Genomic DNA, 144,179 nt, shown 5'->3' on the forward strand with positions numbered 1-144,179 from the left:
AAGCAGGGAAGAATTTACGAGTTTATTGTCATAGTCCATGTAGAGTGGTGATGAGGACAATGAAGGAAAGTAAGTGTAAATCACATGGATGTTTAGGATGTGCAGCCACAGAATTTGGTGATTCATTGAACAATGGGATGGGCAATTAGAGATCAAAATCTAGGTAATGTGGGATGAATGCAGTATCTTTCATTGATCTAGAGGTACTGATGCTGGATGAGACACTGTTTGGAGAAATGAGAAAGCTAGAAAATGAGTCAGTAATGATTATGTTTAGTTTGAAGTAACTTTGATAAAGCTAGGTGGAAATACCTAATGGACAATAGGAGATAAAGATTTAGAACTCATTTATATTTAGGAGTCACTGGTATTTAGTTTGTAGATGAATTCGTGTAAGATTTCTCTGCATAAGGATATATAATGGGGAGAAAATAAGACTGAGATTCAGAGACTGAAAAACACTACTATTTAAAAGTATGAGAAAAAAGATCCAGTGATGGAGACTGAGAAGAAATGAAGCAAAACACGAGATGGGCATCCTGACAGTGAGAACAGGAGAGATTTAGAAAAGGTAACAGGCTATTTATATTGACATTTAAAATTTTAAATTTGGAATGTACAGGTTATTTTGGCTATCTCCCTTAAGATTTGCAGATTAGACTCTTTAAAGCTGTAAATGGAAGGTGTGAAAATCAAGTAGTATAAGAAATGGTCCTTATTGTTCCTTCTTCTCTAAGCTTCACCTTTTCTGCCACTACTTATACTGGGTATAAGGAGCACTTTCTCTGGCTATGCCATCTGCCCCAGGCTTGCAAAGGAGATACTTTTCTTGATGTACTCTAGGGCAGTTGAGATTTTACTGAGCCTTAGTAAAGTTTGTGCATTTGGAAAAGGCAAATAGGTACAGCCAATAATAAACAATTACACAATTTGACTTTCATCAATGTACACTGACACATCATAATCACCCAAAGTGTATGACCCACAACATGGTAACTTCCCTGCCTAAAGTTCTATCTGTTTCTGTATAATAGAAAACATTTTTATCCCCAATAATAGAAACAATGTAAAATATAGCCTTATACTCAAAGCCTCAGAGGTCATCTACTTCCATCAAAGGCCCATCTTCCAAGATCAGATTTCCTGTATGAGGATCCATTTAGTGATGTACAGGGATGACTGTTACTTCAGAATAACTAAGAATACACCTACTCAAAACAGCACTGTCTTAACCTTTGGTCTTGGCTCTCAATCTATCAGAATTTTTCTTAATAATTACTCTGTGGATTAATTAGTTAAATTAAGTACTCTGTAAATTGGTAAAATCAAATTAAAGATGATGTAACTGATACAAATACCTTTAAAGTTAATATAATTATACAGCTCTTACAAATAAAATAAGAAGCATTTTATTATAGAATAATATGTATTTCACTAAGTAAATGTCCAGAATGGATCAATTAGGAAACATAATGAGGTAGCCAGTTACTTGCACCTCAGCATAGAATCACCATGAAGGTGGCACGTACAGATGAGACTGGCTCAGCGTGTTGCATGTGCAGCTTATATGCGGTACTACTGGTGATGTCACTGTTGGGGATCCTTACAAAATGGTGACTATTTCTTGGAAGTTTTGAACAAAATCAAATATAACTCCCATCAATATATATACTTAGTATATCCTTTGTAAATTCATTGTATACTGAAAATATAAAAAATCATTTCTGCTTATATACAAAAAAAAAAGAGTAAGGTTCCAGGTTAATAATTTAAACAGGGTTTTTTCATATACGTGAATATACAGCAGAGTATTTAAACTTAGTTTGTAACAACTGAATCATGTGAAGGATTATTCTGCTCTCTAAAATATCCTGGGAACCATTCCACTAACTGCCAATAGTATTCCCCAAATCATTTTAATGACAATATCATCCAAACATCTAAACTCCCAAAATACTCTTTAGAGAATTGTATGATACCATGGAAAACTTATGCCTTAGTGATTCAACCTGTCAGAAAGCACAATAACTCTATCATCACGAGAAACTTGGCCTTAATTCATAGGCTCTATGCAATAGCTGTGTCATAATACAGATGAATGAGCATAATATTCCTTTAAGAGATAAACAAATAAAGTAAATGATAAAAAGGTTTCTTTATTGAGGTCATGGATGATATTAGCAATAGTACATTCAAGATAATGAAGAGAGAAAAGCGGGAGATCAGCAGGTGCAGTCATTTTTTGAAGGGCTGAATTTTTTAAAGCTAGTAACAGTGCATAGAACTTACACATATTGCTTAGTTGCTAAGGAAGGAGAGAAAGTATTTACCATTTGCAGGTCTATTAGGTGAGGCAATGCTAGTGGAATTAAGGAAATTTAAAATAATAATATAAATGTTCCTGGAAAAATGTTCATGTAAAACATAAATTTAAACTCCATTTAAAAAGTGTTGTGTTTTTCCATAAAAGAATAAATTGTTAAGTTACAATTTTTCTTTCTTCTGTGCTTTTCTCTGGCTAATATTCCAACACACATACTTATTTTGCTTTCTTGCCCTTAAAATAATGCCATCGTGAATGCATTTATTTAAGGTTTATGGAAAAAATGCTCATTTACAATTTGTCAAATTCACTTAAAATTGTACTTCTCACTTTCACAGTCACTACCCAGCTTGTCTAATTTATTATCAACTGCAAAACTGATGAGCAAATTTTCAATTGCTTTGTTCAGCTTATTAATACACAGAGAATTCCCCAAATAGATTAATTCTCAGATTTATTTTCCTATACCTTGATCCTCAAAGGATAATCAATAACTCTCCTGAGTTCACCCTCAGTTCAGTTTTTTACTATCTTGTGTTGAAATAGAGAAAAATAAGATTTCTTATATACATAATCTCAATGTAATTAAGTATCAACAAATGATAAACTTTCCATACACACGGTTGGGTCTACTTTGACAGAGAGCTCTCTCACCAGTTAAAAAAGAAACAAAAGACTTCACATGTATTCATTGCTTACCTAGTATTAGTGATAATGATTAATATTTAACTGGAGTATCTCATTTACTGTCTGTAATAACTCCATGAATTGCATACTTCTATTATCCTCTTAAGATTTAAAACCAGAACTCACAGCCAAAAATGTCTGAATTCTGAATCCAAATTGTTTCAAAGTGTGCTCCCTCAAATATCACTGAAGAAAATTTAGTTCTTCAAATCTCTTCCTTTTTGTTTCAAATTTTGTTAATTTGGAAAAGAAAAAAAAGAAAGCAGAAAGGAAAAGAAGCTAAAATTAGAAAGGACCAGTACTGAAGAAAACATTACACAATACTTGAAGTTGTTAATATAGTCCTGGAATATATCTACATGCATATATTTTGAAAATGAAAAATGATAAGCAGTCTAGACATAAGGCTGAACAACATTATCATATGACTAGTTTATTTTTTGGTTTTTGAAACTTTGTACACACTCATATTTTAGACATAATGAACACATTTCTATATCTACCATGTAAAAATGTGTTAGTTATTTTTTTATTTACTTTTTTATTTAGTGAACCACTGCTATCCATGGCTCATTCATTTAATCATAAGAGCTCAACACTGAACTAAATGGAATATATTGAACTGTACTTTCAATTAACTTAATTTAAAAGTGATCCTGTCTGAGATGAACGTGGTGCGTTAACTAACTTTATTATGACAATCATTTTGCAATTTGTACACATATTAAGTTCTATTATATATGTTACATGTCAATATATGTATATGTCATGTAAGTTACATGTCAATAATTGCTTAATAAAGCTAGAAAAAAGTTTTAGTTATATGAGTTATGGTTCTCTCTGATTATTTACTCCTTTAATACTTAACACTTGGGAGAAAGAGGAAAAATATAAAATGCCAGAAAATAAAATGGATTTTCTAAACTTTGTAACTTTTTTTTCGTACAGGTGCATTTTTTACCATCAAATTTCCTTACAACAGAAATGTTAACTGCAATTTCAATAAATGGTCAAAATTAAATAGTTGAACTAATTACCCAAACACTTTTGGCTTATCATCATTTTTCTCTCCACTGCCTAATTCATCAGTAAGCCTTTATAAATATTGTTCTTCTCCACCAAACTTTCAAGGGAAGGTAGTACATTCCAGAGTCCCATCAAAAGTCTGGATTAGTGTTTACTATTTTCAAATTAAATGCAAAAAGTCATTTGCTTTACTAGACATTTGCGTTTACTATGGTTTCAGATAAGATTGAAATCAAGTTATGCAGTCTTTCAGGACTCCCATGCCTAATAGGATAGCATGCTACCTTCTGAGAAAGGATCTCCACTCAAGCATAGAGACAACATTTTTTTCACAAAGTAATTTGTAATATATAAAGATACCAATACACATAGTTCTAAAATTCTATATGGTACAAAAACCCTGCAAAAATACTTTCTTGGAAAGAATTACCAACTGGTCTATCAAACTGCCCCACTCAACCATAGAAAAATCAAAACATCTCATGACAGACATGCACTTGAATGTGCTAAAATTGTCCCACATCTAGACATGCTAGATACACATAATTTTTTTAAATACAGGTCTGAACACTGAAGAAATATAAGAGGGAATCCCCAGGAGACAGGCCTGAATGGCTGCTGACGCTACAGTTTGAAAATGTAGCACGTCCTGTACATCAGGAATCCAGTGTAGAAGGTTGGTCCTCTTTCATTGAAGAAGTCAGAGGAACACCAAGGTGTATGCAAAGTTAAGTTTGGAAAGGAGGCCCTAGACCAAGGCTGAAACCCCAATGAAGGGAATTCCAAAGTACTTGAGCAAAGTAAATAACAAATTGCTATTTTCTGAGTGGTTTTTGCAAGAGGAAGTACATATTTGAGATCTGACAGCAGTAAGCTTTTGAAGACCAAATTCACACCTACCCTTACGCTATAGAAAATAAAGTGTTGACATAAATATTACTCCAAGGATGGACAGTTGAGAATGGCAAACCCTAAACAAATATACCTCTAGGTATGTTCTTGCTATGGAAAGGCAGGAGTTATATTTTCTCAACAATGAAACCATGCCACGGGGTTAGATTCAGGTCGGAAAAATGGAGCCCAGTAACTAAATCGGCTACATATGCCGAAGGCACACAGGATGGAAAAAAGAATTTTCTTAAACTGACATAGCTTAATTATCAAAACCACAGAAAATACCAACATACGTAATAGTGAAACATTGTAAGCATTTTCCTTAAAAATCAAGAACAAGAATATTATTATTACTATAGTTTTAATGAATTCTTGGATGTTAGCAAGTTGCAAAATCATATATAATACATGATATGTATGTTAAATTTTCAAATGTGAAACTATTAGATACATAACACTGATATGTACATATGTCACAAAAGTATAAAACTATGTATGGGATTGATTTGTTCCAAGTTCAGGAAACTGCTTATCACTAGAGAGGAAGAAAGAGGAGGGTAAGAGGGATACGCTTTACCATTGTTTACTGAATTTTTTTCTATTTCTTTAAAAGAGTTTTGATATGAATGGGAAAAATGTTACCATCTGTTACATCTTTGTAGTGCTCATATGGGTGTTTGTTACATACTTATGTAATTTCCTATAAATTGGGATAGTTTAAAAATTGAGATGTTAACTCACCTTATTGTGGTAATCATTTTGCAATATATGAGTGTAAGTAATCATCACATTATACACCTTAAACTTGTATGTTACATGTCAGTAATATATCAATAAAGCTTGGAAAAATGCAAAAACATTGAAAACTCTAATTTTGTTTTCTTAATGTTTCAGTTAATCATCAATAATATAATTGGAACTTTGAAGACTACAAATTCTTAATATTCTCTGAATAAGTTAAAAGAGTAGTAGCCAAATAGGTATGGAAAACTTTAACACTGTAAATCATTTCCCTAAATTGTACCTGTGATTTTAAAATGGTTACTCTGAAAGTCAATATAGCAATCAATATCAATTAAGCCTGCATCTTATTAATTATCACTAAGTCAAAAGCCTACAGGGCTATAATATTTTTTTTAGTAAGAAAAAGAGCTATCCAAATACATCAGGCAAAAGAAACTAACAAGTTCTTAATCTGCAAGTTAAAAAGGAGGAAATGGAGAAGATTTGGAATTCATGCTTGATTTCTCTCTCAGGAATTTGGTATTTATCCTACACAAAAGAAACAAACAAAACAATCTGTAAACATTTCATGTTGTCTTAAGGGTACAGGTGTTTATAGCCATTAATATTTAGAGGGGTTATACTGAAATCATGAATTGACGTCAGGTAGTTTTGGCTATTATTCAAGTGCTCAGCACATTAGAGCTATTCAAGTTCTTCAGTCAGTGGCATTTCTGATTGGGTGGTACCTGTGTTAGAGGTAAATATTGTTTATAATATCACCCTTGTTCATATATCACTTTTAATGAGGGCAACATTGAAAGAAACTATAATAAGATTAACTTAATATTCCTTTCTCTCTAATAAATTTTCCTACATATAGTATGAGTACAATTTTGGAGCCTAGCAAAAAAGCCAGGTCTAAAAACTCCTACTATCTCAGTGGAATGGTAATAAGAATGTCTAGGCTGCTAATCTAGGAAGAAATATATCAGAATGTTTATTAGGTAGGAAAACTCTACTCTGTAAAATTACAATTAAAATAATGAGCTCTAACTGAGATAGGTAAGGAAAAATGGACAGACCAGTCCAGCCTCACATATCTAAGGCTTGACAAAATGCCTTGTGTCTCAGACCACTGGTTCTGTAGAGTTCCAGTACATCTTGTTTCACATCAACCTACTGTTTTAATAAGCTTTACAGTCGCCGTGTCCTAGGTTTAGAGACTCTTTGATCAGATTATCCACGGACCAAGACACAAACTGAAAGGGTATCTCGCTGCGACCCTCCTTACCCGGAATGACTCAGGAGACATGGGCCCACGCAAGACACTTTATTATCTGAAGGAGAGAGTGGCTGCCCCAGAGGTGGGTGGAGAGAGAGAGAGAGAGAGAGAAAGAGAGAGAGAGAGAGAGAGAGAGAGAGGAAGCAGCGGGACAGAGAGAGCAGAGAGAGAGAGGGAGAGAGGGCAGGGGGACAGAGAGACAGAGACAGAGAGAGGGCAGCAGCGTTGCGCCTTTTATTGTGGTGGATCCGCTTGGCCTGTTGCCTTGAGGGAGGGTGGGGATGTTTAGAGATAAGGCGGGCTAAGCCCAGTCAAGCCCCAGGCATAATTCTCACCGGTTTATGTGCTTGGGACCATGGGGCAAATGGAGGATAAATTGCTATATTCTTACACAAACAACTTGTGACATGCACATAAGGCAAATTTGGCTTCTGACACTTGCCTTTTCCTCATTATATTAAATTTCCCTCCCCTGGATGGAGATTTTATATGCTAATGCTACATGGGGTGATGTTGCCACATACATGTATGTATGTAATCCAAGTGTGTATATGCTAAATTGAAACCCTCCCTATTCATGCTAGGTGACCTAATAACTAATACCTAAATATTTTCACTCCTCATAATAGGAGCTACTTAATTATTCTCAGGGAAGCCCACCTTGGTCTATCAAAGTGTTTCTTTTTCTTCAAGTCTCTAATAAGTGCTTACATGCTCCTAAGCCTTGGTGTTAAATTTATTAATTCTCAAGGACAACGACCAACAGCCCTATTCTAGTGTCTGCTTGTAACACAACCAGATAGCATCAGACTTGGAGAACACATAATAATAAAAATAGACAAGTTTGAAAGTCCACAGTTTGGAGATAAACTTCAATAGTTTTAGAATTTAAAAAAAATTACATTTAGAATTATAAAAATTTAATTAGAAAATCATTGCTAAATATTGCTTGCAGAAGTTTATTAAAATGTCCTGTGATGTGGTACTTATTTGTACTCATCTATGAACTATTAAAATGTTTTATTATTTTATCAATTGATACACATATTCTTTAGCAAAAATTCTTATTTATTCAGTTACAGGTCTCTAAACCTTTGACAGGTATTCATTTAAATGAATTCTATTCATTTTTGAAAAATTTTCTGAACAGATAATTTCTGTCTTCAAATATATTGATTTGGGAAATACTCTTTGTGAACCAAGCAGTTAGACCTTCTACATGTACTGCCATAGTTATGTACATTATTATTTGGACCTTAGTTTCTCAAAACTCTAATAAAACTATATATAACATAGTTGTGGGTAAAATTGCAGTATTCCCGTAAACTCTTACCTGGCCTTAGTGCATCTCCATATCAATAGGTGTTTCCAAGGGGTGGAGAGAGGTAGTCATCTCTATATTAGTAGGTAAATACAAGGGGAAACAAGGGCATATCTGGACCAGAGAGGTTGGGTAGGACCTCTTTTTGCTATAGCCTGGTCATGAGAGACACGGGAGAGCAGAAGTGGACCTCTGCTTGTAAGCAATAAATGGGTTTCTCCCACTTTATTTCTCTCTTTGACTGATTTTGGTTCAAAGGTATTTTGCCCCGGGCTGGGAAAATATTTTCCCCCAAAGTTACAGTAGTACATTTCAAATCTGCCTTTTTTATTAAAATTAAATTCAGTTCACTGACAATGCTCACTTACATATTAAGTATGTATGCTAACATAGAAATTGCATTTCCAGGTAATAAAATTCTGATCATTTTCCTTACCTAAAAGTAACTTCAGATTCTAATAGTATAATTAGCTAATGTCTGGTGTATTATTATTGGTTACTCCATATGTGAAGGTGTATCTAAATGACACACTTTTATAAAGAATTTAGCATTATTTATAAATAGACTTTTATTGAAAATGGGACTTCACTCTTTTTTCAAAAAATCTAATTTCTATTACTTACAGCTCTGCCATTTTGAGGCCATAGTTAATTATTGTAGTACAAGTGGGATAAGTCTAGCTTAAAGGTTGCATGGCAGTGTTTCTAGAGGAACCTTAAGCTTTATTCTGCAAATCTTATTTAGTGAAAACCGATGAGCTTATAGAAGGAAGAAATAGCTCATAAAGAATTAGGACCATGTAACTAACTTATTCCCTGCAAAGAAAAATACTTGCATGAAAGCAATTCATGACAAGATTTAAGTTGACAAATGTTTATGAATAACATTCTAAATGGCTGAAGTCAATTATGCTATAAACCATCTGGCAGACTGAAGTCCTTACTAAAATGCATATGAATTATTGCCATTTAATGGACTTATGAAAAAATTATTTGGCAAAACAACAGGTTTTCAGTAAAAAGAATCAATCTTCTTGAGAACCAAACCTAGAAAATATTTCCACATCCAAATATGAATAATATACAGGATTTAATGGCATATTCTTTGAATTTCAGAAAGTAAAAGCCATACTTATAATGTATAAATAAAATATATACATGCTGGTGTCAAAGATAACATTTAGCAGTGTGACAGAGTGTCATCGAAATTCATTGTCATCCATCACCAGGATGAATAAAGTCTCACTAAAGAAAAGTAAAATATACCTTTTATACTTCTAAAGTTTTAGAAGTAAAATTTTGAAGCATAGATTTTCAATGCACATAGGTTAACTTGTTAAATTTTATTAAATCAATAATCTTACTCAGTGATCATATGATATTTTATTAATAATTCAGTGACATGTTAACATTGGAATAGATTACGATTCACAGTTGAGCAGAAACAAATCAGAACTATTGTTTTCTGGGATTTTTAATTATTATGTTTGCTGCATTATGCTCACATGGTCAAGCAGAAAATGACCATTATGTTACTGAAGTTTTGTGTTTCTTGAGACATTGGTGTGACATTGTTCTTTAATGATGAAAAATGATTTTTTTCAATTATTTCATAGTGTTCTATGACATTATTAGGCTTGACTTTGTTTTAACATGAAGCTAGGTAGAAGGAAGGAAATTAAAACAGTAAATATTTATGTAAAAGAAAAATTATATTGGCTGAGGTTATGATACGCTACAGGTGCCCTATGAATGCTTCTATTAAAGCTGTGATTTTAAAGCCATTATATATATGTATACGTGTGTGTGTGTATGTGTGTATACATGTATATATATAGCCATAATAATATATAAATGTTTTTCTAAACTGTAATAATGTAGCCAAACATATGGAAAAATTGTCCAACTAGCTACATAGGATCACATACAATGGAAATAGAAAGATAGACAAAGGAGGGCTGATTAAGTGTCATTTGTAGCTGATGAATACACTGTTGAAGAGTGTTAATTTGTGAAAACAAGTATCATATTATTTTACAAAACAAAGTCTAGTTCACAGAACCAGTCATCTAAACTTATATGTTTAATCTGTGTATGTATGTATGTATGTATGTATTTATGTGTCTACTTATCTATCATCTGTTTCCATCCTGAAATGGACATGACAGCTGAGGTTCCAAGTAATATTCAGCCAGTGCATCATAGTTACTCTCTTCCTTGAGTCAGCACTACATGTGCCACTAATATCCTAATAGTATGAAGGCGTCCATCCTCTTACATATTATATAGCCTTGTAAATTCATGTTCACTTAGGAGAAGAACAGAAAATAATAGGAATACTACAGAAGTGGTTCAAAAATAACAAAGGAAACTATTAAGAGTAAAAGTGTTTTTTTCTTTTGTCTTCTTACTTTTTTCCTGTATTTTCTTCTCTTCTTTCTTTTTCTTATTTAGAAGTAAAGTACAGGAGAGTTGACTCACATGTCTCAGAAATCAATTGTATGCCTTTGAGAGATTCCTTAGAGTGATTTTTGAATCTGCCAGGATGGCTTACAAGAACAATCCTTTATGCAGTCGTAACTACTGCTTATTTGACAAGTTTCTTCCCTTGGACTGTTCGCCTTTGAAAGGGTTCCTTATCAGATGAAGTTTATATTCCTCCTCATTTTTTAAAAAAATTGTGTTGTGTAAAGTGAGGATTCTACATTGAATATATAACCTATGTATGTCTTATCAAGGACATTAGAGGAACTGGTCAAAGTCACAGCTTCAGAGAATCTAAAAGTTTTAACGGCGTACATAGTGGCTTCTGGAATGGTCATTTTGAGACATTTACAAACTCTTGTGTGCTCATCCCTCCGAACTTATTAATGGATAAGAAGCATTTAAGAATAAATTACTAACCTTAAAATGGTAACTTGCCATTTATTTTATTCTCTACAGATCTAGGCATTCAGATCTTATACCCAGAAGAAAAAATACAGCAGTATCTTTCATTATTTAGTAATGTTTAGTAAATTTGTGATTTTTAGAAAGCCACTGTCAACTCGTTTTTTATGAGTAATGAAAACAAAAGTAAATATAGAATTTCCCTGAGATTTTAATTTTCAAATTTACATGCATATGTTAAAAAGTCAAAATGAGCGTTCAAGGGATTAACAAATTGTGGAGCTTACTATACCACAGATATTTCATGTGAATTTAATTCAGAAGTGACAAATTTTTTAAAAGTTTCAAATTAAACCTTACATTTCCTACAGCTACACACAGACAACATATATATACTTATGTGTAAGTATTCAATTATTTTCATTCCCATAGATCTTTATTTACTAAAATTATTATGATGAGCTTGCTTGCCTTTCCATTACAAAAGCCAAGGTTAATAAAAAAAGAAAAGAAAATGCTCTCCTTGTTTATTTATGTAACCATTAATACTAGATGAAATTTGAAAAATTGTATTAATTATATTGTATTATTTGATAAATGTCATTGACCTTGTTGTTTATTCAGCTATTAAGTAATTTCTGTAAAAAAAGAAATTCTAACTGATCACTGACACTGAGCTGGCTTTCTATGCAAACAGATAAAGTATTTTGAAAAGATTGTAGAGTTCAAATTCCCCACAGCTTTTTATAAATCAGAATTAAGGGGAAGCATTTAGACAAAAGCTCCCTAGGGAATATTAATGCAATGCAGAAGGATTGTTTTAAAACTTTTGTATAGTTGGTGAAACTTTCTTCAAGTAGCTAAGCTACCTGTATTTGGTCCTCTGTGGTAGCAATATTTTCCCTAAACATGCCTTTTAAGATACTTTCTGCCTTTCTGTTGACAAATGAAAGAAACCAAACAATGCATGTCTGGATGGACATTAAATACTGAATCATTTCAACATTTTGTGTCTATCTGTATGCACATTTCTTGATGATTTTCCAAAATTGTTTAGATTTAGCACCTAAGTTACAGAAACTCGGCTGAGTACACCCTAGAAATAAGTCATGTCTAGGCCAATAGGAATTTTTCAGAAAGAAAAGGAAAAAACAAATTGAGCCTAGGAAAGAGTTCATGGAAGGGAAAATAAAACCACTGTAAAGGGATAATTACTCATAATCAGGGAAGTAGTACATGATATGCCTCCTCTGATTGTTCTGTAGCAATCCCTAGTGCCTCATGGGAAGAGGAAAAAAAGAAAGTAGTGAAAACTAAAGCAATTTTAACAAAATCTCTTTAAGGCACTGAGCTCCCAAAGCCACCCTGATGTACAGCCCACAATGCAGAGCAACCCTAGGACTGCCCTGCTAGTCTGAGTGCAACCAGGAAAGAGAAATCACCCAGTAATTTGAACAAGGAAAACTTAATATTGAAAATGCCACAAGAACTAGGTAGAAACAATATTTTATAAACGATAAGAACAAGCTAATATAGACCCCAGCACACAAGAATAGTTATTAGTGGCTAGTACATTTCATTCGTGCTTGGACCTAGGTATTCACAGAGATTAGCATAGGATTGTAACTGATCCTCAGAGAATCCTTTACTTTCACATCTACACAGCATCTAGATTATTTTCTAAAACAAAAGTCAACAGGACACTATTTGCTCAAAATTCAGTTTTTCGTCTTACTCAGCATGAAAAATAAAATAACTGCAAGAGCCCAGAAGGTCCCAAATCCAATGTTCCAATTCCAACCACAACCACCATTCGACCTTGCGTCTCCCTCCCCACATGAATGATCACAGTGCTCCTAGTGCAGGGGCTTTCCTTTGGCCAAAATGCTCCAAGTGCTCTCAAGTCAGGGATTTTATATTTTAGTGCTCACTAATTTATCTACCTGTAGCATCATTTCCCAGAAATCTTAAGTCCTGCTCAATGTCATTATAACTAAGGAGACTTTCAGGATAAGCTTCCATAAAATGACAAACACCTATGCTCTTATCTTACACCACCCAACATTATTATTGTTCCTTCACCATCCATTAACAGGAGGAAATTTGTTTGCTACTATATCTTCTTATGCCTTAGAATGGAGAAGACCATTCAATATGCTACTCTTACTACTGTAAGTTGGAGTGTTCTAGGTCTTGGTGGAGAAGAATTTCTATCTCCTTTTTTTATATAGCACCCATAGTACGCTCTCAATAAACATCTGAAATAGCCTGAATGGATGAACTGATGAATGAAGGAGCAGCAACACTTTTTATTCCCTGTAACTGTGGGGGAAAAATGCCAGAGTTAAGTACCTTTGAAATTGAAATCAGTCAGAGAGAAATAAAGTGAGAGAAACCCATTTATTTCTTACAAGCAGTCATCCACTTCTCCTCTACTGTGTCTCTGGTGACCTGGCTTCAGAAGAAGAGTCCCCCACCCAAACTCTCCAGTCCAGATATGCCCTCCCTTGCCCTTGTAATTACCTATCGATATGGAGATGGACTACTTCTCTCCACCCCTTGGAAACACCTATTGATATGGAGATGCACCAAAGCCAGGTGACAGATTCTGGAAATACTGCAATTTTAACCACAGCCCAGTCCTCCAGAAATCTCACCTTGCAATCTACTTGTTTCCATCTTCTGCAATGGCCCCTGTATGAGAAAACTGGAGCACTGTAACCAGACTAATAACATACAATAGCAACAGCAATAAAATCATGATAATCCTCAAGCCAGAGGATACATCTAGGTACAAAGTCCTACACAGATTAAGTCCATAGCTCGCCCATTCCACAGCTAGCAGTAGCTGAACGGAGCTCAGAGCAATCATCACACATCAGCTGCAGCCAGAGGGCAGGTCCACGCTATAGGGACTGTACAAGAAAATAGCCTTAAGAAAATAACGATAAGATACAAGTTTTAATGATACCAGCATAGGCAAAACTTGTCCTTCAGGTATGATGCATGCAAGAGTGTGGTCCTGGGATAGGACAGTGGCAGGAATGGGATCTCGTCCTGGTCTAGTATACCAGATTTTCACACCCCTCCCTATGGGAGTTACAGATGGATCAACATATAGGGCTACAGGAGGTACATGCACTGGCCATAATGATAAAACAAGAGTTCCCCGTAAGATGCTCTTACCTCCCAGATGTTTGGGTACACTACCATGATCTTTGGGGAAAACACTGCTGTTATTCTAGGAATACAGAGGATGCCAGCTCCAAGGTCTTTTCCCTAAGGTGACAGGAGGGGCAGCCATTGCTGGTCCATGTGTCAAAATGTTCAGGGCCACGTCCACTCAACAGAGTCTCCAGGGTATAGTGCAGTGGGGGCTGGCAGCAGGACGTTGCTCTGATGGTCATATCCTGGCTTAAATAACTCCTCTTTGGTTTGCACATACAATTGTATAGGAGAGGCAGCAATGTGCGTTAGCATATCCACAAGGCTCAAGGCTCCTTTTTGTGGCTTCTCATTCAAATGCTATAGCACTTCCCATAAACAAACTGACCAGCCATAGACTATTGGTGTCCGACTTCAGGCCAGATTTCAACAAACCATTGTAAATCTCTATCATGTCTTCCCCAGTAGGGCTGTATAGTAAATGAAACTTCCACTTTATTCCTAATGGCTGAACCCATTCTTGTAATGCATATGCAATAAAATGGGTGCCTAGATCACTCTTGATCACCTGTGGCTGGCTATAGACTGCAAAGAGAAGATCTAGGTCCATTTTGGTCATTTGCTGATAAGCATAACATGCAAGAAAAGCCACCAACAGTTCAGTAACTGTGTCCACACAAGTCATGGCATATTGATATCCTTCTGATAGGGGCAGAGGTCCAATATAGTGTATGTGCCACCTGACAAAGGGTATTGTCCCCTTTTCTATGGTCCCATGTTGCTGTGGGACACAGTGTAAGTCCCTCTTAGAGCACACAAGGCACTCCTGGTCTCTCCTGATTTCTTAAAGGTCAATGGAAAGCCTCACCAATGGGCTACAGCCCACATTGTCTTTTGAGCCACATGCAGCAAATGCTGGTGTAACCATTGGGCTACATCAGAGGCAGGCTTTCCTTCTAGCAATGCACCTGAGCCAGTGTGTCTGCTTCATCATTTCCTGGGGATGTCAAAGGCTAGTCACATGATACACAATAACTGCCTCAGTCTGACCAGAAGCCCATAGGTCTTATCAGAGCTCTTGCTCTGAAATGGGCCTTTGACAAACAATGTACTTGGCATGGTACCATGTCAGTAGCCATAGGGTCAAGCCCCAATAGATGGCCCAGCTGTCAGTGCAGACAACTATAGGGGAGGGCTCCTGGGTAATCACGAGCCATACTGCCCACAACTCAACCCATTGGCTGCTCTTCCCCTCTCCATCCTCCATCCATATTGTCTCAGTTTTAGGATGGAAAGCCACCTCCCTCCTTTGGGGGCTGCCCATGACTGGAGCCATCTGCACACAAAGCATCTTTAGGTACAGGGTTTTGCCCTCCCAACAGGGACTCTCAGCTACCAATGCCTCAAAGGCAAGTTCTTCCTGCTTTCCACTGGTATAGGTCACTGGCCCCAGTAAGTGTTGGAGCTCTCCACTTAAAGGGCTGTTGGAGAGTGTGCTATGCTGCTTTAAGTATGTGCCCAAATTGGCCAGTGTTGGTGTCTGTGCCACACCGATCCATGGCCTTTGGGTCCAGTCTTGCACCCATCCTGCAATGGGATAGGTGGTTATTACCTTGTTTGGAGCTATTCCAGTGATGAGCTCCATAGCCAGCAAGGCATGGTACACAGCAGCCAGTTGCTTCTCTACCAAGGTGTATCAGAATTCTGCTCCTTTCCATGGCTGTAACCATAATCCAATAAGTTTGCAGATCCATTCAAGCCACTACCACTACCACAGGCCCCATCCATAACCATATGCAATCACAAGAACAGGTAGCTCACAGGGCCTTGACGAGTCCATTACACTCAAGGCTTGTACAGCTTTGATTGCTCACTGAGCTGCAGTAAAAGCAGCTGCACATGTTTCATCCCAGTCTCACCTGATGCTCTTTCATACCAACCTGTATAAGGGCTTCAAAATCTGTGCTATGTGCAGGATAAACACTCTCCAGTAGCCCAAAAGACCCCAAAACTCTTGTAATACTGCCACAGTGGTTGGGGTAGCAAAAGCCTGGACCCTGTCTATGACTGCTTCTGGGATAACTTTAGTTTTACCCCACCAGACAACTCCCAAGAACTTTACTGATAAACCAGGTCCCTGAACCTTGGTGCTGTTCACAGCCCACCCTTTCTCCTGCAGATACTGCAGCTGACTAGGAACTGCCCCTTCTAAATCTGCAAGGGAATCAGATGTGAGCATAATATCATCAATGTGGTGGCACAGCCACAGCATTTGTGGTTTCTTCCATGTGGCCAAGTCCTGGGCTCTAAGTCTGTGACAAATGGTGGGACTGTGGAGGTAGCCCTGTGGAAGGACAGTGAATGTCCACTGCCAGCCTTCCCATGTGAAGGCAACTGTTCCTGACTTTCCTGTGGTATGTCAATAGAGAAGAAAGCATTAGCAAGGTCCACAACATAATGATACGTCCCTAGTTCATAACTGAATGTGTTCATAAGGGCTGCTATAGAGGAGACAGCAGCATGAAAAGGGGGTGTGACTTTATTCAATTCCCTGTAAACCACAGTCATATGCCTGCCAGGAGCTTTCTGGCTTTTCACTGGCCACACCAGGGAATTAAAATGACTATGAGTGTTCTTTATGAAGCCCATCTTCACCAACTCCTGCAGAATTCCTCTGATTTTCTTGTGTCCCCAGGCAATTTGTACTACCTAGTATTTTTCACCTGCCAAGGTACAGGCAGAATTACAGGCAGGTGCCTATCATGTCCCTCAGAACTGACTTTAGTTTGAACTCACATGCAGTGGTCTGTAACCACAGCTCCTGCAGAATATCCACCCCCAAAATGTATTCATTGATGGGAGAAATGTACACAGTATACTCCTTTGGGGGTAAATGCCCTATCCCCAGAGGGATTTGGGCTTTCTTCACTCTTACTGCCTTATCTCCATCACAGCAGGTGTTCCAGGAAAATGTTCAGGGCTGCCATAAATTGGGTTGCCATAAATCAGAGAACTTTCCTTCTTCCAATAGTACCAGGACACGTTGTACATTCACGGGGGACCTATGAGTTGCTAATTCTACATATGGCCTCTGGTCCCCACACTGTCCCCCAAGGAGGGGCCCGTGACCCCCACCTCAGTGAAACCACAATGCCCAGTCATTCTCCTTTAGGGTTGAGGGCCCAGGTGAAGCCTGAGTATGGTCCCACAGGGAGTCTTTCAGGCACACAGGCTGGACATGGGGCTTTGACTCTGGCTTCCATGTCCTGGGCCTCAGTGGCTGGCTTTAATTGGTTCCATAGTTCTAAAAATATACTATTGGGCTACCCATCAAGTTTTTCTTTCACTACCCTGGCCTTTATCATATCAACCCACATGTGTGTCCTCGAGACCTTCACGGGTTCCTTTGCACCTCTCCTTTCAGTCATGGCCCGTACTTCGTTCCACACTCTTGTTTCAACCTCCCAGACCCACTGAAGTATGACTAGCCTTGCTTAGGGGTTGCCCTATGTCAGGGGCAAGAATAGTCACTGGGGGCCCAAAGAGAGATGGAGTAACTGTATAAAGCACCAGATTTCTCATTCCTACGATGAACAATTCTTCACTTGTGCCCTGGGGGTCCATATTATAGATGATAGTTTTCATGTCCAGCTCCTGTAACACCTGCTGGAGCTCTACAGACTTTTTCCAAGTAGTGGGTAAGTATAGTAAATCATCCTGATGAGGCCAAACTGCCCTGATGGCTGCTGTCAGCCAATTCAGAAGCTCCCAATTCCCCGAGGTGTGACGGGCACTTTGAAACCACTGCCGGAGGTAAGGGTGTGTCATCAGCAAAGCCACTGTACCCATTTCATAGTCCGACATAACAATGTTTTTCACCTGCATATCCCAGAGATGCAAAAGCTATGTAGGCAGAGTTTTGATGTCTTTTGCTGATACCAGACGCTCATGTCTACCAGCTCATCTAGGGTATAGAGCATGTTGTGCTCCACAGCCTGAGAAGGTCACATTTCCTCCCCTGAGGAGCCCAAGGTTATTGCATTTTTATTTTCTTAATTACAACCAGGTGGGCCTTTAATACAGAAGATGCTGGTGCCTCAGGCAGTGGCCTCTGCAACAGATTGGCCCTCAGTCTCACCCCCTCATCCTCTCCAGACATCTTCTCTACCATCTCTGGGGCTGAAGGCACCACTCTTTCCTTCCCCTTTCCTATGGCCTCCTGTAAACGCGGCTTCTCCTGCTGTCTCCTTCCTCACTGCTAGGGTATCTTCCAGGAGCACTACCTGTCTTCTCAATAACTGTCTCTCTTTCTTAAGGGCATCCCATAGGTCACTGCTTAGCTCCTCCAAGTAATGCTGAAGTGTATTTCTCTCCTGCAGAACTCTCTCTCTCTCTCTCTCTCTCTCTCTCTCTCTCTCTCTCTCTCTCTCTCTCTCTCTCCTTGATAAGATGCCTTCAGCCCCTTTCTACTATCTCAAGAAACAAACATCTCACAATCTTGGCTGCTACATGGCCCCTCAGGGAATCTAAGCAGTTTCTACCTCACAGAGCGCTAATTCCATAGCTTCTGGTGTCTCCAGCCTTCTCTAATTCTGGGGAAGGCACAACCTGTCTAGGAGGTGCTTTACCCTAGACCAAAGCCCCACTAAGGGCTCCCTAATCAGAATTCCCACAGATAGGGGGCTCCCAGGTGAAACCACACCCTCCACCACTGCAGCCCCTGGGGCCTTCCCACCTTCCACAATGGGGCTTCTGGCACCACCCCACCATCTCTAGGGGCAGGCTGCCCAAGCTTCGCACCAATGAAGATTTTGGGCTCAGAAGTCCTGTTGACTACTGCTAGATGTAACTCTGGGTGGAAAATGTTTTCCCAGCCTGGGGCCAATTACCTTTGAAACTGGAATCAGTCAAAGGGAGATATAAAGTGCAAGAAACCTGTTTATTGCTTACAAGCAGTTGTCCACTTCTGCTCCCCTGTGTCTCTCATGTCCCGGCTGCAAAAAGGAACACCACCCAACTTCTTCAGTCCAGATATGCCCGTGTTCCCTCTCATAATCACCTATTGATATGCCCTCCCTTGCCCTTGTAATTACCTATTGATATGAAGATGGACTATTTCTCTGCACCCCTTAGAAACACCTATTGATATTCAGATGCATTAAGGCAAGGCAGGAGATTTTGAAAATATTGCAATTTTACCCACATTAGCATAAATTCACTGTGATCCAAGGGGTTAATGAATAATAAAAGCATTCCTATTATTTGGGAAATTCCAAGAGTTTGGAGTTTCCTTTCTAAGAACTAGGGTCAAAGTTGAGTCTGTGTACAACACAAATTAAATCTAAATGAAATTAGGATGAGGAAGGTTTGAAGAGAAGAATGAGGAAACATGGAGATGAGTAGGAAAAACAAATGGTTTTTAGATAATCTAGGACAACCCCATTTAAAAGGCCAATATGTTTTCTATAATTTCTGTGTGCATTTTTTATACTCTAATCAAACTACATCATTTTCAATTAAAATGCAATCTAGGCATTCCTTCTGATGAGTGGGGATAATAAAGTTGGCAATTAATTGAAGTGAAATGTCTTATCCAGAAGTGTAAGAAGCTATGAATGAAAAAATTGACTCATATTTTAGGCTATGAAACAGACATTTATATTGAAAATTTGTAAAACCTTTCTCTGTTATGAAAAGTATAATTTTCAGAGTTTACTATCCACTCTGAATAATTAGTATGAAAATGACTACATATATTTGCATTTACCTCTCTCCTTTCTTTATATGTATGTAGATATTTATATATGTGTGTATATATCTGTGTCTATATAACTATATTAATATCTTTAACTGCCATGTAAATGCAGTACACATTGGTTATAGGAAACAATCACTACATCATACTTGGCTTACATTGTAGAACATGCATTTTAATATTATTTCAATTACTTAACAAAGCAGCCTATAGTGTGTCTCTTTATACGTATTAGATAAGAAGGGAGAGAAGATTTCAGATATATTATTGAGATGTCAAACAAAATACGACTGTTATTTGTTTTTAGGTTTATTTTTGAATTTCTTTTTTGGATCAACATAAAATTGTGCTCAATTATTTTCCATAACATATGAATAAATGGTAGGTATTAATAAATGAAGATTGATAAACAGAAATCTTTCCTGTTTTCTATGTTAAAAAATGCCAGTCCTCTTAAGGAGATTTTAATCCCACCTCAGCAGAAAAACACATTTTAGAAATTATTTTTAAAGTCACGCTGTAATTTTCCAGGGAGAAGCCAGAGTAACAGATGAGTATTTTAGCTGCTTAAAGTTACACCTGTATTCAGGGTGGATGACAAACATTTTTTATAACATATACATTTTGCAAAAAGTAAAAGATAATGAGATGTAAAATTAATTACAATTACATAAAGACTGAATATGCAACTCTAGAATGAGTTTTTAAAAACATTGAACCTATGGGCTCAGATTTTAGAATGTAGAAAGATTACTAGTTGTGCTAGTTCAAACTACAGGTTGTGGTCCCCAAATCAAGACACATAGTCTAAACATATGTTGGGTGAGCCCTGACACATACATTTTTTGTTAATATTCAGAAGGACTGTGATACAGTTGGTTTAAGATAGGCTTTAACAAATTTCCCAAAAGAAAGAAATATGATACAGGTCTTTTTTTGATCTGAAAAGTAAAGACTATATGGGGATAGAGTTAAAGATAAAATCAGACATAAAAAACAAAGGAAAAAAATATCTTCTTTAATCCTCATGGGTATACTTCCTGGAGCTGTAGCTTACTGTTGCCAGGAAACACATATCTAAGCTTAGTATATTTATGAGAAAAATGTTTGGCTTTGCTGGAATAAAAAGTGGAGTAAAGTTATTAACAAATGAACTTACATGTGTGATTGCCTATTATGCTAAGCATTACATATGCTTAATTGTTAGTTGCCAGGATGTGCTTTGATGGGTCAGTACAATATATAATTTCCAACATTTTCAACAATTCTGCATGATAATTTATCTGGCTTGTTATTGCTCTTACTTGCTTATAGCATCAGTACCTACAGAGAAAACTTCACACCATATGTACTCTCAGTAGGACACACTAGGAAAGCTAGTTTTTTATTTTAAAATAGAATCAGAAGTTATCCTTTTGAAAGATAGTTATAACAGCATTTTTTCAAAATCACCCTGTGCTAAGTGGAAATAGCAAAGTCTGTAAAGTGAATACATTTAAGAGCCAAACTTAGGAGAAACACACATTATGAAATATTACCTTTGGGAAACAGTGAAATAAAATAACATATGAGTGTACAGCAAAAGATGAAATCATAACAATAGTGGAATTCTCTAGTGAGATTAAGCAATAAAACAGTTCCAGCTTATCAAGTGATACTATATTCATAAAGACATGTTGTTTAAGTGACGGAAGATTTACAAACCAGTTTTCAAACCAGAAATTATGCTAAGTGAAAGCAAAATGATTCAGAATAACATTTTTTATATTTTATAGCAATTTCTATTCTTTATGTCTTTTTTGTCTTCTGGGTTACATCATTCACCCACCTATCAATATTTCATAATGAAACTAGAGATGAATCGTGATGTATACACGTTCAGTGATAAATGAAATGACTCAAAACCAATATCCTTGGATAGAAAATGTAACTACTGCTATTTTCAAGGCTAAAAGATGCAGCAAGAAAGAAAACTGTGCTGCTCTTTCTTGCTTAAAATTCTGCAAATAAACTGATTAGTAGTACACTTGGCCTTTTCAATTTTATGCATAGACATGTCTTCACATTTAAATTTGATGAATATTATTGACTTGGGAAAAAATAGAAATGAGTTTATTATTTTTGTAGTATCAGTAATTTTTTGAAATATAGGTCCTCAGTTGAGGACCTTTTTTATTTTTTTCAGAGAAAAACAAATGAGTGTTTTTCCCAGTGCAGAGTGATTATCCACAATATTTCTCATGGTCAACAATATCTTTTTGAATAATTCCAAGGATAAGGAGTTCACTACTTTGTAAGGACACTCATTTTAATGTTGGATAGATGTACCATCTAACCACCATCAGGGAAAAAATATATTTCATATCTTCAACAAATTTGTTCTCCTTGTGTTTTCATGTATTCATTTTTGTTGTGATTTCTGAAGTAAAAAGATACAAACTCATCTTTCAAGGATACATATGTGGCTTTTCTCAGCCTTTCACCAGAACAATTAACACAGCTTCTGGCATGTGGCCTATTGGCTTTTAAACAAGATTTCTTCACTTGATACTTAACTGGCCTTTAGCAGATTACTTTCTAGCTCTAGCTTCAGGTTCCTATCTTTAAAATGAGAATAAATGACAACACTTTGCATTCGAGGAATTTTGTTTGGATTAAATGCTATTAACAGAACTAAATTCCTGGCGCAGAATATGAGTGTGAAAAATGCTAATTCCCATGAGTATAACTGTAATTGCACTCCCATTTCTCTCAATAATATTTAGAAGAAATATTTTTGATGACTAGCCAAGCGAAAATACAATATTTTGGACATCTAATTCCTTATTATACCATCTATCTTTATTCAACTGTCAAATTTATCTGATTATTCTAGCACTGTCTCAAAAAGTAAAATAAAGCAAGTTTTTCACTTTTTTTCTTTAGCTAATGGCCTTAACTATACCTGTTGACTGTGGCTTTTTTCCCTAAGTGCCTTCAAAAAAATCTATTTAATAATAAGTTCTCAAATGATGTTGTGATTTAGCATCAAGCAAATAATTTCTGGAACTTGTCTCATTTAGTGCTTTATAAAATTGGAACAAATATACATAATCTCAAGCTTCTGCCAATCTTACATCTCACAAATACATAATGACTAATATTATTCCTAACTGCTGAGGAATCAGAGAATATTTTGCAGTATCAAAGAACACATAGATTGACATACTTAATATTACATTAGCCTATTATTAGTATAATATTATGGGACAGGTATTTTACAACTAAATAAATTTCATGAGATAAGTTCAGTGAAATTTTACTTTTAAAAAATCAAAATTTCAAAATGAATGTTAAAACCTATAATTTTTGAATAATCTCAAATTTTATTAACATTCATTTATTCTTATAATTACTTCAAAATTTGGTTTCTCTATTCTTTTCTTGATTATACATTTTTCTTTAGAATTGTCCAGAGATGAAGATTACTGCTCCCCCCACTGCATTAACATTTTCTACTCAAGGACTGATTGCAATCTTATGCAAAGTAACTCACCAAAAATAGTTGAAAGACAGAGAGGGCACTAAATAATTTATCCCAAATAACCCCAGATGTGGGAAGCTTCCTTTGCAATGCCAAATGCATGGTTTTGAATGCCTTATTAATATATATTTAGTGGGTTGATGAGCTATATTATAATATAAATTATAAATTGTCTGATGTTTTCCTCTACTTCAGTTCTAATTACAATGTAGTCAACTCTTGATTATCTATTGTAATGGGGACATGAATAGTAGAGATAAACAAAATCCACAGATTATTTTTCCCCACATTAAAAAAAAACAACAGTTTTGAATTTTTCTTATATTCAACCTTCGTCTGTCCTCCATCTTCTCTTACCTTCTAGCTATTCTTAACAAATAAGTAATAAAATAAACTAAAATCAGTAACAGGCATAAGTTAACCTACATCAAATATTTGATAATCCGTACCTGTATTTTTAAGGGCTTATTTTAAAATTTCTGTCCCTGCAAAGACATAGAGATTTGCAGTATTAAATGAATATATCCAATTATGATTCCATCATATACTTATGTAATAATATGGATTTATTAAGTATTCAGAAGAATAATGATCATTCAAGATACATGTATTACATATATACATATGTATTTGCCTTTTTTACACAGAGTAATATATTGGAATGTGTCTGAGTCCTTGCTCCAAATATTTCTTATTTTTATTGTTTGGGTCAGTTGACCACCTGGAGTGCCAGCTCTAGGGTAAACCTGAGGTAAGGCTAACAGGCTTGAAGGAAATAAATAAATGCGAAATTTTACTTTTAAAAAGTCAAAGGTACCCATATCTTTCTTTTATTCTGAACTAGACAGTGAATGAGACATAAGAAATATTCACAAGTTAAGATTTTAATACAAGTATTTTACAAAGGTTAATTCCAAAGATCCGGCTTTCTCTTTTAATAGCTGAGACCAGGCAGACATTATGAGGTCAGTATTCAGTGATATGCTGCAACCTGCTTGAATGGGTTTCTGAGAACTGACTCCTATTATTTCAGGACTTGTGCCAGCACCATTGGTAGCTTAAAATAAAATGACTAGTTATTGACCTCCCTTCCAAAAGAAGAAACGTTGAAAAGAATTAATCATTTATTTTAGTTTATTCCATTACTACTAACACAATGTTACAATGAACATATCAAAAAGAAAATGCAGACCATCTTCCAGTGATTTGATGTATCTTTACTTTTCCTTGAAAAAGTAGTTTAGCCTGCAAAACACACTGCATGCCACCCCACTGAGCCTTCACCATCTTCTCTGCTTGTCTGCAGAACAGTAGAGGGGGGCCAAGTCAGCACTGCTGCCGCTCTAGTGTAACTTGTCCTCATCCCCAGCCCCTTCCAGCTGCATGATCAAAAAATTACTGATACTACCCACATGTCTTATACTAGAGAACTAATAAGTTTCTCATGGATTATGTGAAATGGAAGTAAGTATGTGTGGGAGGCAGTGTGAAAAGATTTCAGTTTTAGTCTAAGGGAAATAGTAAAGAAGTGATTTAAGCTTATTAGTTTGGCTTAACCCCTTATGTAGTTTTACTTTTATTCCATGTACTTTTGGTGTCAAATTTAAGAAATCACTGCCAATCCAATGTCAAGAAGTTTTTTCCCTATCTTTTCTTCTAAAAGTTAAACAATTAAGTCTTTTATCTATTTGAAGTTTACTTTTATGTACATTTAAGATGGGTTGAATTCCATTCTTGTGCATGTGAATATCCAATTTTCCCAACATCGTTTGTTGAAAAAACTATTACCCAGTAATGTATTCTGCTTCTGCTTGTTGAAGATCAGTTGATCATCTATGTGTGAGTTTAATTCTGGACTCTCTGTACTCTGTTCCATTGGTCTATGTCTTCATGCCAGTACCATAATATTTTAATTACTGTAGCTTTTTAATATACTCTTAATGAAAAGTCAACCTATAGAATGGGAGGAAATATTTGTAAGCTATTTATCTGATAGGGGGCTAATCCAAAATATACAAGGAACACCTACACCTCAATAGAAAACAAAAAACCCTACTTAGTTAAAAAGTGGAAAAAGACTTGAATAGATATTTCTGTAAAAGAAGACACAAAGGTCAACCAGTATATGAAAAGATGCTCAATATCACTAGTCGTCAGGGAAATGCAAACCAAACTACAATGAGATATCACCTCACACCAGTTAGGATGACTATTATCAGAAAACAAAACAAAAATAACAACACAAAAAATGTTGGTGAAATTGTGGATAAATTGGAGCCCTTATATACTGTTGGTGGGAATGTAAAATGGTTCAGCTGCTTTGGAATAGAGTATGGAAATTCCTTAAAAAATTAAAAGTAGAACTGCCATATGATGCAGCAGTCCTACTTCTCGGTATATATCCAAAAGAATTGAAATTTGGACCTTGAAGACATTATCTGCACTCCCATGTTCACTGAAGTATTACTCAAAATACCTAAGTTATGGAAACAATACCAATGTTCATCAAGAAATAAATGGTTAAATAAAATGTGGTATATACATAGAATAGAATGTCAGCCTTAACAAAGAAGGAACCTGGATGAACCTTCAGGACATTACGCCAAGTGAAATAAGCCAGTCATAGCAGAAGGACAAATACTTCATGATTCTACTTACTGGATTATCTAGCTAAAATAGCCAAATTCATAGAAACAGAAAATAGAATGGTGGTTACCACGGGCCATGGGAAGGGAAAATGGAGATTGTTATTCAATTGGTTTAAAGTTTCAGTTTTGCAAGATTAATAGTTCTAGAGAGCTGTTACAGAGCATGACTAGTCAATAGCATTGTACAATGCAATTAAAAACTTTGTAAGAGGGTAAATCTTATGTTAAGCGTTCTTAGCACATGTACCAAAAAAGGAACACAAAGAAACTTCTGGAGGCGATAGATGTCTATGTTACACTGAGTGTGGTCATATTTTCATGGTGTGTACATACATTTGTCCAAATGCATAAAACTGCATACATTAAATATATACAGGTTTTTGTATGTTAAAACAAAAGTAATTTAAAAAGTCTCAGTTGAAATAAAATAAAGAGGTGATTGTAAGTAGATAAGAGCTCAGCAAGAGGTAAAGAAGAGCATCATATGTGTCTACAAGAGAAATAATACTATAAATTTGATCCCAATATGTAAAAAAAATTAAAAGACTATCATGCCTATTTTTAAAAGTCTATTAAATGTGCCACAGGCTTAAAAAAAGGACAACTATTTGAAATTAACTCATAAACAAACAAACAAATAAATAAAAAATGCTGCCAGTCCTGACAAACAGCAGTGGAAAGCATATGTTGACTCCACACCATGTCCTAACATAGAGCACAAAGGCATTCCGCTCCTGCACTGAGAAATATCTCTGAGCCGAGAAAGAAAAGTCTGTAGAGATTTGAACAAATCCATCACAGCTGCGCCAACATATGGTAAACTGATTAATGCATGTGTCACTAGTAAGATGAACCATGCAAAAATGTTACACGTGTATATTGTTTGTCTTAATGATACAAGTCCTTCTTTCCAATTTTATTGTTCAACTGTTCTATCAAAAAATAAGAAAACATATTTTAAATACTTGAATTTTCTAAGACATGCAAGGAAGCTTATAGTTCAAAAGATTAGGTTGACTGAGTAAGCATATTCAGAACCATGACATCAGTACATACTACTCTTTTCATGGTGTTTTGCATCGTTTAGGAATGACCTCTTACAGATCTTATAAAGTACTTGGCATATGTAAAATTTGCTCTAGAAATCTCAAGTATAATGTTGCTCTTTTTTTATGACAGCAAGGTAAGATATAATATAATTCCCTTTTATTTTCTGCAGTAGAAATCTAAAGTATTTGATATGGATGAAGATCCACTCAACAGCACAGGTCCATAAGGATTAATGGATGCATTCTCAATGGGGGAAGTATTGTCTCAGGGATGCCATAACTTGTTTCAGGGGAAGAAAAATATCATAGAACTTACAATGGTTTGTGACCTTCCAAAGGGCCACAGAGATAAACAGATATACAGTTAAACTGCAGTGTAAAAGTTCAATGTTAAAGATGGTTCATACAAAAATGTTTAAACAGTTCTATAATAGGTGATACTAATAATTTCCAAAGTTGTTGATAAATTCTGGCCTGGATGAATCCTAATTCCAAGGGAGGGTTTTCAACCTATGGGACTAGAACCACCTATGAGAACTAAAAATGGGAGCAACAGTGGATTTATGCAGTAAGGAAAGCAGGTAACCATGTAACAGGTATTTAATTGGAGTTAATAGTGTCAAAGATAAGCATTTAGAAAGTGAAATGCACAGATCAAGAATCTCAGGAAACAAGAATGGATGGTTACCAGCTAAAATATGGGGCAGTAGTAAAATCTGAATTTCAGATCAACAATTAATAATTTTGGACATACATATACCAAATTTTATTTGTTATCTTATATTCGAATTTGACTTTCCACATTGCATTTTTATGGAATAATCCTGGCAATTCTTTTCTGCCAAAGTTCCAGTTGTCTATTGGAAAGAGATAAAAGTAAATCAATGATAAAAGTTTCAGTTATCTGTCTAAAAAATTCATGGTCCCTAAAAAGGCTCTCTGTTTTCAAAGGTTAAGTTGTTAGTTAAGTAACTTGTCTCAACTCAAAAAGGCTGAGACACTAATCTATTTCACTTTTTCTAGAATCTTTGTACCATCACCCTCACTGTCACCTGGGATGAATCTATCTCTGCTGCCATGGAAACCACTTAAATATAAATTACACATAAACAAAGAAAAATATGTACATACATACATATTTAAAATTTATAATTACATTACAAGGAATTCTTAATGATCCTCTGTGCCAAGCAGTAGAATAGAGAAACATTCCATTTACTGCTCATTCCTTGAGCATGGTTATTATTCACATTTGGCAGACAGGTAGGTAGAAAGACAGACAGATAATAGAAAGAGAAAAATAGCTGGATCTTGCCTCTGATCATGGATAAATACATATTACACTGTCAATCAACTGACAATTATCTTTGGTTTCAATACCTCTGAGTTATAAATTTATCAAAGGAAGATCAATCCTTTCCATAGGCTTAGGTTGGAGCCTTTACTCACTGCATCCTGAGGACCTAGATAACTATTAGATACAATATCTTACTTTTCTTGGAAAAATACCAAGAGTATATCTGAAAATAGACAGTCTATTGGGTAGTTGGCTCTGTCAAAACTACATTTCTACTCCACAAATAGTCTTTCAATGAGTTATCAAACAGTAGATAAATTCATATTAATTGTGTAAATTAAGCATCAAGATCTAAAGCCTGAAAACAACAGCACCTTGAGGTTCCTTAAAATGTCTTCCTATTTCACTCATAGTGACTGGAGCAAAGTAAAGAGAGCAAAAGAGAAAATTGGTAATTATGACCTGGTTTTATTTTAAATTATGATTTATAGCATGGATTTTTTTTCCATTAATTTGATTTTTAAAATATTTCATCAAAATATTATTTATCTTATTTACTGAATGTTTTGAGGCCCCTTACATTTTGTATCTGAACCAAGTGTTTAATTTGCCTCATGAGCTTCCCCCTTTATGTATTCTGCTTCTGCTTGTCGAAGATCAGTTGATCATCTATGTGTGAGTTTAATTCTGGACTCTCTATACTCTGTTCCATTGGTCTATGTCTTCATGTGAGTACCATAATATTTTAATTACTGTAGCTTTTTAATATACTCTTAATGAAAAGTCAACCTATAGAATGGGAGAAAATATTTGTAAGCTATATATCTGATAGGGGGCTAATCCAAAATATACAAGGAACACTTACACCTCAATAGAAAACAAATATTTTCAGATATACTCCCAGCCTTGACATTGATAAAGAGCTCAGGAATAGACTTTTTTTTTAAATTTAGTGACTGGGTAAATATCTTGTTCCCCAGGATTAAATGCAACCATGGTGTCTATCATAGATTTATCACCATAGTTTGGTAAGAACATAATTTATGTTTTTTTCCCTTATGCAGGCAGCCAATGTAGAGCATTCTGTTGTTATAGGTGACACTTATCAATAGTCTGGTATCTGAAACTTCTTTATACTTAACTCATTACCCAGTCTAGCATTCTTTAACCAATTCATGGCTTTATCAATACTGTCATCACTGAATTAAGAAAACTCAATTTAACATAAACAGACTCTTTAGAGTATGAACCGAATTGTAAAACCCTTAAAGACCGTACAGGCATCAGTGAAGCATCAATTCTTTCTGAGATCCTGTGGGTTTTCTTCTGTGACACATTATGGTAGTGACACATTTTTTTGTTTGTTTGTTTTTTTGTTTTTTTTTTTGAGAGGGCATCTCTCATATTTATTTATCAAATGGTTGTTAACAACAATAAAATTCTGTATAGGGGGGTCAATGCTCAATGCACAATCATTAATCCATCTCAAGACTAATTCTCATCAGTTTCCAATCTTCTGAAGCATAACGAACAAGTTCTTACATGGTGAACGAATTCTTACATAGTGAATAAGTTCTTACGTGGTGAACAGTGCAAGGGCATTCATCACAGAAACTTTCGGTTTTGATCACGCATTATGAACTATAAACAATCAGGTCAAATATGAATATTTGTTTGATTTTCATACTTGATTTATATGTGGATCCCACATTTCTCCCTTTATTATTATTATTATTTTTACTTTTAATAAAATGCTGAAGTGGTAGGTAGATGCAAGATAAAGTTAGAAAACATAGTTTAGTGTTGTAAGAGAGCAATTGTAGATAATCAGGTGTGTGCCTGTAGAGTATGTGCTAATCCGAGCGAGACAAGGGCAATAAAACATCCACTGATGCAGAAGCTTTCTCTCAAAACAGAGAGGGAGGTGAGGTTCTAAGCTTCACCACTGTTGTTCTCCGATTTCTCACCTGATGGCCCCCCTGCTACTGTGCCTGTCTTTGGTTGTTCCTCCCTTGAGGAATCTTACCCGTCTCTGGCTAACCAGTCATCTTCCGGGGCCATACAGGGAAATGTAAAGTTGGTAAGTGAGAGAGAAGCCATATTGTTTGAAAAGGTTAGCTTTTTACTTCTTTGCAGATTTATGCCCTGTGGCTTCTATGCCCAGCACTTGTCTCGATATATCTTTACCACCTGGAGGAATTATGCTACTCGGTAAATTCGATATGAGGCACGAATTCTATTTAAGGGTTGTAATTAGGAAGGAAGAAGAAAAGCTATAGAAGTAGCATATGGAAGAAAACATGGGAGGACTGATTATTTCTTTGACATATCTTCTTGTAGAGTACCTTAAGTATGTATCGGTTTTAAACTGCTAACTAACTTGCACACACATATTAACATAATAGGAATATGGTGACATAAACAAAGCAAATCTATAATTATCAGCCATCTCCAGTGAAGCCAAGAAAACCATTTAGGCACCCTAGGCATTTGTGAAAATTTGTCTATGATATGATGGATATTGTCCAACTGTACTTGAACAGTCTGAGAGAAATCAGACAAATTAAAGCAACCCATTTCTGGGATCTGTTCACATCCCATATGTTCTTTTAACCATAGTCTATAGACGTGAGATTTTGGAGTGCTACAACTTGCACCCCTCCCAACTCCTGGTTGAGTTCCAACAGTACAGATCCGGTCAAATTCGTTGTCTCATTGTATGCACATGCCAGCTTAGACATCTCCCTCCTCATTCCTATGGCAAGTCCAGGAAATGGTGGGGTAGATGCAGCCACAACCGCAGCATCGCCCGGATCCATGTGGAGGCTTTTTGATGATCGTCCCCCGGCACGAGTCCTCCAGAGAGTGCTGATGCCGGAAGCTCCTCCTCATATCATATCTTAGTTCATTTTCTGGGTAGCCAAGCTAGGCCTTGATCTTCTGCATAGAAACAAACAGACCCTTTGCCCACACTTTGACATGCCCTCTATACCACTGTATAGAACTCATTGGAGGTCAGCACACAGGAGCTGCTTTTTTTCTTTCTTTTTTTTTTTTTTATTAAGAGAAAAGCATATTATCAGAAAAGAGTACCTCCATAACTGATCATCTGACACCCTTTAAGTGATCAACATTAAGGATATTTAAAGCATGTGTTAATCTTTGATTTACCAATAGTTTCATCCTATCAAAGAGTAATCCCCCTTTTCTTTCTTTCTTTCCTTTTTGTTTTTTAATCTTTAATCTACACTTACATGAAGAATACTATGTTTACTATGCTCTCCCCTATATCAGGTCCCCCCTAAAACCACATTATGGTTACTGTCCATCAGCATAGCAAAATGTTGTAGAATCACTACTCGTCCTCTGTGTGTTGTGCAGCCCACCCTCTCCTTTCTCCCTCCCCCCCATGCATGCTAATCTTAATACCCCCTCTTCTTCCCTGCCCTTATCCCTCCCTGCCCAACCTTCCTCCCCAGTTCCTTTCCCTTTGGTACCTGTTAGTCCATTTTTGGGTTCTGTAATTCTGCTGCTGTTTTGTTCCTTCAGTTTTTCCTTTGTTCTTATACTCCTCAGATGAGTGAAATCATTTGGTATTTCTCTTTCACCTCTTGGCTTATTTCACTGAGCATAATACTCTCCAGCTCCATCCCTGTTGCTGCAAATGGTAGGATTTTTCCACTTCTTATGGCTGAGTAGTATTCCATTGTGTATATGTACCACATCTTCTTTATCCATTCATCTACCGATGGACATTTAGGTTGCTTCCAATTCTTGGCTATTGTAAATAGTGCTGCGATAAACATAGGGGTGCATCTGTCTTTCTCAAACTTGATTGCTGCGTTCTTAGGGTAAATTCCTAGGAGTGGAATTCCTGGGTCAAATGGTAGATCTGTTTTGAGCATTTTGATGAACCTCCATACTGCTTTCCACAATGGTTGAACTAATTTACATTCCCACCAGCAGTGGAGGAGGGTTCCCCTTTCTCCACAGCCTCTGCAACATTTGTTTGTCTTTTGGATGGCAGCTATCCTTACTGGTGTGAGGTGATACCTCATTGTAGTTTTAATTTGCATTTCTCTGATAATTAGCGATGTGGAGCATCTTTTCATGTGTCTGTTGGCCATCTGTATTTCTTTTTTGGAGAACTGTCTGTTCAGTTCCTCTCCCCATTTTTTAATTGGTTTATTTCTTTTTTGTTTGTTGAGGTGTGTGAGCTCTTTATATATTCTGGAAGTCAAGCTTTTATCGGATCTGTCATTTTCAAATATATTCTCCCATACTGTAGGGTTCCTTTTTGTTCTATTGATGGTGTCCTTTGCTGTACAGAAGCTTTTCAGCTTAATATAGTCCCACTTGCTCATTTTTGCTGTTGTTTTCCTTACCCGGGGGGAGATATGTTCAAGAAGAGATCACTCATGTATATGTCTAAGAGGTTTTTGCCTATGTTTTTTTCCAAGAGTTTAATGGTTTCATGACTTACATTCAGGTCTTTGATCCATTTTGAGTTTACCTTTGAATATGGGGTTAGGAAATGGTCCAGTTTCATTCTCCTACATGTAGCTGTCCAGTTTTGCCAGTACCATCTGTTGAAGAGACTGTCATTTTGCTATTGTATGTCCATGGCTCCTTTATCAAATATTAATTGACCATATATGTTTGGGTTACTTTCTGGAGTCTCTAATCTGTTCCACTGGTCTGTGGCTCTGTTCTTGTGCCAGTACCAAATTGTCTTGATTACTTTGGCTTTGTAGTAGAGCTTGAAGTTGGGGAGTGAGATCCCCCCTACTTTATTCTTCTTTTTCAGGATTGCTTTGGCTATTCGGGGTCTTTGGTGTTTCCATATGAATTTTTGAATTATTTGTTCCAATTCATTGAAGAATGTTGCTGGTAATTTGAGAAGGATTGCATCAAACCTGTATATTGCTTTGGCAGGATGGCCATTTTGATTATATTAATTCTTCCTAGCCATGAGCATGGGATGAGTTTCTATTTATTAGTGTCCCCTTTAATTTCTCTTAAGAGTGACTTGTAGTTTTCAGAGTATAAGTCTTTCATTTCTTTGGTTAGGTTTATTCCTAGGTATTTTATTCTTTTTGATGCAATGGTGAATGGAACTGTTTACCTGATTTCTCTTTCTATTGATTCATTGTTAGTGTATAGGAAAGCTACAGATTTCTGTGTGTTAATTTTGTGTCCTGCAACTTTGCTGTATTCCGATATCAGTTCTAGTAGTTTGGGAGTGGAGTCTTTAGGGTTTTTTATGTACCATATCATATTATCTGCAAATAGTGACAGTTTAACTTTTTCTTTACCAATGTGGATTCCTTGTATTTCTTTGTTTTGTCTGATTGCCGTGGCTAGGACCTCCAGTACTATGTTAAATAACAGTCGGGAGAGTGGGCATCCCTTTCTGGTTCCCGATCTCAGAGGAAATGCTTTCAGCTTCTCGCTGTTCAGTATAATGCTAGCTGTGGGTTTATCATATATGGCCTTTATTATGTTTAGTTACTTGCCCTCTATTCCCATTTTGCTGAGAGTTTTTATCATGAATAGATGCTGAATTTTGTGAAGTGCTTTTTCAGCATCTATGGAGATGATCATGTGGTTTTTGTCTTTCTTTTTGTTGATGTGGTGGATGATGTTGATGGATTTTCGAATGTTGTACCATCCTTGCATTCCTGGGATGAATCCCACTTGGTCATGGTGTATGATCCTTTTGATATACTGTTGAATTCTGTTTGCTAATATTTTGTTGAGTGTTTTTCCATCTACATTCATCAGGGATATTGGTCTGTAATTTTCTTTTTTGGTGGGGTCTTTGCCTGGTTTTGGCATTAGGGTCATGTTGGCTTCATAGAATGAGTTTGGGAGTATTGCCTCCTCTTCTATTTTTTTTGGAACACTTTAAGAAGAACTGGTATTATGTCTTCTCTGTGTGTCTGATAAAATTCCGAGGTAAATTCGTCTAGCCCCGGGGTTTTGTTCTTGGGTAGTTTTTTGATTACCGTTTCAATTTCTTTGCTCATAATTGGTTTGTTTAACTTTTCTGTTTCTTCCTTGGTCAGTCTTGGGAGGTTGTATTTTTCTAGGAAGTTGTCCATTTCTTCTAGGTTTTCCAGCTTGTTGGCATATAGGTTTTCATAGTAGTCTTTAATAATTCTTTGTATTTCTGTGGAGTCTGTCGTGATTTTTCCATTCTCATTTCTGATTCTGTTGATTTGTGTTGATTCTCTTTTTCTCTTAATAAGTTTGGCTAGAGGCTTATCTATTTTGTTTATTTTCTCAATGAACCAGCTCTTGGTTTTGTTGATTTTTGCTATTGTTTATTCTTCTCAATTTTGTTTATTTCTTCTCTGATCTTTATTATGTCCCTCCTTCTGCTGACTTGCGGCCTCATTTATTCTTCTTTTTCCAGTTTTGATAATTGTGATGTTAGACTATTCATTTCGGGTTGTTCTTCCTTCTTCAAGTGTGCCTGGATTGCTTTATACTTTCCTCTTAAGATTGCTTTTGCTGCGTCCCACAGAAGTTGTTGCTTTGTGTTGTTGTCATTTGTTTCTGTATATTCCTTGATCTCTATTTTGATTTGTTCATTGATCCATTGATTATTTAGAAGCATGTTGTTAAGCCTCCATGTGTTTGTGAGCCATTTTGTTTTCTTTGTAGAATTTATTTCTACTTTTATACCTTTGTGTTCTGAAAAATTGGTTGGTACAGTTTCAATATTTTGGAATTTACTGAGGCTCTTTTTGTGAGCTAGTATGTGGTCTATTCTGGAGAATGTTCCATGTGCACTTGAGAAGAATGTATGTCCTGTTGCTTTTGGATGTAGAGTTATATAGATGTCTTTTAGGTCCACCTGTTCTAGTGTGTTGTTCAATGCCTGTGTGTCCTTACTTATTTTCTGCCTGGTGGATCTATCCTTTGGGGTGAGTGGTGTGTTGAAGTCTCCTAAGATGAATGCATTGCAGTCTATTTCCCCCTTTAGTTCTGTTAGTATTTGTTTCACAAATGCTGGTGCTCCTGTGTTGGGTGCATATATATTTAGAATAGTTATATCCTCTTGTTGGACTGAGCCCTTTATCATTATGTAGTGTCCTTCTTTATCTCTTGTTACTTTCTTTGTTTTGAAGTCTATTTTGTCTGATATTAGTACTACAACCCTTGCTTTCTTCTCACTGTTGTTTGCCTGACATATGTTTTTCCATCCCTTGACTTTTAGTCTGTACATGTCTTTGGGTTTGAGGTGAGTTTCTTGTAAGCAGCGTGTATATGGGTCTCGCTTTTTTATCCATTCTATTACTCTGTGTCTTTTGATTGGTGCATTAAGTCCATTTATATTTAGGGTGACTTTTGACAGATATGTACTTATTGCCATTGCAGGCTTTAGATTTGTGGTTACCAAAGGTTCAAGGTTAGCCTCTTTAGTATCTTACTGCCAAACTTACCTCGCTTTTTGAGCTTTTATATATACTGTCTGGAAATTCTTTTCTTCTCTCCCTTCTTATTCCTCCTCCTCCATTCTTCATATGTTGGGTGTTTTGTTCTGTGCTCTTTTTAGGAGTGCTCCCATCTAGAGCAGTCCTTGTAAGATGCCTTGTAGAGGTGGTTTGTGGGAAGCAAATTCCCTCAGCTTTTGCTTGTCTGGGAATTGTTTAATCCCACCAACATATTTAAATGATAGTCGTGCTGTATACCGTATCCTTGGTTCAAGGCCCTTCTGTTTCATTGCATTAAATATGTCATGCCATTCTCTTCTGGCCTTTAGGGTTTCTGTCAAGAAGTCTGATCTTAGCCTAATGGGTTTTCCTTTATAGGTGACCTTTTTCTCTCTAGCTGCCTTTAAAACTCTTTCCTTGTCCTTGATCCTTGCCATTTTAATTATTATGTGTCTTGGTGTTGTCCTCCTTGGATCCTTTCTGTTGGGGGTTCTGTGTATTTCCGTGGTCTGTTCGATTATTTCCTCCCCCAGTTTGGGGAAGTTTTCAGCAATTATTTCTTCAAAGACACTTTCTATCCCTTTTCCTCTCTCTTCTTCTTCTAGTACCCCTATAACACCGATATTGTTCCTTTTGGATTGGTCACATAGTTCTCTTAGTATTGTTTCATTCCTGGAGATCCTTTTATCTTTCTCTATGTCAGCTTCCATACGTTCCTGTTCTCTTGTTTCTATTCCTTCAATGGCCTTTTGCATCTTATCCATTCTGCTTATAAATCCTTCCAGGGTTTTTTTTCACCTCTGTGATCTCCTTCCTGACATCTGTGATCTCCCTCCAGACTTCATCCCATTGTTCTTGCATTTTTCTCTGCATCTCTGTCAGCATGTTCATGATTTTTATTTTGAATTCTTTTTCAGGAAGACCGGTTAGGTCTGTTTCCTTCTCAGGTGTTGTCTCTGTGATCTTTGTCTGCCTGTAGGTTTGCCTTTTTATGGTGATAGAGATAGTTTGCAGAGCTGGTAGTAGTGACAGCTGGAAGAGCTTTCCCTCTTGTTGGTTTGTGGCTTTCCTCTCCTGGGAGAATAGTGACCTCTAGTGGCTTGTGCTGGGCATCTGTGCACAGACAGGGCTTCTGCTTCCTGTCTGGCTGGTATGAAGTTTATCTCCGCTGTTGCTGTGGGCGTGGCCTAGCTTGGGCTGCTGCTCCAAAATGGTGGAGTCCTGTTGGAGGGGGAGCAGCCGCTAGGCTATTTATCTCAGTAAGGGGCCTCTGTGAAAATTAAGATACATAAATTTGAAAAAAATTTTAATTATGTATTTGCAGATAAATAATATAAATCAGTTCCTGTCTGAAAGAATCTCTGAATCAACCTGCATGGGTTTCAAGAGAGCACAAATACAAACATTTACAGTCTGATGTGAGGAAACTATATATTGTATCAAAAAAGCTTATTTTTCTTTGTTTAACATGCATGGGCTCTATGAGATGCATTTATTTTCCAATAATAACAGCACAAGCAAAGCAAAAATCTGTTTTTTTTATTCACAAAGTCTATTAAAAAGTCAGATATTACTTCTCTTATTTACTAATTAGTTGGATTTCCTAATACCTTGTTTTCCCCTAATTCCTTCTCCCCTTATTCTTAATCAAGCACATATAATTAGTACTCATGATACAAGTTAAATATTTTCAGAATATATATATTAAATCCATTCTGCTTAAAAACTGATAGCTCATTCACTTTACTAATTCAGGTATTTCCTTTGAGAAGACAACTCTAACATATTTATCTTCTGTAGCAGAATTTTCTATACTTCTGTAATGTATATTAAATAGCAAAGGGACATTACCATTTTGATACCTGCTCAGTACATGAAAGAAGACATTTCCTAATGTAGGAATTCAGCTGCACAGGAAGAGGATTTCCAGTTTCATAGTCATACACTCTAGTCAATTCAACGCTTCAGGCCTGAGGCACCGTAAAGCTAACTGAAAGACTGAAAAACAAAGGATTAGAAGCCCAACAAAGGTTTTTCATATTTCAATATCAGGACAAGGTAAGAAATATGAGAACTTAATTAAGCTTGATAATGGGGCCAACTATCTTTTGACCAGACTCTAAAATAGTCTGAAAGTGTGGACTGTTCTGAATCTATAGATGTAATTTTTAGAAACTATTTGAAGGGAGAGAGTTATATGATAAGCAAAAGGAAAGGCCAGCATTCTTCTCCCAATGATCTATGGAGCCTGTAATATATATGTCTCCATTTCACCCACTCTCCCAAACCCTGATTATTCATGTTTCAATATCATGCTTATGCTCATCTCTCTGGCTAGGCTATTTTAATACTCCACTTACCATGCTGTTTATTTGGAATAGAGTTCAATTTTCTAACCTTTCAGGAAGCCCTCTCGAATTATTTTAGACTATGCCACATTCTCCTGAGGTATATTTTCTTCTACCTCAAGTGTACTGTTTTAACATTACTTTCTTCATAATGGCTGTGATATAGAGCAGAGAAATGGGATTAGAGTCATGCATCATAAAATCTACTTAGCCTGTAAAAAAGTCACTGTTTATTCTTTCACTTAATCCATATGTTATTTTTCCTCTTCTTCTAGCCCCTTAATCAATCAGGTAACTTTGTAACCAGGACTAGTGATAGCCCTCTGAAGTGTAAATGACCATATGTGGATAAAGAATGCTAAGATCTGGATCAATGTAGTCACCTAAATAACCCTATTCTTAAGACAAAACTTCAAAGGAATTATGAATCACCTGTATACATCATGCCTTATGGTGACCCCTACCCAAAAAAGATCTATAAAACCCCAAACCCTAAACCCCTAAGTGGGCCTCCTCTCTGAGGTCACCCACACTCCCACCTGATTGTGCACTGCTTTATATTGAATAAATGTTCTTGTTGCATAAACCGATTGCACTTGTCTCTGAATTCTTTTCCATGATAAAGACAAGAAATCCTCAAACCTCTGCCTCTGGTGGTAAATGTCTTTGTCACTTTGCTATTTCATTCAGCTTTCTAGTTCTGACACAATGCTTTTCTCTCTCCCTGTCTTATTTCAGACCAGTAGGGAAATGGAAGTTCTGAAAACACACTCTTACTCCATCCCGTGCCTTGTGGCTCCCCTATATCCTGGGGTGCTAGGGGCTTAGTTCCCATGCCATGTGGATGGAAATGGACACTGGACACCAGGGGACTCTGGCTCCAGAAGTTGGAAAGGGACCTGCCTACACCAAGCATAGAGTTCAGGGAGTTTCCCTTCCTCTCTTGGCTCTTCCTTGTTCTCTGGTGCCTGCAAAGTCACTGACATTCACTACTACTCTCACTTTAATGAAATCCTTCCTTAGCTATTCTAAGTCCCGGGAGAGGAAATCCCGGGCCAAAGTACCTCTAAAACCAAAATCAAGGGAGAAATAAAGTTCAAAGCTCATTTATTGCTTACAAACTGCAGCTCTCTCTCTCTCTCTCTCTCTCTCTCTCTCTCTCTCTCTCTGTCTGTCTCTCTCTCTTCTGTCTCTCTCTCTGTCTCTCTCTCTGTCTCTCTCTCTGTCTCTCTCTCTCTCTCTCTCTCTCTCTCTCTCTCTCTCTCTCTCTCCCCTACTCAGGCAGAAGCAAGCAAGGGCCTCTCCCTAAGCCCTCTCACGTTCAGATAAGCCCTTGGTTGCCTAAGTAGTTATCCATTGATATGGAGATGAACTTCTGTCCACCCCTGAGGATATGCAAATGCCCTAAACCAGGCAAGATATTCTGGAAATACTACAATTCTGCCCGCACCTATAACTGTCTGACCAGCTCAAGAATTCCTCCTTGATCAGCATCAAGAACCCTTCCCTGCCCAAACTGAGGTTTCACCTAGAACATAGGGTACAGATGCAGCTGCCCAACAACAGTTAGCTTAAACAAATAAACCCCTAGTCCATGAAGGGAAGGGACCATGCTTATTCATTTTTGCATCAGAAGCAATAAAAATCCTGATTCATAGTAAGGGAGTGTGGGTAAAATTGCAATATTTCCAGATTACACTGCAAGGCCTTATTGCATCTACATATCAATAGGTGTTTCCAAGGGGTGGAGAGAAGTAGTCCATCTCCATATCGATAGGTAATCACAAGGCAAGTGAGGGCTTGTCAGGACTGGAGAGATGGTGTGGGGCTTCTTCTGAGGTATATTTTCTTCTACCTCAAGTGTACTGTTTTAACATTACTTTCTTCATAATGGCTGTGATATAGAGCAGAGAAATGGGATTAGAGTCATGCATCATAAAATCTACTTAGCCTGTAAAAAAGTCACTGTTTATTCTTTCACTTAATCCATATGTTATTTTTCCTCTTCTTCTAGCCCCTTAATCAATCAGGTAACTTTGTACCCAGGACTAGTGATAGCCCTCTGAAGTGTAAATGACCATATGTGGATAAAGAATGCTACAGCCAGGTCATGAGAGACATGGGACAACTGCTTATAATAAATAAATGGATTTCTCCCACTTTATTTCTCCCTTTCACTGATTTTGATTTCAAAGTTACTTTACTCCAGGATTTTCTCCCTGGAGTTATATCTGGAGGTAATCAACAGGACCTCTGAACCCAAAATCTGTCTATGTGGGTGCAATCCTAGGAAGGGTTGCCCCTAGAGATGATGTGGGGTTGCCTGGAAACCCCACTGTGGATAGTGGAGAGGCCACTGTGGCTACAGCAGTAGAGGGTGCAGCTTCACCCAGGAGCCCCTATCTATGTCACTTCCAATTGGGGAGCCCCCAGTGGGAAATTGGTTTGGGTAAAGCATTTCATAGAGAGGTGGGGCCTTCTCCACAATTAGGGAAGAGTGGTGATACCAGAAGCTGTGGAATTAGGCCTCCATGACATAGAAGACTGCTTAGAGGCCCTGAGTGGCCATGTGGCAGCTGAAATTGTGCAATGTCTTTTCTTGAAATAGTGGAAAGAATTATCGAGGAGAGAGAGAGGCTTTGGCAGGAGAGAAACACACTTAAGCATTACTTGGAATTGCTGGATGATGACCTATGGGATTCCCTTAAGAAAGAGAGACAGTTATTGAGAAGATGGGTCAGGCTCCTGGAAGATACGTTAGCAATGAGGAAGGAGACGGCTGGAGAATCACCCAATTCCCTGAAGTGTGAGGGTTGCAGGCGGCCATGAGGGAGTAGGAGGAAAGAATGGTGCCTTCAACCCCGGAGATGGTAGAGGAGATGTTGGGAGAGGATGAGGGGGTGAGGTCGAGCTCTGATCTGTTGCTGAGGCCACTGCTTCAGGCACCAGCCACTCCTGTATGAAAGGCCTACCCTTTCATATTATAATTATAACAATTAAAAAAATTAAAATGCAACAACTGTGGGCTCTTTGGGAAGAGAAGCTGCCCCCTTCTGAGGCTGTGGGGCACTCCACGCACATCCTATACCCAGGATGAGCTGGTGGACATGAATGTCTGTTATTGGCAGAAGCCATCTGATCCTCTACCTACATGGCTTTTACATCTCTGGGATATGGGGGTAGAAAACATTGTTTTGTCAGGTTCTAAATGAGTAGAAAGACATCCCTGACAACTCACCCTTCCCTTTGGGGATGAGTTTTAATGTTCCTGTCACACCTCAGGGAATTGGGTGCTCCTGGATTGGCTGACAACAGCTATCAGGGCAGTTTGACCTACTCAAGGTGACTTATCATATTTACGCATTAGCTAGAAAATGTATGCAGGGGTGCAGCAGGTGTTATGGGAGTTGGGCATCAAAAATATCATCTGTAATGTGGATCTCCCAGGGCCCCAATGAGAAGTTGTTCAACATAGGAATGAGAAATCTGGTGATTCATTCAGCTATCCCATCTTTCTTTGGGTTCCTGGTGACTATTCCTGCCTCCCACATAGGGCAACCCATAAGTGAGGCTACTTGCACTTTAGTGGGTCTGAGAGAGGTAGACACAATAAGAGCACAGAAGGAAGTATGGGCTATGACTGAGAGGAGAGGTGCAAAGGGCCCTGTGAAGGTCCTGAAGACCCAGATTTGGGTTGATTTGATAAAGGCTGGGGTAGTGAAAGAAAAACTTGATAGGCAGCCCAATAGGATTTGTCAGAACTGTGGCACCAATTAAAGCCAGAGCAGAAGTTGCAGCTGCTGAGGTCCAGGAAATGGAAGTCAGAGTCAAAGCCCCATGTCTAGCCTGTGTCTCTGCAAGACTTCCGGGGGATCAGTACTCAGGCTCTGCCTGGGCCCTCACCCCCACAGGATGGTGATGGGGCATCGCAGTTTGACTGAGAGTGAGATTAAGGTCCCCACATTGGGGTTGTGCTGGGGACATGTAGAATTAGCAGTTCATGTTTCCTCATGAATGTACAATATGTCCTGGTGCTGGTGGACACAGGGGCTGAATGTTCTGTGATTTATGGTAACCCTCAGCATTTATAGGACCTCTGCTGTAATAGATGGCATGGAAGTAAGGCAATAAGAGTGAAGAAAGCCCAAATCCCACTGGAGATAGGGTGTTTACTGCCAAAGCAGTATACTGTGTACATTTCTCCCATCCCTGAATATATTTTGGGGGTGGATATCGTGCAGGGCCTGTGGTTACAGACCACCACAGGTGAGTTCAGACTGAGGGTATGTGTGGTAAAGGCAGCTCTGAGGGGACATGCTAAGCACCCACATGTAGCTCTGCATGTACTTCTCAGCAAGTGACAAATACTAAGGAGTATAAGTTTCATGGGTGGGGGCACAAGGATATTGGAGAAATTCTACAAGAGTTGGAGAAGATGGGGGTCATAAAGCCCAATCATAGTCCTTTTAATTCCCCAATGTGGCCAGTGGAAAAACCAGACAGCTCCTGGCATATGAGTGTGGTTTACAGGGAATTGAATAAAGTCACACCCCCTTTGCATGCTGCTGTCCCCCCTATAGCAGCCCTTATGGACACATTCATTCAAGAACTAGGAACATGTCATTATGTTGTGAACCTTGCTAGTGCTTTCTTCTCTATTGACATAACACAGGAAAGTCAGGAACAGTTTGCCTTCACATGGGAAGACTGGCAGTGGACATTCACTGTCTTTCCACAGGGATATTTCCACAAGGATATTACCACCATCCCACCATTTGCCACAGACTTAGAGCCCAGGAATTGGCCACCTGGAAGAAACCACAAATGCTGTGGCTGTACCACTACATTCATGATATCATGCTCACATCTGATTCTCTTGCAGATTTAGAAGGGGCAGTTCCTAGACAGCTGCCGCATCCACAGGAGAAAGGATGGGCTGTGAGTAGCACCAAGTTTCAGGGACCTGGTTTGTCAGTAAAGTTCTTGGGGGTTTGTCTGGTCAGGTAAATTTAAAGTTATCCAAGAAGCAATTATAGACAAGGCCCAGGTTTTCCCTACCCCAACCACTATGGCAGTATTACAAGAGTTTTTGGGTCTTTATACAGGTAAGACTGTGCAGCTGCTCTTACTGCAGCTCAGTGAGCAATCAAGGCTGTATGAGCCTTGAGTATAACGGACTCATCAAGGCCCTGTGAGCTAGATGTTCATGTAATTGAATATGGTTATGGATGGGGCCTGTGGTAGTGGCTTGAATGCATGTGTCAACCTATTGGATTCTGATTACAACTATGGAAAGGAGCAGAGTTCTGATACACCTTGGTAGAAAAGCAACTGGCTGCTGTGTATCATGTCTTGCTGGCTATGGAGCCCATCACTGGAATAGCTCCAAACAAGGTCATTATCACCTATCCTATTGCAGTGGGTGCAAGACTAGCCCCAAAGGCCATGGATTGGCATGGCACAGACACCAACCCTGGCCAATTAGGGCACATACTTAAAGCTGCATAGCACCCTCTCCAACAGCCCTTGAAGTGTAGAACTCCAACACTTTTTGGGGCCACTGACATATACCAGTAGAAAGCAGGAGGAAATTGCCTTTGAGCCATTGATAGCTGAGTGTCGGTATCAGGAGGGGAAAGCCAGTATACCTAAAAATGCTTCATATGCAAATGGCTTCAGTTGTTGGCAGCCCCTAAAGTGGAGGGAGGTGGCTTTGCATCCTAAAACTGAGACAATAGGAATGGAGGATGGAGAGGGGAATGGGAAGAGCAGCCAATGGGCTGAGTTGGGGGTAGTATGGCTCTTGATCACCCAGGAGCCCTCCTCTATAGTTGTCTGAACTGACAGCTGGGCTGCCTTTTGGGGCTTGACCCTGTGGCTATGGACATGGTACCATGCCAACTGGATGGTTGGTCAATGACCCATTTCAGGACAAGAGCTCTGACAAGACCTATGGGCCTTTGGTCAGACTAAGACAATTATCATATATCATGTGACTGGCCACTTGCCTTTGGCATCCCCAAGGAATGATGAAGCAGACACACTGGCTCGGGTGCATTGGCTAGAATGAAAGTCTGCCTCTGATGTAGCCCAGTGGTTACTTCAGCATTTGCTGTGTGTGGGGCAAAAGACAATGTTGGCTGTAGCACATTGGTGGGGCTTGCCATTGACTTTTTAAGAAATCAGAAGAGACCAGGAGTGCCTTGTGTGCTCTAAGAGGGACTTACACTATGTCCTGCAGCAACATGGGACAAGAGTAAATGGGACAATACCCTTTGTCAGGTGGCACATAGACTGTATTGGACTTCTGCCCATATTAGAAGGATATCAATATGCCATGACTTGAGTGGACACAGCTACTGGACTGTTGGTGGCTTTTCTTGCATGTTATGCATATCAGCAAACAGCCAAAATGAATTTAGAGCTTCTCTTTGCAGCCTGTGGTCAGCCACAGGTAATTGAGAGCAATCTAAGCAGCTACTTTACTGGACATGAATAACAAGGATGGGTGCAGCAATTAGGAATCATGTAGAATTTTCATGTACCATATATAACACCAGGGCAGGCATGATAGAGAGGTACAATAGTTTATTGAAATCTGGCCTGAAGTCAGACACCAACAGTCTACAAGGCTGGTCAGTTGTTTATAAACAGTGCTACAGTGTTTGAATGAGAAGCCCTGAAAACCAGCCTTAAGCCCTGTGGATATGCTTACACACATGGCTGCCTCTCCTTTACAACTGTATGTGCAAACCAAAGAGGAGTTATTGAAGCCAGGATATGGCCAGCAGAGCAACATCCTGCTGCCAGTCCCTACTGCATTAAACCCTGGAGACTCTGTTGAGTGGACATGGACCTGGACGTTTTGACACATGGACTAGTGATGGCTAGTCCTTCTGGCACCTTGGGGAAAAGCCTGGAAATTGGCCTTCTGTGTGTTCCTAGAGTAACAGCAGAGCAGCCCTGAAAGATCATGATAGTGTTCCCAAAATGTCCAGTAGGTAAGAGCATCTTATGGGGAACTTTTGTTTTATCTTTGTGGCCAATACATGTACTTCCTATAGTCCTATATATTGACCCATCTGTAACTCCCACAGGGAGGGGGATGAAAGTCTTATATACTAGACCAGGATGAGATCCCATTCCTGCAACTGTTCTATATCACAGGACCACTCTCTTGCATGCGTCCTACCAGATGGACAAGATTTGCCTATGCTGCTATCATTAAAACACATATCTTATCACCATTAAGGTTATTTTCTTCTACAGTCCCTGCACCTGTACCTGCCCCTGGCTGTAGCTGCTGCGTGATGATTGCTGTGAACTCCCGACCATTCAGCTGCTTATTGCCTATGGAATTGGGGAGTGATGGAGTTAACCAGGATAAGTCTTTGAACCTAGCTGATTCCTCTGGCTTGAGTATTATATGATTTTATTGCTGCTCTTGTTGTATGTAATTAGTCTGTTACAGTGCTCCAGTTTTCTCACACAGGAGCCATTGCAGAAGATGAGTAGATTGTGAGGCAAGATTTCTGGAGGGATGAGCCATGGTTAAAATTGCTATTTTCAGAATCTCTCACCTGGCCTTAGTGCATCTCCATATCAATACGTGTTTCTAAGGGGTAGAGAGATGTAGACCATCTCCATATCGATAGGTGATTATGAGGGCTAGCGAAGGCATATCTGGCCTGGAGAGGTTGGGTAGAGTCCCTTTTTGTAGCCAGGTCATGAGAGACATGGGTGAACAGATGTGGACATCTGCTTGCAAGCAGTAAATGAATTTCTCCCACCTTTTTTCTCCCTTTGATTATTGATTTCAAAGGTAATTTGACCCAGGCAGGGGAAAATATTTTCCCCCCACAGTTACAGCTACTCTAATGTCTTAGGATGGGTATGGTCACTTGGAAGACCAACCAGGTGATTTAAACCAGCCCAGGCCCTAGGTACAATAGTGAGGCTGGCAATTGAGCTTAACCAGTCATGACTTATTCAAACATGCTGACATAACAAAAGTGAAAACTCCCAATGAAACTCGGAACATTAAAGCTCACTGAAGCCTCCTGGTTAGTGAACACATTCATGAACCATCAGAATCATGTGCCCTAATCTATAGAAGGAGGTATGGAGGCTCTGCATTTTAAATCCTCTGACACCTCACCTATGTGTCTCTTCATTTGTCTGACCCTGACTTGTATCCTTATAAAAAACTGTAATCATGAATATAGTGGTCTCTTGAGTTTTCTAAGTCTTTCTAGTTAGTATCAAATTGGAGGAAATTATGGGAATGCTAGAATTTATAGCCAGTTGATCAGAAGTGTAATTGGCCTAGGAGCCCCCAAGTACAGCTTTGGCATCTGCAGTGAGATCAATCTTGTTGGGACTGTGGGTTTTCGCTTATGGAGTCTGCACTGATTCCTGGTGGTTAGTGTCAGTATTATACTGCAATACACCAGTTAGTGTCAGAATAATGTGCTTCTGGTTATGCTCCATCTCTTAAAGGAAACACAGCATCATAGCCAGACATGTCATCAGCTCCCAGGTCTGTCTCCTAAGTCTACACAGGCACAGATGCTTGCCAGTGCTCACTTATTGGGAAGAGGCTGCAGTGTGTGATTTAGGTGTGAAAATAATGACCAAGTCAAAAAAACTTGAAGTAAAGAAAAATGATTTGTTCTCATGAAGAGCAAAAAAAGTGCTGTTGCCTTTTATAAATTTAGACAGGAAACAAATACAAAAGAAATGCATGTTAAAATTGCTACCGCTTTTCTTATATCCATGACATAATGTCATGATATCTGAGGATGAAGTGAGAGCAAAAGGCTCTTAAGACATCTGATTTGTATACAAATGAGTGATGTGCATACCCCATAAGTTATTTTGTTGGAGAAAAATTACAAATGGGGGAAAGAAAATCATCAAGTTATTATCAATTAAATTAGTTTGCACAGTTCTAGTGAAAAGAAATAATGAAAATCATATAATCCTGTGAACAATTTGAGTTTATTTAATAATAAAAGGTCTGGCCTAGTCTCTTTACCTTTAAGACTCTCCATTGATACATATTGTCAACTATAGAATTGCCATTCTTGAAAGTATATTTAATGCATTTAGTGCTGGGATGATTTTACTGTGTTGAGATATATTTTACACTGTTATTCTTACTAATATCCATTCTTAGCAATACAGACACAGCCTCTAATAGTGTACTGGTATTTATTTCAAAGCTCAAATTAAAATTGTTAATTTACTGCAAAGAAATATAAACCTGCTTATATATATATATATATATAAGTAGGTATAGGTATAGGTATATATATATATATATATATATATAAAATTTTATTAATTATTTTTTTATGTATATAGAGATCTATGTATTATTCATATATATTAAGTATATTTATTATTTATATATTTAAATTATATTTATTATTAAATATATATAAAATTATATTGATAAATATATGTATAGATTAAAATTATTAATTTACTGTAAAGAAGTCTGAACCTGATTCAATATATGATATATAGTATATATATATATCATATATATGTGATATATATATATACACACACACATGAGTATATAAACATATATACATATTTATATATGTAAAAATTATATATGGTAATATAACGAGTTATAAGAAATACTTGGTCATAGAATTCCCAGGTATTTTTGGTCTTCATCCACAGTTCCTGAAAACACTGCAGTCTTAACAGTGAACAGGGCATTTTGTTATATTAAAGAGAGACTTTGGACCCCCACCAAAGGTTAGGGTCTGGAGGCTGGATCAGCCAGGGGCCAATAATTCAGTCAATCATGACTATGCAATGAAGCCCTCACAAAATCCCCTGAGAAGACCTTGCACTTTCTTTCTCTGCCTACTTGGCTTGTTTGGATCCTGCTTCTGGTAGGAGGCAGCTTCTGTGCTTGGGGAACCAGACCGCCTCCACCTGCCACCGAGCCTGACCCCAAGCTCCACGAGGATAGAAGCTCCTTTATTTGGGACCCTGCCCTGTGTCTCTCTTCATTTGACTGTTAACTTGTATCCTTTATGGCATCCTTTACTAAACTGGTAAATGTGTTTCCCTGAGTTCTGTAAGCTACTCTCACAAATTTATCAAACCTAAGAGGGAGGTCCTGGGAGCCTCCAATCTGTAGCTGGTAGGTCAGAAGCACAGGTAATAGCCTCGGGCTTGTGACCAGCATGTGGAGTCAGGGGTGGAGGGCAATCTTGTAGGACTGAGCCTTTAACCTGGGGAATGTGGTGCTGTCTCCAAGCAGATAGTATCAGAATTGAGTTGAGTTCTCAGACTCTGCTGGTGTTCGAGAACTGGTATTAGTAGGTATAGGAAGACCCCTCCCACATGCTTACGTATATTGGAATAAGGTCTGGGAATCCTAACAGAGTTATGCTACTTTTACTACTGTGTATAATATTGTTATCATTATGTATATATATATATAGGAGGAAAAGACTACAACCTTGCATTTGGTGTCAGAGCAGTGGGAATAGCAGGGACATTCTGAAAATACCTGACCACCACTCTTGAGAATATTCAAGGTCGTGAATAATAAGGGTAGTATCTGAGAAACTGTGACAATAAAGAGGAGTGTAAGGAGACACACAACAACAAGATGTAATGGGATGTCCTGGGAGGAATCCTGGAACAGAAAAGACCTTATGTGAAAACTAAGGAAAATTGAATAGAATATAGTTAATACTATTGTATTAATTCATTAGTTATGAGAAATGTACCATCCTAATGCACAGTGTTAATTGCAGGGGAAAGTGGGTGTGGGGTGTGGGCAAATTCTCTGAATAGTCTCCTCAAGTTTTATGTAAATCTAGTTTGTTTTGATATAAAATGTTAATGTAAAAAGTTTTTAAAAACTGAAGCCATATAAAAGTGGACTGGCATTTGAACAGGTCAGAAGAGTGGAAATCACACACACACACACACATATATATCACACCCTTATATATGGTTTGAACTATCCAGAGTGGAAACATATTTGCTACTTATTGTACTTGTTTGGTTCCAAAGAAGTTTATGCTATCATTTTGTCAACCCACTAGTGTATTTTCTGTTTGGAATACTAGTTCATCTACCATCTCAAGTTCTGAATACCTTATGCCTAAAGTAATAAAAACTGTATGTGTACCGTTGAAGTACCTGAGGCTAGTGAACTGTTCTTCCCTCTTGCTAATGTGAACCTCTATCAAAATCTTGTCATATTGCCAATATTATAAGATGAAACAAAAAATCTTGTAACACTATGAACAGCAATTGTTTCTGAAAAAGAAACCAATTGTACTGAAATTGGTTGTTTTAAAAACATGTCAGCCATCAGAGATGAATCCAATATGAACTCAAGATTAAATGTAAATACATAAATGTAGTATTAAATATGATTGCAAGAAAATAGTGTTTCTCAGCTTGTTTCTCCAAAGTCTTTATTCCTATCTGGTAATTATTACTTACCATTATGTGTATGTGTTTTCTCTCCCTTTTTAGAATGAAGATGTAGGGATCTCCAGAATAGAGATATATTTTATATGATTTTGTAATCACCCTTATAAATAGTACTTTAGCATTCAAACTATTCTAAAATGTCCCATCTATTAATTAAGGAAAATCTCTCTCCCATGAACCCACTTCCTCCTCCACATTTCTCCTTTTTCTGGTTGCTAAATGCTGAGCTTTCTAAGGCATAGTTCAAGGATCTCTGTTATCCTGTATATCATTGTTTCTCAGACTAGCGGCTTTAAATAACATGTTTATTCAAGTGACTTCTATTTCCAACTCTGACCTCTTCAGTCAAATTCAGTCTTATGATGCCAGTTGCTTACTTGATACCTTTTCTGAGATATCCAATAGACATATCCAACTAAAATGTATATTACTTAGTAAAAAGTGAGTGAAAAAATTGAACTCCTTAGACCTATAATATTCATTCAAACATTTTAATAGCCTCACTTTTTTTCCCAATTAAGCTTTCCCATGTAATCGCATATATTCGTTTTGATTAATATTTAATAGAAGTTCAGATACTAAAAGGAATCTCTACTCTACCTCTTAGGTAGAAGAATAGACATGTGCAGAGGAGAAAGGGAAGATAAGATTCAAGGGAAAAACCACCCAAGCTTGCAGGAGGTCCCATGTGAAGACAACAAAGGCTTTGCAGGGAGATAACTTCCTTGTCTACTGGGACCCATCCAGACTGGTTCCAACCATTTCCCAATGTGGATGCATGCAATGGAACAAAACTAAGAACTGCCTAAACCCCATCTCATCATGGGAAAAGACATGCACCCTTTATAGATGGACCTGTCAATCAAATGACCCCACTTTGTCAATCAAAGAGGAGCTTCTTAGCCAAAATGTAATATAAAGGCCTTCTAATGGACAGAGGCCTTTGTCCACCTTGACTTTGGCCTGCTCCTCCCTTTGGAGTGTATTCAACTAAAACTTTCACTATTGTGTCCCTGCCTTTCAATTCTTTATTTCCTTCAGGATAAGAGCCAAGGAGAACAAACCTAACCTGCAGCATACCTAAAGCCAAGTCCATGGTTCATGCAAAATAGATTTGAATTTGTTTTTCTTGGAAAACACATGAAAATATATCAAGGGGAATAACATACTTATTTTGTCATGACATATTCTACACAGACAAGGAATTGAAACAAGATTTTTGGTCAAAATAATTCAAGCATCAGAGTTTGTGGTATGTCACAAATTATTATTCTGTTTTTATTTCAAAACTTCTTTATAAAATTGCAAACAATGTAAAATACAATTTAATTATTTTTAAAACTTCTGAAATAAAACAAATTTATGTAAAATATCAGAGTTTGGAAAATTAATATAAAACTGCACTTACATTATTTCATTTTTTTTCCTTTTACTTCTTAACTAGTTTTTTTTGAGGGGGTGTAGCATTAATATACAATCACATGAGCAACATTGTGGTTACCAGATTCCCCCCATTATCAAGTACCCATCACATACCCCATTGCAGACACTGTCCATCAGTGTATTAAAATGCAAAAGTGTCACTACTTGTCTTCTCTATGCTATACTTCCTTCCCTATTCCAACCCCCCCCATGTTACATGTGCTAATTGTTACATTATTTCATTTTTTTGGAAATCCCTATGTAATAATTATACTCAAACATTATATATGTCCTATCCATTCAACAATGGTTTTTATCACCAAAACTAAACTTTTCTTTAACACTCCCAAGGTCAAATCTCAGCTCTACCACTTACTGACTATGATACTAGACATGTGATTTAGTCTTCCTTAATGTCCTCTGCTTTAAAATGGAGATAATCATGGTATTAACTTCCTAAGGGTGTCATAAGAATGAAAAATGATAAACATGTGAAGTTCTTATATAACACATAGAATGTAAATGTAGAACAAGGAAGACTAAGTTAGGAGAATATTATGATAAATTATGGAAGAAAAATTGGTGGCTTAGGTGAGGGCAGGTGCAGTGATGTTGAGAAATGTGCAAATTTTAGATATATTATGATATATTTGGATGTATTATAATAACATTCAGTCAAATGGATGAGAAGTGTGCAAGATTCAAGAGCCAAAGGTGACATAAAGATTTTTGACAGGACCTGAATATAGAAAACTACATTTGCCATTACATGAGTGGTTTGGAGTTAAATTTGGAACATATTAGTTATATTTGGCACATTTTGATGAAAATGCTAATTAAAACACCTAAGTGGACTACAAGGAGACACTTGAGCTACAGATGAAAATTTGGGGCTATCAATATACTAGATGGCATTTAAAATCATGAACTGGGATAAGATTATAAAGAGAGAATGTCCTAGAGTATAGATTCAAAGACTGAGCTTTACGATTGAAACATTAAAATATTAGTTCACTAAGAGATCCAACATACTGAAAATAAGATGGAACAGCCAGTTCAGTAGAAGGAAATCCATAGTGGGTGTCCTGAAAGCCAGGTGGAGAAAGTGTTTCCAGGAGGAGGGTGTGACAAATAGCCAAGGAGGATGAGGGCGGATCATTGACCATTTGTGATCAGTATTTCCTACTTAATGCATAATAAGGCCTTTATATCCAAATAGTACAATATGAGCAATTTTAGCAATTCATGAGTGTTTTGATTCTTTGCACTTGATGGTTTTTCTCCTTTCCTAGCCCCATAGTCTTTTTGGAGAAAAGAAAAAGTAATAATTATCGTTCTGACTTAGCATCAGTAATTCATCTACAACTGCACTTTGCAATGCAGTGTCTGTGAACAGTACTTTAATTTCATATGCATGTATTATATTTATTTAAATAAATCAATTTTTAGTTATTTTATTAATTACATACTAGTATTCCTTGTTAAAAGAAAAATGTGTTGAAATGGATTAAAGATGGTGGTGTGAGAGCAGGGATATAGGCTTCCTCCTAAAACTGGATACAATTAGAAAATACAATTGGTGCAACTAATCCTGAGAGAGCAACAGGAAAGAGGACTGCACCAAACTGCACACACCTGGAGAAAACAGCAGACCTCACTGAACGGGGTAACGTACCAGAGCTGTGGCTCCATGGGACCCGAGCCCCTCCCCCACCCCAGTTCACTGGCGGGAGGAAGAGAAACTGAGCAGGGAGGGAGTGGAAGGCCTGAGACTGCTGAATACCTAGCTCCAGAGATCTGCTCTGGGAGCACAAACCTACATTTCATGGAGCTTTCATGATACTCGCATGACTACTGGGTTGGAAAGTTAATGAAGACAGAATTCCTGGAGAGGCTGAGATTCTAGCCGATTGTGGAAAACAGGGATCCATATCCACCTGCTCTGGGACAAAAGCTTTTACCTGTGTGCTCGGCCCACTGGTTCAGGCAGTGGGGACAGGCATAGCAGCCGGGAGGCAGGGAACAGCTCTTTCTCCCCCAAGGCACCAATACTGCTCCCCTGTAACCCCCGATATTGCTTCAGGGACTGAGCAGCTCCAGAGTAGAGCTTCTGGACACAAGAGGGTGCCATATAAAAATATGAAACGCCGAAGGAATCTGGTCCAGAGTAAAATTAATACAACTCCAGAGAAAGAAATGTATCTTATGACTCTTCCTGAAAGGGAGTTCAAAATAAAAATCATCAATATTCTAATGGAGGTACAGAATGATATCCAAGAACTCAGGAATGAATTCAGGTCAGAGATCTAATCATTGAAGAGCATGAAGGAGGTTATTAAAAGCAGGTTGGATATGGTGGAGGAGACAATAAATGAAATAGAAACTAGAGAAGAGGAATACAAAGAAGCTGAGGCACAGAGAGAAAAAAGGATCTCTAAGAATGAAAGAATATTGAGAGAACTGTGTGACCAATCCAAACGGAACAATATTCGCATTATAGGGATACCAGAAGAAGGAAAGAAAGATAAAGGGATAGAAACTGTCCTTGAGGAGGTAGTTGCTGAAAACTTCCCCAGTCTGGGGAAGGAGATAGTCTCTCAGGTCATGAAGAACCACAGATCTCCAAACACAAAGGACCCAAGGAAGACAACACCAAGATATATAGTAATAAACTTGGCAAAGATCAAGGATAAGGACAGACTATTAAAAGCAGCCAGAGAAAGAAATAAGATCACATACAAAGGAGAGCCGATCAGGCTATCAGATTTCTCAGCAGAAACTTTACAGGCCAGAGGGAGTGGCATGATGTATTTAGTACAATGAAGCAGAAGGGCCTGGAATCAAGATTACTTTATCCAGAAAGATTATCATTTAAATTTGAAGGAGGGATTAAACAATATCCAGATAAGCAAAAGCTGAGACAATTTACCTCCCACAAACCATCTCTACAGTCTATTTTGGAGGGACTGCTATAAATGCAAGTGTTCCTAAGGTTTAATAGCTGTCACCAGAGGAAATAAAACCACAGTAAAGAAAGTAGAACAGCTAATTACTAAGCAAATGCAAAATTAAATTAACTATCCCCAAAGTCAATCAAGGGATAGACAAAGAATACAGAATATGATACCTAATGTATAAAAATGGAGGAGGAAGAATAAGGAGGATAAAAAGAAAAGAACCTCTAGATTGTGTTTGCAACAGCATATTAAGTGAGTTAAGTTAGACTCTTAAATAGTAAGGAAATTAACCTTGAACCTTTGGTAACAATGAATCTAAAGCCTGCAATGTCAATAAATACATACCTACCGATAATCACCCTAAATATAACTGGACTGAATGCACCAATCAAAAGACATAGAATCACTGAATGGATAAAAAAACAAGACCCAACTATATGCTGCCTACAAGAGACTCACTTTAAACCCAAAGACATACACAGATTAAAAGTGAAAGGATGGAAAAAGATATTTCATGCAACTAACAGAGAGAAAAAAGCAGGAGATGCAATACTTGTATCAGACAAAATAGACTTCAAAACACAGAAAGTAGCAAGAGATAAAGAAGACATTACATAATGATAAGGGGGTCAATCCAACAAGAAGATATAACCATTATAAATATCTATGCTCCCAACACAGGAGCACCTACATATGTGAAACAAATACTAACAGAATTAAAAGGGGAAAAAGAATACAATGGATTCATTCTAGGAGACTTCAACACTCCTCTCACTCTGAAGGACAGATCAACCAGACAGAAGATAAGTAAGGAGACCGAGGCACTGAACAACACAATAGAACAGATGGGCCTAACAGACATCTACAGAACTCTACACCCAAAAGCAACAGAATACACATTCTTCTCAAGTGTACATGGAACATTTTCAAGAATAGATCATATACTAGGCCACAAAAACAGCTTCAGTAAATCCAAAAATATTGAAATGGTACCAACCAGTTTCTCAGATCACAAAGCTATGAAACTAGAAATAAATTACACAAAGAAAATGAAAAATCCCACAAACACATGGAGGCTTCACAACATGCTCGTAAATAACCAATGGATCAATGACCAAATAAAAGAGATCAAGCAATATATGGAGACAAATGACAACAATAATTCAACACAGCAAAATCGGTGGGATGCAGCCAAGGCTGTGCTAAGAGGAAAGTATATTGCAATACAGGCCTCCCTCAAGAAAGAAGAACAATCCCATATAAGCAGTCTAAACTCATAATTAATGAAACTAGAAAAAGAACAACAAATGATGCCCAAAGTCAATAGAAGGAGGGACTTAATAAAGTTTAGAGCAGAAATAAATAAAATTGAGAATAAAACAATAGAAAGAATGAAAGCAAGAGCTGGTTCTTCGAGAAAATAAACAAAATAGATAAGCACCTAGCCAGACTTATCAAGAAAAAAAGAGAGTCTACACAGATAAACAGAATCAGAAATGAGAAAGGAAAAATCACTATGGACACCACAGAAATACAAAGAATTATTAGAGAATACTATGAAAAATTATATGCTAACAAACTGGATAACCTAGAAGAAATGGATAATTTTCTAGAAAAATACAACCTTCCAAGGCCGACCAAGGAAGAAACACAAAATCTTAACAGACCAATTACCAAGAACAAAATTGAACTGGTAATCAAAAACCTACCTAAGAACAAAACTCCTGGACAAGATGGCTTCACCACTGAATTTTATCAAACATTTAGTGAAGACATAATACCCATTCTCCTTAAAGTTTTATGAAAAATAGAAGATGAGGGAATACTGCTAAACACATTCTATGAGGCCAGCATCACTCTAATACCAAAATCATGCAGACACCACAAAAAAAGAAAATTACAGACCAATATCCCTGATGAACATAGATGCAAAAATACTCAACAAAATATTGGCAAACCAAATTCAAAAATACATCAAAAAGATTATCCATCATGATCAAGTTGGATTTATGCCAGAAAATCTATCAACATCATCCACCACATTAACAAAAAGAAGGACAAAAACCACATCATCATCTCCATAGATGCTGAAAAAGCATTCAACAAAATTCAACATCCACTCACGATAAAAACTCCCAACAAAATGGGTATAGAGGGCAAGTACCTCAACATAATAATGGTCATATATGACAAACCCACAGCCAACATTATACTTAACAGCAAGAAGCTGAAAGCTTTTCCTTTAAGATCGGGAACAAGACAAGGATGCCCACTCTCCCACTTCTACTCAACATAGTACTGGAGGTCCTCGCCACAGCAATCAGACAACACAAAGAAATAAAAGGAATCCAGATTGGCAAGGAAGAAGTTAAACTGTCCCTGTTTGCAGATGACATGATATTGTACATAAAAAAACCTGAAGAATCCGTTCCAAAACTACTAGATCTAGTATCTGAATTCAGCAAAGTTGTGGGATACAAAATTAATACACAGAAATCTGTGGCATTACTATATACTGACAATGAACTAGGAGACAGAGAAATCACAAAAACAATTCTATTCACAATTGCATCAAAAAGAATAAAATACCTAGGAATAAACCTAACCAAGGAAGTGAAAGAACTATACTCTGAAAACTACAAGATACGCATGAGAGAAATTAAAGAAGATACCAATAAATGGAAACACATCTCATGCTCATGGATAGGAAGAATTAATATTGTCAAAATGGCCATCCTGCCTAAAGCAATCTATAGATTCAATGCAATTCCTATCAAAATACCAACAGCATTCATCAAAGAACTAGAGAAAATCATCCTAAAATTCATATGGAAACACAGAAGACCTCAAATAGCCAAAGTAATGCTGAGAAGAAAGAATAAAGCAGGGGGAATTACACACCCCAAGTTCAAGCTCTACTAGAAAGCCACAGTATTTAAGACAATTTGGTACTGGCACAAGAACAGAACGATAGACCAATGGAACAGACTAGAGAGCCCTGATATAAACCCAACCATATATGGTTGATTAATATATGATAAAGGAGCCATGGACATACACTGGGGAAATGGCAGCCTCTTCAACAGCTGGTGTTGGCAAAACTGGACAGCTACATGCAAGAGAATGAAACTGGATTATTGTTTAACCCTACACACAAAAGTAAACTCAAAACGGATAAAGAAAAAAAAAAGATGTGTCGTATTGTTCTGTTCCCTTTATGGTAGCCCAATGTTTCTAAGGCTTTATAATTATATTGGGCCTTAAGCCTGAAGTTACTCAGCCCAGTGATACAGTCTGTAGCTTTTATGTGTAAGACAACCTCTTCTGAATCCATCCTCACTTTTGAATCACTCTTAAGACTTACCTGTTTTGCAGTGAGTTTGAATCAGTTTATCCTAGAATTTTTCAAAATAGATTGTCTAATGATTATTGGTAAATTCAACACCTTTCTAAACTTGATGCCCTTCAACTCCTCTTGTCTACATTGCTTTCTGTTCCTTGTGATCAGAGTTTGTTATGTTGTTGGTCATAACAAGAGAGGACATACGGGTGTTAGCATAGTTTACCTTAAACTCAAAAGTGTATAATGCTGAGTTCTAAATAAACACTAGTGACAGTATCCAGGAAGCCTCTCAAATGAGAAGGATGATACAGTATGTATTATAAAGGGCTAAGAGGTAAATGTGGATTTTAATGTGAGAAAATCAAATTCTAAATGATGTTCTACATGCATAATAAATAGAGAGAAACCAAGCAACTAAACTATTATTAGTTATCATGAATAATTCACCAACTGAAGTGTCATCAATACTAGCAAGAACTGAATTTGTGATTTTAATTAATGCTTAACAAACCAGAACTATTGTTCCTTATAGAACATGAAAAATGACAAGGATAAAAAACACAATGTTTTTATCATTTAACACTATCATTAAAATTTCAGATTCTTAAAATGGTTTTTTTGGTGCTTTTTATTCAACTGATTATTTGCAAAATTTATATAAGCAAACTAAGTTCTTATACTTTCTTTAAATTCTACTATAATCCAGTGCTATTTCTGGAACACCATATTTTGTATGGCATCCATCTTTAGTTCAATAAAGTATGATAAATAATTCTAAAATTATTAAATAAATTGCAATGTTAAATAAAAGTTTGTTATATAATTGTTTTAAATGAAAGGGGTGCTAAACTACTTTGTCTTCTCCTCAACATATGATTTTCTAAAGCTGGAATTAGTAGAACTCTTCAGTCAAGTTTGATCTATGAGAACTGAAACCATCTATAACCAGAGCCTTACACTCTAGATTAACACAGCTTTATGAGGCCAGGAAACTGTTGCTTAGGAAGTCAGATTGCAGACACATATTGCTTCAGGGACTTTCTAAACATCTATTTACTCAAAAATAGGCTATTCAGCTTGCTCTCATCAGGGTAATATTTCTTTCTCAGAGCAATAGCTCTCTCAACTAGACTCATCAAACAGTTGTCTGTTTTTCGATCACCAGCTTTACTCACCTGTCTCGCTGTGTCCACTGATCCTAACCAATTTTGCATAAGATGAATGAGCACCTTGCCATTGAAAGAACCACCTTAAACTGGACATCAAAATTATAAATATTCTTTGCTGGCAATGTCTCTCTTAATAGGCACTACTAAGTACAGTGGTCTTCCTTACTGCCATTGGCTATAAACTTGACTTTTCTTACCCCATAGGTCACGCTAGCAGTTCTTGAATGAGTCAACACTTGATATGTGACAAATGATGAAATTCAAAATCTATCTAATGGGAAAGTGTCAAGAAATTATACAATGTAATAGTATACTACATATACATAATATATAATATGTATTATATATGTTAATACACACACATATGCATGTAGTCTTAACATATAGTCATTTTTTAATGTGTATTATAATGCCCCCACCAAAATGTAATATTTTTGAAACAAAATTAGTATGAAATCCAAAAAGATACTTTTTGTAATATGTATATAAAATGGAGTATTAAAATGTATTCATTTTATGTTTCTAATCTTTATCATCCTTAAAAAGTACAATTGGGAATACATAAAATTTGGTTTGGAATGAGATAGTTACTGCTATTAGAATTAAGTTGCACATCCATGACAATTAGAGAGGTTAAAATGCATTTTTTCTTTGAGAAGTATTTTTAACACTGCCAGTTCTGGGAGATGCTAAAACATGTATGTTAATTTTTTTTTCTGTAGTCAAATACAATTAGGAACGTCTATGTACTCTCACCCTTTCTGTAGGTCGCAATGCTCATTAGCATCTTCAAGGTTTAAAAAGTCTCTCAGTTAACTCCCATGATCTTCTATGGTAATTTAACTATATAACCCTTTATTAAAGAACAGCTGTTAGCCTAATTCAAATGGAATCCAAGGTAGTAATCACTAGATACTGCTACTTTAGAAAGTCTGACCCAGCTTTTAAGTGTCTTTTTAAAATATGGGTCATGTAATTTTAGCATTGAAAATTCTGTATAATTCTCTAACCACCTGCTATGTGCTCAAATCTAAACGTGTGATCACAATACATTCTCTGCCTGAAAATTCCGTTGTCTGAAAACTCATCATCCCAATGACATCTTCCTTGTGTTCAGATAATATGATATGCCATAAATATTCTTATTTATAACCAAACTATGCTTCCATCAAACTGTTACTATGGATATTACTTCTTTTATTCCAGAGTCACACAGATCAACTTAAATCTGCATCAAAGTTTATCAATTCTTTGATGATATCAATCATGTCCCATATGCACTTTTTTTCTGAACTAAAACTGATTCACCATAGTTATAGATTTCTTAGATATGGTTCGGAGTTCCATTTCTTCTCTAAAAGAGGTCTAGCTTTTAATTTCTTCTCTTGAATGTGTTGTCAAAAGTAGAGTACAGTTTTCCAGGTATAGCACTATAAATGTAGAGTAGTTTGGGACCATCAATTCCCTTTACTGGATACTGAACTTCTATTAGAATTATGAAAGCAGTTTATCTGATAGCCATTCATACAAAATACACACAGACACAAACTCAAGTCTTGTTTTCATTTACTATTATATAGCAATGATTTTCCCATTCGTTTTATGATTTTTGCCACTGTTTTTGCCTATTGTTTGTGAGAAATTCCTAATTGCTTCTCAACATTGAATCTCCTCATTCACTTGAGTTATTGAACCTAATTTCTCATGAGGCACACTGCCCCAAAGATAGAACTTTATATTTTTCATTCTACCCTGTATCTAGGTGTAACTGTATTAAATAAATTCAAATAAGATATTAAGAGGAGTTCCATGTGGGAGCTTTAATACAACTTCTTGAAAGGCAAGAATACACCTTCTTTCACGGCACCCCATTTCTGTGGCAGGAATTCAGTGTAGCCATTCCTGACCAACAGCCACAGAGGCAGTGACAAGCCACAATGAATAAGCTACAAGAGTGGAAGTTAAGAAAAAGACACATGCCCCTTTGCTTGTTCTTTCTCTCTGCAGTAGTATTATAGAAAATGTTTAAGTTAGTAAAGTGTTGGCAGCCGCGCTCAGAAAATAGCGCCCAATGCAGGGCAGCCGGAAGGCCCCGAACTTCCTAATGACGAATCATCCCACACCACTAAACTACATGCTAATTGCGCCTTGGCATAAGGACCAATGAGACCCACCAAATGGTTATGCTAATAAGGCATATGGAGCCGCACCAACCAGGTCAGAGCATGAGAACTATATAAGCAAGCCTCTCCTTCCCCTCTGGGTCCTGCCCAACTCATTTGTTTCACAAAGAGCTGAAGAATAAAGCTTTCTGCAGAAGAATCCTGCTGTTGTTGCGTGCTGTTCTTGCCGGCGAGGACGGGGCGCGCGACAAGTGGTGCCGAATCCCGGGAACCAGAACATCACCGGCACAGGGAGGACCCTTCAGACATCTGGAGAGGTTTCAGAACTGCAGGTCAGAAGAAAGCCCGGAGGGGTAAGTTCCGAGAGGCCCCTGCTTTTTAGGATGATGGTTGATGGTTCTCTGTAAATAAGGAGGCACCATGGGGAATGCACCGTCATTAGTCACGGCGCTGCAGACAGCTCTCAAAGAGCGAAACTTGAAGGTCTCCAGCAAAGTCCTAGGATCTTTTGTGAAGGAGATAGACCATGTGGCCCCCTGGTTCATTTGTTCAGGGTCTCTCTCAATCCTGAGCTGGGACAAACTGGGGAAAGATCTTGATAGAGAGGAGGAGGAGGGTAGCCTGAGGGGAGGCACCAGGCCCCTCTGGAAACTGATTAGAGCTTGTCTGCAAGATGAGAGATGTGAAAAGGTAATAAAAGAAGGTCAGAGAGCATTGACAGATATCCAAGAGATCATGTCAGAAACGGAACGGGAAACAGAGAGCACGCGCGGCCGAAAAAAGGCCACAAAAACGAAAGTAAAGAAACCCCAGAGTGAGGAAGAAAGCCCGCCTAGGGCAAAAGCGAAAGAGCCCCGAGAAGCGAGTGACGATCGCCTCGGAGAAAATAGTAAATACCCCTGGAAAGAGTTGAGGGACCTCCAACTCTCCAATAGGGAATCTGAGGAGGAATTAACGTCCGCAGAGGAAGGGGAAGAAAATAAAACCGCAGAGTGCAGAAGTAAGGGAACCAGCAAAGTTGAAAAGCGGACCAAGGAAAAAATGAAAGTAGGGTGTCCCCCGACGCCCGTTGCCCTGCCACCTTACGTGAGTGGCGCACTCTCCTTTTGCCACCCAGATACTCTTCAGGCAATTAGACAAATGTTTCCTGTATTTGAGGATAACGGTGTACGCTCTCACCAACCCCTGAGTCATAAACAAGTTAAAGACTTAGCGGAATCTGTTCGAGCGTATGGGGTCAGTGCCAACTATACCATAGCACAAGTTGAGAGATTAACAGAGACAGCCATGACACCCGCAGACTGGCAATATGTAACTAAGGCATGCCTTTCTAGTATGGGGCAATACATAGAATGGAAGGCATTGTGGCATGATATCAGTATGACCCAGGCACGCGCAAACGCGGCCGAAGGACAGCCTGCGTGGTCATATGATATGCTGACGGGCCAAGGACAGTGGGTAGCCAACCAGACCGCCTTCCCCTTACAGGTATATGCACAATAAACACGTGCGCCGCCAAGGCATGGAAAGCCCTCACCAACAAAGGAGAAGTGTCCGGCAATTTGACAAAAATTATTCAAGGGCCGAGCGAGCCATTTTCTGACTTTGTCACTCGTATGATGGAGGCTGCAGGCAGAATATTTGGAGATCAGGAACAAGCGATGCCCCTGGTAGAGCAATTAGTATTTGAACAATGTACCAAGGAATGCAGACAGGCGATAACACCCTGGAAACAGAAAGGGATACACGCTTGGTTTAAAGCCTGTAGAGAAATAGGAGGGCCACTCACCAATGCGGGCCTAGCCGCGGCCATATTACAGAGCCACAAACAAGCCAGGATCACTAACAGAAGTATTAAATGCTTTCACTAATCTGTCACGAGACCTGTCCCAGTATCTTTCAGGAAACTGGTCCCAAGACTTCGATGGGACACTAGAAGAGCTGCGGCGAGAAATTATCCACATCAACTCCACCCGTCTAGATATCTCCGTAGCGGAAGGACTCTCTTCCTGGTTCCTCAGAGCTCTCTCCCACGTCAAGGAGTGGACGGGCATGGCTGGGATGGGCGTGTTCCTGCTTGGAGGTCTCATGCTCTTACTCTGGTTGTTATGCAGACTGCGCAACCAACATAAGCAGGACAAGGTGATCCTTGCTCAAGCCCTAATGGCGATAGACGTTGGCGCCTCTCCCCAAGTGTGGCTCAATATGCTTAAGAAGGAAGCTCAGCTTTAGCTTGAGGTAGCTCTTGCACCCTGAGCCCATGTGGCACTGCACCAGGCCTGAGTACCTCATTGCTTAATCACAGCTTTCTCTAAGAAGCTCATGGTGCAAGAGGGTTGAGAAAAAAGGTCCAAACCCTTTGTACCAAGCGGTCCCAACGCCAGCCAGAGGATGCGAGGCAAAGCACTGCAAGAGGTCTTGGACCCCTCTGAGAGGCATGCCTGACTGCATAGGGGTAGATGCCCAGAACCCCTCTCCAAAAAGGGGGCATCAGGAAGTATGATGGAGGTCAGGCCTCTGTCTCCGCCTCTGCTGGCAAGTTCCGCCTTGAGCTTCTGTTAGACAAAAAAGGGGGAGATGTTGGCAGCCGCGCTCAGAAAATAGCGCCCAATGCAGGGCAGCCGGAAGGCCCCGAACTTCCTAATGACGAATCTTCCCACACCACTAAACTACATGCTAATTGCGCCTTGGCATAAGGACCAATGAGACCCACCAAATGGTTATGCTAATAAGGCATATGGAGCCGCACCAACCAGGTCAGAGCATGAGAACTATATAAGCAAGCCTCTCCTTCCCCTCTGGGTCCTGCCCAACTCATTTGTTTCACAAAGAGCTGAAGAATAAAGCTTTCTGCAGAAGAATCCTGTTGTTGTTGCGTGCTGTTCTTGCCGGCGAGGACGGGGCGCGCGACAGTAAAGGAGAATGGGTTAGTATCACAAAGGAAAACATATACTTCCTCTTCATTCCAGGGTGAAGGAAAGGGAAAGTCTCCTTATGCCACTAGCCTACCGGGAGAAGAGGAAGGAAAAACAGAAAATTTAAGTATTCTACCCTAGGTATTGCTCAGAATCTGCTACTTTTTAGGAAATGGAAGATGTATCATGGCAGATTTGGGGAAATATATTGTAGAGAAATAAGCTGTTTTATATTTATTTCTTATTAAATTGAAACTCTTCAAGAAGCTAGATGCATTTGTGTTACCATAGCTCAGGATTACAGTATTAAGATATATTTGTATGTCAATAAATATCTAAATAAATTACATTGATGAAAATATGTAACAAACTAAAATATCAAATAATACCACAGTTAAAATTTATCATAGGTATTAATCATCCATCTCTAATGTAAGATATTATGTGAGATAGATGAACACCAAGTTGTTCTGTATTTTAATAAATGAATTAAACCTAATATCCTAATTCAGGATGAATCTTGAAAATTTTCATTATCTTCTAGTTGGGATAGATTCACACAGTATAGACATACAGATCTCATATCGTATTCAAAATTTTGAACAATATATTTTTTGAATACATAATTTTTGAAATTAAAAAAAAAGATGCAGATACCAAATACTATGTAACTATCCCAGTGGGGTCTCTGCATCATCTTATAATCAAATATATTACTATTTCTGTAGTGAAGAATCCTTGAAACTTAAAACTAAGTGAAATGAATGAAGACTATAAATAGTCTCGTGTCAGTTTATGTTAGGTTTTCCTGTCAAATAATTTCATTAACAAATATTGGTTTTCAGTGCATTTTGGAACTATTTAGGAATAATAATAACTACCATTTAAGACTAAGTATATTCCACTATTATTTAGGAATAGTAAATGATCAACTATAAACTGGCAGCACAGGCTGGATTTATTTCTTCCCCTTTTTCATCCCAAATTCTATAATCAAGAGGATAGACCCCTTTGTTAAAGGGTTGTATTTAAGACTTATAGCCACATAAATAGAAGAACAGAATTTGGTGAACTCTGGGGAAGCTGAATCCTTTCTTGTCTGAGCAGAAAAGGCATAGCTCTTCTGAATAGACCATCTACAGATTCACAAACAGTAGCTCAGACTGGGAGGTCTTACCAAGGAGTTGGATACTGAGCACATTATCTCTTAATCTCTTTCTTATTAGAGAAAGCCATGGAAGATCTCTGCAGGAAGTCTGGTAATATAGAGAAAAATATCATCTTTAATTGGCTGGTCAAATATCTCAAAGGTGTCAGACATTCAGGGGCTAAGACTCTAGTCAAAATTAATGTCTTAAATATATGAAAGCATAGTTATAAACCAATTTCAGATTTATATTCAAACATAATATTGGTACTTCTAATCAAACTGCTGTATCATCATAAAATGGCCTAACCAAGCTTTGTATTTAAAGCCTAAAGGTTCTCAGGAACTCAGACAGTTTGGTAACCAAAGAAAATTTTGTTACTAAGTCATTTCTGCTTTGAAAAACTAAGGCATTAAGTAGGATACCATCATCAAAAGCTCTTTCCAAGATCTTTCTTCTTTTCCTCCTCATGATAGTAAAAATAATTACAATAACTATGACACTATTATAAGGTAAAATCGAGCCAAAATGACCAGGTGAGGAGGCAACAAAGGAGCCAAAATTTAATAGGACGCAATCCCAGGTGATGTTTGCCGGTCTGGTTAGTTACAGGCCAGAGAAGTCGTGCCCAGCAGGGCAGGCAGTGAGTTTATAAAGAAGTTAGGGGGAGGGAGAGCATAGGGCTACAGCAGCGTGAGGATTGGCTAGCCTAAGGCACGTGTCACTGGCCTTTTACAGTAGACAAAGGACTAGAAAGTTACTACTCCTTTTCCAGGTTGAGAGGGGGCAGCAGCCAGGGATTTTGGCACATCATCAGGCCAGAATCTGTTGTTCTCTTCCTCTCACTAGGCTGGGGTTGGGGGCTTGGCTGCCCTTATGTGGTAAGGGCTGAGCTCATCCAATGTGCTCACCCCTCCCTCTGGTGCCTCCAGCCTTACATTCCAGCCTTTTGGTTATAATGGGGGTCGACTCGATCTAGCTACTTCTGGCTGAGGAGGGGTGGGGCAGGCAGGGTTAAGGCTGGTGAGAGGCCGGAGGAGGCTTGGAGGGAAGGGGGGAGTACTGATGTACCAGCATAGTCTTGTGCACCTCCACTGTCCGACCTCCCTGTCAGTGGCTGGAGGTTCCAGCAGGTATGTTGCCCTTGTCTCTCAGGACAGACACATCCAGCATGATCACCCAGGCTTTGCCCCATCCAGTACTGTTGTCTAGAAGATGAGAGACAGACGGAGGCTCGTTCGTAGCAGGCAGCCATGTATGGTCCCGTCCACCATGGTTGGAGTGACTGAGGTTGGATTTTTTTAGGAAGGACTTTGTCTCCTGGCTGTAGAACCTCAGTGATTCCTGGATCCGAGGGGGAGGTGGGTTGAGGCAGGAACTGGTCTGCTTGTTCCCTGAGGAGATGTCTTAGGAATGAGAAGTAAGGTAGGTAGGAGGCTAGGGGGATGGAGTTGTAGGCAGGCCTGTGTTTAGAAGGAAGTGTCTACCATACATTAACTCAAAGGCACTTAGTCCGGTGGGTCCCCTGGGGGCTGTTTGTAATCGGGTGAGAGCAATTGGGAGTAGGTCTGGCTAGGAGGTCTTTACCTCTAAGGAGAGTTTGGTGAATCGATCCTTGAGAAGGCCATTGGCCCTTTCCACCTTACCCAAGGACTGAGGGTGATAGGGTATGTGTAGTTTCCAGGAGATATTTAAAGAGTCAGCCACCAGTTGTGTGACCTTTGAGATAAAAGCTAGTCCATTGTCTGACTGGAGCGACATCAGGAGGCCAAAATGAGGGGTGATGTGTTCCACCAACGTCTTTGCCCCCAGTCTCCTGGCAGGTAAGAAAGGCCTCAATCCAACCTCAAAATATATCAACCATGACCAGTAAATAACTGATCTTTTTCTGTATAGGCATGTGGGTAAAATCAATCTGCCAATCCTGTCCAGGTAGAGCTCCCCACAGCTGGTGTTTGAGGGTGCCTTGAGAAGAAACATGATGACAGGTGGTACAAGCCATATGTACCTGGCTAATGGTCTTTGGAGCCCAGGTGGGGAGAAGACAGGGGAAAGAAACCTGTATGTACCCTCCAGACCAATATGGAGGAATTGGTGAACTGTAGATATGATTTCCCTGGCCTGGGCCTGGGGAAGGGCTATCCTGTCCTTAAGATGTATGCATCCCTGTTGTTCAGTCATTCCACCCTGTTCTAAAAGTTGTTGTTTTTTCTCTTTAGAAAAATTAAAAGTTATAGAGGGGTAGAGAAACAATACCGGGGAATAACCAGGACCTGAAGTCAGTTGTTGGGCAGTAGCATCAGCTAGAGCATTCCCTTTAGTGACCAGGTTGGTACTTATCTGGTGTCCCTGGCAATGAACAATAGCTACCTCCTTGGGTTCCTGTAAGGCCTGGAGTAGGTGATGAATTGTTTTACCATTTACAATCGGGGTCCTTTAGGTAGTGAGGAATCCCCTTTCCTTCCAGATCGCCATGTGGCTGTGTGCGATTAGGAAAGTATACTTTGAGTTGGTGTAAATGGTTACCCTGAGACCCACCACCAACTGTAAGGCTTGGGTGAGGGCTACTAGTTCTGCCTTTTAGGAGGTGGTCCCATTGGCAGGGTAGCTGCCTCTACTATTTCTGAGGAGGAGGAAACTACCACGTAGGCTGCCCACCTGCACCAATATGAATCCCTGACTGAGCTTCCATCCATGAACAGAGTTAAGTCCGGGTCAGTGAGAGGCATGTCCTAGTGACCCTCACACAGGAGTCAAAGGGTTTCTACCAACTCTGTGCAGGAGTGGCTCGGTGTGGCAGATGAACCAGTGGGAAGAAGGAGGGTGGTTGGGTGTAATGGTGGTGACACCTATAAAGTTAACTGGGGGTGTTCAATAAATAGGAGGTGAAATTCCTGCACTCGTGACAGGCTGAGAGAGGCCAAAGATTTGTGGCCCAGAAGGTCCTCTAAAGGATGAGAAGAGTATATACAGTTATCGCCTGTAGGAGGGTTAGTTTCAGAGCTTTGGCGAGGCACTCTGCTGCTGCCAGGGCTCTAAGGCAGGGTTGCCACCCTTAAGCAGTGGGATCCAGTTATTTTGACAGGAAAGCGACTGGTTGGTGTCTGTGTCCTACTGGCTGGACCAGCACCCCAGTTGCTATTCCCGTCTTTTCTGTAGTACATAAAAGAAAAGTTTAGGAAGCATAAGTGGGGGTGAGGAGAGGAGGGCATTTCACAGTTCTTCAAAAGCATGGGCCACTGCTATAGGAGAGGTGAGTGGCCCAGAGGGCGTTTCTTTTGCAGCAGCATACAGAGGTTTAGTTAATAAGGCAAAGTTAGAGACCCAGTGTCAGATAAAACTCACCAGTCTGAGAAATGACAAGATCTCACCTCCCAAGGTTGGTGGTAGAAGAGCTCTAATGAAGGCTGTTCAGTTCACCATGAGTCCTGGAAGAAGGAGTTAGGGCCACTCCCAAGGTATGTAACTTACGGGGTGGATAACTTGAACTTTTGATGGAGAGACTCTATATCCTTACTGAGCCAGGAAGTTTAGGAGGGAAGCCATATCTTGAACAGAGGCTGCTTTTGTGTGGTTACATAGGAGGAGATCATCGACATACTACAGGAGAGTGCTGACTCCTGTGTCATCATGGGACAGATGTTCCATCAGTGCCTGTCCGAAAAGGTGAGGACTGTCCCAGAAGCCTTGAGGGAGGACTGTCCAAGTCAGTTGTCTAGTTCAGCGGGTGCCTGGATCTTCCCAGGTAAAGGCAAACAGTAACTGGGAATCAGGGTGTAGAGAGATGGTGAAGAATACATCCTTAAGGTCTAAAAGTTTAAAGTGGGAAGTGCCTGGGGGAACCTGAGACGAGAGAGTATAAGGGTTAGGGACGACCGGGTGAAGATGGATTTCAGTCTCATTGATTATCTGCAGGTCTTGAATGAGCCAGTAGGCCCCCCAGTGGCTTCTTGACTGGAAGGATGGGAGTGTTACAGGGAGAATTTGTTGGTACCAGAAGCCTGTGGGAAAGAAGATGGTTAATGATAAATTGGATGCCCTTGAGATGGGCTTGAGAAATAGTAAATTGGGGCCTAGGAGGAAAGGAGAATGGGTCCTCGAGGCAGACGAAGATCGGAGCATGATGGCTCGCCACAACAGGAGTAGAGGTGTCCCAGACCATCAGGTTAACATTGGTCTATGGTACAGGAAGGTCCGCAGAGGTCTCAGAGACACAACTTATACTGACTAGGGTGGTGAGTGAACTCAGTTGGGGATGACTAAGTGGCAGAGAGATTGAGGCACCAAGCTTGGATAGGGATCCCTCCCTAACAAAGGGATGGGACAGGATGGGATTACTAGAAATGAGTGGGTAAGAGGATGGCCCTCAAATGTGCAGGCTACTGGACCTGTTTCCAGAGGCTTAGAGGGGATTCCCATGACACCTAGGACCGAGAACTGGGAAGAATGCAAACAGCCATGAAAGGAAGGTAAAACAGAGTAGGTAGCCCCTGTGTCCACCAAAAAGGAGGCAGACTTACACACTACCCACAGCATGGCCCTGGGCTAGGCAAGGGTGATAGGGGTGTTCGAGTCCAGGCAGCTTCAGTCTTTGAGTAGGCCCAGCAGGTCCAGAGGGGAGTCCCTCAGGGGGGCCTGCCTCCCACGAGATTCTGTTGTGGGAGGACAACCTTCCCAAGCCGGGCACTCTACCTTCCAATGACCTTTCTTACTGCAAACTGGGCAGGGTTTTGTCAGCTTATTGGTCGGGTTGGGGCATCTCTTTGTGCAGTGGCCTTCCTGGCCATACCAGAAGCAAGATCCCGGAGGCTCACAAGCTCCAGACCAGTCTTTGGTGTGATGAGACACCTGTTCTGCCAGTTGTAGGGCCACCGCAAAGGCTTGGGTCAGCATGCTATCCTCCTGTCATGTTCTTCATCATGGGTATTAAAGACTTTAAAGGCCATGGTTACCAGGTTATGGAGTGGCGTCTGGAGCCCCTCGTCTGTCTTTTTTAACTTACTTCTTATGTCTGGGGCTGACTGGGTAATAAAATGAGTAGCCAACACTGTGGACCCCAGTGATGAGTTGGGGTCTAGGCGGGTAGGTATGGAGAGAGCCTTTGTGGGCCGGTTAAGAAAACAGGCTGGGTTCTCATCAGGTCTCTGAGTAATCTCTCTCAGCTTATCACAATGAATGGCCTTTTGATCCATCTTATTCATACCTGCCAGTAAATACTGGAGCATTTGGTCCCATGGAGTTCCCCCATCTTGGGTATCTTAGTCCCATTGGGGATCCATGGGAGGAACCACCTCCATCCCAATTGGCTTGGCCTAATCTGTGTTATGTGCCTCATTTGCACAATGTCGGGTGGTGGAGGTAACATGGTCATATTCCTCAGAGGTAAGAGTGGAGGTTAGGATAACATGTATATCATGCCACGTAAGTTCATAGGCCCAAGTTAGGTAGTCAAACTCTTTGGGATAAACTGTGGGGTTAGAGGAAAAAGAGCCCAGGCATTTCTCAATCTGGAATAAATCCCCTAGCGTAAAAGGGGCATGAACCCGGACAACTCCTTCTGCCCCTGCAACCTCTCAGAGAGGGGCTACTAGTCGGGACTTTGTTTGGGGCAGCCACTGGGCCTTGGAGCTGGTGACCGGAGGGCTAGACCAACTTGGTGCTAAGGACGGTGTGGGCACATAAGATGGAGGTGGGTGGAAACAGGAAGTGAAGGTCAAGATGCCAGTGACACAGGAAGAGGAGGATACAAATGGGAAACAGCAGGTGCGAGGATGGGTGTAGGGTTGGGAGAGAAAGGAGGCGGGTCTGTGCTGGGAGGAGTCTTGTAGTGGTTTCCAGAACCGTAGGGTGGGAGGAGCCTATTCTGGTAGGGATAAAGGGTGGTGAAGGTGGGAGGAGAAGGGAGGGGGTGGCATGGACACCAGAAGAGGAGAGGAGAAGGAAGGTGGTATGGCTGAGAATGAAGGACCTAAAGATGGCAGCAACCCATGTGAGGACAAGGGACCTAAAGATGGTGGTGACGCGTGTGACGACAAAGAACCTAAAGATGGTGGCAGAGAGAGGGGGAGGGGATCTCGGGCTGAGGGAGGCGGGCAACCGAGGTCCTCCAGCGGATCTGAAAAGGAGGAAGGACTGGGCAGAGTAAGAGGCTGACAATCCTTAACTGGAGATCGGGCCAGGAGAACCTGGGTTTTTAAACACTTAAAGTAAAGGTCAGGGCGGGAGTGCAACGTCCAAAAGGCCTGGACATATGGGACTTCAGACCACTTCCAGTTTGGTGACAGAAGTTAGTTAGCTCAGTGAGGAGGCTAAAATCAAAAGTTCCCTCCGGGAGCCAGTGAGATTGATTGTCCAGAGGATACTGGGGCCAAGTCTGAGATCAGAGTTGGACCAGTTTCCATTTATGGATCTCCTCCACTATATCTAGGGTCACCAGATTGGATATGAAACACCACAGGGGGGGTCTGAGCCTTCAATTTGAGGACTGGTTCCCCATGTTTGTTACCCATTTCCCAGAGCCCCTAAACTGGTGAGCCCAGCATCCCAAACTCGCTCAGGTTAGGAGGAGACAGGGAAGTACAATACTCTTCCCCAGAGAGCTGGGAGCCCGGATGGGGACATCTCCTTTATCTCGGGACCAGCACAGGCATAATGCCTGGAGAATCTGGACATAGTTATAATTTTGAAGTTAACTAAACCAGGTGGAGACAGGACTCGGAAAACAGACCAGGGGAAAGGAGGGACTCACTGAATCGCCATCCAAGGTGCTGGGAGTAGGCGGAGGTCCCGGATTGGGGAAGGAGGGGTGGAAGCTACCTGGGGCTGGCCGGAGCCCCGCACACTATCTCATTCCTGGGTTTCTGCACCAGATGTAAGGCAAAATCAAGCCAAAATGACCAGGTGAAGAGGCAACAAAGGAGCCAAAAGTTTAATAGGGTGCAATCCTGGGCGGTGTTCGCCAGTCTGGTTAGTCACAGGCTGGAGAAGTTGCACCCAGCAGGGCAGACAGTGAGTTTATAAAGAAGTTAGGGGGAGGGGAAGCATAGGTCTACAGTGGTAGGAGGATTGGCTAGCCTAAGGCACGTGTCATTGGTCCTTACAGTAGACAAAGGGCTAGACCGTTACTACTCCTTCTCCAGTTTGGGAGTGGGTAGCAGCCAGGGATTTTGGGGATTTTATCAGGCTTAAATCTGTTGTTCTCTTTCTCTTACTAGGCCAGGGATGGGGGCTTTGCTGCCCCTTTTCCTTATTTGGTGAGGACTAATCTTATACAACATGCTCACCCCTCCCTCTGGTGCCTCCAGCCTTATAACTATAAGCAGTAAAGTTTTCACTATATGTTAGCATGTAATTTTAAAATGTGATGTGTGTCCTTTAATGGCAGAAACACAAAGAGTTCAGTATTTGATATCTCATGTTCTTTTGTCTCTAAACATTTGTGATCATGGAATCATAAAATATCTGTATCATGGGTATTGAAGAGCAGAGTAGCATGAGTGAGAAACTTCACTCTTATAAGTCACTGAGATTTTTAACATGTTTCTTACTACAGCATAACCCAGTCTATTCTGACAGACATAGATATGTGATTCAGGAATGCAGTATGTCATAACAGAAATTCTAAGGTATGTGTCATCCCTTCTGGTTTATTCAATGGAGAGCCAGAAAGCTGTTTTGGAGGCTTGAACAATGTCAACACATGTAATACATGGTGAAACATGATAAACTACTATAAGTGATAAACTCGATTGTAGAAAGTTTACCTAATAAGTTTCTCATTTTGGAAAAATGCGGTGGAAAAACTGAAGGTTAGTAGCATGAGTTAATTACTATTGGTAACATTTGAAAAATTACTATAAGAAACTTGTAAACACAGAAAAGTATTAACCAGCTTGCAAGCAAGAATTAAGGAAATAGAAAGATTTAAGGAATTTGAGGGCTTAGAATGAAAGATTTAATCAATTCTCAGTATGAATATGAAAAGGATTAAAGTGAGAACACCTTTAAATGGCAAGGACTAATTAAAACTGAGTTTCTTGTCAAGAATCCTTGTTAAGCCTCTTGTGAAAAACCACCAAATGAATTAAGATGGCACCTAGTAAATCATGTCAGTTGACCAAAATAGCTCAGGAAGAAAGATCAAATATAAGTCTTTACCAAGGATGGTGAATTATATCGAGTACCTAGAGAGGAAATTGTATCTTGAAGCAGGTTAGAATTTTTAATAATAATTTTCAGTTTGTCTATGGCACAAGGATAGGTCTGGAAATAGTTAGAAATAAAACTAATTAAATTTTGAGAGTAGTACTAACAAAGATCCACCAACATAGAAAAAAAAATGAGAGAGAATTTGAATGTTTAGACTGAAAACAACCATTTTGATTCCAACTTCCTAGGAGTAGGAAAGCTCATTCCTTGCTTTTGTATACAAAAGTAGTTGCAGATACTATGAACGAGTCCATTTTCCTACCACCTGAAATTTGGCTGACCATGTTACTTGCTTTTAATAGTAAAAATTTGTTGTAATTGAAGTTTTTTGACTTCCAAATAAGGACAATAGCTTTTGATCTTGCCCCCTTGCAGTCCTGAGATACTGTGTAAAGATTCCCAGGCATCACTTTAAGCCAGGAAGTCTTGGAGTGATTTGTTATATAGAAATAGATGAATAATATAAAAACATTGGCAATGAAATGTTGCCTAAAGTAAATTGGAATTTAGAAAACATATGTTGAAAACCCATTTAGTCAGGAAATTCTCTAAGTAGCATGTTGAAATTGCTAGTTGCATACCTCTAGCTGTGATGGTAAGATTTTGCAAAAAGATAACATAAAGAACAAACTGTTCAGCTGAGTATGATTTCCATTTTGAAGACGAATGAAACTCTATTTAGTGATCAGTAGAGCAGGTTGTGGTAGATGACATGACTACTTACAAATACAGGATAATTAAAAAGCTTGGAGGAATGACATGAGCAAGATGGCCAAATAAAACATCCCTTGCTGATGATAATCCCCCTTCAACAATTTGGCATCTGTCCAAGAACATAAGTGCTTTCATGGGATCTGTGTGATCCAGCACCCCATGCAAGGGACCCAGAAGGAGTCTTGCCCACCGGCGATAGGCAAACAGACCACAGTCCTGGCTGTGGACCATGCAGTCGCCCATGAACTAACTATAGTGCCTCTTGACTGTGGTCTGAGAGCCTCTTCAGAACAGTCTTGACAATCACCGTGAATGAGAGACCCTGTGAGACATTCAGGAGTCCACCGGAGAAGTCCTTGCAGCACACTGGACCAAAAAATATTGCAGCACACTGGACCAAAAAATATGAGTCTGGAGACATTGGAGATGGGGATAGGGACAGCTCGACTTTGTGCATGTCATTCCTCTCCCAAGGTGGCATGGCTCAGTGCTAAGAGAGAACTTCTTGGCCTGTGACTTATCTTGCAGGGGAAAGTGACAGCATGTGGGTGAGCACCTGGCTTACCCAGTTGTACAGGAGACCATCAGAGAGGCTGGTTTCTCTCTCTTGACCTATCCAGAATACTGAGTTGTGAGATACACAACTGGGAGGCATAAAGCAGATGGAAGAGTGGCAGACAGGTTACAGATAGATGTGGATCCTACTAACCATATAGAAAATTCCATCAAAGCCTTATCCTGATATCAAAGTCAGATAAGAACACTACAAGAAAAGAAAATTAGAGCCAATATACCTGGTGATTACTGATGTCAAAAATTCTCAAAAACTTAGTAAACTGGATTCAGTGACACCTTAAGAGGATCATGCATAATGATCTATTGGGATATATCCCTGGGATACAGAGGTGGCTCCATCTATACAAATTGACATGTGATATACCACATTGATAGTATAAGAGATAAAAATCATATAATCACCTCATTAGGTTCAGAAAAAGTATTTGATGAAATTCAACATCCTTTTATGTTAGAAACACTCAACAAATTGGGTTTAGAAGGAATATATCTCAGTACAATAAAGGTATATAGGAGAAACCCACAGCTAACATACTCAGGGGCAAAGTTGAAAGCTTTTCCTGTAAGATCAAGGAATAGTACTGGAAATCTTAGCTAAAGCAATCAGGCAAAAAATAATAATAAAGAAAGGAAGAAAGTAAATGCATCCAACAGGAAAGGAAAAGTAAGATTCTCTCTGTTTACAGATGATATGATCTTATATACAGAAAATTCTAATGTTTCTACCCAAAACTATTAAAACTAATCAATGGATTCAGTAATATGGATTCAGTTGCAGGATACAAGATCAACATACAGAAACCAGTTGTATTTCTATATAACAAAAAAAATCTCTGAAAATGGAATAAAGCAATATTGTCCACAATAAAGTGTTGCAGGAACCATGGGAACTATGAACAAGGAGTTGGGGCACCAAGACATCTGGCAAGAAGCAGTGTTTATTAGTGCCGGCCCTGGCTCAGTGGATTCCTATCCAAAGGCTGAGACCCAAGTGCAGCAGGGCCATGCCTTTTATGCATTTACTACAAGATTAGGGGGAGTCAGCACCCAGGAACCATTGCAGTGGGAGCTATTAGGTCACTATATTAGGTCACTATAGGTATATTCAGGATGCTAGTTATATTTTAATCTATCTCTGTAAAGGTTACCTGGATACTGTATTATAAACTAATGGGCTTCCATGACTATGATCCACAGCTGTTCCACACCACTGAGTCCCTGGGTTGGTTGGGTGGATACGTTGCTACATTGTTTCAATCTTATACACCAAACCAAGCACCTCGTGATTCCTGTACATTCCTGAAGCCTCAATATAACTTTTGTCTCCCTGGCTTGGTTGGCTCCCTACCACATTCCCCACTTTGATGCTCACACCTCTTCGGAGGCTACAGAGTGTTATCTGGGTCTTCACGTTGCTCATCTTGGTCTAGGGGCTGATATTTCCACAATAACAGTACTTGGGGTGCCGTGGTCTTTTCAATAAAAGTGCCAATGAGTGCAGTGATGGATCGCAGCACTAAGGAGGCGAGACAAGGAAGGATCAAGCACATTCCTAAGATTAACAGTATTTTATATATCAGGATTTTGAATCCCCCAGAGGTCGAGAACCAGCCTCCAAATAGTTTACTTGGACTCCAGCCCTTCCAGATTTCAACTGGGACATGAGCTACTTTCCTAATTCTGTCAGTAATTTCTTCTATAATTTTCCCTTCATCATTTATTTGTAAACAGCAGTTGCTAAGATTTAATTTCCCACAGATTCCTCCTTCAGAGGCAAGCAGGTAATCTAAGGCTAAGTGATTTTGATAGATAGCATTGCGCATTTGAGTTTGCTGTTTGGCCAATATAGTGAGAGCTTTTTCAGTCTCATTGGTTATAATTTCAACTGCAGCCTGTAACCTGATGGTATGGTTTAACGTGTAGATGGGGGTGCGGTATCCACAGGATCCATCCTCCGCCTGTGTAGCCAGGCCATAATAGTGAATTATTCATTCAGGAGATTGATCATCCTTTCAGTCACCAATTTGTAGGGCATGCCTCTCTCTCTGACCTCCTCAGTTTTCATATACAGGACTCCAAGCTGTTCTCCCCTGGTTAGTGGGAGAAAGAAGAATGAGGTGTGGATAGTGCCCAGTACACAAGACCCACACCAAAGTTGAGGTAATTTGGTATAGGCGGCCCTTCCACGTATCCAGTATAGCCCTCCTGGGGCCTGCCATTTGATTTCTGCAGCAACATTGTCCCAGGCTTGTCTAAGTGAGTAGAGCTAGACAAGCGGTGGGGGCTTGGTTCGGTGTGATTTGGGGATCCCCACCATTGGGTTTCCTGGGCAGATGCATTATAGAACTTTTGACCCCAGCATGTCGGGCTCCCAACAGAGGCATTAAACCAACCTCCCCACCTGTCAAGACAGTTTTTCTCCACAGTTGAGGTTTTCAGCATCCTAACCCCAGTAGCAGGACTGGGGTACAGTGTCTCATTATATGGCTCCCGGGGATCTAGTTCTCTAGCTTCCAAAGGCCACTGACCACCCCAATACAGATTACCCCACATACATAGCAAGATCAGGCTATAGCCTATGCCAGGGCCAGAAACAGTTTCTCTGTGTATGGAAAGGGGGGGAGGAACTACTACTTATTTCTTCATAAAAGGAATGAAAGACCTCACGAGATGAGGCTCAGAGGGAGACTGTGACCCTCTTGAATAGCAACGGGGTCCTGGGCTCTGTGCCTTGCCCACAGATAAGTGTACCCATCTGGCGTCCTGCCCTCCATTTAGGTTCCTCTGGATCCAGGGTGATGAGGTTAACAGGACTACAGGTTCCTGTTTGACAGTCTGGCATGGCGACACTCATCTGGAAGAGTGCAATTTTACCCTTTTTTTTTCCAGGTGGCCCATAATACACAACTCCAATAGGGACAGCAAAACTCATATTCACAAGCACGTCCAGACCAAACTGAGGACTCATCACACATGCACTTATCATCAAGTCGATCTTCTCATCCCCAGTGTGAGCTCCCACATGGCAGACTAGAGGTTGACCAAGTACTACCTATGGCCAGGCACACATCAAAGAATAAATATACGTGCTGTTTTGGGCTAAGAATTTGGGTTTGGTTAGTCAAGGTCTCACCAGGAAGTCTCCGGACATCTAGCCACTCTTCAGCGGGGAGTACTGGGGCTGGAAACAAGTATACTGGTCACCCTGCTGACACATAAAGTAAGTGGTCTTATTGTGACTGCACCATCCTATGATAGTTTCTGGAGGGCGGGAGAAATAAGTGTGACAAAGCAAGGTTTTTGTAATGCCCGGACCTGGTGTAGTAGCCCGTACACATTTGTCACAAGAGTTTTCTGCCAGGATGCCTCTGGATTTTAGGAGTAGTATACCCACACTTATTAATAACAGTAACAGGTTATGCATCTTCAGGCTGCCAATTCCTCAAGCTTCTGCTGTACGTAGAATGGTCAGCTTCTGGAGTGACCAAAGCAGGGCTGCAGTCCGCTGGCTCATTCAGTTTGCTGGAGGCCTGTCTCCTGATGCTTAGTTTTCAGGGGGGACACTGCATCAGGAACGCACTCCCACTGGCTGGTGGCAGGCTTCAATCGGCTGTGATGTATCCAGGGAGGGGCTTCTGCCCCTTTGACTGCAGTAGGGGTGGACAAAATAACAGTAAAAGGTCCCCTCCAGAGAGGCTCTAAGGGTTGTAAATGCCAGTCTTTAACTCACACTGAATCTCCTGGCTTAAAAGGCTGAACCTCCATAGTGAGGCTAACTGGCAACCTCTCCCTGACCCACTGGTTTAGGGAACATAGGGTGGTGCCTAGCGCCTCCATTTGTTGCCTTAAAGTGAGGTTACCTGACTCCCTGAGGTCTCCTTTAATGCCCTTAATGAGAGGAGGGGGGCAACCATAGAGGATCTCAAGAGGGGATGGCCCTGCCTGCCTACTGGGGCTGGATCTTATTCTTAAAAGAGCTACTGACAGTATTTGGTCCCAATGGAGGTGGGACTCCTGGCACAATTTGCTGAGTTGCTTTTTATGGTCCGGTTCATTCTCTCTACTTTCCCCCAGACTTTGGGATTGATATGCCATGTGCAATTCCCAGGTAATGGTATCTCCCTTGCCACTAGCTGCACTATCTTGGCCACAAAGGCTGGTCCATTGTAGGACCCAATAGTCATTGGAATCCCAAAATGGGGAATAATTTCTCTCAGGAGGATTCAAGTCATTTCCCAGGCTGTTTCAGGGCAGTTGGGAAATGCTTCTACCCACCCGGAGAAGGTGCACACAACCAAGAGGTACTTATACCCATGGACACAAGGCAATTCAGTAAAATATACTATTGTGTTTTCAAAGGGAGCGCCTCCTGTGCTCTGAACCTGTGGGGGCATTTTCGATCTTTGTCTCCGGTTGTTCTGGGTGCAGACTTCACATCTCTCGCACACAGCCCGAGCAATGCTGGCTAATCTTGGAACACAGAAGTACCTGTCTAGGGAGGGCTCTAAGGAGGTCCAACCCAGATGAGTTTCTTGGTGAAACTGTTTTATGGGTGTTGTTGCCAGGGATTCAGGAATAACTATTTTCTCATTGTTTAACGTTCACCACCGTCTGATGAGATATTCTCCAGGCTCAGTCTCAAACCACACCTTTCATGCTGGGAGAAGTATTGGGTCCCAGTTAGCAAGTGGAATCGGAAATAGGGCACTTGCTAAGATTGCCAGTTGCATGTCACTTTCCCAGGCTGCACACTTTGCCTCCCAGGTCAGCGGCTCCCCAGTTCCCTCCAGCGATTAGAGTGTCTCCCTTCTGGTGCCCTTGGCAATGTATGACCACCACCTTTTCAGGAGCCCACACACCATCTAGCAGTTCCAGGATTTCCTTGCCATATTGAATGTCTTTTCCTCCTGAGTTGATTAGCCCTTTCTCTCTGTATAGGGCCCCATGTACATGAACAGTAGTAAAGGCGTTTTTGGAATCAGTGTAGATGTTCACTCGAACTCCTGCTGCCAATTGCAGAGATTGGAGAAAAGCAATTAGTTCCACGTTTTGAACAGAGGTGCCTGCTGGAAAGAGCTCAACCCCTATAGTGAAATTTAAAGTAGCAACTGAGTAACTGGCCAGTCGCCTCCCATGTTGGACATAATTGCTGCCGTCCGTGAAGTAGTCTACCTCCAGGTTGGGGAGAGGCTAATCAGATAAATCTGGCCTACTGGAGAAAACCACATCCATTATTTCACAGCAATCATGATCTGGGGCCCCAGAACCAACTGGCAGTAAGGTGGCTGGATTCAGAGTCTCCCAACCTCAAGGTGGGTGTGGGGGTTTCATACAGCATTCTTGGTATCTGACCATTAGGGCATTTGTGAGCCAGTACTGCTCCTTGCAGTTCATCAGGGTCAGAACTGCATGTGGCACTCTGTTAGGTCCTGCCCCAGAGTCAGCCTGTCAGTTTCTGCCACCAGGAGAACCGTGGCAGCCAGAGTCCAGAGGCATGGTGGCCATCCTCGAGACACAGAGTCTAACTGTTTTGATAGACACTCCACTGGCCGGTGCCAGGACCCCAACATTTGGGTAATACTGATTGCTCATGCACATACAAGAAAAATGGTTTTGAGGGATTCAGGAGTCCCAGAGCCAGGGCATTGGTGAGAGTCTGTTTTATGGTCTGGAAGGCCATCTCCTGCTCCTTTTCCCAAAAGTAGTGGCTCCTGTTCACCCACCTTTGTGGTTTCATATAGGGGTTTTGCCATAACTGAAAAGTTGGGAATCTATATCTGGCAGAATCCTGTGGCACCTAAAACTTCCCAAACCTGACACTGTGTTCAGAAGGTGGGAACTGCACAGTCTGTTTCCCTTTCTAGTCCAAGTTGCTGCTGTCCATGTGAGAGGTGAAAGCCCAGGTACTCAACTTTCTCTAGGCAGATTTGGGCCTTCTTCTTTGATGCCTTACATCCAGCCTCCCACTGTAGGTGGAGGAGCCTCTCTGGCCCCTACGGCGTTCCTCCCCAGTGGGTCCTGCACAGAGAAGGTTGTCCGCATATTGAAGCAGAGCACAGCTGAGCTGGTCAGCAGGGACTGCCTTCCAGTCTGAGGCCAGGGCTGGCCCAAATATGCCAGGAGAATTTTTGAAGCCCTGGGGCAGTCCGGTCCAAGTCAACTGCCCATGTTCTCTGAGCTCAGGATTTTCCCATTGGAAGGAAAATACCGGCTGACTTTGTGGGGCCAGGCAGATACAGAAGAAGGCACCCTTTAGGTCTAGGCAAGTGAAGAAGGTTGCTTCTGGTGGAATTAGGCCCAGTAGTGTGTAGGGGTTAGGGACCACTGGGTGAGGAGTAATAGTAGCTTGATTTACTGCGCACAGGTCCTGGATGGGCCGATAACCGTCCATTCCTGGCTTCTGAACTAGTAGAAGTGGAGTTTTCCAACACACTGGCAGGGTCAGAGGATTCCATACTTTAGGAGTCTGTCCAGGTGGCGTTGAATGCCTGCCCATGCCTTTGGAGGGACATAGTATTGTTTTTGCCATATTGGCTTGGCCCCAGGCTTGAGTTCTATAATCACTGGAGGAACATTTCTGGCCAATCCCAGGGGATCATCTTCTGCCCAGACTCCAGGAACCTGGAAGGGCATTTTGAGGATTTCCGAGGTGGGGTCTGGGTAACTGAAGAGATGCCACTCTTCTCTCTGGGGAACTGTGAGAGTCAAAATCTTTGCTTCAGCACCCCCCAGGGTTAAGGCTGCATGCCCTCTGGAGTCCACAGTTATTAGGCCTGAAGTTTCCCAAGAGATTGTGCCCCATAAGAGCCACAGGGCAGTCTGGTAAGTACAGAAACTCAGAAACAACCTCATGACCTCCCAAAGCACACCACTGGGGTGTCAGGAGGGGCCGGCGTGTCCTGTTTCCAGTGGCACCTACGATGGTCACCTGTCGCTGAGAAAGAGGGGACACCTGCTGAGTAACCACTGAGTGTTCAGCCCCAGTGTCCACCACAAAGTCTGTTATTTGGCCTCCCTTGGGGGCCAAGGAGGATGGAGCCTACTCAGTCCTATTCCTTTTCACAGCCTTCCATTTTGCAGAGGCCGATGAAGTCCTCTTCTGGGCCCTTGAGGGCTGGTATCCAGGGCTGGTACCCTCCCTGCACTACTTACCCTCTTCCTTGAGCTTCAGGATCTGGCCTGGGCTTCCCCCCTTTTTGGGGACATTTGTTTTTCCAATGTCCCTCCTGGAGGCAGTGGACACACTGGTTTCTCCCCAGCTCCTGTTTCTCAGGTCGATCCCGACCCCCTCAGCCCTTGCCTGATGAGCAGACTTCTTAGGCCCTTTCAAACGTTCCTCTGGAGCTGCTGCAAGGAGATCTTTTTCTTCATCTTCCTATCTGCCTCACATTGGGCCTCCTGGTCTCGTTTAACAAAAACTTTTGTTGCCACTTCTATCAACTCACTTGTGTTTTTCCCAGCAAAGCCCTTAAGTTTCTGCAACTTTCACCTAATGTCTCCTTGGGCCTGACTGACAAAGGCAGCATTAACCATCTATCCGCTGGTTTTCTGATGCTTCTGGGTCGAATGGAGTTTATAGCCTGAAGGCCTCACACAACCTCCTGTAGGATAGAGCTGGACTCTCTTCAGGCCCCTGGAGGACCTCAGAGGTTTTGTCCATATTCATGGCCTTTTTCCCTCCTTTCTTCATTCCACTTATAAGAGCCTCTTGATACTATTTTAATTTCTGGTAGTCCCAGTCATCATTTGGGTCCCATTGGGGGTCTTCTTCTAGGAACTGAGTTTGGGCATATGCCCGGGCACTGAGAATTCCATCTGGGGCACGGTCTTCTAGCCACTTTACAGCCACCTGGGTTACTTGGTGCCTTTCCTCTGTATTGAATAATGTTAGGAGGACTTGGTGGACATCAGTCCAGGTGGGCTTGTGAGTCTTGATCATAGATTGTAACAAGTCAATCATGGCCTGACACTTATCAGAATAAGGTAGAGTATGATTCTTCCAATTTAAAAGGTCAATAGAAGTGAATGCTGGTAAACAAAGACTTGTTGACCCCCTTGAACATGCCCATCCTGGTCATAGTATATAGTGTCTCATGAAGGGGCATCTTCAGAGCTCCTGGCTTGCAGTCTCCACAGGAGTCTCTGACTGAGGTAGATCAGCCCCTCCAACAGGGGCAGCACTGGAAGCTCTGGGGCTGGTAGTGGAGAGGATGGTGCACAAACAGCAGCGCCTCCTACAGTCTCATCTAGGTCACCTTCTGCCTGGGACCCCTCGGTGGACTCGATCAATAGCGGGGTGGTTGGCAAAGGTGGGTAAATGGGTGGAGGAGCGTACAATGGAGTTGTCTCCTCTGGCTCACTGGTAAGGATAGGCTTCTTTGGACTGGGAGGGCACTTGTAAGAAGATGCCACTTGGGCTATAATGATTTTACAATTCTCTTATAAGCATGCTTTCAGCCAGTAGAGCTTAGACAAGACTGCATCTTGTCAACAGGCAATATAAGGAAACTAGTATGGGTGTCCAGGGCTCCCTGTGATTACCCAAGAGACCTTGCCGATCAGCTATATAGAGATCCCTCAGACGGCCATCTGACACCCAAGGAGACCCAGTCTATTTCACAATATGCTCAGTTTCTCAGGAGTAAGCTTGATACTGTAATCATCTTTGAAATCCTTCCTGAAGTTCCTAAACATGCACTCTAAGGCGGTATGCTTACTCTGCTGACCACCCACACCTCCTTTGCCTATACACACACACAAAGGATTATTCGGGTTGAGGAACTGAGGTCGAAAGATGTGCTTCATCTGTCTCTCTGGCCCTTTTATTCACAGAGATATTTCAGGCACCTCTTGGCATTGACGGGATTGTATAATTCCCAGTCAGGGTCCCTCTAAGGAGGGCTGCCCTTAACCACATGAGGATTGCCACGGAACCGCGGATCAGGATGCACACTAGCTCCGCAGCCAGACCGTGTCTCACACATTCACCATTCACCAGAGTTTCACCACAATTGCTTCCACCCTCCGCCCTTTCAGCCTGGGTGATGGTTTCACCCCCAGATTGTGTTATTTGGGTGTTCCCTGGGAGGTGATCAGGCTCCCCTTCTGTCTCTTAAGATGGGTCTACCTTGAAGCCGGGTTCTTACCAGTCAGTCAGCAAAGGCTCCCCACTGGTTCTCGCATCTCACTGGGTTCTGCTGTGCATTTGGGTTATATCCCCCATCCGTCGAGAGGGGCGAGTTCCCTATGGACCAATTGTCCACTGGCGCCAGGCAAAATCACCTCTCCGGGCATCCTGGGGGCAAACCCCGGTGCAAAGGAGGTGAACACATTGTCTCCGAATCCTGGATGAGCTCCCAGGTAATGTTGCAGGAACCGTGGGAACTACAAACAAGGATTCAGGACAACAAGACATTTGGCGAGAAGCAGCATTTATTAGCGCCAGCCCTGGCTCAGCAGATTCCTATCCAAAGGCTGAGGTCCGAGTGCAGCAGGGCCATGCCTTTTACACATTCACTACAAGGTTAGCGGGAGTCAGCACCCAGGAACCATTGCAGTGGGAGCTATTAGGTCACGATAGGTGTATTCAGGATGCTAGTTATATTTCAATCTATCTCTATAAAGGTTACCTGGATACATTATAAACTAATGGGCTTCCGTGACTATGATCAAAAACTGTTCCACACCACTGAGTCCCGGTGGGGGGAATACATTATCACATTGTTTCAATCCCAAGCACCCAAACACCTTGTGATTCTTCTACATTCCTTTGTCTCCTTGGCTTCCCTGGCTTCCTACCACAAGAGTAAGAAAAAACACTTATCATAAATTTATTCACAGAGATGAAAGAACTGTACATTGAAAATTATAAGACTTTGATGAGAGAAATTGAGAAAAACAAATAAATGGAAAGATACTCCATATTCATGAATCAAATGAATTAATATTGTAAAAATATTCTTACTACCTTAAACCATCTATAGATTCAATGTAATCCCTATCAAAATTCCAACAGTATTTTCACAGAACCATGAAAAAATTTTGAACACCCAAAGCAATGTTTAGAAAAATAAGCAAACCTGGAGGTGCCCCACTTACAGTTTGCAAACTGTAATACAAAGATAATCAGAACAGTATGCTTGACTTTGTTTCCTTTTCCACCCTTCTCCTTTGGGAGGCTCACTGCAGTGTCATATGAATGAATAAGTGATACTATTTTAAGTCAATCAGAATGTTCTTTTTTCTTTCTAGTGATTGGTTTTTGCATGGGTGTTATATAATTCTTCCAGATAACATGCTAAGTCGGCTGACAGTTTCCTGGAAAAAAGTTCTCTTGTTCTCAGTGGTTTTATCTTTCTCTGTTTTTAATTAATAGTCATGATTTTTGAGCTGTACATGTTTTGTGGCCACTGGTAATATAAGACTGAAGACAACCTAATATCCAAAAGACACAGTGCAAAGATAGGAAAACTTGGTCTTCTCTGCTGCCATGATTCAGTGACTGGATCTTCCCTGGGATCACTCCATGCATGACAGTTTGGGTTGTAAAACTTCCATATTGTTAAAGCTACTTTAACTTGTTTCCTATTTAACTTGATGCCAGAAAATTCCTTACTAATATACTACCTGGTTATTTTCCTTATGAGTTTAAAAAGCAATAGAACTAGACTTTTCTTTTGTCCTCAACTGATTAGCCACAAAGGACCGTGAAGAACTAAATTTCATCAGTAGCAATTCATCAAATAAAAAAATACATAAATTAATAATGTAGTGAATCTTATGATTCAACTGCCTTGGTCATCAAAACTTGCTTAATAGCTTAATACAAAACATATACTTTCTCTGTTTCTGTATGCCCCAATATGAAATATAACAACATGTTGTAGTGTATTCATCAATAACTTAAAATACAAAAGAAAAAAGTCTCCAAAGTACCACAATCCTATTTAAGACACACAGTGTGACATCTCTCTAGATCTCCATGTGATATTAACTTAATCTGTTTACTGTGAATAAGCTGATGTATATTCCATGTAATGTATTATTCACTAAAGCTAAGTTCACTTTCAAATTTTATTTCCAACATTAATGATTAACAATGAATTGTTATTACTTGATACTGCCTTTAAGTTAACTTTGTGGAACTTTCATATCACAAAGTATGTGCCTGAAGTCTAAGAAGATAACAAAAAATTTATCACACTGATTCTTAATGACATACTAATTGAATCAGCTTGTAAGAAGTTTGCTTTCTGAAAAGAACTCTCAATTGTTCTGAGACCAAAACTCAGAACAGGGAACTGATTGGAAAGTTACAAAATATGCACAGTAGAGTTTAGACAATGAATATAAAATAGGAAGCTTCACTTTCATTTCTTCCAGTCAATTTCACTTTTTAGTTCTCATGCAGAAGTATTCAAGGTGGCAACAGAATATTTAAACACTAAAGAGAACCATTTTCCACTTGTTAAGATTCTAATATGATTTACATTCATTTTGTATTTCATGAAATCTGAGGATAAGTATTTAAGAATTACACTTTCTACAATGCTTTTTTAAACTTCCAAAAAGTGCCTGCATGGATCATAAGAAGTGTTATTTGGTAGAAATGAAAGAAAGTAGAGTATTTGAACAGAATGCAGTTTATTTAGGCTTGACGTATATTTTCCAGTAAGTAGAAGACACTGAATCTTAAATCACTAACACATTATTACTAGGATTAAGCAAATTAACTCAATCAGTTGACCCTTTTGAAAATAAATTCCTTATTGAGGTCTATAAATGTTCAGTTAATTTTCCTTTCATTATCTATCCTTTCATTAATTTTTTTTTACTTTTTGTTTTTGCTTTTGTTATCATTAATCTACAATTTCATGAAGAACATTATGTTTACTAGGCTCTCCCCAAACCCAGTCCCCCCCACAAACCCTTCACAGACACTGTCCATCAGCATAGTATGATGTTGTAGAATCACTACTTGTCTTCTCTGTGTTGCATAGCCCTCCCTGTGGCCCCACCCCCTGCATTATACATGCTAATCATAATACCTCCTTTCTTCTTCCCCGCCCTTATCCCTCCCTACCCTCCCATTATCCCCAGTCTCTTTCCCTTTGGTAACTGTTAGTCCATTCTTGGGTTCTGTGATTCTTCTGCTGTTTTGTTCCTTCAGTTTTTCCTTTGTTCTTATACTCCACAGATGAGTGAAATCATTTGGTATTTGTCTTTCTCTGCATGGCTTATTTCACAGAGCATAATACCCTCTAGCTCCATCCATGTTGTTGCAAATGGTAGGATTTGTTTTCTTCTTATGGCTGAATAATATTCCATTGTGTATATGTACCACAACTTCTTTTTCCATTCATCTACTGATGGACACTTAGGTTACTTCCATTTCTTGGCTATTGTAAATAGTGCTGCAATAAACATAGGGGTGCATCTGTGTTTTTCAAACTGGAGTACTGAATTCTTAGGGTAAATTCCTAGAAGTGGAATTCCTGGGTCAAATGGTAAGTCTATTTTGAGTATTTTGAGGAACCTCCATACTGCTTTCCACAATGGTTGAACTAATTTACATTCCCACCAGCAATGGGAACCTCTGCTCTACAACCTCGCCAACATTTATTGTTGTTTGTCTTTTGGATGGTAGCCATCCTTACTGGTGTGAGATGATATCTCATTGTGGTTTTAATTTGCATTTCTCTGATGACAAGTGATGTGGAGCATCTTTTCATGAGTCTGTTGGCCATCTGAATTTCTTCTTTGGAGAACTGCCTCTTCAGCTCCCCTGCCTATTTTTTAATTGGATTATTTGCTTTTTGTTTGTTGAGGTGTGTGAGCTCTTATATATTTTGGATGTCAACCCTTTACCAGATCTGTCATTTATGAATATATTCTCCCATACTGTAGGATACCTTTCTGTTCTATTGATTTTTTCCTTTCTGCACAGAAGCTTTTCAGCTTGATATAGTCCCATTTGTTCATTTTTGCTTTTGTTTCCCTTACCCAGGGAGATATGTTCAAGAAGAGGTCACTCATGTTTATGTCTAACAGGTTTTTACCTATGTTTTTTTCCACGAGTTAAATGGTTTCATGACTTACATTCAGGTCTTTGATCCATTTTGAATTTACTTTTGTATATGGGGTTAGACAATGGTCCAGTTTCATTCTCCTACATGTAGCTGTCCAGTTTTGCCAGCACCATCTGTTGAAGAGACTGTCATTTTGCCATTGTATGTCCATGGCTCCTTTATCAAATATTAATTGACAATATATGTTTGGGTTAATGTCTGGAGTCTCTAGTCTGTTCCACAGGTCTATGGCTCTGTTCTTGTGCCAGTACCAAATTGTCTTGATTACTGTGGCTTTATGTTAGAGCTTGAAGTTGGGGAGTGAGATCCCCCTTACTTTATTCTTCTTTCTCAGGATTGCTTCAGCTATTCGGGGTCTTTGGTGTTTCCATATGAATTTTTGAATTATTTGTTCCAGTTCATTGAAGAATATTGCTGGTAATTTGATAGGGATTGCATCAAATCTGTATATTGCTTTGGGCAGGATGGCCCTTTTGACGATATTGATTCTTCCTAGACATGAGCATGGGATGAGTTTCCATTTCTTAGTGTCCCCTTTAATTTCTCTTAAGAGTGACTTGTAGTTTTCAGAGTATAGTTCATTCACTTCTTTGGTTAGATTTATTCCTAGGTATTTCATTCTTTTTGATGCAATGGTGAATGGAATTGTTTTCCTGATTTCTCATTCTATTGGTTCATTGTTAGTGTATAGGAAAGCTACAGATTTCTGTGTGTTAATTTTGTATCCTGCAACTTTGCTGTATTCTGATATCAGTTCTAGTAGTTTTGGGGTGGAGTCTTTAGGGGTTTTTATGTACAATATCATGTCATCTGCAAATATTAACAGTTTAACTTCTTCTCTACCAATCTGGATTCCTTGTATTTCTTTGTTTTTCTAATTGCCGTGCCTAGGACCTCCAGTGCTATGTTGAATAACAGTGGGGAGAGTGGGCATCCCTGTCTTGTTCTCAAACGTAGAGGAAAAGCTTTCAGTTTCTCACTGTTCAGTATGATATTGGCTGTGGATTTATCATATATGGCCTTTATTATGTTGAGGTACTTGCCCTCTATACCCATTTTGTTGAGACTTTTTATCATGAATGGATGTTGAATTTTGTTGAATGTTTTTTCAGCATCTTTTCAGATGACCATGTGGTTTTGTCATTCTTTTTGTTGATGTGGTGGATGATGTTGATGGATTTTTGAATGTTGTACCATCCTTGCATCCCTGGGATGAATCCCAGTTGGTCATGGTGTACGATCCTCTTGATGTATTTTTGAATTCAGTTTGCTAATATTTTGTTGAGTATTTGTGCATCTACGTTCATCAGGGATATTGGTATGTAGTTTTCTTTTTTGGTTGGGTCTTTGCCTTGTTTGGTATTAGGGTGATTTTGGCTTCATAGAATAAGTTTGGGAGTATTCTATTTCTTTGGAAAACTTTAAGGAGAATGGGTATTGTATCTTCTTGGTATGTCTGATAAAATTTGGAGATAAATCCATCTGGTGCACGGATTTGGTTCTTTGGTAGTTTTTTGATTACTGCTTCTATTTCATTGCTGGTAATTGGTCTGTTTAGATTTTCTGTTTCTTTCTGCATCAGTCTTGGAAGGTTGTATTTTTCTAGGAAGTTGTCCATTTCTGCTAGGTTTCCCAGCTTGTTAGCATATAGGTCTTCATAGTACTCTCTAATAATTCTTTGTATTTCTGTGGGGTCCGTCATGATTTTTCCTTTCTCGTTTCTGATTCTGTTGATGTGTGTTGACTCTCTTTTCCTCTTAATAAGTCTGGCTAGAGGCTTATCTATTTTGTGTATTTTCTCAAAGAACCAGCTCTTGATTTCATTGGTTTTTGCTGTTGTTTTATTTTTCCCAATTTTATTTATTTCTTCTCTGATCTTTATTATGTCCCTCCTTCTGCTGACCTTAGGCCTCATTTGTTCTCCTTTTTCCAATTTCAATAATTGTGACATTAGACCGTTCATTTGGAATTGTTCTTCCTTCTTTAAATATGCCTGGATTGCTATATACTTTCCTCTTAAGACTGCTTTTGCTGTATCCCACAGTAGTTGGGGCTGTATGTTGTTTTGTCATTTATTTCCATATTTTGCTGGATCTCCATTTTAATTTGGTCATTGATCCATTGATTATTTAGGAGCATGTTGTTAAGCCTCCATGTGTTTGTGAGCCTTTTTGCTTTCTTTGTACAATTTATTTCTAGTTTTATGCCTTTGTGGTCTGAAAAGTTGGTTGGTAGAATTTCAATCTTTTTGAATTTACTGAGGCTCTTTTTGTGGCCTAGTACGTGGTCTATTCTGGAGAATGTTCCATGTGCACTTGAGAAGAATATATATCCTGTTGCTTTTGGATGTAGAGTTCTGTAGATGTCTATTAGGTCCTTCTGTTCTAGTGTGTTGTTCAGTGCCTCTGTGTCCTTACTTATTTTCTGTCTGGTGGATCTGTCCTTTGGAGTGAGTGGTGTGTTGAAGTCTCCCAAAATGAATGCATTGCATTCTGTTTCCTCCTTTAATTCTGTTAGTATTTGTTTCACATATTTTGATGCTCCTATATTGGGTGCATATATATTTATAATGGTTATATACTCTTGTTGCACTGAGCCCTTTATCATTTTGTAATGTCCTTCTTATCTTTTATTACCTTCTTTATTTTTAAGTCTATTTTGTCTGATACTAGTATTGCAACACCTGCTTTTTTCTCTGTTGTTTGCATGAAATATCTTTTTCCATCCCTTGACTTTAAGTCTGTGCATGTCTTTGGGTTTGAGGTGAGTCTCTTGTAAGCAGCGTATGGACGGTTCTTGCTTTTTTATCCATTCTGTTACTCTGTGTCTTTTGATTGGTGCATTCAGTCCATTTAAATTTAGGGTGATTATTGAAAAATATGTACTTATTGTCATTGCAGGTTTTAAGTTTGTGGTTACCAAAGGTTCAAGGTTAGCTTCTTTACTATCTTACTGTCTATCTTAACTCACTTATTGATTTATTATAAACACGGTCTGATGATTCTTTATTTCTCTCCCTTCTTATTCCTCTTCCTCCCTTATTCATATGTTGGGTGTTTTGTTCTGTGCTCTTTTTAGGAGTGCTCCCATCTAGAGCAGTCCCTGTAAGATGCCCTGTAAAGGTGGTTTTGGGGATGAAATTCCTTCAACTTTTGCTTGTCTGGGAATTGTTTAATCCCTCCTTCTTATTTAAATTATAATCGTACTGGATACAGTATTCTTGGTTTGACGCCCTTCTGTTTCATTGCATTAAGTATATCATGCCATTCTCTTCTGGCCTGTAGGGTTTCTGTTGAGAAGTCTGTTGATAGCCTGACGGGTTTTCCTTTGTAGGTGACCTTTTTTTCCTCTTTTGCTGCCTTTAGTACTTTGTCGTTGTCTTTGATCTTTGCCATTTTAATTATTATGTGTCTTGGTGTTGCCCTCCTTGGATCCCTTGTCATGGGAGTTCTGTGTACCTCTGTGGTCTGAGAGGCCATTTCCTCCCCTAGTTAGGGGAAGTTTTCAGCAATTATTTCTTCAAAACACTTTCTATCCCTTTTTCTCTCTCTTTTTCTTCTGGTAACCCTATAATGCAGATATTGTTCTATTTAGATTGGTCACACAGTTCTCTTAAAATTCTTTCATTCCTGGAGATCCTTTCTCTCTCTCTGCATCAGCTTCTCTGCATTCCTGTTCTCTGTTTTCTAGTCCATTAATGGTCTCTTGCATCTCGTCCATTCTGCTTTGAAGTCCTTCCAGAGATTATTTTATTTCTGTATTCTCCCTCCTTAGTTCTTGCATATTTCTCTGCAAGTTCATCAGCATGGTTATGAGTTTTGTTTTGAATTCTTTTTCAGGAAGACTGGTTAAATCTCTCTCCCCAGGTTCCTTCTCAGGGGAAGATGTAGAAGATGTTGAAGCTGTCTGGGTTAGTCTTGTCTGGATCAAATTTTTTTGCCTTTTGATGTTGATAAGTGCAGTGGTATGGTATTGACACATCTGTAAGCTGGGAGAGCCTGTATTTTTTCCACTTTCTCCTGGCCTTTCTTTACTGGGACAACTGCGCCCCCTAGTGGCTTGTGTTGGGCAATTGCATAGAGGAAGCTCCCTTGCTGTGGGCTTGACCAGCCTCAGGCAGCTGCTCTGCTATGGTGGGGCCCCGGAGGGGTAATAGACAGGGGGCTGTTTGGCTGTTTACCCTCAGAGCTGTTGCCCCGTGGGTTAGTGCAGACGGAGTTCCCTGGAATTTCCAGCCACTTGACTGTGACCCGGGATGCTTCTGTCCAGTTGTGGGGTCCCTGCCACTTTAAGACTTTCAAAAAGCATTCTCTTTTCTTTATCCCAGAGGCGCCAGCTGTGGGACCCACTCACAGGTCTTACTGTCCTGCTTCTCTAGTTCCCAGTACCCCACACATGCACTGTGTGTGTGTGTGCTCTGGTGCGAATGTCTAGGGCAGGGTGTTTAACAGTTCTGGGCTCCCTCTCCCTCCCAGCTCCGACTCCTCTCCTCCCACTGGGAGCTGGTGTGAGGAGCCTCGGGTCCCGTCAGGCTGTAGCTTGTATCTTACCCCTTTCACCAGGTGCTGGGTGCTCGCAGGTGTGGATGTAGTTTGGCTGTTGTCCTGTGTCTTCTGGTCTCTTTTTTAGGGATAGTTGTATTTTTTGTATTTTCAAAAATATATATGTTTTTGGAAGGAGATTCCCACTGTCCTACTCATGCTGCCATCTTGGCTCCACCCCTAATGGCAGATATTTTTAAAGGAATTCATAATTCAAAGCACATGGACATGGATAATTAAAATATAAAAATGTAAAAGCTTAAAACACACACCTGACATAAATTACAGATATGCTTTCAATTATAGTATGTTCTTTGATATAACAAGTCACTAGAGAATAAATCTGTAAACCTTTGTTCTGGTCCTCCTGAAGGCTCAGCATCTTAGTCCTTGGGCTTTTATTTAGTTTTCCCCTGGTTAGTTGATCAATGCTGTTGTAAGATTTGGACAAATGAATGCTTGTGTTAACAATTTAATAATTTAAAATCTACACATATAGAAAGTATTATTACTACCATCAAGAATGAGTTCTTTACACATTTGAGCATTTTTGTATTTTGTGGCAATTACATTATCCTTGCTGTTCAGTAATATAGAAATGCAAGTTTATTAAAAGTGAATGAAAAATTCTGAGTTTGAATTCAAGGAAAACCTAACTAAACTATCCTTATCTAAAGGGCATGAATTGTGCCATCAATTACAGTTTTGTAAGTTTGCCAAAACTTTTCCAAGATACTGAAGGGTTGTTTTGGTTTCATTTATATAAAAGATTCTCCAAACCATAAGTTATTCTGGCACTTCTGTAAAAACTAAAAAAAAATGTATAATCTATGTGTATTACATTCTTTTTTTTTTTTTTACATTTTTAGCACTTTTGCATTTCAATTACAAAAAAGAAAATTTTTTCATATATATCAAGTCACCAGTAGGTAAAACAAAGTATCCTTGTAATTTTGGCCACAAGAACAAGATCAAAGACTTTGGTTTTATGTTTTCCCATTTTTTTCTTTGTGAATATGTAAACAAACAGTATAATACAGGTAATAGAAACATTTGCTTGTCATAGAATCATTTTCCTGAGTCCAGATTATATTGGTAAATGATGTAATTTTACTAATTTTACTATACACTTGGTAACCTTTCCATGTCTGTATATAAAATGTTATGACACTTTTTAAAAAAAATTACACAATACTCCATTGAATGGATATAAAATTCCCCACAAATGGATCTTTGTGTTATTTCCAATATGAGCCGTTAAATACAATGCTACAGTCTTATTTCATTTCTTGGATTGTTTCCTAGGTTAACTACCAAGGATCATTACTAAACATACATTTTATATTTAGAAAAATAAATATTTGTCATGGCCCTATCACTGCAAAATAATTAGCACATTTTAGAGAGGTCAGGGAACAAAAATTTATATGGTTGAGTTCCCTTTAAAACACTTGTATTGTTGACAGTTTCTGAGGAATCAGGCAAGTAAATCTTTAGATACGACAGTGTAGATTACAGAGCGACTTTTTTTTAATTTGGAGAAAGCAAAATTTTTCTAATTCAACAAGAGTGTAGCTCATAGCCACTGAGAAAGTAATAGTACTTAATCCTGAGACCAGAATTTTTGCAATTTTTTTAAAATTGTAATACCTACATAACTCTTAGCTCAACACATAATATTGTTCAACACAATTTATGGGTTGGTTCTTTAAATATTGGTATAAAAATATGGGTTTTACATTTCACCAATATAATTCATGATAATTCCTCCAGAGAGAAGCAGAGGCATTTTCCACTTAAAAGTGGATCATAATTAGAAGGCCTGAGTTAAGCAACTCTAAACTTGACACCCTTTTTAAATTTCTCTTACGGTTATGCTTTTTCTCCCATAGCTTTATGGAAGTATAATTGACAAATAAAAATTGTGCATATGTATAAGATTTACAGTGTGATGAATATGTGTGTGTGGGTGTGTATAAATGTGTGCATATGTGTATATATTTATATATACACATTCATGTACATGATGTATACATGTAAGTGTGCATTATGAAATGATCATCACAGTTAAGCTAACTGACACACCCATTCTCTCACATAGTTGTAATTTTGGGGAAGGGTGGTGGTGAGAACACTTAAATTCTACTCACTTAGCAAAGACCATACTCTTATGGCATCCATCAAAATTATTTTTCTAAAAATATAAATTAGAAATGTTCCTGAGACCTTGAACATTGTAAATTGATGAAATCAAAAGTCACATTTCTTATACAGCAAGAATCTTAAAACTATTGTTAAGGTTATAATTGCAAACATTTCCAATTTATATTTGGCCTTTCTTATTTGCCTCTTTCTAGGAAAGGATTTTTATTCTGTGGATAGTGTATGTTAAATAACCAGTGACATTCATTAAGACTACCAACCAGTATTTCTGATTCTTCTCCTTTTGAACAGACAGTCAATCATATTCTCTTTCCCCTTGCAGTTAGATGGGGTTATGTGACTTTGATGTTGGGTTTCTTGTTTGCAGAGTTGAAGAATGAACTTAGCAAACACTCAAGGTAGGAGAGCCAGAGAGAGGATTTTATTGAGAGATAAAGTGAGAGGACAGAGCTCTTGGCTCACACCAGGAGGGGACAAGAGAGCCCATAGTGGTGGATTGTCTAGGGGTTTTATAGATAGTTGAGGATTTTGGGGAATGTGATAAAAGGCTTAATGGTGTGGTCTTGTTAAGTGGTCCCTGAATATTTAAAATTAATGTAACACAAGAAACTTACTGCTCTGATTTTTTCCTGAGATACTGGCATCTTGGTCTGGGAGCATACCAAACAAGACCACCTGCCCAGCCCCTGAAGGTGGGCTGAGGTATTGTCTGTTTGCTAAAGAGTAAGTTGAGAATCTTACATCTTAATTTCCTGGGTACTAAAATGCAATTTTATCTTTAAGATGGAATCTTTCCTGCCTTTTATTATGTTGTTTATGGTAGGGCTTGCTTGCCATTTTTAATTGCCCAGGTTGCAAATCACCCCATCAGGTCTGAAGGAGGAAAGACAGCACATAGGCCTGAGCCTTTTAGCATGCTAAAGTGAATCTTACACATGATTACAAATGATTAACATAATAAAAACATGGGCTACTTTCCTTTATCTGGGGAATATTAACTGATCTCACTGAAGAATGACTCTAGATCTTAATGTTTAATAGCTTCAGTAGGGGTTTCCTTGCATGTAGTTACACTGCTTTGACTGTAATTATCCTGCCTTGCTTTTCCCAGAGGCCCTCACCTTCCTCTGACTATACCCATGGTCACTGTCTCAACTTGATATGCCAATAAAATGGGAGTAGGAGAATTCTAGAAGAATGAATTTAAAAGTCAGTTTGTGATTTATTTTCCATCACCCTTTCTACCTCCTGCAACAACAATGGTTTTTTAATCAGTGTTAAGATCTCCATCATTTTAGAATCTGTTTCAAGGACAGCACAGAACACAAAGCCTTCCCTACCAACATTCATGCTACTTGAGCACAGATGTATTAAGAGTAAGATTCTGATGTTGCTTATTACTGTAATATAATCAAGTCTAACCTGATAGATTTATAACCTTTAAGTAAGAATTATTATCCACTTAATATTTGGATAGTTGCTGTTTTAAGTAGTGTTAGAACTTACTCTTTGTCATAAAAAAACACATTTTTTAAACACATCTTTTAATTAACAAATTTTATTAGCTTTATAATAAAGCCCAAGGACAGCTAAAAAATAAGAATTCTTCTGGAGAATAATTCATCTAAAAAGTAACTGGATGTTATCATTTATAAGCACTTGGAAGTTTTATGATTGCAATAAATTATCAATTTGCTTTGTAGCCTAGCCATGCTAACCTACCATATAGGCAAGACAGCCATAAGCAACACCCAGCATAATTACCATCCTCCCACTCTTAGATCAAAAGTCAGAAATTTTATAACCCATGAAGGTAAGTAGCTGGTCTTATTAACACATGTATCTATAGTGCCTGCAACATAGTAAATGCTAGTAAATATCTGCTTAAGATGGTGAAATTTCCTCTAATCTTTACTATGGTCATGAATAAAAGAAAGAAGTAGACTTTTTTTGAAAGACTGATAATCTCAATATTTTCTCACAATTAACTTTACCACGTTTGTTGAGGCCAGGATTCCATTTTCAAGATTTCAATTAAAACACAAGTTGCACTTCCAAAAACTCTGATGTGAATACACAGTGTGACATGTACTTCAACTTTTCTTTCATTATTACCTGATAGCAATATGACTTATTGTTGCAGATGGTCCTACTCTAAGAACATGCCAACCATAGGGAAAGAATGGGGAAGCCTAGGACTGATCACATGCCTACTGATTGTTAGCCCCTTTGTTTGTTAAAAAAAGAAAACCTTTTTTGAAGTCACTAATTTAACAAGTGCATATGCATTGTTTACAATGTATCAGACTTTATGTTGTGCAACTTTCCACGTTCTATTTTATATGAGCCTCAACAATCACTTAGGAAATAAACATTACTAACAGCCTTTTTAATTAAATAAATATTTAGCAAGGATAAATACATTTTCCAAACTACAGAAATATTAGGTAAAGATATGAAAATGTAAATTATACTTAACTTATTAGGAGTTATTATTTCTTTTCAAACCCAACCTTTTCCACTTATTCTGTGGTGTCACTGAATGAATCTATCAACTGATTGCTCAAAGTATTCTCTGTGGTGGTATTCTCAAAGGAGGGTGAATAGTCGTTATTCCATGTGACTTCATTTCATTTAATTTTATTTCAATGGTAATTGATGATAGCAATCAAAAAGGTAAGAAAATATGGATCTTTGCCCTAAGAATCTTGTATTTTAGACATTATATCCATACAATTGAAAATTAGAATTATTTGCTTAAGAAATAAAATGAGACTTTATTTGCCTATTTTTTTAAAAGATGGTAAAAGTGGCAATATCTGTTGTGCTATGCCATATTAGAAACCATATAATAATAAAGCCTATTTTTTTTTGTTATTGAGAATTCACTATTTTCAGGAAATATGTAAAATGACTTCATGTTATTATTCCTAGTCCACAAAATGATGTTCCTGTCATATCTGATAATCTCCAATGTTGTAAAAGAGGGAACTGAACATCAGAGATGTGAACTTGCCCTAAGACATAAAGTCATATGGCTGAGATTACAACTATATGGGTTTAATATGCACACATTTGTTTCCATTATATTGCACATAATAAAGGCACCTACAGAACTGGAGGAACTTGATTTCCTGCCCAAATAATTGAGGTCTTTAGGTTAGTGCAGTCCATAGAGCTATCGGTAGAATTTGGAAAGTGGCATTGCTATTTAAAGATATTATGACCCAAATGACTTGAAAATGATTGGATAACTTTTTAAAGCCCTGCAGCATTGATTGTTGAGCTGTATCTGTAGTGGATGCCACAAGAGAGGAGAGAGTTTCAGTATTCTGGGTTCCTTGTCTACATTATAGTAGACACATTGGGTATTTGTACACATAGTGTTACCATCGGAGCAGTCTCACAAACACAGCTTTTCTGATTTAAAAATATGTTGTCTAAACTATGTACAACACCTTAGGTTAAAATGTTAGAGAGGAGTCGAAATGGTTACCATTAGCCATTTTGCATATTTTAGTTCATTTAAAGTATACATTGCAATGATTTAAGATTTAAGATAGGATTAGATCAGAACAGTGTTAGAAAAAACAAAGCCTGTTTTGGTTTCCTTTGTTTCTTAACTAATGCCCTATATGCTTATACAATAATCTAACTGTAAAACTATTCATTTCATACATATGTAGGAGAACTGTATCGACAGTGTAGAAGTTCATATTTAATAAGAACTAAAAAGTATACAAACATTTTAATTTAAATATAGAATATATATAAATGCACCTTTTATAAAAGGTTCTAAATTGTTTCTGGAATAAATTCTCATCTGTATTGATTAAATTTTTTAATTGAAATATCTCTTTAAAGTTCAAATCATAATTGAAGTTTCTTTCAAGATCCAGGAATAATATTTCCCCTCCTGGACAGAAATCACAAGCCATTTCCTCTGAATAAATTTGTGAGCCTCTTAGAGAAAACACATTGAAAAAAAGCTCAAACTTTTAATCAGGCAGGGTGTCTGTGCATCAGTCCCCTATGTCCTGCTCAGCTTCACCAGTTATACTGCCACACAGCTTACTACTAAGGTGATGTTATGGAAGACTGTCAGATTTCTAATGCATTTAATGTTTTTTTGGATGTGACTGTTAGTCTTCATTTTTGAATCTCTGGAATATAAATTCAAAATGTATTAGTGAATTTTTTTTTTGATGAAGGAATATTTTTTTTATTAAGGTATCATTGATATACAATCTTATGAAGGTTTCACATGAGCAACATTGTGGTTACTACATTCACCCATATTATCAAGTCTCTTCCCATACCCCCTTGCAGTCACTGAGCATCAGCATAGTAAGATGCTACAGAGTCACTACTTGTCTTGATGAAGCAATATTTTATGGTATGATAAAAATATTCTCATTTACTATTTAAAATAACTTCAAATTCCAGAAGACACAAGCTTCAGCAGCATGTCATTGAATTTATATCTGGAAAATGTCCTAACCTCTATAATTGCAGAGTATACAAGGAACTTTTTTAAAAGATAATTTATTCTGGCAAAGTAAAGTTAGTATGGGCCAACACAGCAAAGGGTCAATCCTAGCATTCTATATCTCTTATTACTATTCAGTCAATAGACATCAGATATTTATGATAATTTCAATAGTTGCTTTTTAATTAACACAAGCTTAATTTTATGTTTCAGGTTATTATTAGTTCTTCATTAATGTACCTTAATTGGGAAGCCAATCAGAGCAAAGGCTGACTTCAGGATATTTTAAAGATGCATAAGTTTCACTGCATTTTTGCACATTTCACACAAACTAGGTTAACAAAAATGCCTTGTCAGGCTCCTCAGGAAACTTCTTAATAAATATGTAAAAGCATCAGTCTGTTATTCTTTTACATATATATATATATATTTTATCTTAAATATGCAGAACTTATTATGATTATTACACTTAAATAAAACTACTTTTTTTTTTGAGAGGGCATCTCTCATATTTATTGATCAAATGGTTGTTAACAACAATAAAATTCTGTATGGGGTAGTAAATGCTCAATGCACAATCATTAATCCACCCCAAGCCTAATTCTCGTCAGTCTCCAATCTTCTGAAGCATAATGAACAAGTTCTTACATGGTGAACAAATTCTTACATAGTAAATAAGTTCTTACATGGTGAGCAGTACAAGGGCAGTCATCACAAAAACTTTTGGTTTTGATCAATCATTATGAACTATAAACAATCAGGTCAAATATGAATATTCACTTGATTTTTATACTTGATTTATATGTGGATCCCACATTTCTCCCTTTATTATTATTACTATTATTTTTTTAAATAAAATGCTGAAGTGGTAGGTAGATGCAAGATAAAGGTAGAAAACATAGTGTTGTAAGAGAGCAAATGTAGATGATCAGGTGTGTGCCTGTAGACTATGTGTTAATCCAAGCAAGACAAGGGCAATAAAACATCCACGGATGCAGAAGATTTCTCTCAAAACAGGGGGGGTGAGGTTCTAAACCTCACCTCTGTTGACCTCTAATTTCTCACCTGATAGCCCCCCTGCGAATGTGCCTGTCTTAGGCTGTTCCTCCCTTGAGGAATCTTACCCGTCTCTGGCTAACCAGTCATCTTCTGGGGCCATACAGGGAAATGTAAATTTGGTAAGTGAGAGAGAGGCCATATTGTTTGAAAAGGTTAGCTTTTTACTTCTTTGCAGATTTATGCCCTGTGGCTTCTATGCCCAGCATTTGTCTTGAGGTATCTTTACCACCTGGAGGAATTATAATACTTGGTAAATTCGATATGAGGCACGAATTCTATTTAAGGGTTGTAATTAGGAAGGAAGAAGAAAAGCTATAGAGGTAGCAGACGGAAGAAAACATGGGAGGATTGATTATTTCACTGACATATCTTCTTGTAGAGTAACTTAAGCATGTATAAGTTTTAAACTACTAATTAAATTATGAACACACATTAACATAATAGGAATACAATTACATAACCAAAGCAGATCTATAATTACCAGCCATCTCCAGTGAAGTCTAGGCACCCTAGACATTTGTGAAAATTTGTCTATGATATGATGGATATTGTCCAACTGAACTTGAACACTCTGAGAGAAATCAGACAAATTAAAACAACCCATTCCTGGGAACTGTTCACATCCCATATGTTCTTTTAACTGTAGATAGTCTGTAGTTGTAAGATTTTGGAGCACTACAACTTGCACTTCTCCTAATTCTTGGTTGAGTTCCAACAGTATAGATCCAGTCAAATTTGTTGTTTTACTGTATGCACAGGCCTGCTTAGATATCTCCTTCTTCATTCCAATGGCAAGTCCAGGAACCGGTTGGATGAGTGCAGCTACAACTGCAGCATCGCCTGGAACTTTGTTGAGGTTTTTTGATGATCATCTTCTGGTATGACTCTTCCAGAGAGTGCTGATGTTGGAAGTTCTTCATATCGTATCTTAGTTCATTTTCTGGGTAGCCAGATTAGGCTTTGATCCTCTGTATAAACACAAACAGACCCTTTGCCCACACTTTGATATGCCCTTTTTACCATTGTGTAGAACCCATTGGAGGTCACCACACAGGAACTGCTTTTTTTTTTTTTTAAGAGAAAGGAATATTATAAGAAAAGTGTACATCCATAGCCTATCATCTGACACCCATTAAGTGATCAAAATTAAGGATATTTAAGCATGCATTAATCATTGATTTACAGTTAGTTTTATCCTATCAGGGAGTAATCTTCCTTCTCTTTCTTTCTTTTTTTTTTTTTGTTATCTTTAATCTACACTGACATGAAGAACATTATGTTTCCTAGGCTCTCCCCTATACCAGGTCCCCCCTGTAAACCACTTTACAGTCACTGTCCATCAGCATAGCAAAATATTGTAGAATCACTACTTCTCTTCTCTGGTATAGCCCTCCCCTTTCTCCCACCCCCCTGTGCATGCTACTCTTAATACCCCTCTTCTTCTCCCCCCACTTATCCCTCCCTACCTACCCTTCCTCCCCAGTCCCTTTCCCTTTGGTACCTGTTAGTCCATTCTTGGGTTCTGTGACTCCACTGCTGTTTTGTTCCTTCAGTTTTTGTTTGTTCTTATACTCCACCGATGAGTGAAATCATTTGTTATTTCTCTTTCTCTGCTTGGCTTATTTCACTGAGCATAATATGCTCCAGGTCCATCCGTGTTGCTGCAAATGTTAGAATTTGCCCTCTTCTTATGGCTGAGTAGTATTCCATTGTGTATATGTACCACATCTTCTTTATCCATTCATCTACCGATGGACATTTAGGTTGCTTCCAATTCTTGGCTATTGTAAATAGTGCTGCAATAAACATAAGGGTGCATATGTCATTCTCGAACTTGATTGCTACATTCTTAGGGTAAATTCCTAGGAGTGGAATTCCTGGGTCAAATTGTAAGTCTGTTTTGAGCATTTTGATGAGCCTCCATACTGCGGTCCACAATGGTTGAACTAATTTACATTCCCACCAGCAGTGTAGGAGGGTTCACCTTTCTCCACAGCCTCGCCAACATTTGTTATTGTTTGTCTTTTGGATGGCAGCCATCCTTACTGGTGTGAGGTGATACCGCATTGTAGTTTTAATTTGCATTTCTCTAATAATTAGTGATGTGAAGCATCTTTTCATATGTCTGTTGGCCATCTGTATTTCTTTTTTGGAGAACTGTCTGTTCCATTCCTCTGCCCATTTTTTAATTGGATTATTTGATATTTGTTTGTTGAGGCATGTGAGGTCTTTATATATTTTGGATGTCAAGCCTTTATAAGATCTGTCATTTATAAATATATTCTCCCATACTGTAGAGTTCCTTTTTGCTCTATTGATGGTGTCTTTTGCTGTACAGAAGCTTTTCAGCTTAATATAGTGGTACTTGTTCATTTTTGCTGTTGTTTTCCTTGCCCAGGGAGATATGTTCAAGAAGAGGTCACTCATGTTTATGTCTAAGATGTTTTTGCCTATGTTTTTTTCCATGAGTTTAATGGTTTCATGACTTACATTCAGGTCTTTGATCCATTTTGAATTTACTTTTGTATATGGGGTTAGACAATGGTCCAGCTTCATTCTCCTACATGTAGCTGTCCAGTTTTGCCAGCACAATCTGTTGAAGAGACTGTCATTTCCCCATTGTATGTCCATGGCTCCTTTATCAAATATTAATTGACCATATATGTTTGGGTTAATGTCTGGAGTCTCTAGTCTGTTCTACTGGTCTGTGGCTCTGTTCTTGTGCCAGTATCAAATTGTCTTGACTACTCTAGAGCTTGAAGTTGGGGAGAGTGATACCCCCACTTTATTCTTCTTCCTCAGGATTGCTTTGGCTATTCAGCGTCTTTGGTGTTTCCATATGAATTTTTGAATTATTTGTTCCAGTTCATTGAAGAATGTTGCTGGTAATTTGAGAGGGATTGCATCAAATCTGTATATTGCTTTGGGCAGGATGGATATTTTGATGATATTAATTCTTCCTAGCCATGAGCATGGAATGAGTTTCCATTTGTTAGTGTCCCCTTTAATTTCTCTTAAGAGTGACTTCTGGTTTTCAGTGTATAGGTCATTCACTTCTTTGGTTAGATTTATTCCTAAGTGTTTTATTCTTTTTGATGCAATTGTAAATGGAATTGTTTTCCTGATTTCTCATTCTATTGGTTCATTGTTAGTGTATAGGAAAGCTACAGATTTCTGTGTGTTAATTTTGTATCCTGCAACTTTGCTGTATTCCGATAACAGTTCTAGTAGTTTTGGGGTGGAGTCTTTAGGGCTTTTTATGTACAATATCATGTCATCTGCAAATAGTGACAGTTTAACTTCTTCTTTACCAATCTGGATTCCTTCTATTTCTTTGTTTTGTCTGATTGCCATGGCTAGGACCTCCGGTCCTATGTTAAATAGCAGTGGGGAGAGTGGGCATCCCTGTCTTGTTCTCAATCACAGAGGAAAAGCTTTCAGCTTCTCGCTGTTCAGTATAATGTTGGCTGTGGGTTTATCATCTATGGCCTTTATTATGTTGAGGTACTTGCCCTCTATTGCCATTTTGCTGAGAGTTTTTATAATGAATGGATGGTGAATTTTATGAAATGCTTTTTCAGCATCTATGGAGATGATCATGTGGTTTTTGTCTTTCTTTTTGTTGTGGTGGTGGATGATGTTAATGGATTTTCGAATGTTGTACCATCCTTGCATCCATGGGATGAATACCACTTGGTCATGGTGTATGATCCTTTTGATATACTTCTGAATTCGGTTTGCTCACATTTTATTATATATTTTTGCATCTACTTTCATCAGGGATATTGGTCTGTAATTTTCTTTTTTGGTGGGGTCTTTGCCTGGTTTTGGTATTAGGGTCATGTTGGCTTCATAGAATGAGTTTGGAAGTATTCCCTCCTCTTCCTTTTTTTGGAAAACTTTAAGGAGAATGGGTATTATGTCTTCTCTGTGTGTCTGATAAAATTCCGAGGTATATCTGTCCAGCCCGTGTGCTTTTTTCTTGGGTAGTTTTTTCATTACCATTTCAGTTTCTTTGCTCATAATTGATTTGTTTAACTTTTGTGTTTCTTCTTTGGTCAGCCTTGGAAGGTTGTATTTTTCTAGGAAGTTGTCCATTTCTTCTAGGTTTTCCAGCTTGTTGGCATATAGGTTTTCATAGTAGTCTTTAATAATTCTTTGTATTTTTGTGGAGTCTGTTGTGATTTTTCCGTTCTCATTTCTGATGCTGTTGATTTGTGTTGATTCTCTTTTTCTCTTAATAAGTTTGGCTAGAGGCTTATCTATTTTGTTTATTTGCTCAAAGAACCAGCTCTTGGTTTCATTGATTTTTGCTATTGTTTTATTCTTCGCAATTTTGTTTATTTCTTCTCTGATCTTTATTATGTCCCTCCTTCTGCTGACTTTAGGCCTCTTTTGTTCTTCTTTTTCCATTTTCAATAATTTTGATGTTAGACTATTCATTTGGGATTGTTCTTCCTTCTTCAAGTGTGCCTGGATCACTATATACTTTCCTCTTAGGACTGATATCGCTGTGTCCCACAGAAGTTGGGGCTTTGTGTTGTTGTTGTCATTTGTTTCTATGTATTCCTTGATCTCTATTTTAATATGTTTGTTGATCCACTGATTATTTAGGAGCATGTTGTTAAGCCTCCATGTGTTTGTGAGTATTTTTGTTTTCTTTGTATAATTGATTTCTACTTTTATACCTTTGTGGTCTGAAAAATTGGTTAGTAGAATTTCAATATTTTGGATTTTGCTGAGGCTCTTTTTGTGGGGTAGTATGCGGTCTATTCTGGACAATGTTCCATGTGCACTTGAGAAGAATGTGTATCATGTTGCTTTTGAATGTAGAGTTCTGTAGATGTCTTTTAGGTCCATCTGCTCTACTTTGTTGTTCAGTCCTTACATGTCCTTACTTATTTTCTGCACAGTGGATTTATCCTTTGGGGTGAGTGGTGTGTTGAAGTCTCCTAAAATGAATGCATTGCAGTCTATTTCCCCCTCTATTTCTGTTAGTATTTGTTTCACATATGCTGGTGCTCCTGTGTTGGGTGCATATATATTTAGAATGGTTATATCCTCTTGTTGGAAGGAGCCCTTTATCATTATGTAGTGTCCTTCTTTATCTCTTGTTACTTTCTTTGTTTTTAAGTCTATTTTGTCTGATATTAGTACTGCAACTCCTGCTTTCTTCTCGCTGTTGTTTGCCTGAAATATGTTTTTCCATCCCTTGACTTTTAGTCTGTGCATGTCTTTGGGTTTGAGGTGAGTTTCTTGTAAGCAGCATATAGATGGGTCTTGCTTTTTTATCAATTCTATTACTCTGTGTCTTTTGATTGGTGCATTCAGTCCACTTACATTTAGGGTGACTACTGAAATATATGTACTTATGGCCATTGCAGGCTCTAAATTTGTGGTTACCAAAGGTTCAAGTTTAGCCTCTTTAGTATCTTACCACCTAACTTACCTCATTTATTGAGCTGTTATATACACTGTCCGGAGATTCTTTTCTTCTCTCCCTTCTTATTCCTCCTCTTCCATTCTTCATATGTTGGGTGTTTTGTTCTGTGTTCTTTTTAGGAGTGCTCCCATCTTGAGCAGTCCCTGTAAGATACCCTGTAGAGGTGGTTTGTGGGAAGCAAATTATCTCAGCTTTTGCTTGTCTGGGAATTGTTTAATCCCACCATCATATTTAAATGATAGTTGTGCTGGATACAGTGTCCTTGGTTCAAGGTTCTTCTGTTTCATTGCATTAAATATATCATGCCATTGTCTTCTGGCCTGTAGGGTTTCTGTCGAGAAGTCTGATGATAGCCTGAGGGGTTTTCCTTTATAGGTGCCCTTTTTCTCTCTAGCTGCCTTTAAAACTCTTTCCTTGTCCTTGATCTTTGCCATTTTAATTATTATGTGTCTTGGTGTTGTCCTCCTTGGATCCTTTCTGTTGGGAGTTCTGTGTGTTTCTGTGGTCTGTTCGATTATTTCCTTCCCCAGTTTGGGGAGGTTTTCCACAATTATTTCTTCCAAGATACTTTCCATCCCTTTTCTTCTCTCTTCTTCTTCTGGTTCCCCTGTAATACGGATATTGTTCCTTTTGGATTGGCCACACAGTTCTCTTAATATTGTTTCATTCCTGGAGATCCTTTTATCTCTCTCTCTATGTCAGCTTCTATGCATTCCTGTTCTCTGGTTTCAATTCCATCAATGGGCTCTTGCATCTTATCCATTCTGCTTATAAATCCTTCCAGAGTTTTTTCTCATTTCTGTAATCTCCTTTCTCGCATCTGTGATCTCCTTCCAGACTTTATCCCATTTCTCTTGGGTATTTCTCAGCATCTCTGTCAGCATGTTTATGATTTTTATTTTGAATTCTTTGTCAGGAAGACTGGTTAGGTCTGTCTCCTTCTCTGGTGTTTCTGTAATCTTGGTTTGCCTTTAATTTTGTCTTTTCATGGTGCTAGGAATAGTTTGCAGAGCTGAAACTAGTGACAGCTGGGAGAACTTCCCTTCTTGTTGGTTTGTGGCCTTCCTCTCCTGGGAGAACAGCGACCTCTAGTGGCTTGTGCTGGGTAGCTGTGCGCAGACAGGGCTTCTGCTTCCTGCCCAGCTGCTATGGAATTTATCTCCACTGTTGCAGTAGGCATGGCCTGGCTTGGGCTGCTGCTCCAAAGTGGTGGAGTTGTGTTGTAGGTGGAGTGGCTGGGAGGCTATTTGTCTCCATAAGGGGTCTCCGAGCTCCCTGCAGTGCAGGGTATTAGAGTGCCCAGCAATCCCCAGGTTTCCTTCTTCTGGACTAATTGTCCCGCCCTGCCCCTTTAAGACTTCCAAAAAGCACCCGCCAAAACAAAACAACAACCACACACACACACACAAAAAAAAAATATGGCCATTCGTTTTTCTTTATTCACTGGCACCAGCCTCAAGCACCTGCTCACCAGTCTTGCTGCCCTGTTTCCTTAGTATTGGGGTCCCTATCCCTTTAAGACTTCCAAAAACTGCTCGCCAAAACAAAACAACAACAACAACAACAAAAAAGGGCTGCTAGCTTTTCTTTTGTTCTCTGGCGCCGGCCTCCGATTCCCACTCGCTGGTCTTGCTGCCCTGTTTCTCTAGTATTGGGGTCCCTGTCCCTTTAAGACTTCCTAAAAGCACTCACCACCAGAAAACAACAACAACAACAACAACAAAAAAAAAGATGGCCACTCGCTTTTCTTTTGTCCTCCGGCACCAGCCTCCAGTACCCACTCACCATTCTTGCTGCCCTCTTTCCCTAGTATCCAGGACCCCGTGCTTGCACTGTGTCTGCGCTCTGGTCCGGATGGCCGGGGCTGGGTGTTCAGCAGTCCTGGGCTCCCTCTCCCTCCCTGCTGTCGCCTCTCCTCCCGCCGGGAGCTGCAGGGAGGGGGTGCTTGGGTCCTGCCAGCCCGGGCTTGTATCTTAACAACTTTGCGAGGCGCTGGGTTCTTGCAGGTGTTGATGTGGTCTGGATGTTGTCCTGTGTCCTCTGGTCTTTATTCTAGGAAGAGTTGTCTTTGTTACATTTTCATAGATATATGTGGGTTTGGGAGGAGATTTCCATGCTCTACTATCTTGGCTCCACCCCAAATTAGTGAATTTTAATAAAGTAGTGAGAATAAATTAAACAAGTTGAATTAAATAAGTATAGAAATAAAATTAAAGGATATTTTATGATTAGTTTAAAACTCAATGATCTCTTTGATATTCACAATTATTTCAGAGAGAAAAGTATAAGGCTTTGACATTTGTGCCTTTATTTCTTCTTCTAGCTTAGATTTAGCCTTGGTGAAATGCATTGCTGTTTGAGTGGTTTTATTTCCCCCATGTATTACAAGTTTCTATATACATCTTAGTCTTTTCTTAGGTTCATTTTTAAAAAAACTTCTATTGCAGTGTGTCGATCTATTTTCAGCTGTCTCAAAAACTTACTCTGCTTACCACCACAGCCCCCCCTTTTTTTATGTGGAACAAAAGCTGTGTTCATCTATAATTCAGATGAACAGTCTGAGAAGATGATTTTTACAGGTGATACAAAAGACCCCAACAAATACTTGGGATATGGTCTCTCAGAGACTGTGACTGCACAGCACAGTGGGGCAAATGACTAGTAAAATCTGTACCATCATCTCAAGCATAATGAGACTTGTGCCCATAAACTAGCATGGCTTGGGGAAAACTTGACTTACACTCAGATTTACTTTTAAACAAGATAACAAACTATCAAATTTGGTGTTATGAAGTTTCATCTCCCTCACATGTTCACATCTTGATTACCCCCAAATTGGATTCAGACTATTGATGTTCAAATAAAATCATATTTGACTAATCAATACTTGTGTCATATTTAAAAAGTTGTCTCCTCTGTCAGACTCAGAGAGTACTTATTTCATATGGTTATTAGGTTTAAGTGAGATAGTAGTTATCTACATCTTTATTCATCTATGTCATAAAGAGTGCATTGATTATTTTACTATATGTCTGTTAATATTGTTGCTTGTTTATTTGTTAGTGTAATCTAATTACATAGACTATTAGTTCTAGGGTAATTATAATAATGAATTATTATTTATATTTCATAAGGTTTTAACTTGAAATGAAAGTAACATTTGGTCAAAGATAATGTTTATTTCTTGAGAGTAAGTATCATGCTTTTAATCTTTGACCTATTAATGTAGGTGAACTGTACATTCTGAACTTGGAAACTATTTTCCATTGATGGAATCCGTGTGTGCCATGCCATTCTTTTAAGGGTTTATAGATTAGATTTGGTAATAGAGAGTGGGAGAAGGGAGCAGAGAATGGATGCAGATGAAGTTAGAGAGATGAGCTGAGAGTAGATCAAATACTAACCTGATTTTAGGAATGTAAAATCAATTCAGAAGGACTTTAGCAAGGATTTATATTCTATTTTAAGTGCATATTCCTTTATACCTTCTCTCTTCCCTGATACATTATCCTGTCTTCTCTTTTTCAGCTGATCAACTGGTTCATTTGACTGAGAAATAAGAAGCAATTAGAAGAGAATTTCTTAATGATCCCATTCTAAATCTAAAACCTCTCTACATTTGTACTCTGCCTACTCTCATCTAAAAATTAATGTAAAGTCTCTGCTACTGTCTAAGAAAACTAGGACACTCAAGAGAATCTTTTTTTATACCTGTTTCTTCAAGGAATTGGTATTACAATTAATCTGTTTATCTCTTGCATCCTCAATTTTTTTTCTTTCTGTTTGTTTTACTTTCTAGTTGAAAATTCCCTACAGCCTACTCATGTATTGAAATTTCTATCTGAAATAATAACAGCATCAGCACCAATAAAGCAAAAAAATGTTTCCATTTTCCTCTCCAATTCTACCTCATTTCTCATCTTCCCTTTACAGCAAAACTCCTCTAAAAGTTACTTATATTTACAGTCTACAGTTCCTGATGTCCTGTCTCTCTTAAACCCATCACATTTCAACTTTTCTTACTTTTTTTTACATTACTTAAAATAAACTACTCTTTAAGTCATCACTCTCTTGATATTGCCAGATTCAAAGGTTAATTTTCAATGATCATTTCCTGAAATCTCAGCAGCATTTGAAACAATTGATTTCTTCTTATATCTTGAACAATTTTCTTCACTTGCCATTTAGGAAACCACCTATTTTCTGCCTGTCTCACTGCTTTCTGCTTTTCTACCATTATGTTTTCTCTTTGAGTTCTTTGACCTCTAAACGTTCAGATCTGCCACTGAAATTTCAGATTCATAAGTCCACTGTCACTTTTGCATGTCCACTTGGGTCTTCATATGTATTTTAAACACAGTATCCCCAAAATCCAACTCTTGATTTCCACAGCCATGCCGCAAGCAAACTAACTCCTTACTTAAATATCTTGCCCAAGCAGGCACAGGATTCAAAATTAGATTTTTCTGATTGCAAAATTTTGGCTCTTCCTTTTAACCATTCCAACATAGTTCAAGAATGGCTTGATCCTATCCATCTCAATGAGCAGCAACATTAATTCACTTAATTGCTCAGGTGTAAAACCTAAAGGACATTTTTTTTTCTTTGTCTGATTTTTCACATCCTGTATCTAGTCCATTAGCCAATTCTGTTATCACTTAGACTTAAAATATATCTAAACTAATCCACTTCTTACAAACCCCAATGCTACCATCTTAGTCAAAGCTACTTCATCTGTTTGCTGAACAATGCCGCAACCTCTGAAGTGGATCCCTTGACTATACTTCCTGTATAGTCACTTCATACAGCATAAAAATTAATATTAGGTTATTTTACTTCCTTGTTCTTCCCAATGGCATCTAATCACACTTAGAATAAAATTCAAAGTCTTTATTAAACTTGAACATGAATTACATATTCGTATTCCTGAATACCCTTTAGAAGTTTCGTTCTCTAGCTATCCTCACCCTTAATCAAGCCCCAAAAGCTCTAGTAACCTCCTGGTTAAGCACTGAATACCCACACATTGTCCCACCTCAAGGCCTTTCTACTTACTATTTTTTTCTGCATAAAACACTCCACCCTTAGATTATTACATGTATTCTCTTTCTTCACTTAAATATCTACTAAATATTAGCTATAAAGAGGCCTTCCTTGACACTATATAAAGTAGCTTCTCCCTACTTAAAAAAAAATTTCTCCATCCTCAATTCCTAAACTCTCTGATATTTCAAAAATAAATGGCTTCTAAAGAATTAATAAATATTTGAAACAAGACATTATTTAAATGTCTAGAGGCAGAGTAAATAAAGTCATGATGTTAAAAGAGTGGTTTAGAAATACTCTTCTCTAAGAAACAAGGACTATAAAAATGTATAATGTAATTCTCTTTCATGCCACAGATAACTCCAATCACAGTGTAATATGTATATAATAATATCAGTTTTGTTTAAAAATAGGATAAAGGAAAAACATGTTTACGACACTGGTAAAACTACTTTTCATGTGTGATGCTTTTAATTTTATCATCATTGTTCAGAATAAGTGAGTCACACTTAAAAGTTTTTTTTAATTTGCCAAACTTCATGTCAGAATGCATTTAAATAAACAGCAATATCTATACATTTAAGTCTGATTTCCTTAACCAGTTAATACAAATTTCAGGAATATATAAACATTATATATTTGAAGAATCTCTGTAGAGATGTTGATAGAATTTTCAGCATGATGTGAAAGTATAAATAGCAAATGGTTAAATAGATGAATAATGTGATTTCAACCCCAGAGGTGCGTGCAATCTAATCAATCATTTAATCTCCCTGAATTTCAATTTCCATGTCTATACAAGCAGAAATAGTAATATTTTGACTAGTATTTTTGAGATCAAATAAGTCAAGGTAATATATAATTTATATTATGTACAAATAAAAATACATTTTATGTAAGGCTCTTCATGAAAATGATAGTTTTCATACAAAAATGTGTACACAAATACATAATTAGCAATGGGTAGTTAGGCAAAAATGATCCAATGTACTATGTTATGTTTTCAGAAATTGTGCAAGTTTTATAAGAAAGAATTCTGTATTTTCACTTACCTAAAAAATTGGAAACTTAGAGCATTTAAACCTTTATTTGTTTGCACAATGTTTAGCAAGAAAACATTGGTCATTCCTTTTTAAAGATCTCATTTATTACTTGTCAAATGGGACAGAGTTCAATACACAATTGTTTTCCCAGTAGGTCAGTTTCTTGGCTAAGGTAAGTAAGTATGTCAGGCAGAGTTGGACAGTTAAAGAATTAAAATGTCCTAAATAGCACAGCAGTAAAAATTTGATATGTGGCTCCTAGAGAATTTAAACAGTATAAAAGCCAACAGGTATTTTTATTTCTTTAAATCTTTCCTTGGCTCAGAGTGGGGTGGTAGCAGGGCTATGAAAAGTATTGCTAGACGAAGGAAATGATTTCCAAATTCTTGAAGTTCAAGACAGTTTAAGAAAAAGGGAGCTCAGAAAACTGCACACCTTATATTAGCTGCCTAAGTGGGAGTTGGCTGGAGGAAGGCAAGGGTGTTGACTGTTAGGTAGATGAACAACCATTTTTGCAATAGGCTTTCTTAGAAAAGACCTCAAGAACCGGCTGTGTCAGCCAAAAGCTTTGGCAACCTGAGAGAATTCTAGTTTAATTTTTTTCTTTTTTTTTAAAATTCCAAGCAGTAAAACATTATTAAGAGGCCTAAGAAATGGAGTGACAAACAAGGTCTTCTATCTACAGTGTACAAAATCCTGACTATACAAGAGTTCTTTTTTTTTTTTTTTACTAACTAAGCAGTCAGAGGCAATTCCAGTAGTATGCTGAATTTTAGTCTCAACAGAGCTCGAAAAAGTGTCACATAGAATCTGACAGCTATACCAATTGATAATGAATCCCCTTAACATTTCTACTTTATTCAATAATATTACTTTAAAACTTAGCCTTACTGATTATAGTAAGGTTAATGTAACAGCTTAATCATTCACTCCATGCCTGGGGAGATGGAGAAAGTGAAATAATGAAACAATATAAGTCATTAACTTATTTCTTTCACATGATGATGCACTTTAATTTTTTATGTTTCTTACTATGACATTTTAAAGTAACATTTCATTTATAGGTTATTATTACACTTCTAAAAATGGGAATGACAAAGAATATTCTTGGCTTGGAAAAAATAAATGTGATTACCTCTCCTTGTATATAATCTGGGGTCACCCTTCTTCCTTCATTGACAGTTTTTCATCAATTTAAACAACCAGTTGGAAAATCTTTCAATTCCTGACAGATTAGTTTAATTGCTCTTCACTCTCCACAAATCTCCTGTGTGTAAACTCAGTCATCTTCATCTGTGGTCAGCGCCCTAGATCTTGGTATCACCAATGGCTGCACCCACTCAGCAATCTCTGCTTCAGACATCCCTTTTTCTAATTACCATCTCTAATCATTTACTTTCTTTCTTCAAATTCACTTCCTCATTCACATCACCTGAAACCTTGACTCCAATAATACTTCATGCACCATAGCTTCCTCCTCCTGACTGCACCATTTTTCTCTCCCAGTTGTTCCTCCTCACTTACCATTTTTACCTACCCTAGATAACATGGTTTATATTATTAATGTATTAACTTTATTAATGTAGAAACTAAAGGTCAGGGGGTTAAATATCTTGCCCAAGCAGTCACAGGATTCAAAATTAGATTTTCTGATTGCAAAATTTTGACTCCTTCCTTTTAACCATTCCAAAACAGTTCAAGAATGGTTTCATCAATGGGTTTCAAATCTGCATGCACACTAGAGTTACCTGGGGACCTTTTAAATATATCCTGTTCTAATGTCTTTGTCCCATTCCTTCTCATGCCCACCTCTGTCCTGATAACAACTGTCAGATAATGTTTTCAAAATTCTTAATATTGGTGTTGTTTTCAGACCTCTTAGAAAACCTGAGACAATCTACAAAACTCCTCAACAGACAAATGCTCAGGGACACAAAGGGTTATTTATAACTTTAAAAGATTTTTGAGTCATTTGAAACCTAGAAAATGAATAAAAGTTAAGAACTCACAGATTATTCCCATGGATGAATCCAAGTCTTGAAGGTTCCTGAATATTATGGAATATTAAGAAAAATAGTTCAAAATTACAAACACACAATATTTAGCAAGACTTGGACAAGGCTAGTATGAGAAACCCTTAAGCATAAGCTACACTAGTTTCATGGTTATTCTAGTTCTGACTATACCATGCTGCCTTCCAAGCACCATCTTTCACAAAAACGTTCAGTTATTTGGATAAACTAACTAATGAATCTAGTCAGTTAACCTGGAGGGAACCATGACTCAGAGTTTCCTGCAGGCTAAATTTGGGGAAAATTTCAAAGTCCCTATTCTCATTGTATTTTAGTGACTCATATATCATATTACTTTATGTATTGGTGATCTTTTAATTTTCCTTTTAGGTAATCCCAAAGAAAGGTAAATGTTTAATGGCTAAATCTAAACAGTATTGAAAGGGACATGACTTAACACATCCTTAAATAGAGAAGTTATCCTTTTAGTATTTTTTTTCATGAAAAATTATTCAGAAATCACTAAACATAAAATGTTACCATCCTTTGCCCCCAGTGATCGTGAATCTAATGTCATTTGCTAAATCCTATCCATGAGGTAGCTAATGATGTATTAAATATTTTGCACATGCCCCTTACAATTTATTTCTCACACCACTGTTCTAGCTCTGGTCATTGCCTAGAAACAAGCAATAACCTTACTGCTGAACTCTCTACCTCCAGTTTCTTCTCTCAGCATTCAATTTCTCATTATCTAAATGATTTATTCAAAAATTGGCCTATTCATTCAGAAGCACAGCTTTGATCTCACCATTACTTATTTAACAACTCCTTATTGCATTATTAAAATACTTATCTATATATGTATTAATCATTTACCATATGCTTAGCACATGTCCTGCATATTTTCATTTCCTAATGTCAAAATCATGAAGTAGATACTTTTACTTGTATTTTACAGATGAGGAAACTGAGTCTTAGAAGCAATTTGACTACAAACTTTGTTAACAGCAGTAAATGCAAGAGCCAGAAATTAAACAAGGTCTTTCTCACTTTCAAGACTTATGCTTAATCATTGTGTTATATGTTAAAAACTAGATACTGAATATTTGCCTTCACTTTGCCTTTTCAAACTTATTTCACACAGTACAATGCTGTGGTGCTTCCAAGGATGCCATGTTCACCATCTTTAACCTAGTCTTATTCATCTTTAGGCTTTGTCCATCTTTGTCCTCAAATTCTTATTATTCTTTTTCCTCATATTCAAACCCTACATATTCTTGAGAACCCACCGCAAATTTCATGTGCTCCATAAGTTATTTCTTGTTTCACTTCTGAAAGTAATGCCTCTTTCCGCTGAACTGCCTTAGTCTTTTAATCTATTCTTTGCACATGCACATGATCTATATCAATGTTTTCTCTTATACTTTAATTTTGTCTTTGATTATATATTATACTTCACTTGCCTATATCCAGTGAGCTCCAAGATAACAGAATGTTCATCTGATTTATCTCTATGTGCCTCAAAGAACATAGCACATTCTCCCAGTAGATGTTTAAAAAATATTGTTGAAGAATGGATGCAGAATAGACAGATGTTTCTTTTACTCTGTAAATCTTTCTTATTATATTAACTTCTACTGGCCTAGATCCAAGATGTATTCAATATCTTTCATGGGCTCACATTCAAGTGCTATAATCATTTAACTATAGGGGAGCTCATTCATTATCTGTAGTTTCATAAAACAATAACCATTATGTCCTGTATTTTACAAGTATTTCAGGGTTCAAACTACTGCCTGTTACCATTATCACTCACTACTACCTGAGGCACAATATCAGCAAGCCAGGACCCACTGTACCATAGGTGATACTATTGCAGTTTAGAGATTGCCTGTCAGGTTATAATCCAGCCTTACAGGGAACCTAGGGGAGCTTGAAAATTTCCAGAAGTGAACTTGGTTTCTGTCTGGGTTAAGGAAAGTAATGCAGTACAAAAACAAAATAAAATAATAACATGCAAAGAGTAATGATAGAAGTGACTTCCTGTATTCTTCATTGAAATAGACTAAGTATATTACGGTTCTGGCTTTTCTCTCAACTTCTGGCATTTGAGTCTAATACAAGTTTCACATTTTCAGTGGGAAATGGTAGACGACAATCCTCTTATGATATAGTATCTCTCTGCCTCTGGTGAATTCTGTATCATCTAGATGTTCTGAAAGTTAGCAACTTTTTCTTTTCTTTTTTTTTAGCCCTTGATCTAGAATGTTTTCCAACTTTCCTGTTAGTTATTCTTAACTTCTTCTCTCAGAGTAGATTGTAGTTTGCCAGGCTTAAACCAAAGCTTTAGGTAAGCATTTGAAAAGTTCTTGAAATGTTTTGAGCTTGAAATAATTTTAACCTCTAATTCACTCCCAAAACATAGAACAGATTCATGCCTCTCTTAAACTAAAATTTTAGCCAGGTCTTTGAGTCAGTCCAAACAATGAGCTCCATGTGAGATTCAAAATGTCATTTAAGATCAGTCTGCTTTTAGAGTTCACCTACTGAAATAGAACATTATTTTGTTTATCATTTGTACACCATCATATGAATATTATCACCTACAATGTATTTTTCAAAATTATGGTTAGTCACAAGCAATGTTATATGTCATGTCAGTCTTAAATAGTCTTATAGATATTATAGTAACAAATGGAATAGAAATTGCTTAATATTAATGACATCAATCTTTGATAATAAAAATAGGATCACATTTTGTATAATATCAATTCAAAATGTCATATTGTATCATACAATTAATAACTTTTTCTGGAAACAGTGAATCATGAGCTGAAATTAATATGTTATGGAACTATAGCTAAATCTTTAAACTAAAATGTGTAATGTCTCATTAATACCGTTAAATGTTGTTATTTTTACACTGAGATTTGTTCTAGTGTTTGACCTCTTTCAATTAAAATAAATACTAAGTAAATATTTACAACTTTAAAAAAATCAAGGGTTTATTTTTTCTTATCTCAGATTCTGTGACTAGTAAAAGGTGTTACAATGATCAAATAATAATTTTAATAAAAAATCAGACACAATGCCAACTTAGCATATAACCTCCAGCCACTGACAAGAGAAAGAACCATTCTGTAAGGACACAAGGACCTCATCACTGCCCTGCCGTCATCCAACAAGTCTATCCGCCCTCTTTTCTAGAGTGGCTATGTAGAAAGTGACATGAAAATAACAGCTAGCACTTAAACAATAATTCTCTGTGTTATGCACGGTTTTAGTGTTTCTTCTATTTTAATTCATTTAATTCTCATCACTTGTTTATAGATTTATCCTGTTTCATAGTTGAGGAAATAGAGGTGCAGGTAGATTAAGCAACATGCCCCAAATTACACAGGCTTTTAGTGACAGAGTTGAGATTTAAACCAGGTTATCTATGTCTAGAAGTCATGCCTGATTTCTCTACATCTCAAGGAAAGGGCTGTATCCAAACGCCAGGGCACAGATGGCTTTCTTCACCTAGAAATAGCACCTTCTAAGAGGCCCCTGGTGTCGGCCAAGTCCTACAGATAGTTTCCCCACAATGGCTATAAACTGTGGCTACTTTAGGTCCGACTCATTAATGCCCAAGCAACCTGTACATGACTATTCTCAACCAGCCCCAAATAAAGGGTGGGCATGGGTGTTGGGAGCAGTTGGCATCTGTCCACGGGAACACAGTGCCCCACTCTGCTCTGAAGTACTTGGCAGAACGCCAGGACGTCTGTACCAGCGCTCCCCTGCCCTGCCCTGCCTTTCTTTCTTTACTTTATTGTGGTAAGAATATTTAAGAAGAGATACAGTCTCAGCAAATTTTTAAGTGTATAGTACAGAATTGTCAACCACAGGCTCAGGGTTGCACAGTAGATTCTAGAACTTACTTATATAACTGACATTTTATACTCATTGAACAGTGTTTGTGTCCTTTGTGGCTTCCTTGTTCTATACACGTCTTCACCCAACAGATGACAAATTTCTAAACTCTCATTATATTAAGATCTGAAGGATAGGAGTGTTTAAGTGCTATTAGTTTTCCTTAATTTTTCACACACTCAAAAATATAAAGCTTTTTATGTTTTGGTTTCAGTTTTGTTCTTCCTACAAATTTTGTCTCCAAACTGTAGCTATAAGAGTCCAAATATGTCTTTCCTACTAGGATACCAGTCTTTCTTTTGTATTAAGTGGAATAGTGAATTACTTTTCTTTTTATCACTAATGAATTAACAAAATAGTATGTGTGCCATGTATATACCTGTGTGTGGTGTCTTTAACAAAAATTTTAAATTTCCTTTTATTTCATTGAAAAATTACATACCAGAGGAAATAATCATATGTTAACTTATTTAACCATTACCATTGCTGTGTAAATTTTCATAAATTGTTGATATTTCCAAAGGAGAGATAAAAGGCCCATGTGTTTGTCCTAGCAAACCCACCAATATATAGGAAGGGCCTCTCTTACATGCAAGTTAAAGGCATTCATAGTAGAAGGAAGGAAGAGTGTTCATAATACCTGGTTTCTTTCCTTGCTAAAGCAGAAGTGTGCCCGCTGGTGCAGGTTCCAGTTCTCCTTGTCTCGGGTCTACTTCAACATGACTTAAGCGTAAGGCTGGTGTAACTTCCCGTGAGAGGCAATATCCTGCAGTTTAACAGGTTTTTTATTAAGATGCCTTTCTCTGATGATCAGTCATTGTACACATTCATTACATGATTTCCTTCCATTACATAAGGTCATTACCTAGGAGGAATGTTTATGATAAAAGGTACTAAATTGCTATTATTAGTAATAGTACTAGTATCATTAGGAAATATTCTATGTGAAAGCTTTGGACTTGACTTTATATTAATACTCTGTGCAAATACCATATTTTTCTTCTTAAATATACAGTGATGGGAGAGCATTGAAGATTTTGACTCAAAATTAATAGAATTTTCTTATAGATTAGGGTTAGAGGAATGAAACTGAATACCTCAGAGAAAGAGCAAAATATTAGCAAATACAAATGTGTAAATGACATATGCTAACAAACAACTTAATTAGTGATATAATCTTTCATCATTTCATTTTATTAAAATAATATCCCATTCATTTTTGCTGACAAGTCAGTATTCTTTTGAAATTTATTTGTTAACTGACTCTTGAGTAGAACAGAATTAGAATTATGGATTTATGACACAATGGTGAACCACAATCAAAGGCATTACCACAAAACACAAGTTTTCCATTCATTGCACTGTGTTTAAATATCAATCCAATAGGCAGTTGCCTGAAACACAAACAAGTAGCTCCCTGTTCAGCAGAACATAAAGCTGATTATACAAAATGATTTTTGCCAGTGAAAGAGCGGAGCACTGGATTAAGAATGATGTTTGACAGCAGGAATGCAATTGATTTATGATCAATGTAATGCTTTCAATAATGGAATAGTTCAACTTTACAAGTGTCTAGGTGGCACTGAAATGTGATGAAAGGACTTTAAGGGTGCAAAACCAAGCTGCTATGGAATCTTAGAGAATAGAGAATTTTTTTAAAGCTGCACAAATTCTAAAATAAATCATATTATGGCAAATATCTTGTGACAATGCCTTTTGTAATATCTAGACAGGCAAAATTGTTACATTCCCTTAACATAAAAACCTATTTATTTATCTTATATTTGATACACCATTTATAAAGTATATTAGAGACTTGTATTAAGGCACATAATATCAGTAATCATAATTGCAATAGTTTTGTTCATGGTTGGAAAACAGATTCTGACAATTTCTTAATCAACTTTGTAAACCTCTGCCACATACTTAGTAAGAAATTATCCTTTGAACTGTTTTATCATTGGGCTGTGATCCAAATTATAATTACTTTGATCAAAACCATCCTTTAATTTGCAGCTGAATAGTAATTATCATCAGGAGGTTCTATAGATGATATAATAGAAATTTGAGTCTAAGTTTGCAGAAAATTCTATCAAAAGCAAGTAAAAGGATAAAGTGTCCTTGTTTGAAGTAGGCAGTTGAGGTTAACAATTTTGACCTCTCATCAAGATCTGCTGAACAATTTTGAAGGAGCACAGACAAATTAAAATAGTCAAGATGCCAAAATCTGAGCTAATGCCAGCCTTCAAAACAAACTTTACCAAAGGCCTTGAAAATGAACATTCCATAGTGAATATCGATGTGACAAACTCTTTCAGTTCGGAATGGATTAATTTGGGAAAAATGTGCAGAGAAAAAAATGAGAGCGGCCTTCTCCAAGTATAAGCCTCTCCAACTTCTTTAATTATAGGCTCTTCATGAATAGATTATCAACAAAATGGTACATCTTCTTAGGTATTAAAAATATGGTCTGAAAAGGCATTCACTAATCAAGGAAAAGAATAATTTGTTGAGATTTCGTCTTCACACCATCTACTTATGGGACTGAATGTTACCCTAAACAACTTATTATTTACAAAGTTTTATCCTATATGAGTCACAAAATTAAACCATGTTTTATCAAATGCTTTCAAAAGCATTATATTGAGTCTTACCACACTGTTCTGGAGTAAGCATTTTCTCAATTAATCAGTTTGTCAGACAACACATTTATTAAACACTTATCTTTCACCTGGTAATGTGCTATGTCTGGAATATTCATTGATAAACAAAACAGACTTGTCTCTGACACCAGGAGTTTAATGGTCTAATCAGGTCTAGGTTGAAAGAGTGGCAATAAAGAAATAATTATAAGTAAATAGTTTCAAGTTTGCAAAATGCTACAAAGAACAAAAGGACAACTTATATACTATTGTTATGAGTAAATAATTTCAAGTTTGCAAAATGCTACAAAAAACAGTAAATGAAAATAAAGTTCAACCTTATTACTTTACTTCCCCTGGGAAACATATCCAAGAAAGTATTGATCCAGAGCTCAAACTTAAGGACACAACTTTAGTCTTCTATGTATGACAAAGCTCCTAGAATCCCTGACACTCTCTCCAGTGGTGTGCCCTCTTGCCAATTATGGAATGTCAACGGATCAGGGGATCAAGGGAAAATCACTCAGCCAATTGTATCAGTCGTTCCCTACTGCTATCAAAATTGAAATACCTGTTTTTTAGAAAAACTATATATGGCAAATATGTAATTTGGAAAAGAGTATAAGTGCTTATTTCTGGACATATCTTGATATATTCAGGAACTCATATGAAAGAAAACTTTCCTGGGACACAGACACTTAAGTTTCAACAAAGCAGGTGCATTGCTTGTCCCCTGTAGTTACTTCCAGTTCTTCAAAAAGTGCTTGGTGAATTGTAGGTATTTCAATTCCTACACTTGAGTGAAAGAGTAAATTGGAGTATAAGAAAAGGAAAAACATATGAAGGATTTTATGCTAATTGGAAGGGAAAGTAGAAAAAGATCAGAGCAACATGGTCATACCAAACTCTGGTGGCCCATTAATATAATGCCTGTATACGTTGATGTTGTTAAGGAGATGGTTTTGGTGTTCTCTTCATTCCATGTTAGAATAATCAATAACACATTCAAACAATTACTGGATGTTTAACCTGTGTGCAGAGGGAATCTTACATCAAAACAGCAGTAAGTGTAAATGGTTCTTGAGAGGCAGAATTTTGTGTTAAGTGGGGAGCTTTTTACTCCACTTAAGTCAAAGAGGAAAAGATAAGAAGGTCCAGATGAAGAAATGAAGCATGGAAACTAGTATATTTAAATAATGGAGTCTTTCAAGTTGTGCTTTGCTAAGATTATTTATTATTATTATTATTATTATTATTATTATTATTATTATTATTATTATTATTACCTGTACTGAAAACCCATTAAGTCCCACCATTTATTATAACTATAGTCTGCCACAAAGCATTTTCAAGAGCCCAAAGAGAACTTCATACAAACATATGAGAATTGCATAGTTTTCCTAGAGGAGAATGATAAGACTTGCAGAAATTAAATATTATGGAAATTTCTGGAAATATGGTTCTATCTTGTTTGAAGAAAAGTAAAAAGCCAATTTCAAGTAAAAATTAAGTTGGTGAATTTTAGAATAAATCTTAAGCCTAATAAACTATTCATTTTCCTTCAACACAGGGTTTCATAAAACTTTCATAAAGACTTCTTTTCATGGGAGTATCTGGTAATACAAAAATTATTTCTGTAGCAGACAAAATTGTAAGAATGGCTGCCAATGACCCTTGTCCTCCCTTTTGAGTGTGGGTGGAATCTATAAATGATGAGATATCATTCCCATGGTTATATTATTTTTAGCAAAAGGGAGATAATATGAGTGGGCTCAGTCTCATCACATGAACACAGAAAAAGTAGAAGTTTTCTCTGGCTAGTGGCAGGGGTTAGAGAAAATTGAAACATTGGAAGAATTTGACAGGCCCATGATTTGGAGGGTGCCACATGCAAGGATCAAAGATCAGTCCCCAGGAGCTGATTCCCAGATGAGAAATGCTGGGGCATGCACACACATAAACTTGCACACATGTATATACACACATAAATGTGGAATTTTCCAGCTCCAAATTTGAGTCACAAATAGGAGGCTTTGCCAACCATCTGGGAAATTTGCTGTGTATTAATTAAATAAACATGCTATATTAAAATATCTAGAAAACAATTTTAGACCTAGGCATTAGTTATTAAATTTACTCTTTCCTGTTTTCTTTTAAAGTTATTTTCTTCCAGACTACAATCAATACAAGTAAAACATAAGCCTTTTATCAGTTGTATCCACTTTGTATCATCACAGAATAACTTATTTTATTCCCCCTAATCAGATATTTGACTGACCTCTTACTGTTTTTAATCAAATGGTGAATAGAAAAGTAGCACTCTAAGTAAAATACTTATATTTGCATCCTATTTTACAAGTTCTAAAGAACTTCATCTCAAATCCATTTTGCAATTAGAAGAGATATAATTAAATTAACAAAATACTTTCATATGCATTTCAATTATTATTGAAATAATCTTATTTAATAGGTTGTATACTTTTGCAGAAGAGAACTGAAACTGAAAACTGACTTGATTTGTATGAGTCAAGCACTAGCATATAAGAGAAATGGGATTATAGCATAAAATATAATCCCTGCTCTAACGTATCTCACAATTTCAAAGCTACCAAGTTTCAGGTGATATGATCTAACCATACTTCTCCAATATGAAATATCAAACATCATATTCCTTTATGTATCATTTAAAACAGCTCTATGGTGGTGACTTTAATATTTTTGGCTACTTATCATGAATAATTGACTAAGTCTCATATCATGAGATCAGTTACATTGATAGAGAGAATAATAGATGTGATTACATTAACTGCTATATGCTAACATTTTATATGCATATATATAAACATGTTGTGACATATTATTTTTATATTTTGATATGAATTTGTTGGTATTATGTAATATATACTTAGTATATATGTAACTATGTAATATATACTTAGTTATTATTAACTGAACTATAAAACTAAATCCTAAATTTTACATACTTTTTCAATATTTCAAGGTGAGAAATGGTTAAAATCTTTAAAGCTAAGGTTAGTGTTAGAGTGAGAAGCATTATATTGTAGACAAAAGTTCAGACTCTAAAATTCTAATCTGGACTCAGAAAGTCAATTAATTGCACGATCATACCTCCAGAATGGAAATAATAATAGTAACTACTACAAATCCTAAGTTACAATGGTTCAAAGAGATGATCCCAATAGTGTTTGGCACATTATAAGAATATAATTAGTATTAGTTTTTGTTTTGCATATTATTATTGGTGGTGATGGTTCTTATAAATTCCATGTATGCCAGTCTTGTCAAATATTTTAGTACATGATTTTTTATTCTCTTTTTGAAAACGTATAATATAAATTTATTTTGACATTTTCCTCATTGGAGATATTTTAAAATAGATTAAAATACACCAATAGTTCATGAAAAATAAATACCTAGTAGAATTTAAATAATACCTATAACATATGTGATTTGACCCTGGATATCCATGTTTTCATTTCAAACATCATTTTTTTAAAAGTAACATAAAAAATGACTGCTGCATTCTTTATATATCTTATGATTCATGAATTTTAATTAAACTGCCAGTTACTTTCTCTACTGTACATGTTAATAATATTTACTTCGGTTTTTGAATGGAAAGAGCAACCATTTTCTGTTTTTTAAGAGTGATATTTAGATGTTCTATCTCTGATTCATCAAGAAAATGCTTCATATTGAGTTTGAATAATAATCAAGAGTCTGGTCCAGAAAGCGGTGGGCAGTTACAAATGTCTCTAGTTTTAAGAGCCTGAGGTCTGACTCTATACAAGTGCTCAGCTCAATTTCCACGAGAAGGATGGATGGTTAACCATTCTGGCAACTTTGGATGACCTAGGAGGCTATCTACAAATTTCATATGCTGCCAAAACGCTGAACTGTCTCTGACTTCCATACAAGCCTTTGTCGCAAGCTATAGCCCAATTTCATCAGCTTCAGCCTCCAGTGTTCTACTGTGTGGTCTAGCAAACATACACTCCTGCAATTTAGATCATATCAGCTGGCCCAAAAGTGCCAAGCTATCTCAAGGACAAATGGCCCAAATCATTGTGAGAAAAACCAGACATAGGAAATCCAATTAATGACCCAAGCTAGTCTCTTCTGCAGCATGCCCAAGTACCGCATGCATTACTTCATGGCTCAGAAGGACGGCAAGTTGATGAATATCAGTCACACTATTTAAAAGCTCTGTGAAAATAAACACTTGTGCATTTGGAAGCACAAAAGCATTTTCATCTGGGGAATCAACCACATGAATAAACAAACTGATCTCAGAGATCCCAGGAATATCTTTATTGCCTTCAATTAAATGATAAACCACTTCCTTAAGAATCAGGTATCTTTCTCAGTTAGCATATCATTCTAAAATTCTTTCATCCATGCTTCAAATTTCAGTTTTGATAAAAGTCTGAATGTTCTTTCTCAATAAGAGGAGCTTGCTCCTTCCTTTAATTGGATGCACTTCCTGGTGGGTAAAATTAAACACTGCAAAGAGCAATCCAAACTACTCAAACAAAGGAATACCTTTCATTTATTTTTCCTTACACTTTCTTTAAATAGTTTGTTCTTGTTAGGAGGAAGTGCCTGCCGCCATTTCCTCATGCCCCCGCCTGCAGTGACTGCAGGCAGTTTCTGCACTGGTTTAAGAGGAAGCAACAAAAGAGAAACTGGAACAGTTTGAACCCATGAAGAAGTGTGGAAACTCCTGTGTCTCTTATGGGAAAACAGTGCGGAGGACACACTACTGAAAGAGCAGTAGCTACTGCAACTTCTTTTAGCAGTAGCATCATGAAGGAGTCATTCATTTCATGCAGTAAATTCTTGAGCAATCATCCAAATTTTGTTACTTCTGGTGTTCAAAAGGAATCCATTTTTTTTTTTTGACATTAAAAATCCTACAGCAGTAAAGATTTTCAGGCAGAAAAGTCAACCTATCACACTGATTTACTCCCAGGCTCTGATGTTTATTTACTATGTGGTTAATTCATGCTTGATGACAATCCTGTGAGGTCACAGCTAGTGTGTTACATTTTCTCCAGTTGGTGAGCAAATTAAATTGGAAGAAAACAGTTTCGAGGAGCTGCTTGCGGTCCATAGATGAAGCTCATCTTCCCTTTGCTTGATTTCCCTAGCAGAGATGGAAGTGAAGGAGACTCCTCTGACTTGACCTATGCAGTAGCCAATAATTTTTTATTCTTGAGTGAAATTTGTTGACAACTTTAGAGAAAATATGTAACAAAAAACAAGCTGGTTTTATCTGAGTTAAATTACAGAAACCAAACTGCTAGTGTGGATGTAAGCAGAGGTACACATTTCTTAAAACAGATCTGCCATTATACACCTGTGAGAACTGGAAAACAGTCTAAATAGTGCTGATGTCTTCGAGTCTGATGCTAGAACTTGAAGTCCATTGAACAGGCCATTGGTAAGAGTATATATGTATATTTGGTGTAAAGTAGGGAACCCATAAGTATGAGTTAGAACCTAAAATTAGGAGAGATTGAAACGTGTTAGACTAGTTGTCTCTAACCCTGATATATGTGTATTTGTAAAACAAAACCAAATAAAACAACAAACTGGCACCTTTTATCAGTGGCAAAAGACACATTGGGTACAGGAGTAAGAAACTGAAGGAAATTTGGGAGAATCTGGAGCAGTTGCAGGCATGGCCTCTGACCCACAAGATGACGGAGCAGTAAGTGTTACCTGTCACTTGTTAAGTTGTAAGAGCCGCAGAATGGCTGCTGCTTTGCTTCTTCCTGAGGGAAGCCCACTTGGAAATCTTTGATGTAACTCACGCTATGGAAAAATATACCAGGAAGAGATTTCAGCGAAACATACTTCAACCAAGTCAAGAAGACACATTATAAGCCAACACACTAGCAAAAAATTAAGTTACAACAAACATAAATAAAAAGGTAGTAATAAAATAATGGATATACATCATACATTTGTCCAAACCTACAGAATGTAGAATACCAAGAATGAACCCAAAAGTAAGCTGTGGACCGTGGGTGGTCGTGATGTACCCATGTAGGTCCATCCTTGATAGAAAATGTACCTTTCTAGTGAGTGACGTCAGTAACGGGGGTAGCTATGCATGTCTGGGGCAAGGGGGGGTCTATGGGAAATCTCTCTACCTTCCCCTCTGTGCTGTTGTAAACCTAAAACTGCTCTAAAAAAATTAGTAATAAGAAATACTTAGGATCTTAGAAAGAAAACTAGTTCCCTTCTCCACAAGTTGAAAATGACACTTGAATTATTAAATGTGGTTTGGGCAGTTAAAGATCAATTAATTCCATGTGCCACCAAGAGTGGCTTAGGTTTGTTTCATGGTTTTTTCTTTCAAAAGTGAGATGAAAGGGGGGAAACAAAAGAAAGTCTAATATTTTCAGAGTATGATTTTAATCCTTTACATTTCAGATTTTTTAAGGTTATTATTAAAATGGTTCTATTACCATCAAATTCATGCATAGGCAGCAGTTTGACAAAGTTTTTTAAGAATACTAACTGAACATTTTATTGAGTGTATAAAATTGTAATAATGCGTATATTAAAATTCAATTTAAAACAGATAAATTGAGGCAACAATTATGCTTTATTTTTCAATTCAGATGTGTTTTTTATCCCCAATATTATTCTTTTATTATCATGAAATCTAAAGGATATATCACATATGGAACACTATTAGTGTTTTATATTGGAAATAAACTATTCTTGAGACTAAGCAATTTTTTAAAAAATCTCTCCTCCCTTTCCTTCTTATTTCTAATAGAATCCAATTTAATCTTATTCAACAGATTGGCAGAAAGCATTAAGCAGACACATTCTTAAGAATATTCAGCCCAAATCATGTTTTTTTCCACTGTGATAATTGCAACTGAGTATATCAGTAGAATGGTTAGCTTGAGGCTTGAGCAAATAAACCAGTTCATATGGTGCTCTCCTAGTAATAACATTGTTATTTGATTCCTTTTCTTGCAGTAGCTTCACTAATAACAAACAATATTATTTATCTTTTAATGTCTTTTATCTTCAAGACTAAATTTGCTATAAGAAAACATATCCTAATTTTAAAAATACATATATATATACACACAGACATACATATACATACATATGTGTGTGTATATATACATTATACATATATATATATGTATATATATGTGTGTGTGTATATTATATATGTATATATATGTGTGTGTGTCTATATATATATATATGTGTGTGTGTGTGTGTGACTGCAGGATATACTCAAAGTTAAAAGTAGAAAGGACCAGCAGAGGAACTGAAACCTGTTTCTTTTAATATTAAGCCCATGCTGAAAGTGACCAGTGGTAGAATGAATGGAAGTTTTGGATTCACCAAACTGAAGATTTAGTTAATATAAGTGATGGGCAAGGCAAAATGATGAAGGAAAAGTCTTAGAAATAGAGATTAAATCATTAACGTGCTACTTGAAAACTTGAGGATTAGTTGCCTCGAGTTACCTGTAGGGGCAATGTTTTGACTGTTGCAGAAGAAACACTTAATGTTAAGAAGGAATTATTCCACCTTTTTATAATTTGACAAGATGGTTAAACTTCTTTTCACTTCAACCTCCAGTTCTAGTTAAAGCTAACTAGTACAAAAGGAACAATCGTACAATTCTAAAACATATAGTCCCAGTTATTAGTGGCATTTGATTTTACTTCTGTTACTTGACAAAATTTATTGGTATCATTCTAAAACTAAGAAGTATGAGGATAATGTTTTAAATGTATGATTTAGTCCAGTGCAAAATAAATTTCTACAGTAAAATCTATGTCTTTATTAGCAGAAACCAAATCTCCTGAATTTCATACAAAGACTTACTTTTCTGGTAATAAGGATTTGCATAGAGTTTTCTTTGTGAGGAGTAAGCATGATTGTTATGTTTTTACCATCACGATTTTTTTTTTGCTCCTGATATCCTTAATAGTATCTGAGATTATTTAAATATCAGAACTGTGATTGCAAGAACAAACAGCAGCTTTTGTTGAACTCAGAATGGTCTTTATGTTGTTGAATTCAAAGAATTTGAAACATTTGGTATTTATTTCTTGGTTATGACATGGTTAAGAGCAAGGAAAGAGGAAGATGCCATCTTGATTTTGGGGAAATAAATGAAAGATTACTTACAGTAAATAGATAACTCTCAAAAGTAGTCTTTTCAGGACAAACATCAGATTTCAAAATAACAAACACGGGATAATATCTTTTATGTGAAACTGAAATGCATGCAGAAGACCATGTATTATTTAACTATGCAAGCAATTCTAGTGAAATGGAATTATAAAAAAAATCAGCACAGGAGTGAAATGGGGTTGGAGAAAAGTTCTTGGAGTCTTCAACATTGATGGCATATCAATTTTTATTATATTTTACATAATACCTTTTCAGATTTAGAAATTTTGTAGTAAGTTTTTTGTTGTTTCTTTTTTTTTTAAATAGACATATGCAAGAATCTGCCAATTATGTAGTTGGGAATGTATAATACCACTCTCACTACTGACATTAACTTCAAAGTCAGGGGTTCCCAAAACTACTCTCAGGTTGGGTAATTCACAGCAGGATTCACAGAAACTTACTGAAAGCTGTTCTATCATAAGTGGCCAGGGGAAGAAGCACATAGGACAGATGTAGGAACACTGTTAAACGGAGAGCTTCCACTGTCCTCTCCCATGGAGTCATGGACAGCATTACTTTCAGGGCATCACTGTCTGACAACATGCTGGAGTCCTGCCCACCAGGGAAGCTCACCTGAGCCTTGATAACCAGAGTCCTGATTGAGGCCCTACACGGGTACGTTAGTGACTGTCCAAGTGGTAGATCTCAGTTTCCAGCACCTCACGAGATCTGATACCACTTAACAACATTACACCACCCTGAATCACACGGTTACTAGGCTACTGTTTGGCTGGCCCAGACTAACAAAATACTTTCATCAAGCTTCACATTCCAAGGATGTAAAGATTACCTCTTAAAAGTGTATAATTAATTTTAAAGAGAATTTAAAGTAGAGATGGGTAATTAAGTATGTCAGCACCATTATTTTATAATAACAGTAAACTTATTTCAGATAATACAATTATATATTAGACTACTCTTGGCAGTTCACTCTATCACATTTTAAGGATCTTGGGCCTTTGGCTTAATGCAGTTAATCTTTCATTCACTTAATAGAATAAGAATTAGTCCTATTGACTATAAAGAAAAACAGAGACAATGAGTCCCTGATCATGAAGCTTACATCTGAAAACTACAAACTTTCAGCACAAATGACTCCTTCCAACCCCTCAACCCCAACTCCACCCCTCCCCATACACACACACAGTCCATAAGAATAAACTTTAGCATGTCTTTTTGAGCTCAAGATCATATCCCTTGGACAATCCCAGCATCCTTAACAAGAATGTTCAATGGGACCAAAAGTATTTATTGTTTGTTCCAACCAAAACCTATAGGCCCCCGACCTTCCTTTTCTCAGAGCATTTATTTTAGAAAACCTCCAAATGTAAATCCTTTGTCTACCCATTGAGATGTATATCGTCTATAATCCAGAAATGTCTTTCTCAAGGAACTGGGAACCATCCTTTTGAAATGTGATAATCGAGAATGTGCTTCAATACTTTCTCTTTAGCACATCCTAACAGTTGATAAGCCTCCCACCTATGTTTTAGAAGACTTAAACATCAGTTCATACTGGAGTTTCTCTCATCTACTGCAGTGGTCCAAATAAAATCTGTTCAGCCACCTTTGACCAATGCTCAGCTCTGTTTCTCTTTGACAGTTGCATGGTGCTATGACTCAGATCTGGTGAGGAACCACCATCAGACTCTAAAACCTAACAACTGGACCTCTCAGCACTCTCCAAGACCTTTGTCTGCTTACTTATTTGTGTATCCAGTGGTGAACTGGACTCCCAATTTAGTGTCCCAGACAGACATCTGTTGAAGTAACATAAGGACAAATTTTGATTCTTAAGCTTCTGAGCATCCTCCAAAAGTGGGGTTAGAGGCCCAGGCTTCCCTGTTTGTTAGGAGAAGAGGCTGAGTTAGACCTCCAGGATTCCTGGTTTCCAAACTATCTTTACTTGAGAACATGGAAGTTTCTTAGTCAACTGAAACTCCCATGTCTTAAATTCTTACGTATTTGTTATTCACCACTACAAACCCAATTCGATCCACATTCTTTCTTGGTGGCAAAAACTTGAGTAGAGACCCTTTTGAGCTACAGTTGCCTTCTTGGGATTCTGGGATATCTCCATACTAGTCTACTTAAGAGGAGCCTTGGAGCAACAGGGAACACAGGTCTTGGATGTGCAGCAGTCTGCTTACTTTACCTGGTATGAAGAAGCCAAAAAATGACTAAAATGACTCAAACATCACTCAAACTGTGAAGGCTCCCCATAATCCCCTTCTAGATTTCTCCCACAACCTTCTCCAGTATGTCTTCAACCAGCTGTACCTCCAGCCCCTAAACTCCCTGTAAGCACAAGGCTCAGCAGAGACCCATGTCCTGCAGATAAAAGTCCAGGATACAGCCCATATCTGCTCTCAAGCAAGACCGAAAGCTAGAAAAATCAGAAAGTTTATTTATTCCACAGAAAGCTCCAGAATTGTGGGCTCCCATTGATTTCAACACTTGCTAAAATTGTAAGGCAAAAGGGCACCGAACCCTGGATTGCCTAGCCCTCAAAAGGAGGGAAAACACATGAAGTCTTCACCACCTTACAAGAAAATTATTGATTACTCTTCAAGTATGAAAATGTCTAACATTCTCAACTGTCACTAAACACACAAGGGAAAATGACTCTTGGAGTTGAAGAAAACTTCACCACAGTTCTCGTCAATTCTCATCAATAAAAGTTTTCTACCTTTAACACCTCCATCCCTCTTCCCTTCCTTGGAATCACAACATTTTACCAGTAAGGATTTTGATAATTTTCCTCATGATATGCCTCCTTCTCAGCCCCTTAATACCTGCATGGGATCTGTTAAAGCTTAGTACAACTGATGGTTACAGCACAACAGTAAGTCTGTTAAGAGCTGAGTTCTCATGAATCAGGGTATCTAAATTCACTGTGCTCCTCAAAGGACTGCTTCCACAGGTCCCCACCTCCCCACTTCATGCCTATGCCCCTTAGTGGCTTTTCCCCCCAAGTACCTCCAACCCAATGAACCTGGCACTCACTTAACTGAGGACTTACATCAACTTCTAGACAAAATTATTTCTTTTTTGTAGCCCCAAAATCTCCAGCATGCACATATCTCTAATTTATACCCACTCTAATTTGCATGCTTTCCAAATGGATGAATTTCCTTGCTAAAACACCTCAACAATATCAGCTGCTAAAACATTTCTAGAACAAATTTTCTCCACTTGGGGTATTTCCTCTACCAGGTCTACTGACTGAGGGCCACATTTCATTGACAAAATGACACAGGATATCAAAAAGACAACATGAATTAGTCAAAAGCTCCACGGCCTTTACCATCCTCAGTCATCAGGCACCATAGAAAACAGCCAGTGAGATCCTCAAACCAAACCGGCTTACCTTTTGAAGAACTAAACCTACCGTTCCCGTGAGTGTCACTCAAGGCCCTTATGACTCCGAGATCCTCACTCTGTCACTTTAAAGACTGTCCCCCTTTGAAATCATTGCAGGAAGACACATGGGAATGCTCTACTCATTCTTGCTAATAGAGGATTCTGATCTAATAAACTCTGACAGATGAAATCAGAGATTAATGAAATGCACACAGTCCTATAACCGATAAAAAGTCAAGGCTGCCTTTCCCCTTAAACTCTGATCAGTCCTTACATGATTTATAAATAGGAGATCTGGTATTTTGGAAATGCCACCATTGGGAAACTAACCTTGAACCCAGATCAAAAGGACCTTACATTGTTTTACACATTCTTAAAACTACTATCAAATTATAATGATACCCATCTGTTCATGCCTTAGCTCACTCTACCCCATACTTCCCTACTGGGACCATTATACTCTCATTCTCTTAGCCCACCAAGCAGTCAATGAGACAAACTAGAGCAATTTCTGGGTTTGCTCTCACCTGCCCCTCTCAGACTTAAAACTTGTATCCCTTAATAATTGCCCCACTTACTCTTTTAGATGTGGCCCTTGCAAGAAGCATTATATACACCTAACCAGATAAATCTCTTTGAAATGATACTAAACTATGTCTTAATGATGTTCAGGACTGGGAAGATGATGCAGCCCCTTTAACTCCAAGAATGTGGTGTTTTACTAGAAATCAGTTTAATGAATATAGTCACAACCACTAGAGGTAGTGACGAGCCCTACTATGATTTTAAGGAAAATTATTTTATATACAGTTATAAAGCATACAAAGTGCTTTCAGCCCACCAGACTGGACCCTGTTACATGGCTTACACTGTCCCTCAAATGGCAATCTAGGACAAACTTCCCAAAGGGAAAAGCAGGAACATGAGATTTCTTGGAACCTCTGGCCCTGAAACTCTGGGACAAACCATTGCTGGATTAGAGTAGCTTTAAATTGGTCCTGGAGAAAGCCACTGACCCTGCTGAGCTTACAGGGCACTCCATTTCAGGGTCTTTCCCATCACCATCATTTTAGCCCCCTCCTGCACTGGGAGATATAAGATTACAAATAGTGCTAGGAAAGTTAGCAGTAGAAATGAAAGAGGCTATCTCTACCTTAGAAATATTCTAACCATGAAATATTTCAGTTTCACAAAATGACTATAAAACAAGCTTGCCTAGATTTACTTACTGGCATCTCATGGAGCTGTGTATGAGCTAGTGGGTTCCCAGTGCTGTGCATTTGTAAATAAGTCATAAAGAAATAGTCATAGCACAGGTGCATGCCCAACAAGCAGCCAACATAACTTAAACTCTTCCAGAGAATAACTAGTTTGAATGTCTTAATTGGTTTCTTTGACTTACTGGACAGCTAGGGGACTCCTCAAGGGACTAGGCTTCTAACTGTTATGCTTCTGTCCCTGAAGTGTGTCGTCACCCCCAAGGACAGTTGTGCTGCATGGACACTCCTAAGCCTCCTCAGTTGCCTCATTTGGCACTTTGGTCCCTCCTGAATTGCACAGAGGTCAGAGGCCGTAGCTGGGCCCTTCTCAAGGACCTACATGTGATGATTTGTAGTTGTTCTACCAGCAAGAAATCCATTCTCTCTCAGAAAAAAAAAAAAGCTGAGAACCGCAAACTCTTGGTTCGAATGATTACATCCCCAAATCACCCCTGATCACCCTCCCCCCTACACACACACACACACACACACACCCCACTGAGAAACTTGGCCAAACTTAGCATAACTGCTATCAGCTCAAGACCTCATCCTGAGGGTGACCCCAGTTCCACTAAAACGCCTCCCTGAGAAAGTGCAACACTTCCAAAACAATTTAGTGTTTGCTGCAGCCAAAACCTGACTATAGACTTCTGGCCTTCTGTTTCTTAGAGCATTTACTTCAGAAAACCCCCAACTGTAAATCCGTTTTCTACCCCATTGAGATATAAATCTTCTATGACCCAGAAATGCTTTTCCCGAGGACCTGGGAGCCATGCCTTGAAATGTAATCATCAAAAACAGAGCACCTACGTCACAGTCTCTGCGGCAGAGTAAGAGCATAATTTCAGTGTGTCAGCACATACATATGGCCTAATCACGCTGGCCAACATCCCCCCTCCCACCCACTCCTCCCTGACCCAAAGTTTCAGGATACTTCTCCTTTAGTACACCCCAACATTTGAAAAGCCTCCCATCTTTCGTTTCAGTGGACTGAGCTCAGTCTTGGTTTATACTGGCATCTTCCTCTCACTGCTGTGATCAGAATAAAATCTGTCTTGTCACTTTAGATAAATATCTGGCTGTTTCTCTTTCATACATTTCAGTGGAGTAAACAGGCATAAACCAATAAAGAGGTACATAATACAATGACTATAAGTGGTAAGTAATGTCATGGTAAAATAACAAGGTGCTATGGTGGAGAGTAAAAGTGGTACTTTTCTGTGTTGGGTTGACTTGAACAAGTGATGCATGAGTTGAAACATGAAGAATTAGAGAAATCATATAAAAAAGATGAAGGATATTTTTACAGGCATGGAGACATGAATTGAAAATCACAAGAGGTAACAAAGAGAAGTGGATCTGGTAGGAAAGACAGATGACTCAAGTATAGACACAAAAAGATAGCGTAAAGCTGAACATGTCAAGTGGGAAACAGATCATGCAATACTTTCTTTGTCATTGAGAGAGTTTGTATTTTATTATAAATGCTTTGGAAACCATTAAAAGAAATATGTGAATAGATAATGAATCATTTTATTTTCAAATTTCCATGGTAGGCTTGTGTACAAAAAGATGACATGAGAGAAAACACCTAAGTAAGAACAGCAGTTAGGTTAATGGGGCTGTCCAGTGAGTAGAAATGTGATAGGCAAGAATAAGTAGTTTTGAGATAAGTTTTTTGGCCAAAAACATTGACTGGATATTGGGGATAAAAAACTACAACATTTAAGACATATCTAAAGTTTCTGACTTAAACACTGTGGAGATGCTTATTCCAGTTCTTGAAAGTTAGAGAAAGATTAGACTCAAAGATACAAAAAAACAAAGATTTTGATTTTGGTTGTGTTAAATTTAGAAGTCTGTGAGCTTCTTTTGAAGAAGTGGAAATGTCAAAAGCTCAGTGAAAATATCTTGGCTGTAGCTATACATGTGAAAGTGGATGCATGGTATTTAAGTGAATGAGATCATTTGCAAATGATGATAGAGGGGGGAAAAAATAGAGAAATGAGTACCTATGATCTGAGAATCTGAATCATTTAGAGGAAAGAGAGGCCAGAAAAGCCTAAGAATGGCTGTCAGCAAGGCAAGAGAGATACCTGATGAGGAGAATACTACCAAGCCAGGAGTAGATCTCTGAGTGAGGTCTGGTCACTTCTCTCAAGCCCTACCAACTAATCAAATATAACAAAAATTCTAAAAGCATACATTGGATTTAATTAAATGGGAAATAATCTCTGACCTTAACAAAAACCAGTTTCACTGGAGCCATGGAATCTCCTCAGATTACAATAATTTGGAGGATAATTAGGGAATGGGTTATAGCAATACGTCAGCCGGGACTATTATAACCCGAAAACCCCACATTACAAATATCTAAGAATACTAGGTAATTGTTACCTTTCAAAATAAAAAAAAAACAAAAAGAAAGTGAAGCTGAATACTGGGGAATAGTTCATGAGCTCGTGTAGCGGGACACAAAGTGGAGGAGAGGGGAAAGGTGCCGTTTCAGTAACTAGAACGTTGCCTTTTAACGTCATGTTGAAACAAACCTGCCACTTTTCTGCATCTTATAAAGCACCTCCTTATCTTCCCTAATTCTTTTTTCTTATGTTTCACATTCAGGGAGAGCTTGGGTGAATTCTGAATATTTTCCAGAGCTCTGAGCTGTTACCCTAGTTCACACATTTATTATTATGATGTGTAAAATGATGATCATCTCCTAATTAACCTCTCATATCTTATTCCCACTAGCAAATGCTCATCATTATGCATTTTCTAAAACAAAATCAGTCAAGGTCTCATTTCTGCTTAGAACAATCAATGGGATACTATCAAATTCAGGTAACAGTAATAACTTGCTCATGAGGTGGCTCCTCCCTTATGTTGCCAGATTCTGTTCCCTTAATGTCACCATCAGCACCCTATCCAGTCATAGCAAACTATTTGCAAATTTCAAATGTCACTACTCTGGTTGCTACACATGCTGTAAGGTCTTTGATATTTTTCTTCAACTAGTCCATTTGAAGGGTTAATGAGATTAGTCCAACCAGTTTCAGTTCTTTGTAATTCCTGATTAAACTCAATTATCTCCTTTTAATACATTTTCTGACTCTGTTTCCCCCCTCTTGAAGGTAGAAAGTCCTCTATAATGCCTTGAGCCCCTTTCTTATAGTAACACTTACCACACTTTTCAATGTTAAGTTACCCAGTAGATCACGATTTCCTTTGAGGTGGACCATGTTCTTTTGGGCACAGCTTAGAATAAATGCTAAAACATGTTAAATGAATAACTAATAATCACTTGAAGACTACTTTTTTAAACTTTTTTCTAAAACCTTGATTTTTAAAAATGTTCAGCATTCATTCATTCATTCATTCATTTTATATCAACTTGGTGTTAAAAATCATTGTTTTTTAAATTCTTTTTCTATGTATTATTTATTCTTGAGTCTATATTTGTTTCCATCCTTAAAGATATTACTCAAAATATTTTAATTAACTTCTTGTAAATCATATCATATTGGAAAGCTCTGGTTGAAGTTAGAGGAAATGCACATTAAACAGCTGTAAACAATAAGGACAGTCACTGATAACAAAATTAGAATTCTGACAAGGAACATGCTCTTGTGCTGTTGGATCTAGTTATTCAACATGTGTCCCTCTTTTTGGAGGGTCTTATTGGTATGAATTGCGTCACATGTCATTTCCTGTTGCCAGGGACACACAGTGCAACAACTGGATTAGACATGCTTTCTGACAAAGTGCTCAGGAGGAAGATTGGCTGAGAATCCTGAGGAGCCAACTTTGGACTTCCGTCCTGGTTGTTAGTGTTTCTAAGTCAATGCCCTTCTTCTAAACCAATGAGAGAGGTTAGGGGTGGTTACTGTTATAGATGGTGTTATACAATGTTACTACACATATGACTCTTCACCAATATCTGAGTACTTTAATTTATATTTGTGTGTATGGATTTATGTTTTTATATACATACTTAAAATTCAATAACTAATGTATGCCTGAATTGTTAAAGCAATATTTTTTTTAAACATAACTGGTGCTTGTTATTTCTTTTTGAGGTTATACTCAAATAAAAATGATGTTAATTAAACATAGAAACTGAATTGAACTATAAGTGTTTTTTAACACATAGATTATTTTACTCTAGATTCAGTTTAGCATCATATAAAGTATACTTTTTAAATATAAAACATCTAACTTGAACAAATGTATTATCCAGTTTGGTATGAATGATTAGAACAGAAATAAGCTAACTTTGACAAGAAAGTAGCTACAAAGCAAAGACAGCTCACTTTGGAATGACTGATTTTTGCAAAACTTTGGTAATTTATTTAATATAAAGGAATATAAGAGAAACATTGGTTTCATACTTTTCTTTTGTTTGTGAACATTTTTCTTTCTCATACAGTCATAAGATTCCTTCTCATATTTAGTCTGAAAAATGAAAGATTATTAAAGATTCAAAAGTCAAGCATATTAGATAAGAATTAGATCAATAAAGTACATTAAATTGAAAGTGTTTTTGATAAGAATTAGTTCAATAAAATACATTAACTTGGAAGTCTTTTCATTTGAGATATTTTGGTAATTTGTCTCTGCAAGGTAAGCTTGTTTGTTAGTAGCAACAGTAGGTTATTATAAAATAGTTATTTTTCAGAAATAGACTTCTCTAATAAACTCCAAAGCACCAAAAATAAATCAATCTGTGCTATACAAAATTATATTATCATATTTTATAATGATTTATAATTTACAAAGCACATTCACAAATAGTGTCTCATTTATTTCCTATTTAAAGCTCAGCGAAAGATGCATTATTATTCATATATATGAATAAGAAAACTGAGAATCAGAAATTAAATTATGTGTGTGAGATAACAGTAATAGAAGGAAGAACTGGAACTTGAATTCAGACTGTTAAATCTCCTTCTAGGGCTCCTTCCCCTTCTGTCACACCCCTTTATGCCCACATTCCAGTTTAGAGTTTTGAAGAGGGTTTATTGTTCTGCCACATACAAGATTACTAGACAAATTTTGGGTAACACATACAAATATGATGCTAGCTTCTATAAAGGTAATGCAGGAAAAAGTATACTAGAGAAAAGAGTATATGAAAAATATCAAAGGTATGAAGAAAATGGAATAAAGATTACTATAGATGGATCTAGAGGGTGCAATTAAGGCAGTAACTCCCATCTGCTAAATCATAAATTCTGCCACTAGGGAGCCCATGCTTGTTCATCAGACAACAAAACAGCGATTCCACTTCCATACAGCTTCCCCACAAGATGGCCTTCCACTAGGTGTGAGTTTTGTGAAGGATAGGAATTTTGTGAGACTTTGACCAAGACAATGTGAAACTTGGGATTTCAGACTTGAAGTGATTAAAAGAAACACACCCTAAGCACCTATGACCAGAAGAGTATGTTCATTGTTTCTACCCCATAGGGCATTCTTTGTTATCTGAATCTTCTTACTGAAAAAGTGACCCTCTCTTCCAGGTGAGAGTAAAGGTAAATACGGATGTGACGGTAAGAAAAAATATGGTCCTGGAAGAACATAAACATTTCGGAACAGTGAAGAGAGTTTTGATTATGAAACTACAAATAGACGCTTTTTGAGTAAAAAAAGTAAATAAAAGCAGGCAGATTGCTTCTCCCAACTGTGAGTAATTGACCAAAGGATTCCTAAGGAGAATCAAGAGGCAGCCTAGTGAGCATCCGTAGATTTGCATAAGAAGGGAGCACATCCAGGTATAATGAAGGAGGCATGACAAGTGCAACAGTCATTTCTCATCCAAATCCAATTCCCAGGTCCATTCACATACCTTAAACTTCTTTAATAAGACAGAGGCTAGGTGCTCTTTAAGAAGAAATTTACAGTTATTTTACAAGTAGCCTCAATGAATCTTCCTCCCATTCTTTTTTAAGGAGAGCTCAACTCATTTAAGGTAACAAACTAGCAGAATGAAATAATAAATAATTTGTGAACTATTGAACACTGGTCTAACATTCACCCCTAGATCTCCATAATATCACTGGAGCTTACTGGTCAGAGTCAGGACTTACAGAGATGCCCCGTGATAATAGCATTTTGATGAAAATATACTTCATGTTAAGCTCAGGAGGAATCTGAATTTACCCACTTTTACTCCCCAAGTTCCTGATTATGTGGTACAAACAATTTGTTTGGCTTCTTTTATGAACTTTACAGTGGCTTCCTAACTTGTTATATCAGTATTATAATGAAGGGAGCACCAGTTGGAACACACAACTTTCTCCTGACCGAAGTGACAAATCAGATTAACACTGTATCGTGTTCCTGGAAGACCGCATTGGTTGGTGCTGCTGTCATACATACTGGTGACACAGGAGTGCTCATTTTTACTTTCACTTAACTGTCTGGATTGTATTCATGGAGACAGATTGTTCTTGGGGAAAGGGAAAGGTATTTATTATAAGTTTAATAACTTGGTGTTCTTCTTATGGAGCAATTTAATACATGGATTTTTATCTCCTAGGCAGTATGGTAACCTAGAAAATTGTTTTCCTATCCCTTTAAATAGATATTTGCCTTTACCTGACCAGTAGAGCAGTATACGTTCAGGATCATAACTCTTAAACATCAGTTTTGCAGCACTGCTCATATTAAGACTGAAATGTCTATAGAACATATTTTCTATCTATTACTTTGATGACTTCATGTTGGTATGCACTAAAGGTTAAAGAGTACAGGTATCCTAGATTGCTTGAAAAAATACATATATTTGTAAAATGTAAATTAAATTTTCAGAAAAGGATCACTCAATTTATTGGTTGCAGTGATTGGAAATGTACAAAGATAATTCCTCCAAACAAAACAGCAAGTTATTGTCTCTTACACTCACCCAAAAAATATATGTATATACAATTAAAGGATATCTAGATTTTGGAGAAAATATATGTCATATTTTGGTTCGTGTTTCAACTCACTAACCAGTGAACTCACCAACTGGGGGCTTTGAGTGGACCCAAAACAAGAAGTCTTGCTTGTTAGCTCAGACTGAAGTATTCACAAAACTTCTATGTGACTCCTATGACCCTGCTAATGCTTGACTTAAAGTGTATGTGGTGGTTATAAATTCTATGCAGATTCTATAGATAGCCACTATAATTTGTAGCAAAGCTATGTCCTCTTGAGCAAGTTACTGCTCTTCAGAGAAGAACCCTTGACCTCTATGGAGATACAAGCCTGATCATGAGATATCAGAAAACCAAAAAGCTGAGCTCTCTTTCATGAGCTTAGTATGACCTGACTGATCTAATCAAATTAGCTGAGCATGACTAGCCACTATCCATTATTGGGTTAAATATTGCAATCAGTTTTTGGCTCTAATTCTCTACATGCCCACTCATATTTTACTAACATTCTTCCCCCAGTTGATACCCATGGCCTTAAGATAGGTCTCCTTTGTTGAATTGACTGAAAGGGGGAAAAAATTACCTGGTTTACAAATGATATTTACAAATATGTCAACTAAGGTTGCACCCATGGCACCCCTACAGATTCAGAATGTGCTGCTCTTATTTTAGTCCTAAGAAATGGCATCTCTGTTCAGTAGGCAGAGCACAACTTGCAGTTTACTTTTTTCACAATGGCCAAGACTCATCATGATGTGTTGAACCAGCTAGAAATGGCTTGCTAAACTACTAAAATTAGGAGGTTCTAAAAGACGGTGCAGAAGAGAAATAAGGAAGTCCTGACTTTGGTTAGGAGTTGAGCAATATAAGTTATTATCCACTTTTCAAGAAAATAAAAAGGCAAGAATGACACAGACAAGAATAATCACCAATTAATGTGCACTGAATCATTAGTTCGGCCTGATAGTCAGAGAGTTAGAAGAGATAAATTTGGAAAATCATTGACAAGAAAGTTTGGTAAGATGTAACGTAACTGGATAGACCCAGAAAGATGTGGGAATATTTGAGTAAAACTGAAATCTAAACCTATTTTCACAAAAGCAAAATTAGACAATATTATCTGTTTCCTGGATGCCTTGCAGCCACTTTTCTCTACTAGCCCACTTGCCAAACAGGATCATAAAAAAAAAAAGGAAGAGTAACAGCAACCAGGTAAATCATATTTGGGCTCAAAGAAGGACTTTGCCTCACTCCAGCTACCACTTTGTTTTTCAGCCTTCCAATAGCAATGACCAATTTAGGGCCCCCAGACCCCCATAATATACAATAGCATTCAGCCTCTCAATAGTGAAGACTTTTCTTCATGGATTGAGGAGAAAGTTATTTTTTCTTACTGAAAAAAACATTATTTTTGCCAGTATTTTTATCCCCATTTTTATTGAATGCCTGCTACCATCTGACATCTACTGACAATACTAGCATTGTTTCCGATCAAAAGAGAAGAAAGACAAAAATCTGATGCTCAAAAGATATATTGTTCTAGGCATATTCCTCTTTCTGAAAATGAAGGTGACTTCATAGAATATTAACTGGCTTTTTGATGACTCAATTCTTGTGCTGGCTAAAAGTAATGTCTTATGTGTTTAAGGCACCTTTTTGGAAGACACAGAGTTTGAATGAGTAACCCATGTTGTGCAATTTTTCACATATCTGGAATACATGATGTTGGACGCAGGTGTCAATATCAAATGTACACTGATGATACATCTTACAATTGTACATAATAATGTTCTTGCCTTGGGATCAGGCTTTGGGTACAGAAATTTCATTATCCAAGTGAGATAAGTTTCCATTAGGATATACAACGATTTCATTTAACAGTTGTTTAGACCACCATCTGGTCTTTGCAATTTTTACTTACCACTGGTCAAACAAGGACAAAGGGGACAATTACAGTGATTGAGATAACTTATTTTGACTTCGAAGGAGGATATGCATATTGGTACCAGATAATATCCTATAGTATATCCCTTGGTAAATGTTCTTAGAAGACTTCTCCAGCTCTCCATAATAAGTAGTAATAAGGGTTCATATTACGCAATGATTAAGGATATGTTTACCCACCAGATAAAATATTGCTGGTTGAAGGCAGAGATCCTGGAGTAGATTGCACAGAAGGAAAGTCATATAAGCAACAGCCTTCGAGTTGTACCTTTATTCTATTCCTTATTGTGTTTTTATGTAAGTCTGGGTCCCAGGGATAAAGGGATATGAGTATATTGTATTAGGATATTGTTGATCATATTAGGATAACTCAAGAAGAGTTAAATGAATGGCCATTAACAGTGAAATGGGCAAGGGTAGGAAACACACAAAGGATGGCGAAGTATCTGAATCTAGTGACAGTGGAGCTGTTTTCAACCCCAGGACAGCAGGAGAGAAAGATGGCCAGAATCCAGGAGGAGAGAAGTTTTTAGAAAAGGCCACTTTGAGAGATGCAGAAACTTTCAATTAGAAGATACAGCCAGGATGAAGTACATATACAAAAAAGCAAACTGGGAATAAATACCCAAACCTCATTTTGCTTCCTTCCTCCATTGTATTGCCTGAGCTTCCTAATTGCCAAAATGCAATGGAAATTAGAAAGGAGAAGGGCTGCACTGAGGTGGTCTTTTCAGGTCAGCCTCCTGGGCACAGAAGGCAGTAGAGATGAATGAAGACTAGCCCCAGAGAGGAAAAAAGCAATATTCATAACACAAATATTATTATTGCCTTTCCATTTCCATCATTAGGAAGATTAGGGTATATTTTCAATGGTTAATAATTCAATTTAGTTACAGAATACTGAAATATAATTGTGACAAAACCAGTGAAAAGTTCATCTATAGTTAAAGCTCCTGGACTTGTAGCTGAAGCCAATATATGTCAAGAATTTGGGTTGCATATTGTGTTTGTATGAGATATGTATATAATATATTGGTAGGAATATAAATATATGTAGAGGGAAACAGTGCTGAATTTGGTTATTGGGGAACAAAAAGATAAAATGTGGAGGACATTTATTATCTTTCTTGTTTGTTTTATGGCCAATCTTCTGATCACTGCTATTAAGTTCCACAGTGTATGAGCGTGTTGGAAAGGGGCCCTGTCTCACACCAGAAGTCACAAAAGAACAAGATACTGCCTTTTCCTTCCTTTAGGCTTCGAGAACATGCCTATGGCCTAGGCTCAGCAATTTAGGTGTTCAATCCATGTACCAAAGATACAGGGACTAAGAAGACATTTCTCATGGTGGGGGCGCACAGTCTTACAGTGGCAGTGACTCTGAAAGCTCAATGGGTAAAGCTTTAAGGGTGGCAGGACATGTGGTGCAACGGGTGAATCCTAATCAGCTGTTCTCAGCATGCATCCCTCATTGTGTTTTACCTGAGATCAGTTTCCTTGCTTTCTGAGCTTTTTCCTTGCCTTATTTTGATACCAAGAACTATGCAGTTTCCTTTCTATATACAGTCGGCCCTTGAACAATGCAAGGGCTAGAGGCGATTACCCCGCAGGCAGTTGAAATCCACTTAAAACCTTTGACGTCCCCCAGAATTAACTACTACTAATAGCCTACTGTTGACCAGAAGTCTTACTGATTATATAAAGTCAATTAACACATAGTTTGTGTGTTTATTTATTATATACTGTATTCTTACAGTAAAGCAAGCTAGTGAAAAAGTTTTTTTAAATCACTGCAAATCTCAAAAAAGTTTTCTTGATATTTTTATTGAAAAAACTGCACATAAGAGGACTCACAAAATTCAAGCCTGTGTTGTTCAATGGTCAACTGTATTCATGTTCCGCTTCTTAGCGATGTTGGTCTCTGTTGCTCCAATCCAGAATCCTCACTTTTTAAATGTCATGTTTTCTAACTCAGTCCCACCTGACATATGTCTCACTCCATCTCAGCCTCCATTTCCTTATTTCATATGTTCTTATTTCAGCTTTTGCACATGCTGTTCCTTCTTTTTTCATCATGTTGTTATCTTCTCACTTTGCCCAGTTAATATCAAATAATTTTGCAAAACTTGAGCCGCGTGTCGCTCTTGCTCTGCCTCCCTGACCAAATGTCATCTCCTGATGTGAAGGCCCAGCACTGAACGCCCTCCTTCTCATACTTCTCACTGCTGCGAGTTACAGACTTGATTTTTATTAATGCTATGCGGTCCAGCAGACTCTAAGTTTTACGAGGATGGAAACGGTCTTTTTTTTCACTGCAGTATCCCCAGAACATATCACAGAGTTTTCTACACGGAAAGCATTCTATAATTTGCTGAATAAAATAAATGACTTAATAAATGGAAAAATGAAGAACATACATTTTTTCTCAGTCTGCATTGTAGGTAAGATATATGTAGTTATCATCTCAGAATGTTAGTTCATTTATTCTCAGTAACTATATTTGTGGTGGATATAAAATCCAGAGTTAGAGATCCCCTTTACATTAATTTATGTAGCTAGGACTTACTTCCCTAT

General features: G+C 38.1%; 1 pseudogene; it reads right to left on the reverse strand.

The window, feature by feature from the left end:
• Positions 1 to 123,431: 123,431 nt before the first annotated feature.
• LOC108399580 (metalloendopeptidase OMA1, mitochondrial-like) lies at positions 123,432 to 124,291 on the reverse strand (annotated as a pseudogene).
• Positions 124,292 to 144,179: the final 19,888 nt, after the last annotated feature.

The sequence above is a fragment of the Manis javanica genome, chromosome 14 (genome assembly GCF_040802235.1).
Source record: "Manis javanica isolate MJ-LG chromosome 14, MJ_LKY, whole genome shotgun sequence".
NCBI lineage: Eukaryota > Metazoa > Chordata > Mammalia > Pholidota > Manidae > Manis > Manis javanica.